Below are 125,812 nucleotides of genomic sequence, written 5' to 3' on the forward strand. Positions count from 1 at the left end.
AATACCACCACCTTCCCTATTCAGGATAAGCAATACATGCTGGTCTTGCCTGTGAACCCCACATTTCATGAACAAATAAAAAACAATTCTATCCATTCCACAAATAATTTATTTTAACTTTTAACTGTGTTCTGAGTATGTGTTATACTGGTAATTTAGCTATAACAGCCACTAGCTGCATTTATGTTACACCTTTAATATTGATAACAATGTTCAAAAGTGTTTCGGTCATAAGGAGAAGATATCACTGTTGGACATGAGGGTGGAGAGACAGTGAAATAATCATCCATTTATAATTAGTCAGTCATAACTAAGAAAAGGTGTAGCAATTAAAATATGAATGCAATTTGCTCTGGAAAAAGCTACTTAAAACTTCTCTCAATAAGGAGTACCCATCCCCAGCCTCCCTTTCCTCTTCAAAGTACTTGACCGTGTTGTGACCTCCAAAATTCATGCCCATATTTCCTGAAACACCATGTTTGAATCTCTCCAGAGGTTTCCACTTCTGCTACTGTACTGAAACAACTCTTATTAAAGGCACAAATGACATCCCATTTGACTGTGACAAAGGCATACTATCCCTACTCATCCTTATCGACCTGTCTTTAGGCTTTGGCATAGTCGATCACATCATCCTGCTTCAACACCTCTCCACAGTCATCCAGCTGGATGGGACTGCATTCACCTGGTTCCATTCTTATCAATCTAATTGTAAGCCATGGAATCACATGCAATGGCTTCTCTTCTTGCTCCCACACTGTTAATTCCATTGTCTTCCCAAGGATCCACCTTTATTTCCCTTCTATTTCTCATGTACATGCTGCCCCTCAGCAACATTATACGAAAACACGTTAGTTTCCACATGTACGCTGATGACACTCAGTGCTACCTCACCACCACCTCTCTACCCCTCCTCTGTCTCTATATTGTCAAATTGTTTGTCTGGCATCCAATGCTGGATGAGCAGAAATTTCCTCCAATTAAGTATTGGGAAGACTGCAGAGACCATTGCCTTTGACCCCGGCCACAGACTGCTTCCAAGCCAATGATTCCGTCCCTCTCCATGGAAACTGTCTGAGGCTGAACCAGACTGTCCACAGCCTCAGTGTCGTATTTGACCTCGAGATGAGCTTTCAACAACATATCTGCACTTTCACCAAGCCCGCTTACTTGCTCCTCCATAACGGTGCTGGGTTCTGCCCCTGCCTCAGCTCTTTTGCCACTGAAACTCTTATTCATGCCTTTGCTACCTCCAGACTTGATTATTCTAACCCACCCCTGGCTGGCCTCCCATATTCTCCCCTCTAGAAACATGAGATAATCTAAAACTACTGTCCATGCCCTAATTTGCACCAAATCCTGTTCAACTATCACCCCTGTCCTCACTGTGTACATTGGTTGCTGGTGAAGCAATACCTTGATTTTAAAATTCTTATCCTTGTTTTCAAATCACTCCATGGTCTGGCCCCTCCCCATCTCTGTAATATGTTCTAGCCCCACAACCCTCTGAGATAGCCATGCTCCTCTAATTCTGTGTTTTGAGCATCCCTGATTTTAATTCCTCATCTATTGGTGGCCATATCTTCAACTGCCTTGGGCCGAAGTTCTGGAATTCCCTCCCTAAACTTCTCTGTCTTTCTACCTCACTTTCCTCCTTTCAGACACTTCTTAAAACCTACCTTTCTGACTAAGCTGGGGGTCATCTGACCTTATATTGCCTTATGAGACTTGAAGTCATATTTTGTTTTACACTGCCCCTGTGAAGCACCATAGGCAGTTTGAATATGTTAAAGGTGCTAGATAAATGCAAGTTGTTGTTGTTGCAGACCCTATTTAAAATGGGAAGTATTGCAATGTAAAACGATCAACAAAGACCTCTGCCAGTGTTGCTGAAATGCATGATTCGATGGGCTCATAAAATGGTAGAATCTGAATGCATGAAATAAATCCTTGGCAATTCTACAGTGAATTACAACCTTGATTGTCTTATTAATCATTCCTGTTCCATACGCTGAAATAATGACCTACATTGTTTCTTAATCTATTTACAATTACTTTTGGAAATCTGTACTGGAATTGTGGTGACATTTGTACCCTTAATCAAACAGATTAGCGAAAGGCCTGAGATTTTCAGAGACAATGGGCAGAATTTTACCCCCATCGGGGTGGGGGAGGGGGGTTGTGCGGGGGCGGACGGGAGCAGGGGCGAACTTGATCGGTGCCCTCGATTGGTTCCACGCTGCCATTTTACGTGAGCGGGCCAATTGAGGCCCGCCCAGCATGACGCACACCCGGAAGCATATGCGCTTCCTGTGAGGGCAGGGGTTGGATTCCCTGAGTCTGGACAGTGTCACATGAGCTGGGACATGTCAAGGAACATTAATGGAAAACTTTATTTAATTTATAAAAACTTCATGAAACCTCATCCCACCCATGGATGGGGTTTCAGGAAAAATGCGAAGGCCGCCCGGGCTCTTCGCCTGCCCGCCAACCATAAGGTTGGACGGGCAGCTCATTTAACTATTTTAGTTAGTTTTTAACAGGCCTTAATAGGCCTTTGACAGTTTGGCGGGCGCACAGCTGAGTCGGCTGTGTGCCTGCCGAACTGAAAATCTAAATGAGGTGCAATGACGTTGGGACGCCCGCCCGACATCACCGCGCGTCCTTTTATGTGTTGCCGAGTGGGCCCCACCCCGACTCGCTGACCGGAAAATTCTTCCCAATGAGCTTACATATACAAGTAGTTCTTCTCTTTTAAAATGAGGTGTATTTCTGATTTATAATTTAAACTGCACAGTGAACATCCAGCCAAACTACTGCAAGTTAGAACCTGATTATATCTTTTCATAAAATTAGATTTGTGCTATAGCAACAATGTCAGAGCAATTAAGCCGTTTCGATAATGTTGGTTGATACTACTTTTAACCATTTGAAGTGGGATTCATGTATAACCACAACCTCTTCAGAACTCAATGAGCGAAAATAAATTTTTTGAGGGAGAAATTCAACATTGTTCTGCCAATTCTTGGCTGTAATATTTAACATTATGGAGGACAACTTTTGGTTGTGATGTCCATGCCCAAACTCCACTGGCTCTGATCTTAGGTCAGATAACTTATAGTCAACCCTGCCTGTTTCCCAAATTGAACATAGGGAGTGCTGAGCCCATGGATTCTTAACCTCACCTGGAACAAGAGGCGAGCAGGCTGTATCAATAATATTCAAACTGACCCTCAGTTAAATCCAATTAGGTCTCTGGTGAAACAAACACAAAATGCTGGAAAAACTCAGCAGGTCTGACAGCATCTGTGGAGAGAGAAACAGGAGAGAATTTTCCCCTTGTCGAGGGGGTTGTACGGGGGCGGGTGTGGGCAGGCATGGACCCAATTGGGGCCCCCGATCGGGTTTGCGCCGCCATTTTATGTGGGCAGGCCTTAATTGGCCCGCCCAGCATGGCGCGTGCCTGGAAGCGCTGTGTGCTCCCTGTGCGGGCGGCGAGGGGGTGGTCCCTGAGTTGGGAGTGCGCTTTTTCACAGAGATGCCTCAGGGAGATAAGTTTTAAGTTTTAAAAATTTTAACAAAGGAAAAAAATTAAGACATGTCCCCTCATGTGACAGTGTCACATGAGCTGGGACATGTCAATGAACTTTAATGAAACAATTTATTTAATTAGCAAACCCTTCATGAAACTTCATCCCACCCAAGGATGAGGTTCCATAAAAAAGCGAAGGCCGCCTGGGCTCTTTGCCTGCCCGCCAACCTTAAGGTTGGATAGGCAGCTTTCTCAGAAGGCTTAATTAGTAAATTAATGGCCTAAGCAGGCCTTTGAAAGTTCGGCAGGTGCGCAGCTGAGTCAGCTGCGTGCCCGCTGAACTGAAAATCTAAAAGACGCAAGGTGACGCGGGACGCACGCCCGATGTCATCCCGCATCATTTTATGCCTCGGCGAGTGGGCACCGCCGCTGCTCGCCAAGCCGAAAATTTTTCCCACCGAGTTGATGTTTTGAGTCTGTATGACCCTTCTTCAGATGCTGTCAGAGCTGCTGAGTTTTTCCAGCATTTTCTGTGTTTGTTTCAGATTTCCAGCATCCGCAGTATTTTGCTTTTATCTTAGGCCTCTGGTGAGTCTTTTCAAATTATTGATAAGCTTATAGACCTTTTTTATGGCTGTTTTTACTGCCACATCTTGAAGTCAACTGACTTTTAGGAGCTTCAGCATTATTTCATTGCAGTTTGGTGAGATGTGTCATTGCAGGTGCAGGATGAAAGACAAGAGTACAGAGACCTGCAGCAGCTAACCAAGAAACCAAAGGAGAAGTCTCACACCAGGCAGCTTTTTGGCAATAGAATCTCCTACCGCAACTGAAATGAGAAATTACGTGTCTGGTGCCGAGGACAGAGACCTGAACTCTGCAGCCAAGAGAACAGATTCTAGTGTGGCTGCCACTGCCAAATGATTCTTTCAGGGCCAAATTTCATGGTCTGTACCGGGTAGACAAAAGGATAAGTGAGGTAAATTATTTGATCCACACGCCTGGCTGGAGAAAGAAGCACCAGTTATGCCACCATGATATGTTAAAGAAATATCACAGCCAAGAGCCTAGTCAACCAGAGGCGTTTGCCAGAGGGCAGAGATAGCAGAGGACAGCCGGGGAGAGTCAGACAAGGAGGAACTGGAGGACTCCCAGGTCGAAACCACGATTGTTAGGCTGGAAAACACTGAAACTCTGGAAAATCTAAATGCCCTATTAACCTATCTAACAGAAGAGGAGTGGAAGGATATAGCCACCCTGCTCAGGGAATTTAAAGAAAACTGTAGGGAACAGCCAGGACGTACTCCACTGACAGACCACAATGTGGATGTAGGAGATACCCCACCAATAGAGTAAAATTCCTACTGACTGGCGGCATTGGTGTGATGGTGTCACTCTGCCTACCTCACTAAAATTGACTTTTTGAAAGAATATTGACAAGCGATAGGGGTAGGAGCATTCCTACTCCAGGAGATTGAATCTGGGACTGAACACCCAATTGGCTATTTCTCAAAAAACCTAAAAAGAAACAGAAAAAGTACTCTACAATCAATAAAGAAGCATTAGGCCTTTTGTGAGCTCTCCAGCACTTTGAGGTCTATGTTAGCAATGGGCACTGAGATATCCTAATATACACGGACATAACCGTTTAAAGCTCCAAGAAAAATTTAAAGTGACCAATGCCAGATTGCTTTGATGGAGCTTATTCTTGCAGCTTTTAAATCTAAAGATTACGCACATTGCTGGAAAGAATGTCATCGCTGGTGCGCTATCCAGAGTATATGCCGTCAAGGGAATGCAACAGATAGCGATAACTGTGACAATATGAGATTACTGTGTGAATGTCAGAATCTATGTGTACATTTTCTCTTACTTCACTGGAAAACCATGTAAAAAAGAGTCATCAAAATTCCAATTTTTTTCTCCCATGTAGCAGAGGCCTGTCATGCCCAGTAAAGGCATGTCATATTATAAACTTTCAGTGAATACTTTTTACTAATTGGACACAAGCAAGCTGTTTAGATGGCTGTTGCAAATTATGTGACTTTTGGCAGCATCAGGTCTATGCCAAATACCTAATTAAACATGAACATGGGTAAGGGTACCTCATACCCGTTTATGGAATTCACACATCTCGTTTTTTAAGAAGGCACCAATATCTAAAGGCACTCTGGAAACTCCATAGTCTGTCTCAATGCTTCATACTAGACAAAAGAGAAATACAAAACTTGATGGCCACTATCAGCTTCCCATTGAATAATGATGGCCTCCCCCATTCAAACTAGAATGGGTAGGACTCAGAATTGTTAACACGGCAGTCTTCTGAGAGCATACCCTTATTACCTCAAGGCCCAGCAGATCCACCAGAACCATAAGTCATCGGCTAGTTTTAGAATCAGACTGTGAAACTGGCCGCAAGTCGTCAAGCAGCCAAAGTACTTAATTTGTTCCACTTTCAAAGTTCATCTGAGAACCAACCTCCTAGATATTCAACTGCAAGAAACCTTGCAACCGTCTGTGAACCCTTTGCTTTATAAGACCCTCACTTCAACTTTAAGTCATCCAATCCATTCAAGAAACCATAGGCCTGCCACATGGGAGACTGGAAATCATAAATCAGAGACTGAATTAACTGTAAGCCGCACTATCTTTACCTATTTCAAATCTTTGTGTGTGTGTATGTGTGTGTGTGTTGTACATGCAAGACCGTGTGTGTGATTTTGTGAGTGGGTGAAAATAACCTTCTTTGTTTAAAACTCACAAAAGCTTGCTGCTGAATTGTTTATTTGGCATACACATTCTAAGGGTAAAAAAAAGACACACCTCTTTCCATAAAAAAAACTTACTGATTACGGGAAATAGGACAGCAGATTTATTCTGTCGTGGACAGAATGTCACCAGGGCTCCAAGGATTAAATTATGAGGATAGATTCCATAAACTAGGCTCATATTCTCTGGCATATAGAAGGTTAAGGGGCAATTTCATTCAGGTTTTTAGGATTTTGAAAGCAATTAACAGAGTACATGGAGAGTGTTTCCACCATTGAAGGGAATCTAGGACAAAGGGATATAACCTTAAATTCAGAGCCAGACCATGCAGACGAAAAATTAGCGAACCCCTCTTCATGCAAAGGATGGTAGATCTCTCTCCCACAAAAGCAGCAGATACTAGCTCAATTAATCATTTTAAATCAAAGATCAATAGGTTTTTGCTAACCATTGGTATTAAAGAATATAGAGCCAAGGTGGCTGGGTGGAGTTAAGATGCAGATCAATCATGATCTCATTAATTGGCAGAACAGGCTGAAGGGCTGAATGGCCTATACCTGTTCCTTTGCTCCTAATTTGAGAGCCTTGGAAGCTATTCTGCTCAGCGTTTTAAAAACCCTGGTGCTGTTGTGGCTAGAATCACTGTAGCACAAAAGCCCAATCAAGCCAATCTCACAAACCTTGACTTATATTTCAGTAGGTCAGGGATAAATCAATAACCAGTCTTTGAAGATGAAATCCAAATATATTGCCACACCTCCATGATGAGAGGGGGAAGCTCATTAAGACACGGATTAGAACAATTAAAATCCACATCTTTGAGGGAATCACCTAAAGGAACACGAGATAGCAGCAGGAGTCAACCAACGGCCAGTCAAGGCAGCTCCGCCATTCAATATGATCATGAATGATCTTGGGTTTAAACTCTACTTTTCTGCCCACTCTCTATTTCCCTCAATTCCTGAAACCAAAAATGTGTCCATCCCAGCCTTAAATATAGTCAATGATGGAGCACACACAATCTTCTGGGGTAGAGGGTTCCAAAGATTCACAACCCTTTGAGTAAAGTAATTTCTCTTCATCCCAGTCCCAAATGATTGATCCCTTAGCCTGAGACTGTCTCTCCTTGTTCTATATTTCCCAGCTAGCGGAAGCAATGCCTCAGTGTCTACCGTCAAGCCTCTTCAGAACCTTGCAGGTTTCAATGAGATCACCTTATTCTTCTAAACTCCAGAGAATATAGACCCAATTTACTCAGCCTCTCATCATAGTGCAACCCTCCCACCCTGAGAATCAATCTAGTGAGCCTTCACTGTATTGCCTCCAATGCAAATATATGGAGACCAAAACTGCACACAGTATTCTAGGTGTGGTCTCATCAAAGCTCTGTACAACTGTAGGAATACTTCTTTACTCCTGTACTCTGATCAAGTCAAAATGCTATTGCCTTCTTAATTCTTGCTGCATCTGCATGCTAACTTGGGAGTTCCTTGTATGAGTACACCCAAGTTGCTCTGAACATCAACATTACAAGCTTCATACCTTTTTAAAAAATATTGTTTTTCTATTCTTATGACCAAAGTGAACAACCTCACTTTCCCACATTATACTCCATCTACCATATTGTTGCCCACACACTTAATCTCCTTGTATCTCTTTGCCGCCTCTTTATGTCCTCCTCACAACTTACATTTCCATTTGGTTTTGTATCATCAACAAAATTAGATACATTACTCTCTGTCTCTTTGTCCAAGTCATTTAGATTGTAAATGGCTGAGGCCCAGCACTGACCCTTGTGGCACTCCACCAGTCACAGCTTGCCAAGCATGCCTCATGTGTGCCTACTCTTTGCTTCCTGTCTGTTAACCAATCCTCTCTCCATGCTAATATATTACCCCCAACTCCATGCACCCTTATCTTGCCTATTAACTTTTTGTGGCACATTATCGAATGCCTATTGGAAATCCAGGTATACTAACAACAATTCAATTATACTGGTTCCTTTACCCTACTAGTTACATCTTCAAAAATCTAATAAATTTGTCAAACACAATTTCCCTTTTGTAAAACCATGTTGACTTTGATTATACTATAATTTTCTAAGTCCATTATTAAGATTTTCTTAATAATAGATTCCAGCACTTTCCCGACAACTGAAGTTTGGCTCACCGGTCTGTAGTTCCTGTTTTCTCTCTCCCTCCTTTCTTGAATAGCAGTGTAACATTCGCTAATTTCCAATCTGATAGGACCATTCCAGAGTCAAGGGAGTTATGGAAAATCATAACCAGAGGAGATCTCTGCAGCTATCTCTTTTAGAACTCTTGGATGTAAACCATCAGGTCCGGAGATTTGTCAGATTTCAGTCGCTTAAGTTTCTCCAGTACTTTTTTTCTACTGAGATTAATTTCCTCTGTTTAGCACCTTATTTACCCTCTATTTCTGGTATGAAACTCATGTATTTTACTGTGCAGACACAAAATATTTGTTCTTTTTAAAATTCATTCATGAGGTGTGGGTATCACTGGCTAGGCCAGCATTTATTGTCCACCTCTAATTGCCCTCGAGAAGGTGGTGGTGAGCTGCCTTCATGAACTGCTGCAGCCCATGTGGTGTAGGTACACCCACAGTGCTGTTAGGGAGCATTTCCTCATTCCCCATAATAATTTCTCATGTCTGTTTCTAAGGCACCAACATTTGTTTTGGCTACTCTCTTCCTTTTTATACACTTACAAAAGCTCTTACAAAGTTTTTATATTCCTGGCCAGTTTGCTCTCATATTCTATTTATTTCCCCTTTTTATCAATTATTTGGTGGCCCTTTTCTGATTTCTAAAACAATTCCAATCTTCAGACTCTACTTTTCTTTGCAACCTGAGAAGCCTCTTCTTTTAATCTAATGGTATCCTTAACTCCCTAAATAAGCTACGTTTGGCTCTTTCTTGCTTAGTTTTTGTTTTTCAATGGAATGTATCTTTGTTGAATTTTTGCATTCTTTTCATGTTTCTATTTATTTATAGCCATACCTTTTAGACTATTTACCCAATCAACTTTAGCTGGTTTTCCCCTCATACCTATGTAATTGGCTTTAAGATTCATGTTTGTGATTGAAAAGTGTCACTTTTAGACTTAGCATGGAATTCAATTGCGTTACGATCACTAGTTCCTAGTGGATCTTTTACTTTAGGATTACTAATTAACCCTAACTTGTTACACAATTGAACTAAAATAGCTTCATCCCTAGTTGGTTCCACATTGTATTGATGCAGAAAACCGGCATCTTCTAGGTCACCTTGCCAATTTGATTGTCTAGTCTATATAAAGATTAAAATCCCCCACTATTATTACATGCTCCAATAATTTCTTGTTTAATGCTCTGTCCAAAAGTACAACTACTGCTAGGGGGCCATTCCAGCAGAAAGAAACCAAAATGTAACAATCCTGTTTACCATACAGTAAGGTAAGTGGAAGATCCTCATGAATCTGGATTAACAATTCACTCCTTCAAAACTGTATTCTAAACTGACATTGAAACAGGTTTCATTTTTAAATCAAGGAGTGACACTTAACTGATCCAATAATACGTTAAATGGGAGGGTGGGTAGTATGTCCAGTGTGCTTTCACATGGACAATAAAGAGTGAAATACCTGAAGTCAAGCAAGCCACCTTTCTTTGGCAATTATTATACTTTGCATATTCACCCAAAGGAGGGTGAATTATTCAAGGGACAGTTAAACTATCAAATAATGCACAAGGTGGCTTTATAAGACAGTTGTGTTTTACCTTAAATTGAAAGAAGACAGTCTAAAACAGAATGTACTAGAATGGAGGATGATGGTCATATTGAACTATGTCTGGGCTATGTGATTTGGTTGTCATGGGGACAGAAGCCCAGATTGAAACTCAAACTTCAGGTATCATACCTTGGCACAAAAGAAGGGCAGCTGGTCTTTTTGCAGTCTCAGTCTGACAGAGACAAAAGGAAGACCACAAAACAATGGCTAGTATGCCAAGCAGAGGGAAAGGCTGTTTTGTGTCAACCACCAAGCAGAATGCTGGTGAAAAAAAATTCCCTGTTTGAAGAGTTGGAACCTGTGGAGATTTAAAGGCCCAGGAGTCACCAGAGCTTGCTTGCACAGCTGAAAGTCAATTCAATTATACTCAGGAGATTGAGTGAAAGGACTTTCAAAAGGACACTAGAAGACTCACCCTGAAGTGATCCTGTTGGATTGTTGGAAGGAATTTGGGGTTTTAACTACATTCAGGAAAATGATTTTCAAATTCTAAACAAGTACACTTCCAGAAAAGGTCCTGGATGAAGATCAGGAGAAGGATGTCTGGCCAATTTTTCCTTCCTTAAGGAAGGAACATTGAAACCAACTGTAGTACCCCCGTCACTGGCCAACTGAGATCAGCTAACCCAATGCAGCCATGGGATTGAAACTAGAACCTTGCTGACTTGTATGCCTCAGAGAATCAGCGGATTCATTTGCTGAATTACCTGGATGCCAGCAGTAGATGAAGTTTAGTTTTAAAAGTCAATCTTATTCAAGTTTCTTCTTGGAAATTAAGGAAATAACTCTCATTTTCTTTAAAATCTGTATGAATGTTAGAGAATGATTAAGGTGCACTCTTTATAAATCAATGGGCGTGGATTAGAGTTTCACTATTGAATTAATCACCAAGTTCAGGCTTTTTTGTTTGCTTACGTGTAATACTTCTGGAAAGAATTGTTTTAAGCTTCATATATACTACACACACAAAACTAATTCCAAAGCAAGTGAAATGGTTAGTGACTGCCAGGATTTCCTGGCAACAAAAAACTATTTTGACTTCAAAAGTTTGAAAATGCCTAAGGGCACGAGATGGGTTTCATTAGTTCTAAACCAGGCCACTGTGGTGGGCCATACAACTGCAGGAAATAAAACTGCTGCATCCTGCCAGCCAATCGGCAGAACATTAAGTAACTTCAAATGCAATAAGGAAAGTTGCAAAGGATGATAGTAAAGGGGGAACCCAAGAGGAGAGAGTTGAGAATAATATGCAAGTGAATCCTAAACCTATGCTACAAATCAGCTTTTTTTTATAAGCTTCCAGAGAGTAATATACTCTCATAAAAAAACTATAATAGTCAATAGTTATAAAACTCTGGATATATAGCTTCAGTATCATCAATTGTGTAAACTAAAAATAGAGAATCCTAGAATTGAACAACAGATCAATCTTCAACTGAATGATGCGTACCACATTCACACTAAGCTGTCCCAGTCCCTAAAATAATCCAGCTTTCAATTAAAACTGCGATTCCTGATCTTTGCTTGACAACTATTTGGAGCATTTGTCTGGCACTGAGAACCTTTTGTTTCTCATTCCTTTTCATATCTAGCCTAATTAAGACTAATTAAAGCTCATTCTGAAGAGAGTGTTACAGATAATCACATAGGATATAAATTTAGGTATTGTAGTCAGATAGGTAACATTCTAATGTCCTTATCATTACTCAATATTTTTCTGAACATAATTGTTTAAATCAATGATGCAGTTTATATGTATGTGTACAGATGTAGTGCAGTTTCAACATTTAAAGTAATGTGGCAACTGCACCAATTCAACTGAGTAAATACTATTAAATCCTTATGGGTCAGACAAAAAAAATGGTTGATTCATTGCAGACAGGCAAACATTACATGATTTAGGCATTTGCAGCATAAAATGTATAATGGTAGCTATTGGCAGTTGCCACTTTTTGCACCTGGTATTAACATGGAATAGGGGAAACCCTCAAGTTGGCTTTATGCCACTTATTAAAACTATTTCATCAGTTACATATGCATTTCTTTTACATCATGTTAGCTGCTAAGAAAAATGAATGGGATTTCCTTAAATAGAATGGTTCCTATTACAGCAGGTAAGTTAGATCGCTATGTATCAACATTTTGATTGTAATATTACACTTATACGTTGCACTGAATTGTAGCATTGTACATTTATAGCTTTAGTTAATTTATGCTGAAGAATGTACTATTACATTTCAAGCAAACGGATAAAATTACAGTAGGAAGAATATATTTAACCACGAAGCATAGGATCCTTTGCCTTATTAAATATTTATCTTTACAGTTGAATAGTGTCAGTAGCTGTTCTTCGCTCAGAATGACTGAAGGACACAAAAAGTGTGATAACAGCTAAGAAGCAGTCTCATCCTTCAAAGAAAGGGCTCAATGTCGATTTCGAGTGCAGAGCAGGGCATGGTCAGTTCAAATCTGGTGATAACATCAGGATGAAGAACTCCCAGCTTGCCAATGCTCTGACCTTTAGCAAAGATCTCTGCACATCGACCCGGGAAGAAAGTGGAATCTATAAAAGGAAGAAACAGAACAAAAACCATCAGTACTTCTCCACCTTCAATAATCAGCAGATGTAATTCACTTTCCCCGCACTGCCCTGCAGCTGGCAACTGATAATGCCTTTAATTAAATCTTCAACAGCTCTAAATGAAAATTTATAATTGTCTTCCGCAGGTCAGAAGTGAGCTACACTTTGATGATGGTGGCCGAATCCTTTTTTTCCTCAGAATCCAAATGAGTACAAGTCTTTATCACATTTTCAAGATAATTAACCATCAAAGGCACAAAATACCATCAAAGTTTTCTTCACCAAAAGGCTAAGCGGTGGTTGCAACTACAAGTAATTAAAAGTATACAAGAGGTCACTTCATGACTTTTTTTTAAAATCCAACTGCAGTTTTTTGCTAGCTCATTTTATTAGCGTTATTTTCTTGCACATTGTCCCTCCTATATATTAGCATACATCCTTCCTGTAGGTGATCATGAAGTAGTTAACTTATTGAATAGACATTTGAAGCAGTCATTCTCATTTTTGTCCATTGAAACCCTCCTGAACAGAGTACTCTGACGTTCTATGTTTCTGTACATTTCTGTAGTCCTGCTTTACCCTTGCCTAGGATCAGAAGGGATACATAAAGTATATTTTTCAGATGTAATACTGCACAAAGCCTTAACATTTTGACAGCTGTGATAAACACTGTACATGAGTGAGAATTGAAGTACATGTGTGACATAGAAATATCTTGATTTTCAGTCTGTAGAAAACAGGGTAGCTACTAAACGTAGAACGAAAATATCCTTTATGTTGACATATTAACTCTTTGTTGGTCAATAAATAGGAATGCCCTAAAGTTTGCAGAATTAAAGAATCATTTTCTATAATAGCATGTATACATTCTGCACCATGTAATAAGGTACACAGAAATTAAGAAGTTAATGCTAAATAATAGATCGAATATCTGATAAGTATGAATTGGTTGGTTTGCTTTGAAAATAATTTTAAATTGACCTATCAATTCATTTCATATGCAATAACATTTTAAAATAATTCCTCTGGAAGATCCATTATTAAAAAAAACTAGTGACTAGACAACCCATTTTGTTACAATTGAAATGATGGATTTTTCCATCAATCTACATAGGATTAAGAAAACAAATATTTCCTTGAATTTTCATATTTTACCAATAATCGTTAAGCCTTGCTTTTCCCAAGTGTATCACTGTAGCATTTCCACTTTTTCTCAAATATGTACCTGTTAAATTTTTCAAAACCCAGAGGACAGAATTTTACGATGCCCCGGTCAGTGTGTTTGTAGGCGGAGGGCCTGTAAGATTCCCAGGGCGGCCTTCCAACCACCCTCCCCCGACCTGTCTGCAATTTTACAGGGGTGGGTGAGGTCGGCTCTTAAGGGCGCTTCCCCCCGACCCCGACCGTAGTTCTTTGGCTGGCGAGAGGAGTTCAGGGACCAGGTTGGGATGTGGGGAAGCCCAATGTATCACCCTGCTGGGGTCTCCGGTGAGAAAGGGAGGGGAGGACCTCCATCTCTGGATTGCTTTCCAGATAGGGCCCTTCCCCAATCCCACCAAGGTCTGCCCCCACCCCCTCCAGGTGCTCCCTCCCTGCCTGGCCTTGCCATCATGACCCCCCCTCCACCCTTTCCCATCCCAGGCTGCTCCGCCACAAGACCCCTCACCTACCTGGCCCTGTGAGCTCCCGCACTTTGACTGGTGGGAATGTCTGCAGCTGACACCAGTAGAGCTGCTGGGACTATAGAGCTGTTGACCAATCAGATGGCTGGCAGCTCTCAGAGGTGGGACCTCCTCCACAGTGAGGGCAGAAGTCTCACCCCTAGCCAATTAATCTTCCTTGGAGTGTTAAATGTTCCAGGACAGCCAGTATTGACAGGGGTACGTTCCCCAACGACTCTTCGGGTGACAGGGCAGGAAACCCCGTTGTCTGAAAAAACCTGCCCACAGACTAGAAACTAAAACAATGGCCCAAACATTGCTGTGGTGAACCACGAAATATGCCTGTTGTTAGACTTGTCCTTGCTTGTTTGTTGCAAGTTGCTGTAAGCGCGAAATGGAAATGGCTCCATGCCTTCTATAGGGTATCTGGGATCTGAGTGAACAAGGCAAGGAACTGTGCATCTCCTCAACCAATCAGACTGAAGGGTTGTGAAGTGAGCAGCTCAAGTTGCAAACAAGGAAATATAAGGTAGAATGTTGAATTCAATGTCAAATCATGTACAGAAAGAGAAATAAACGGAGGAAAAGTATGGAATAAGAAAAAAATGACAAAGCAAAAAAGGGCCCAAGCTATTTGTTCACTGAGCAAGCTTAACACCGAAATAGGATGCATAAAAGCTATCCTGCAGGATAATGGCTATGCCGACCATTTCATTGGTTGCTGTGTATCACATACGCACGAATGGGCCTAAGACGGCAGTTTTGGAAGTGAAAAATGCTCAGTCTACTTCAAATTACCATGGAAAGATAAGGTATCACAAAAATTTGAGCAACAGGTGAAGCTAGCTATTTCACATTGTTACTATGCACAGGCAACACAAGTTAAATTTTTCACTAACTGGATGCTGCCATCAAGCCAAAAAGACGTTCTGCCTACCACACAAATGAGTTATGTGGTATAAGAATTTCAGCGCCAGTGTGATACCAGGTACGTAGGCCATATATCCTAATGACTGGTGGGTCACATTAAACAGTCCCTACTGCTGTTCGCAAAAGGCAGGGTACTGACCATACTAAACTAGCCCATGCTTGCAAAACTCAAAACATAATATTTAACATTAGACGTGATTCCGCAGTTGGACAGCACTTGCTAAACAATCCCTAATGTGCTAAGAATTACCTAACAACCAATTTAAGATCATTAGTCGGACCTGCAATGTGGCTTACTCACTCTTGTTAGAAGCTGCGTATACACAGGGGCCTGTCCTCTGCAGGCAAAAGGAACATGTCCAGGCATTGCACTTTTTTGAATTAAAGAAACACCTTGACCAATCAGTGCTGACTTGTCAAGCAATCTGCACCCCTTTCTCATGCAGTGTAAATTGTTGCTCCCTTTGAAATTTGGCATTCTTGTGTCTGTCCTGATGTGTGCAAGATGAAAAGCGTCAAAAGCATGTCTCTTTTTCAGCAATACGCAAGTGCAGTACTACCATGCGACTAAAGAAAAAAATACTATTTTAAAAAAATCTCCAAGGGCAGAATTTTTGGGTCGATGAGCGGGGCGGGGCTCGCTTGCCGACGCATAAAATGACATGCGGTGATGTCGGGCGTGCGTCATCACCGCACGTCATTTAGATTTCCAGTTTGATGGGCGCGCAGCTGAACTGTCAAAGGCTTATTAAAAACTAATTAAAATAGTTAAATGAGCTGCCTGTCCAACCTTAAGGTTGGTGGGCAGGCGAAGAGCCCAGGAGGCCTTCGCATTTTTCATGGAACTTCATCCACAGGCGGGATGAGGTTTCATGAAATTTTTATAAACTAAATAAAGTTTTTCATAAATGTTCCTTGACAAGTCCCAGCTCATGTGACACTGTCACGTGAGGGTACATGTCTTAAAATATTTTCTTTTCCTTCCTTTATTTAGCCTTTAAAAACTTTAACTAATCTGATGATTTCTGTGCTCCTTCGCGCGCATGCACGAAATAGTGCAGGCCCCGACTCAGGGAATCCCCCCCGCCAAGCCCGCACATGGAGTGCACAGCGCTTCCGGGTGTGCATCATGCTGGGCGGGCCAAAAATGGCGATGCTGGTCTAATTAGGGGCGCTGATCTGGTGCACACGCCCGCCACCGCACAACACCCCCAACAGGGGGAAAATTCAGCCCCAACAATAAAACCTGAATGAATGAGACTCTAAATTTGTAATTGTTAGTTTTCAGTGTCTGTGAGGTTGACTGGCATTAGGTACACTCATACATCTTTTAAAGTGAACACAGTCTTGAAATGACTTGACCTTCTGTGACAATTTCACATCATATCTACCATGCAAAACAGGAACTTTGCGCCACTCAATGCATTTGAAGGGGTGTTCAGACAGCGAGATACTGCTTTGGGGAAGCTTGCCTCACCTAAAGTTGCTGTGGCATTTGCACACAAATAACAGCGAGTGCTATTAGCCTTGTTATTATTTTGACCATTTCTGGGCCAATGCTGTATTTCAATATTTATTCAACATTTAGTCAAATGGAAATTTTGACAGTGTGTGATGTAAGTGGCCATCTTTGAGCATGGCTTCCTCGAGTGAAAAGGAAAAGTAGAGAAAAAATAGAGTAACAGTCCACCTAAGTAGGAGTTGGATGTTATTAGAACTGTATTTTAGTAAGTTTTCTAAAAGAATCAACTGCAAATTGTATATCTAAACTGATCTAATGAGGTGAAACTTATTCTCCTCCTCCTCCCCAAACAGCATGGAGGATTGAGATCAAAATGGGAGGAATCCTCATTTCCCTTATTTAAGGCCTTGCAGTATTTCTAAAACTTCCAGATTGTTCTGATATGCATCAGTTTTCTTGGCTGAGTGTTCATTGAGTCCTGGCATAATAGTTCAGCGTTAGTAATCTACAGTACAGTATAACGCTAATTACCCAGTGTTTCATTGATTCTAATGATAAAACATTTTGTATTAGATTCGCTTCTTATGGAATCTTTTAAGAAATTCATGCACTTAAAAAATGTGTGTTTATCCCAAAGCTGGAGATCGAACAGAGAATGAACTTAATATTGTAGCTTGTGAAACATCAATAGATACAACGAAGACAATTAAATTAATGTCCTTGTTTGAAATGGTTTGGGATTTTTTTAATGCTTTATTTTAATTCCTCAGAAAAGCTCTTCACCACCTAGCAGTCTTTGTCCAAGAGGACAAGAGTTTCATCAGCAGCCATCTCCAACCACTATTAACATTTTTCTACAATCATTGAGAGAAATTTTTAGCAAACCCAGCTGGATCTGTTCTATGCTCCTTCAGGGAGAGAATCCCTGGCATGGTGGAGCATTCCACTTAATAACCTGGTTAAGAATAAAGCACATCAATGGTGAAACAGACTCAACTACTAGACAGTCCATCAGACCTGGATTATTTGGTTCAGGACTGGGCAAGGAGCCAGTCTATAGACTGGACTGACTTTCAAAGTGACTTACAGAACTCTCCCCCACCTCCCCAGGTTCTCCCCTTTCCCATTTTCACTTAAAACATGCCGAGGGTAGTTTTCACCACCACTTGGGTGGTAAACTGGCAGAATGGAGCAGCCATACGCTTTAGAGCCCACCTGATTTTCATTTCCATTGAAATCAATTGCTGCAGGTCTCTCTAATACAAGGCAGACAAACTGATCAGACATACGACTTCTCATGATGTACTGCACCTTTTCCCATCTCTGACTCATCCAGCAGGAGAGAATTGATAAAACCAGTAAGTAACTTCTCTGTGATGATACTTCGCACTTGGCAAAGAATGAACACATTTTAATACTATTTAATAGCAAAATCTCACACAAGTTATTGGTGGAAACCCAAAACCACCAATCGTTTAAGGCGTCATAACATAACTCTACACCACCACTGGGTTCAAGCAGCTTTTACATATACAAATCCTTCTGTAAATGACAGGAAACAGCTTTTTCCCCACTAATATTCTAATTTGACAGAGAACAACAAACAGGTTGCATATTACACCAATTAGATGAAACAGTGTAATGCCCTTTGCAACATACGAAACAAATAAAGCCTAGGTTCATTCCAGGCACTTTTAAGGACATTTATAGTTTGATAAAATGGCAACATGTCCAACTACTCCATTTATTCTGCTTTGGGTGCAGAAAAATGAAAGTTTACATAAAATAGTATAAAACGGAGCATCTACACTATACGAGAAAACCACGCTGAGAAGTTCTATAACAGTAAGGGTATCTTTGCTAACATTAAAAAAAAATCTGAAAGGAACAAACCACATCTTGTATAAGCGGCTTAAAATTAACAGTCAGTTCAACTCTTCGTCCAATCCAAGTATTTATTAAAAACCTTACACAGGAAGATACCAGAAGCTGCCTTAGAGTCTGAATTGCACAGGTGGAAAGCCTCTCAAGTGGCTTAATCCTTTTAGGTTAAGCACTATCTCTATGCTCTACAACATCAAAGAGCACAACTAACAAAGGAGCCAATGACAGATCCAGGCACAGAATCCATCAGGCGAAAACCTGTGTATGTATGCCTGCAGCAACTTCTCCAGCCATTGCCTTACTGAATCTGGATAAATGGGAGCATTAACTGTAGGTCTGCAGTTGTCAACTATTAAACTATATTGACACTAATCAACTTGCCCGCCATTGCCACCACTAGCCCCAACCCCTCAACCCCGCTCTCCCAGCCGTTTTTCTATATCATAGAATTACATCAAATTTCCAGCACAGAAATGGGCCATTTGGCATAAGAAGTCTATGCTGGCACTTCTTCTCTCCTTACATGCTGCAAGTGCCAAAGTGACAATCAACTTATCCACTGAATTCCTAGGTTTCTTGGAAACAGTTTAATTTCTGTTTGAAAGAAAATGGGGACTGACTGCACTACACAGTGAATAAAAGAAGAAAAGCTCATGTTCTAAATTCATGGTAAATGAACCATGAAATATCTACATTTTACAGCTGGTTTCTATTTATACTTATAGTAAATACACACCTTAACATTTGAACTGAAATTTCTTCATTCCTTCAATTATATTTCTGTTAAAAACTCAAGTGTAGTGTTTAAATAACAACACGCTCTCTGCAGGCCACACTTCTCTGCTTTCACTCAGCTTTTCAATTGAATACATATTTATTTTTACAAGTTCAGAGCTCAACTATCATATACCATAAATATTGATATAATTTCCACTTGTTTTTAAAATGGGGAGATCATGTCACCTTCCAATTAATAGAACATGTTTTTAAGAAAACAAGAATATTTGATGTATTAGTATTCTAAACCTACAATCCATTTTAGTTTAAATCTCACTCTCTAGATATTAACCACAAAAGAATACATTGTGCCATTAAAGACAGTTGAAAACCTTTATCTCATTTGTTAGATACATTTTTAACAAATTGTGTAAAGAGAATATATTCATTTGTGAGTAATCATACTAGAATAATAAGAACATAAGAAATAGGAGTAGGCCATTTGGCTCTTCAAGTCTGCTCTGCCATTCAAAATAATCATTGCTTATCTTCTATCTCAACTCCACCTTCTCGCACTATCCCTTAATTATCTTAATAGTCATAAATCTATCTATCTCTGTCTTAAATATACTCAAAGACCGAGCACCCACAGCTCTCTCGGGTGGAGAATTCCAAGGATCCACAACCTTTATGTGAAAACACTGTTCCAATCCCTTACTCCGAGACTGTAATCTCAAGTTCTAGACCACCCCCCCCCCCAGTAAGGGGAAACATCCTCGCAGCATCTACTCTATCAAGCCCCTTAAGAATTTTATATGATTCCAGTGAAAGCAACTACCCAACTTCTGAATTCTAGGAAATGTAGGTCTATGTCTATTCAAATCTTTCCTCACAGAACAATCCCCCCACCCTAGAATCAGTCTGGTGACCTTCTTAACCTCCTTCCAAGGCAAGTATATTCTTCCATAGGTCTGGAGACCAAAGCTGTGTACATACTTCAAATCTGATCTCACCATGGCCTTATACAATTGCAATAACATTTCTTCGCTCTTATACACCAATACCTTTGTAATAAAGGCCAACATACTACTTGTTTTCCTAATTGCTTCCTGTACCTGCCTGTTGGCTCTTTGTTTCATGTACAAGGATATCCAGGTCCCTATCACTAGCAACATTCCTCAATCTCCGACCATTTAAATAAAAATTCTGCTTTACTATTTTTCCTTCTAACATGAATAACTTCACATTTCCCTACTTTATATTCAATCTGCCATACTCTTGCCCAAACACTTAAACTGTCTATGTTCATTTGCAGCCTCTTCACGGCTGCTTCAAGCTTACTTTCCCACATAGCTTTGTGTGGTCAGCAAACTTGGACACATTATATTCGATTCCATCATCAAATTAACTGATACAGATTGTAAATAGCTGAGCCCAAACAGTGGTCCTTATAATACCTTGCTAGATACGACCTGCTAACCTGAAAATGTTTATTCCTACTCTCTGTTTTCTATCCATTGATTAATTCTCAATCCATACATTATCCCAAATCCCATGAATCTTAATTTTGTGTAAGAACCTTGTGTAGCACCTTATTGAATGTTTTTTGAAAATCCAAGTACACTACAACTACTAGTTCCCCCTTAATCACCCTACTAATTATAGCCTCAAAAAACTAATAGATTTATCAAAAATGATTTCTCTTTCATAAACCTGTGTTGAAAATTATGATTTTCCAACTGTCCTGTTACCAAGACTCAAATATTAGGTTCTAACATTTTTCCTACTACCAATTTCAGGGTAACTAGCGTATAATTTCCTATTTTCTCTGTCTTTTCCTGAATAACAGGGTTACATTTTTTACTTTCTAATCCAAGGGGACTGTTCTAGATTCTAGGGAACTCTGTAAGGTCAAACCAATACATCCACTATCTCTGCAGTGATCTCTTTTAAATCCCTAAAATGCAGGTGATTGGATTCAGATGATTTCTATATCTTATATCGATTGTCCATATACTTGAGAGAATGGAATGTGGATTGGTATAATGACTTATATCCTTGGACCCTTAGACACGCATTTATCTGGAGTTAGGTGTGCTATGTCAGATTTCAAAAATATATCTAAAATACTTTGGATAAAGTGTGTATATTTTATATGTTTGTGTGGATTCAATCAGGCCACAGCAATCTGGTTTTCATTAATTTTTGTTAGATTAGAAAGGGAGAAAGAATTAGAGTGAAGGCGGTAAAGTCATTATTTATCAATAGATTGAAGTATATTAGAATTTGAAAATTTCAGTTCCATCACTGAGCTGCTCCTCAGTACATTCTTACCAAGAGAGATTACTGTAGGAAAGATCAAGGGTCTTCCACTTCAATGTAAGCAAAATGTTAACATTTATTTTAAAAAGGCAAAGAAACATAACATACAAGCTCTTCAATCTAAGATAATCAATCTAAGTGTGGCCAATATGTGTTGGTGGTTTGTCACAAAATATATTAAATCTCACAGTTAATCCAGTATTCAATCTGATTCCCATATCCAATAACAAAAACCAAACATTACATAATGTGTCTTAACTCTGTAAAGTAGAATATATTATCACTAGAATAGCCAACTTATTTAAAAGCCATCTATTACCCCATTGTAACCCTATTTTGCTCCCTCTCACTATTATCTGATGCAGAAATTTACTTGGAAAGAAATCAAAGATTAAAATATATACTGAATGTAAATCGTCAAAACCACGATTTCCACTTTGGCCACAGTCATGAACTGGTCACAAACTGAATTACTTTGGCAAAGTGAATTTTTTGCTCAAGTTTCCGCACAGGCTTATTTTTATATTGCTGGAACTAAAGTCTTTCATGAACTGAAGTAGTCGAGCAGCGAATTAGAAGATTTTTTTTTAAATGTTTGCATTAGAAAATATTCTGTGATATATTTAAGTGTGGTAACTTGGGAGAGAATTTTCTCCCCATCGGGCGGGCTGGTCGGGAGCAGGCGGGGCACGCACAGAACCTATTGCCACCCGTGATTGGCTGCGCACCACCATTTTACGTGACACGCACCCGGTAGCGCTTAGAGCTACCTGTGCGGGCTGGGGGAGGAGGGAGAGTTGGGGCCTATGCTCTTTCGCGCATATGCGCGAAAGGACGCAGAAATCTCCCTGAGGCATGGAGCTGCCTCAGGGAGATAAAGTTCAGTTGTAAAGAAAAAAAAAAAATAAAATAAAATTATTTGGACATGTCCCCTCATGTGTCAGTGTCACGTGAGCTGGAACATGTTTATGAATTTTGATTAAAAATTTTATTTTATTAATAAATCCTTCATGAAACCTCATCCCATCCATGGATGATGTTTCATGAAAAATGCGAAAGCCGCCTGGGCTCTTCGCCTGCCCGCCAACCTTAACGTTGGACGGACAGCTTTCTCAATTGGGTTAATTGTTTGATTAATGGCCTTAACAGTCCTTTGATAGTTCAGCGGGCGCGCAGCCGAGTCCGGTGCGCACCTGCCAAACGGAGGATCAGAGGGACGCGCGGTGACTTTGGGACGCACGCCCGACGTCACCTCGCATCATTTTACACGTTGGCATGCAGGGCCCGCCCCCGCCCGCTGAAGAGAAGATTCTGCCCCTGGTGTAGTTTGATGAATACACCCTAAAATAGGTTCATGACAAAAAATAATTATTTTAATCAGCATGTCTGGTCTGCCATCCATGAATAACCCTATTTCAGATAATCTAGACAGAACCATTTACTAGTGGCATTAGTGTAGTCAGTTTCTTTATAAATTTTAAAGAAGCTTTTAAAACATGCATATGCCTTTGCACCTAAAAATACTTAATTTTAAGAGGTTCCTCGAAGGCCAGCAAACAAAAGCAATTAGCAGAAATGCACAATGGTGATCAGTTCAATCTGGAGACGGGGCCTAATTTGTGGAATGCGCCAACTTCTAGTACAACGTTTTTAAACTAGCGCAAAAGATCACGAAACTCAATTTACACTGGTCGTAATTTTCGCTTGAAATTCTGCGATCTTTTGCATTGTTTGGCCAATTTTGGATGAAATGTGTCTTTTCGGAAATTCTGGCTCAAGTATTTACTTCCAAAAAAGTGACTAAAAAATGACTGTGTTACCGTGTGTGTATTGCTGCAATACATTCAAGGTTCACATGATGTCAATAAACTGCTCGAGGTATTTTTTTTTGGATCAATTACATTGAAGCCCTGAAGTCTCAAGAACTTTTGAATTGTATCACTGTTTTGAATAATTGACAACTAAGTTACCATGCTTTGTGGAACATCAAGTATTTCAATGCACATTTTTTAAAATACGCAAGAACATGTTTAGAAGCTATCTTGGGGTTCAGAGGCTTCTGATAAAGTTTTCCTGCTTTGTTGTCGCATATTAAGTATATTTGGACTCAACAAAAACAATTAATTGTGCTTCTTCATGTCCACAATAAGAGGTATAATTGAGCACTACATCCAGAGGCAGTTTCCCCACCTTTGAAACACAATGCATTTGAAAACAGTAAGAGCATCCTTTAGTTCAGGGGTGTCCGAACCATGGGCCACAGTCCATACGCTGCGTGGCTGCGAGCTAGCACAATATCCCAGGGACAGTTTTTATATATCATTGCCTTTCCATGCTTAAGTTTCAAAAGCTGTCTCACAAGTGGATACTTCCCAAATTATTACCACATTAATTTTAGGTTACGAACAACTTAGAAATCGCCTTGAAAACATAAATCTTTCTGTTTACTTAAGTTAATTGAGGGATAATATGAGAATGTGGAACAAGTCTTATATCCAAAAGGAAGCAAATTAATATAAATTACTGATGTCTTCCAATAAGATCATGAAGAAAAACCAAATGCACTAAGTAAATTAAATGCTTATGTAGAGTCTTTTTTAAAGAATGCATTTCCTAACAACTGAAAGTTTGATGTTCTAAACTAAAGTATTCCAAGAGTTTTGTGATTTGTTGTGAATGGTTACAGGTGGTGCAGGAAGCATCATGACATACAGATAACTGGTCCACTGAACCAAACAGTGTAGACTTCCTATTCTATGTAAATCAAGGCTAGAAACTTACCTATGTCGGGCGGGCTGGGCAGGAGCAGGTGGGGAGCCGACTGCCGCCTGCAATCGGCTGCACGCTGCACCACCATTTTACATGGGTGGGCCAATTAAGGCCCGCCCAGCGTGACGCGCACCCGGTAGCGCTCAACGTTACCTGTGTGGGTGGGGGGAGGAGGGACAGTTGGGGCCTGCGCTCTTTTGCACATGCACGCGAAAGAGCGCAGGAATCTCCCTGAGGCACAGAGCTGCCTCAGGGAGATTAGGTTGTTAGTACAAATTTTTAGTAATGATCTGAAAAATTATTTAAACATGTCCCCTCATGTAACAGTGTCACATGAGCTGGGACATGTTTGTGCACTTTGCAAATTTTATTTAATTATTTTATTAAACTTTCAGGAAACCTCATCCCGCCAGTGGTTGAGGTTTCCTGAAAAACGCGAAGGCTGCTTGGGCTCTTCACCTCCCCGCCAACCTTAAGGTTGGACAGGCAGTGCTGTTAATTAGCTAAATTACTTTCCTAATGGCCTTAATAGGCTTTGACAGTTCGGCAGGCATGCAGCCCCCTCTGGCGCGCACCTGCCAAACAAAATATCTAAATGACGTGTGATGACGTCGGGATGCACGCCTGACATCATAGCGGGTCATTTTGTGCGTCCGCATGTTGGGCCCGCCCCCGCACGCCAACAGCAATATTCTGGCCCAACAGTGCGAACATCAATCAATTCTACAATCAGAGCTCGGATTTCCTCCTGTAAAATCCATTATAGCGACACTATAATGACACACCTCAATGATACAAAGTTAACTGAAATTCAACTTTGACAAAATGTAGGGTGATGGCCCATGTGTTTTTGAGGAAAGAATTATGTTTCATGCTGGGGTGAGGTGATGGTCCCTTTAAGAGTTAGGTTTCTCTGAAATATGGGCCTGAATCTTCTGGTCGGCGTGTGGAGGCAGGCCCCACTCGCTGACACGTAAAATGACACACGGTGACGTCGGGCATGCGTCCCCGACATCACCGCGTGTCATTCCGATCTTCAGTTCAGCGGGTGCGCACCAGAGACGGCTGTGTGCCCGCCGAACTGTCAAAGGCCTATTGAAGCCATTTAACAACCAATTGAAAGAATTAGCAGGGCTGCCCGTCCAACCTTAAGGTTGGCGGGCAGACGAAGAGCCAAGGTAGCATTCGCATTTATCATGAAACCTCATCCACGGGTGGGATGAGATTTCATGAAGGTTTTATAAATCAAATAAAATTTTGTATTAAAATTCATCGACATATCTCAACTCATGTGACACTGTCACGAGGGGACGTGTCTAAATAAATTTTTCTTTTTTTTTGAAGTTTTCATAATGAAAATAACCTCCCTGAGACAGCCCCTGTGAAAGACTGCAGGCCCCGAATCTCCCTCTTCCCCCAACCTGCCCAGGGAGCACTCAGCACTTCCAGGTGTGTGTCACGCTGGGCGGGCCTTAATTGGCCCACCCACGTAAAATGGTGGCGTACAGTTGAACGCGGGCGGCGATCGGCTGTGCACCTGCCCGTGCCCGCTCCTGCCCAGCCCACATGATGAGGGTAAAATTCTTCCCATGAATTCTTGCAAACAAGAGTTTGCTTCTAGTAACCGATCATGTGGCCAAGCTGCCCAGGTGATAAACAATAGAAAAAAGGGGTCAACCAGAAGTTAATTATAGGGGTGAGTAGGTTCCTAGGTGTGGTTCTTTGCTGAAGCAGTTTTGGTTTTAGTTTAGAACAAGCTGGCTAGAGGGAACATTTCTTTCAAGCAGGATTCAGTTGAAATTCTGGCGTTGACTGAAAGGGTTTTAGAAACCTTGATAACTGACAAACTCTCAAAACAGTGAGTTAGACCTCTGGGATAGCCAAGCTGAGATCGGTGTGCTAGATATGAGACTCCAGTGTTAAAGAACATTAGGATCAGGAGAGTTCTGACCCCAGGTGGCTACGCTTAAGACGTTAGCAACGCCTGTATTGAACTAGGAGTCTACAACTGTGGGATGGTTGGAGGAGATGTGAAGGGAACACTTTGGCAGGAGTAAGCAATAGGCCCAAAAATCTCAACCCTGATATTAATCTTTGAAACACTACTCAGATCACGTGTTTAATCTTCCAATTTCTGCTAAGTATCTGACTTGAGTTTTGGAGTGCAAGACAAATGGGTATAGAAGGAAATTTGAATTAAGAAGTTCAGTTTAGAGTCTAAGTAACCATGTTCTTTGTAGTTTTAATATCTTTAACGCAACTGACTACTTAGAGAGAGCAGCTGTTGCTATTCATGTTCTTTGATTTTTGTGTGGTAAAATTCTCTTGTTTTAAACCATGAATCTTGTGGTTTCATTCTTTTAGTAAATACCTGGGTTTTCAGATTTCCAAAAACAATATGAAACTGACCTCTACAGAGATTAGAACAGTACAAAGCAAACCTTTTACTGTAGGTTCTGTATTTGCAAGGGGGAAGCACATGCTGAAGGAAAATAAGCTCATGTACATTTGGATGCAATATATTCTTGGAACAGATTCATGCTCTGTAACTATGCCTTGCCCCAAAAAATACAATTTTCCTAAAAGACATTGGTTTCCATAAGCAATTCACAAATATGAAGGAACGATCTTCCTCACAATTCCCTTGTTCTGGCCAAAATAACTTAAGACAATCCATTTAATCACTTATAATGATTTAATAACACCCCATGGCATTAATAACCTAGATTATGAAATCAAATTCTCTGCTCTGAAGGAAAATCTCAGTGACGTTGCACAGTGAATGCTAATTATATTATAACACTATTACACCTCTCCACTCTACATATAATGGACTAACTATCCTCCCTGGTCCCTGGAGATGGTAACTAGACCAGACGTCTGACTCATGCACTGTCTGCTTTGCTACGCCTGTTTGCTAATGCTGCTGTTCCATATCCAAACGTTAACAGGATCACCAAATCTCTTGATGATACATATTACTCAGAATGGCCACCTACAGCATCTCTGTTCCATTTCGTGTAGCCTGAGTGAGGATCATTTTTCACACACAATCTCCAGAAAGGCAAATGGCTCTCAACAATTTCATCCCTATTTCCAGTCATCTATATCCATGCACAGGTGTTTCACAGATGGCTATGGAAGGTCAGAACTTGGTGACATTATGAGAAAATATATTTTACAAGCGCAAAAAATGAGAGGTTGCATTGTTCTGCGTGTGACATAACAAGTCACGGCATATAGAAGGTTAATTAAAGGATGCAGCATCTTTAGGAGAACCTTCAATTAAATGATGGATTTTACTCAATCCAGAGGTGATTTGTACCAAAACCTATTCACGCGATTTTGTACGGCAAATGGCAGAATGTTTAACTGTGGTGGAAAATCCACTATGGCACAATTACATTTCTTCATGAATTGGAAAAAGATGTATTAAATCTATACACGTATGTTGTTATTATACCGCCCATTCGTAAAAGCTACTCATTGTATCATCGAAACTTGCAGCATAGAAAGAGGCCATTCGGCCTGTCATACTCGTGCTGGTTCTTCGAAATAGCAGTCGTGTTTGGTCCCATGCCCCTGTCTTTTGTCTATAACCCTATAAGTTCATCATTAAGTGCCCATCCAACTCAATTTTTAAAATTATTTATGCAATTAGTTTCCACCACCCTGTCAGATAGAGCGTTCCAGCTCTCCGAGTTAAAAGAGTTTCTTCTCATCTTCGCTCTCGCTAATAATTTTAAACCTATGACCTTTGGTTATTGACCCACTTACAAGATGGAATCGTTTTTCTCTATCTACTCTATAAAACCCCCTCAACATTGTAGAAATCTCCATTAAGTTACCTTTAGCCTTCTCTGTTCCAAGGATAGCAGTTCTAACTTTTCCAACCTCTCCTCATAACTGAAGTCCCTCAGCCCTGGTAACATCCTGGTAAACCTTATCTGTTCCCTAAGGCCTTTCCATTTTTCCTGATTTGATAGAGTACAATCTAAATCCTGCAACAGTAACAATCTAGAACTGTATCTTTACTTCCTTCGGTCTCTGTTTAAACTTCATTTTTGTTCTGCACTCAATGTCACTATATATTCTAGTTGGATGGAGCTGGCCGTGCAAATTTATATATATCCCCAAAAGATGGTTTTTAAGATGTCAGTAATATTCCTCAGGAAATGCAAATGAAACTTTTGTTGCATTCTGGTAGCATATGAATGCCAAATAAATGTCTGAAATTCCTCTAGATAAATTAATTCACCCCACTAATCCATCAAATGTAGAACCTGTATAATGAACAAATTTTTTAAAATGTATATGTAGTTAGTTATAGAACTGCCTATTATCAGAATCACTAAGTTGATAAATTGACAGTGGAGCTGAGTTGACACAGAATGAAAGTCCTAGCTTTAACCTCTGGGCTGTGTGCCTGCCTCAAAAATAATTCATTGCTTGTAAAAATGCTTTGAGATCAAGGCATGTGAAAAAAACCACATGAAAGCAAGTTTGCTCTTTCTTTCTTCCCACACAAAGTGGTCAGTGGAAGTACCAGCTACGTTTTTATATTTTTGGAAACAAGGTCATTTACGATAAGCACAACTGGGACTTTTGAAGAGATGTGACCTAACTCCTTAAAAGTGCTGGACAATGAAAGAAAATTTGAATGCTTAGCGGACCCAAGTGTGTTGGCCTGAAAATCTGTACTACAGAGCACGGCACTGCCAGGTTTTCATTTAGCCCATCGCTTTCTTAAAATGGTGCATATTGCTCTGGGTGCTGTTTGAAACGACATGTGATTGTAACATTGTTATTGAAAAGCAACTCCGTAATTGGACTAGTAAGCTTTTTTTCAACAACTTAGAACTGCTATAAGAATAAACAAATGAACTTGTGTTTCTACAGCATGTTATGACATAATTACAAAATCTCAAAGTATTTTGCCTATATCTAACTGCTATAGGTGCAAACAAATACCATGGTAGCCTGTTGCAGCTCTGACTCCCTCTTCCTTTCACTGCAGCATTTCTAAATATTCATGCCATGTGATATGATCACAAGACTTTTTTTTAAAAGCTTTATTCAAATAGTTATGTGACTACTTTGTGAAAATATGAGCGCTCTTTTTGGTCTATGTCATGGAATGTATGTTTTCCTGCATTCATATAAAAATGGGACACTCAGAGCTATTTGTTGACCAATTTATATTACTTCAATCAACATACTGTAGACAGCGAATGTGAAAGAAGCAGTATTTAAAATAAAAGAAACCACCAAATTTATTTCAGAGCAAGTACATCATCATTCATAGACAAGTCTATTCATAGACACCCTACATCATTGTGAAATCATCTACTAGGCGCATGGTATTTTTAATCATGTAATAAATTTCCATAAATGTAACAATAGTTTTATTTTTGTGTGTGTTTTAAAAGAACTGCAGTATTCACTTCCAGAGAGGGGTACTTAAAATTTATTTTTGGTAATTTGCTCAAGGACTAAAAATGCTGGTACAGTACAAGCGCTATACAAATGAATGTATTATTCCACAATCAAACTTGCTAACACCAAGTTCTTTTAAAAGCATTAGGTAGGGCACATCTTGAGTAATTTTAGGATTATGTATTATAGTTTGTTGGGGGTGGAAGGAAAATCTCTTGGGATTACAGATAGCTTCTGATCGACATCCTTCAGTCTCCTAACACATTAACAGCAAACCTAATCTGCCATTGAAAGAATTGATTTGCATTTATAAATGAAACAGATTGGGATACAATAGGAAGTTTTCAAATGTGGTTAAGGTCAGTTGGAAAAATGCCATTTAAAATCACTCCGCAGGTTAAAATAAGATGTCCGAATCTAGTGTTTAGATGTCCAACTGCCATATGCTGTTCCTGTGTTAAATTTCCATTGTAATGTTTTATGGAGCAATTATGCAAATATGTATAACTGACAAAAAATTCTATTGAAATATATACTACAGCATTTACGACATGGCTCAAAACACATACTAAACATCACCCATAAAGCGCCACCGACATTTATCTGTTAATAGGAATTTGGTGAACGTATTCAAAAATGAAGTGAGCAGGTTCTCAATTTAACATGGATAAGAGGATATAGGTTTAGCAAGTGTCAGCACTACTGCCTCCAAGTCAGATTATTGCAAGTTCAAGCCCTAATGCAGGATTCGACCATGTAATCCAGGCTGACACTTCAGTACAGTACTCAGGGAATACAACAGTTTCAGGCATATTGTCCTTCAAAATAAGACCGTGGCCTGGATTCTGCAGTAAAAAATAAGTGATGCTTTCATTGTCTTTAAAGAGTAAATCAGACAGCAATTTCTGATGACCGCACATGCACAGTTAAACACAGAAATCAGAAAGCTGCTGTCCAAGTTGTCCTGCTCCTCTAGAAGCTTTGCGATAGCAGTATTTCACCCAAAGACTCATCAGTGAAACACATGAGTGCATGAAATTACTGTACTTACCCATTAAACGTGCTAAAATGAGCTATGGCTCGTCCATTCCGGCATAAGCAGATTGTTAATGGTGCGATAAGTATTAATTACACTCAAACAACAGGGAGAATTTTTTCTATGGTGGGCAGGCTGGACGGGAGCAGGCGCGGAGCCGATCGCTGTCCGCGATCGGCTGCGCGCCATTTTACGCGGACGAGCCACTTAAGGCCCGCCCAGCGTAACACACGGCCAGTAGTGCAGCGCTACCTGCGCGAAAGAGCGCATCAATCTCCCTCAGAGAGACTGAACGGGTTATGAAAGTTTTTAATAAATAAAGTAAAAATTTATTTAAACATGTCCCATCATGTGACAGTGTCACATGGGCTTGGACATGTTTGTGAAGCTTGGAAAATGTATTTATTTATTTTATAAAAGCTTCAAGAAACCTCATCCCGCCCGTGGATGAGGTTTCCTGAAAAACGTGAAGGCCGCTTGGGCTCTTAAGGTTGGACGGGCAGCATTCTTAACAAGTGTAATTACTTTTTTAATGGCCTTAATAGGCCGTTGACAGTTCGGCGGGCGCGCAACCACCTCCGGCGTGCGCCCGCTGAACGAAATATCGAAATGATGCGCGATGACGTCAGGACGTCCGATGTCACCGCGCGTCATTTTATATATCACTGTGTCGGGCCTGCCCCCGCATGCTGATGGCAATATTCTACCCAACGTCTCTGGCACTGAAAATTAACTTCTACAAGTGCGGAGTCTAATTCCTTTAGATTTTTCTTATTTTAGAGATTCAAAAAAATTAAATAGAATTTCTTTTTAACTTTCTCTGTCTTTTTAAAAAAAATCATTTTCTATCAGAACTCAGAGGATTAAATTACAAGAAGAGATTACACAAACTAGGATTGTATCCCCTGAAATTTAGAAGCTTTTGGGGTGGACTGATTGAAGTTTTCAAGATATTAAAGGAGGCTGATAGGGTAAACAGGAACTATTCCTGCTGCTTAAACTAAAGGACAGTCTCAACTTAGAGCCAAGCCTTTCAGCAGTGAAGTTAGGAAACAGTTCTGCATGCACAGGTTGCTAGAGGTTTTGAACACCCTTCTGGAAATGGCAATGGATGCTAGGCCAATTGTTCATTTTAAATGTGAGATTGTTCAATTTTTGTTAACCAAAGGCATTAGTGGTATAGGGCAAAGGTGGGTACATGGAGTTAGGTCACAGATCAGCCAAAATTTCACTGAATGGTGAATAGGCTCAAGGGGCTAAATGGCCTATCCCCATTCCTATTTTTGTTTAATCCCATTTCTCTTTATTTCATTTTCTGTGCATGATTTGCAAGTGAATTAAACGTTCTAACAAACTTCCTTGTTTAAACTCTGCACTGCTCATTAAAAATTCCTTCGCGAACCTGGTTGATTGAGGAGATTCATGTCTGTTTGACCTGTTCACACAGAACCCCTTTAGGGGGTGCCACACTGAAATGGATTTCTAATCAAAAGCTCCAGTGCAAAACCCCACAAAAAATCTGAGTAAGCGTAAGCCTATTGAGCAGCTGGCACCATTCATTCTCTGCTGACTGCAAATCCAGGCCAATGGATTTTGGCCAGCTACCTGTTGATGTGCATGTCAAAGATCCTATAGCATTACTCAAATGAGATGGGAGTTCTCCTAACGTGTTTGCCAACATCCATCCCTCAAAAACTATCAAAACAAATGAACTGATCCTTTATATTACTGCTGTTTAAATATGTAATGTAATGCTGCATTCCAGTCAGCTAGCATAGTGCCAAGGCTTCTTTGTTTATTCCCTGGGTCTCAAAACTTCTTGATCCTAGATTTTGGGGCTGTAAAGGCACACTCCAGATTACAAGGGACGTGAGGGGCACTAAGGGAAATGGCTGGTAATGCTGAATCCAACATAATCCAACATTAGCAAATAAAGGGGAATTCCAAAGTCTTCTATAGGCATATAAATAGCAAAAGGGTGGTAAAAGGAGTAGGGCCAATTAGGGGCCTAAAAGGGAATTTACACATGGACAAAGGGGCCATGGCTGAGGTATTAAATGAATACTTTGCATCCGTCTTTACCAAGGAGGTAGATGCTACCCAGGTTATGGTGACAGATGAGAAAACTCTCTCACTAGAAGGGTTCAAAATTGACAAGGAGGAAGTGTTGAATAGACTGTTGGTACTTAAAGTACAAGGCACTGGGGCCAGATGAGATGCATCCAAGGATATTGAAGGAAGTGAGAGTAGAAATTGCAGTGGCACTGGCCATAATCTTTCAATCTTCCCTAGGCTCAGGGAAGGTGCCAGAGGACTGGAGAATTGCTAACGTTACGCTCTTGTTCAAAAAAGGTCATAAGGATAAGCCCAGCAAATACAGGCCAGTCAGTTTAACTTCAGTGGTGGGCAAGATTCTAGAAACAATTATTTGGGATAGAATAAATAGGGAAAAATATGGGTTGATAAGGAAGAACCAGCATGGATTTCTAAAGGGGAAATCGTGTTTAACTAACCTGCCGGAGTTTTTTGAAGAGGTAACAGAAAAGGTCGATGAGGCTAATGTTGTTGATGTGGTGTACATGGACTTTCAAAAGGCATTTGACACAGTGCCACACAACCGACTTGTGGGAAAAGTTATTGCTCATGGAATAAAAGGGACAGTAGCAACGTGGATACAAAATTGGCTGAAAAAAGCAGAGTAATGGTCAATGGATATTTTTCAGGCTGGAGGAAGGTTTGTCGTGGAGTTCTCCAGGGGTCGGTATTGGGACCCTTACTTTTCCTGATATATATTAATGATCTAGATCTTGGTGTGCAGGGGAGAATTTCAAAGTCTGCAGATGATACGAAGCTTGGGAGTGTTGTGAACTGTGAGGAGGACAGTGTGAAACTTCAAGAGGACATAGACAAGTTGGTGGACTGGGCAGATAGGTGGCAGATGAAGTTCAATGCGAAGGAGCGTGAGGTGATGCATTTTGGTAGGGAGAACATGGACAGACAATATTAAATAAGGGATGAAATTTTGAAGGGGGTGCAGGAGCAGAAAAACTTGGGTGCATATGTGCAAAGATCATTGAGGGTGGCAGGACAGATGGAGAGAGCAATTAATAAAGCATATCCTGGGCTTTAGAGGTTGGGGCTGTTCTCCTTGGAGAGAAGGCGGCTAAGAGGAGATTTGGTAGATTTTGGGGGAGTTGGACAGAGTAGATAGGGAGAAGCTGTTCCTACCTCATAAAAGGATCAAGAATGAGATAGTGATTTGCAAAAGAGGCAAGTGTGACATGAGAAAAAGCTTTTTCACACAATGAGTGGTTCTGGTCTGGAATGCACTGCCTGGAAGTGTGGTGGAGGCAGGTTCAATTGAGGCATTCAAGAGGACATTAGATGATTATTTGAATATAAACAACGTGCAAGGATTCGGGGGAAAAGGCAGAGCAATGGCACTAGGTTATAAAGCTCAGTTGGAGAGCCAGTGCAGACATGATAGGCTGAATGGCCTCCTTCTGTGCCATTAAGATTCTGTGAAATTGAATGTCTACAGTAAAATCTAAAAAAGAACTCCACTCACCATCTGCAGTCTGAATGTAGTACCCATTCTTTTTTCCTGGTTTCAGTTCTAGAAGCTGCATTACACGGTCCATTAAGCCATGGATCACCTCAAAGCCAGGATTCTTGTTGTAGTACACAGCACAGAGACGTCTGGTGTTCTTTGCGCCAACATCTATATTCCAATAAATGTTGAAATATCGATCTCAATTAAAAAACTATATAATCTTTACCAGAAAAGAGTTTACACAAGACAGCTATCAACATTAGAGGAAGGTAATACACCTTCAAACAAGTTCTTGAAACTCAGAAAACTGTCAACAACTGACTTAAACCACATCGATGTTGATAACCAGAAACTAAAGATGATACGTCTTTTTAAAAATTCTTTCATGGGGGGTGGGTGTCACTGGCTAGGCCAGCATTTAGTGCCCATCCCTAATTGCCCTCAAGATGATGGTGGTGAGCCACATTCTTGAACCACTGCAGGCCATGTGGTGTAGGTACACCCACAGTGCTGCTAAGGAGGGAGTTCCAGGATTTTGACCCAGTGACAGTTAAGGAATGGAGATGTAGTTCCAAGTCAGGATGGTGACTGGCTTGGAGGGGAACTTCCAGGTGGTGGAGTTCCCATGCATCTGCTGCCCTTGTCCTTCTAGGTGATGGAGGTTGTGGATTTGGAAGGTGCTGTCAAAGAAGCCTTGGTGAGTTCCTGCAGTGCATCTTGTAGATGGTACATACTGCTGCCATTGTGCGTCTGTGGTGGAAGTAGTGAATGTTTAAGGTGGTGGATGGGGTGCTAATCAAGCAGGATTGTAGAATGTAGAAAAGGTTATTTGTGCTCTGTGGCTGTAGAATTAAGGCATTTTACCATGAGGGAGTGCTGCTGACTGCAGATGAGTAGTTCTTTTGTCTGTGGTGGCACATATAAGTGATTCAACTTCCAGGATCCAGGCAATAGTACAAATCTGGATTAGATGCCCTCTGTTGCACAGATATTCCCTAACTAAAATCAATTGTTAATGCATGACCCTAGTCAGTCTTTTATTCAGTGGGTCCTCTGGAGAGATTTCCTCCGTACTTCCTTACTGTCAGGTTTACATCATGTAATTTATTAAATCTGATCTCAGTATGTGACATTGACAAGGCTGCATTTATTGCCCATTCCTAGTTGTCCTGGTGATGATGGTGCTGCTGTATTTTTTGCATGTATCTCTTGAGTCCATGTTTTGATGATGTTAACTGGGGATAGTGATATTAGGTAGGGATTTTTAGGGCTTAGACTCAACAATGATACAGTGACAATAATTGGGCATGGCAGTGACTTGGAGGGGGGAGGAGAGAACATGAAGATGACGTCAGTTTTTTGATTTTGATTGTGGTAGAGGTCCCAGAGCTGGGCGATGTTGCCAAAGTAAGTTCAGCACACCATGCAAACTGTATGTTTTTTCTTTATTCTTTCATGGGATGTGGGCGTTGCTGGCAAGGCCAGCATTTGTTGCCCATCCCTAATTGCCCCTGAACTGAGTGGCTTACTCAGCCATTTCAGGGGGTAGTTAAGAATCAACCACATTGCTGTGGGTCTGGAGTAACACGTAGGCCAGACCAGGTAAGGATGGCAAATTTCCTTCCCAAAAGGACATTAGTGAACCAGATGGGTTTTTACAATAATCGATGATGGTTGTCATGGTCACCATCACTGGGTCTAGCTTTATATTCCAGATTTATTAATTGAATTCAAATTCCACCAGATGCCATGTCTCTAGATTACTAAGCCGGTGACAGTGCCATTACCCCACCATCTCCCCATTAGAATTTGTACTCCAGCCACAATGCAACTGTGGTGGCTCCAGGTAGATACTGCATAAGTGCTACCAAATGAGCAGACAGCTCTGTTCCAGATAGTATTAAGCTTCTCGAGTGTCTCTGTAGCCACACATATCCAGGTAATTGGTGAGTATTCCATCACATTCCTGACTTGAGCCTTGTAGATAGTGAAGAGGTTTTGTGAGGCAAGATGAGCACTAGTTGCTCAGTATCTCTGCCTTGCTTTGGTAGTCAAGCTGTTGATATGACTGGCCCGGTTAGGCTTCTTAAGCTAATGATGACCACCCCGCCATCCACCCTTTCCAAGGTTAATGCGGTGTTGGACTGGGGTGGTTGGAGCGGGTTCAGAGCTCTGAAGAGGAGTCATAAGGACTCGAAATGTTAACTGTTTTTTTTTCTCTCCACAGATGCTGTTAGGCCTGCTGAGTTTTTCCAGCATTTTCTGTTTTTGTTTCAGATTTCCAGCATCCGCAGTATTTTGCTTTTATCTTAGGGCAATGCTGGTGCTGTTGAATTATATAGGGCGGTGACTGGAAATAGCCGTTGCACAGTACTTGTGGCACAAATGTTACCTGCCATTTGTCAACCCAAGCTTGCTGCAGGCCGCTCTTAGGGATCTCCGTGATTTCCAGAGCTTGTGATAACTGGCTTCCAACAATGACAACCAACTTCTTGTCCGTCAATAATAGCCACAGCCACTAGAGGGACCACCCCTACCCATCCCTTGCAATTGCCATAGTGGTTTAGTACACCATGCATTTGATCACCAGCCAGTGATCTTTGCTGGAAAAGGTGCATGTGTGGACAGGATTAGGCTCAGCTATGATTCCCATATTCACAGTCCAATAATATGCCAATATTCACTGTCTAAGTTAACACACAAAGAATGGGCACTTAGAGGAGGCACAAGAGGGAATAATTAAGCTAGCAAAGCCATAAGCCAAATTTCGAGAATAATTTATTTATGCCAAGCGATATATTGATAATAGGTTGTTACATAGTGCAGAAACTACAAATTCAGTTACACATTAAAAGGGAACGAAAGCAATCAAAGATTCAATAGAACAGGAGAAATAAGAACATGACCGTTCTTTTTTCTTTTTATACATTTATGTTCCCTGGAACTTTCTGCAGCAATCATTACTTGAAAGACCAGTGGCAGAATTTTGCTTCATGTTTCTTAGTTTTTACATTAGAGAGTTGTTTTCCATGGACTGAGAAAACTTGTCTTCTCAAACAGAAACGATTAGGCCATCAAAAACATTAATCAGAAAAAATACTTCATGTCGAACATAATTCTACTTTCATGAAGATAAACTATTTCTGCTAATAGTCAGTTACTGTCAATAAAAAGAATGCAGCACATCAGATAAAATACTTATGCTATATCCTTGTAGTTTCAAGTAATTAAACAAAAATATTATTACAATGTCATGAAAGAATTTCTCTGCAGCTTATAATGGGTAAATGATGTTTGTTTAAGATTTTAAGCAGATCTTTGGCTGCACGACTAACTGAATTTCTACCACACACGTCTGTCGTTCCATTTTTGACCTCTGACAGATGCAGGATATGAGACTGAAGTGGCATGCTTTGAATTTGCCTTTTGCTCAGTACTCCTGATTAAGGCATTCTAGCTGTTTCTTTGTGACGATGGATACACTCATGCAACATTTAGCGTTTAGCACTAACGGTGGCATTGAGTATATCCATCTACACAATAGGTACTCAACGTAATACCTTGGTCAGGAGACTGCCAACTCAAAATGAAAAAAGTTCTACACATATATATTTTTTGCAAAAATCTGAGTCCAATTTTTCCCTCTTTCTCCTGCCAATTTTCTCCCCTCTGGAAACAGTTGACTCTTTACTGGTATGTGGTTCCTTGTGCATGAACCCCTCAAGTAACTCACAGAGGAAGCCTTCTAAGTGTGTGAGCATAGACACTAATTGCTATTTCAGAACAAACTTGTATTTTTCACACTGCATTATTTCAGAGAGAATGAATTTTACTGTGATAGAGCTATGTAGATTAATTGCTGAGCGCCCACTCATAAACAGCAGGAATACTGAGCAGAAGTCAAATTCAGCTGCTGCATCTAAGAAAATAATGGAAATTAAATCATGTTGTAATACCAGAGATTTATACAGCAGGTTTCAGCTTGTATGTACTGATATAAAAAGATCTTGAGGAAGGTGGTTTCGACTGCATTCAATTGATAAGTTTCATTAAGTAAAAGCCAATGTTTTGGCTGAATATAATTGGATTATTTTATTAATTATTCCATTGTATGATTTTTTTCTTAATTCGCTTACCATTACTTAATTTTCTTTAAATGTCCTCTGGAGTAGGAGTGATGTTTGTATGAAAAGCTCTGTGATGTTTAAAGATTTTCTTATATGCACAAGTGCTTCTGCTCTTTTATAACCAGTTGAATTTCAATTTTATTATATAATCTCTACAGTGAATTTACAAGCAATCTGCTACAAGATAGAGCGTGATTCCTATCCTTTCATGTTATAAAATGGTCGTGTTTTAGTAAATTTAAAAAAAAATCGAAGTGATTAATATTTTGAGCTAAACTCCCCGATTATTTAATGAGTAGCTAAGCCATACAGGTCAGGAAGATTTCAGGCTCAATTCTGAGTCCATGTTGGGTTAAGTGGTCACAATCAAGCAGTAGCAGCGACATTACAATTGGCCTAATTGCTAATGATTTAGGGAGGAGAAAACTATTCACAGATCCCATTCTTGATTAGTATAGTGACCCCTGCTGGAAGTGTGGCCATTAGGCAGCTTAGTTGCAAAATGCACAATTGAATAACCCAGGGGTGGCCAAACTTCCTTAACCTTAGAGCCTCATATGATAATCTTCAGATGTTCGAGAGCCACCAGACACAGACAACCTTTACAGGCACATTTTTATTACTCAGAGATAAAAACAAAAAGCTAAAAGCTACTGCGGATGCTAGAAATCCAAAACAAAAACAGAATTACCTGGAAAAACTCAGCAGATCTGGCAGCATCGGTGGAGAAGAAATCAGTTAACGTTTCGAGTCCTCATGACCCTTCGGCAGAACTGAGTATAGTTAGGAGAAAGGTTCACCTCTCTCCTAACTAAACTCAGTTCTGCCGAAGGGTCGTGAGGACTCGAAACGTTAACTGATTTCTTCTCCACCGATGCTGCCAGACCTGCTGAGTTTTTCCAGGTAATTACATTTTTATTACTATTGCTTTAAGATATTACTATTTCTAATTTTTCTCTTAACTTCAATAATCATAAAGTACATATATCACAGTTTCCAAATCTGAATTAACTGTTATATTTCACCTGTACTTAGTATGTTACTATGCTGGTTTAAATTAAATTCCACCTTATAAAACTATTATAATAGTAATATTCCTTAAGTAAGATGATACTTAAGTGATCAAGGCTAATCACTGCTAGAGGTAGAGAGGCCTTTTGAGTCTCCATCCTGGATTGGCCAGCAGTATGCCGGAATTGGCATCAATCTCCCAGTGCCAAAGAAAGCAATCCAGGAGATTTTAAAACGATATTTTAAGCAAATCAGTCATAAAATTTGTACTTGTCTGTCTCTCTCTGTCTTTTCTGTCACCTCTTCCTGCTTCCCACCACCTCAAAAAAAATCGGATTGAATTAGCCATGTCACTGTGGTCCTTTCAATCTGGGGGCTTCTGGGTTACAGCTGGACCAACCAGTCATCAGTAGCAATCACCAAGAAGGGGAAGAAACTACAACTCCCATCATGAGGCCCTGCCACATGGTGACATCATATCTGGTGCAGTGCCACCCAATCAAACTCAAACTAAAGTTTAATTAAACGGTAAAAAAAGCCAGGAGGACTCCGATTAGCTTGGAATTTGGCAGGCTGTGATGGCATTGGTAGGGTATAGATTTCATTGAGGGATTGAACAAGAGTATTGGTCCAAGTGCAATCGGCACCAGATCACTTCAGCTCAGATATTTTTTGTTAAAAACAGAGGTAGATGTATTTTTCTGAGAGGGTAGTTTGTGTGTAAAGGAGCTGCATGCGGCTCACGAGCCCCGGTTTGGACACCGCTAGAATAGCCTATCACTACTCAATATTATGATGCCAATGGGACAAGACACCATTTAAAGAAGGAACAAATTAAACTTTATTATTAAAATATTTTTAACAGGTTCCCTTAATAGATGAGCAAGCTTTCATGAGTATGTGAGAGACACAGCCCAAGACAGTCCCAGGATTGATTCTTGATCTGTGCTGAGTTAGTCCTTCTCAGTTGATACACCAGTAAAAGGTAACACATTTGGCCTCAATTCTCCGTGGGTTATAGGTAGAAAAATATCAGCCAGGGTTTGAGCTCCTGATGGTTATTGTAGAGTCCATGCCATTGCAATATGTGAGGTCAGTTAGCTCAGCACAGACTGACGGTCAATCCTGGAACATTCCTGGGCTTTATGGTTCAGTCCTTTGTTGTGTTAGGCAGCTGAGCTATCAGTGGGTCCAGCTAGATATAATTTTAGTCGAAGATTAAAATTTTAAGTATAAGCTTTTGGTCAAACTATTTTGTTCACGCGTGTGGGGAAAATATCGCTCCAAAATCACTTTTAAAATTCACTGATTAAAAATAAGACTGTACTTGACTATGAAACAAGCACCATGTTTAATGAAATATAGATACCTTTAGAAGGGTCTTTCAGAACAACATCAGAAATTTCAAACAATTTCAGAGGCAGTGGCATCTTTCTATTGGCGGCAATTGTCTTCAGCAGTCCAGACAGCAGAGTGGTACGAGCTACCTAAATCAAAGAGAAAGATGGATGCTATAAGTGATTTGCTTTCATTTATTATCATGGCACATCCTGAACTTGATATGCCAAAATAGAGAAGATCCATCACATGGAACAAGAGTTTTCATGATTGCCTGCTCACTGCTGTCAGTAACATGTGGCTTCAGCAGCCAATAGAACAGAAGTTACCATTGCCAAAAGAGTAAAACGTATTTCCCATTTGCAAAATAAATGTAGTCAGGAAAATAATAAAACAGAACTGTTCCTTGGGAAATTAGTAAATCACCTTCTCAGGGGCGATTCAGGATGGGAAATAAATGCTGGCCTAGACAGCGACGCCCACATCCCATGAAAAAATAAGAAAACTCTAATTGTAGCTTTTAATAGCACATGTTTGACCACTCGAAAAACAGAAGGCAAATATTACAGCTGCAATCTTCAGTTAAAACCAAAATCTGCATACTCTATATCTTTACAAATACAGGCATGCATAACAAATGGGAGCAATATCTGGTTAGCACTTCTTTCAAGAGTTAAATGATCCTTTCTAAATATAGTGTTATTAATTGCATTGGATAGCTACTCAATTCAACTTCAGAATTATATTTCTTTAGGCTTAAGAAGGAGGGGTGGCCAAGTGATACAAAATTTTAGACTGAATTCGCATCACAATTGGTTAAAAAATTTACAAGCTGGAACACTAACACCATCTTGTGGTCTTTCGAACAACACCACTATGAGTTGACAAAAGCGCATGGAAGTGAAGCTTCATTTCAACACCAAATATTAATAAAATTAAAAACAAAAAGCTAAAAGCTACTGCGGATGCTGGAAATCCAAAACAAAAATAGAATTACCTGGAAAAACTCAGCAGGCCTGGCAGCATCGGCGGAGAAGACATCAGTTAACGTTTCGAGCCTTCATGGCCCTTCGGCAGAACTGAAGCATAGTTAGAAGAAGGGAGAAATATAAATTGGTTTAAGGTGGGGGGGTGGGGGTGGGGGGAGAGACACATTGAGGGTGTGGTGATTGTGGAGATGAGCAGATAATCAAAAGATGTCACAGACAAAAGGGTCAAAGAGGTGTTTTGTCTGAGAAAAGTGCTAATTAAGAATGGATTGCACTGGATAGCTACTCAATTCAACTTCAGAATTATATTTCTTTAGGCTTAAGAAGGAGGGGAATCCATTCTTAATTAGCACTTTTCTCAGACAAAACACCTCTTTGACCCTTTTGTCTGTGACATCTTTTGATTATCTGCTCATCTCCACAATCACCACACCCTCAATGTGTCTCTCTCCCCCCCCCACCCCCCCACCTTAAACCAATTTATATTTCTCCCTTCTTCTAACTATGCTTCAGTTCTGCCAAAGGGCCATGAAGGCTCGAAACGTTAACTGATTTCTTCTCCGCCGATGCTGCCAGATCTGCTGAGTTTTTCCAGGTAATTCTATTTTTGTTTTACCAAATATTAATAGTTGGATCCACCGGTCATAGCTGCTGATCAAACAATTAGAAACTCATGGGCTGGACTCAAAATGTAGACAGATGAAGGTCATAATGGCACCTTTAAAAACAAGTACACTACTGTTTATATTAAGCCTTTCAAAATACAAATTCCCAAACATCTATAGATAAATCTTCAACCATCTAACAGCAACACCACTTGCACTGTCAGGTTTTTCTATGCCACCACTTGTATTACCAGGTCTGATGGCAGGTAACTTTCCCACTGATTTCAGTTTCTGAAATGTTGCATCAGCTGGCAATGCCTCAGCCAACAATGACCAGCGAAAAAGTGGCTGACGTACATCCCTTAAACTGAATTCTGGAGGTTTGACATCTGAGAAGGGCAAGACCTGTTGATGGAGAGGCTCCAGCTTTTCAAAGATTTACCCAATAATTTGAAGAAATGCAAATTTAAAACAAAAATTCTTTCATGGGGCATGGGCGTCACTGACTAGGCCAGCATTTTTATTGCCTATCCCTAATTGGCCTTGAGAAGATGGTGGTGAGCTGCCTTCTTGAACTGCTGCAGTCCATGTACTGTAGGTACACCCACAGTGCTGTGAGGTGGGTGGGGGGAAGGGGGTGGAGTTCTAGGATTTTGACGCAGCAACAGTGAAGAAATGGTGATATAGTACAAAGTCAGGATGGTGAGTGGCTTGGAGGAGAAGTTCCAGGTGATTGTGATCCCTTCTGCCTACTGCTTTTGTCCTTCTATATGTTAGAGGTTGTGGGATTGGAAGGTGTTATCAAAGGAGCTTTGGTGAGTTGCTGCAGTGCATCTTGTAGATGGTACACACTGCTGCCACTGTGCATCAGTGGTGGAGGAAGTGGATGTTGATGGTGGTGGATGGGGTGCCAATCAAGCAGGCTACTTTGTCCTGGAAGGTGTCAAGCTTCTTGAGTGCTGTGGGAGCTGCACTCATCCAGGCAAGTGAAGAGTATTACATTACACTCCTGACTTGTGCCTTGTAGATGGTGGACAGGATCTGGGAAGTGAGGTGGTGAGTAGCACTCCACAGTATTCCCAGCCTCTGACCTGCTCTTGTAGCCACAGTATTTACATGACTGGTCCAGCTCAGTTTCTGGTCAATGATAACCCCCCCCAGGAAGTTGATAGTGGGGTATTCAGCAATGGTAATGGCATTGAACATCAAGGTGTGATGGTTGGATTCTCTCTTATTGGAGATGGTCATTACCTGGCACTTGTGTGGCACTAATGTTACTTATCAACCCAATCCTGAATCTTGTTCAGGCCTTTCTGTATATGGACATGGACTGCTTCAGTATCTGAGGAGTTGCGAATGGTGCTGAACATTGTGCAATCATCAACAAACATCCCCACTTTTGACCTTATGCTGGAGGGAAGGTCATTGATGAAGCAACTGAAGATGGTTGGGCCTAGGACACTATCCTGAGGAACTCCTGCAATGATGTCCTGGGACTGAGATGATTGATCTCCAACAACCACAGCCATCTTCCTTTATGCTAGGTATGACTCCAACCAGTGGAGAGTTTTCCCCGATTCCTATTGACTCCGGTTTTGCTAGGGCTCCTTGATGCCACACTTGGTCAAATGCTGCCTTGACGTTAAGGGCATCACCTCACCTCTTGATTTCAGCTCTTTTTTTCCTGCTCTGCTTAGACCAAGGCTGGAATGAGGTCAGGAGCTGAGTGGCCCTGGCAGAGCCTAATCTGAGCATCAGTGAGCAGGTTATTGCTGAGTAAGTGCCGCTTGAAATAACACACCAAAGTAGAAATTTAGTGCTATACATTTTAGGATGATTGGAACAGAGAAACAGGAGTAGGACATCCAGCTCCTCAAGCCTGCTCCACAAGTCAATAGATCATGGCTGCACCTAAACTTCATTTTCCCACTTTTACTACATGTCCTTTGATACCTTTATCCGACAGAAATCGATTTCAACCTTGAGGGCTCCAATTGTCCCAGCACTATAGCACTTGTGGGGGAGAGAGTTCCAGATTTCTCTTCCCCTTTATATGAAAAAGTGCTTCCAGATTAACACCCGAATGGTCTAGCTCTAATATTACGATTACGATCTCTTGTTCTTGATTCCCTCACCAAAGGAAATTGTTTCCCTGTATCTGTGCTATCTAATTGTTTTAACATTTTAAACATCTTGATCAGGTCGCCCCACAATCTCATATACTCAAAGTACTACAAATCAAGTTTTTACAACCTGTAATCATTAAATCCTCTAAGCCCCGGTATCATTTCGGTGACTCTACACTAGAACCTCTCCAAGCTCAATCTTTCTTCCAACGTGCTGCCCAAAGGTGAAAGCAGTATTCTAGATGAGGTCTGACCAGGGCTCTATAAGAACATAAGAAATTGGAGCAGGAGTAGGCCATTCAGCCCTTCAAGCCTGCTCCACTATTCAATGAGATCATGGCTGATCTTCTACTTCAGTGCCATTTTCCTGCACTATCCCTGTATCCCTGGCTGTTCTTAATATGTAGAAATCTATCGATCTCAGACTTGAACCTACTCAACGACTGAGCCTCCGCAGCTCTCTGGAATTCCAAAGATTCACCACTCTCTGAGTGAAGAGGTTCCTCCTCATCTCAGTCCTAAATGGCCTGCCCCTTATTCTGAGACTGTGCACCCTGATTCTAAACCACCCCCCCCCCCCCAGCCAGGGAAACATCCTTCCTGCATCTGCCCTGTCAAGCCCTCTAAGAATGTTTGTATGCTTAAATGAGATCACAAGTCATTCTTCTAAACTCCAGAAAGTAAAGGCCCAATCTATTTAATTGTTCCTCATAGGACAATCCCTCCATCCCAGGAATTAGTTTGGTGAACCTTTGATGCATTCCCTCTACAGCAAGTATATCTTTCCTTAGGTAAAGAGACCAAAGCTGCACACATTACTCCAGGTGCAGGCTTACCAAGGCTCTATATAATTGCAGTAAGGAATCTTTACTCCTATACTCAAATTCTCTCGTAATAAAGGCCAGCATACCATTTGCCTTCTTAATTGTTTGCTGCATGTTAGCTTTCAGGTGATTCATTAACAAGGACACCCAAGTCCCTTTGAAATTTAACACTTCCCTGCCTCTCACCATTCGTGTTTTTGTTTTCCCTACCAAAGTGGATAACCTCACATTTCTCCACATTGTATTCCATCTGCCAAATTTCTGCCCACTCTCTTGGCATCTCCAAATTTCCTTGAAGCTTCTTTGCACCCCCCTCACAACTCTCTCACTTCCACCGAGTTTTGTGTCATCCGCAAACTTGGAAATATTACATTTAATCCCCCACATCCAAATCATTGATATAAATTGTGAATAACTAGGGCCCAAGCAATGATCCTTGCATACCTCACTAGTCACAGCCTGCCAACCTGAAAATAACCCATTTATTCCTACTCTTTGTTTTCTGTCCGTTAACCAGTTCTTAATCCACACAAGTGTATTCTTCCCAATCCCATGTGCTCTCATTTTGTTTACTAGCCTCTTCTGTGGGACCTTATCCATTTTCTGAAAATCTAAATATACCATATCCACTGATTCCCTCTTAACTATTCTGCTAGGTACATCCTCAAAAAACTCCAACTTGGTTGTTAAACATGATTTCCCTTTCATAACTCCATTTTGACACTGCCCATTATTTTCTAAGTGTCCCGTTATCATATCCTTTATTACAGATTCTTACATTTTCCTACAACTGACAGCAGGCTAACAGGTCTGTAGTTCCCTGTTTTCTCTCTCCCTCCTTTCTGGGGTTACATTTGTCATCTTTCAAACTGCAGCAATCATTCCAGAGTCTATAGAATTTTGAAATATGACCACCAATGCATCTGCTATGAATGCATCACCGATGAATATATAATGAAGCATACTGGATCATTGGAATTAAGCAAATTTTGATCGAGAGAAGATTCTACAAGCAAGATTATGAACTGGAAGAAGACATTTGGATTTTAGCCTAGGGCACCTTTCTTGTGAAGCTTTATTTATTTGGCTTCAAAAGTTTTTATTTTAAAGTCTTTGAACATGTTGTCACCTCCCAAATCCATGCCCTTCTTTCCTGAAATTCCATGTATGAAACCCCTCTTTCAGGTTGCCACCTCTGCCACAGTATAAAAGCTGATCTTATCAAAGTCAAAAATGTTATCCTATGGGACTGTGACAAAAGTAAGCTATCCCTCCTCAACCATCTTAACCTGCCTCCAGCCTTTGACATGGCTCTCTAATGCATCTTCAACTTTGGTCTAACTGGATGGGGCTACAATCGCCTGGTTCCATTCTCATCTATCCAATCATGGCTAGAGAATCAACTGCAAAGGCCTCTCTTTCCACTATCTCACATTACTTCGGGTGTACCTCAAGGATCTCTCCAAGGTCCCCTCCTATTTCTCATCTAGATGTTGCCCCTCAGCGACATCAACCAACAACACACCAGCTTCCAAATGTTGTCAGAGTACTTGTCTAGCATTCAGTACCAGACAAGCAGAAATTTCCTCCAACTAAACACAAGGCAGACAGAAGCCATAGTCTTCAGTGCCCACCATAAACTCTGCTCCCTAGTCACCTACTCCACCCCTCTTCCTAGCAACTGTCTGAGGTTGAGCCAGACCGTTTGCAACCTTGGTGTCAGACTTGCCAAGGAGATGAGCTTCCAACCACATATCCACGCCATCACGAAGACTGCCTATTCCCACCACTGAACAATATCCGACTTCATCCCCTGCTTCAGCAGCCCTCATCCATGCCTTTGTTACTTCTAGGTTTGACCATTCCAACACAGCTCTAACTGGCTTCCCACATTCTACCCTCCATAAACTCCAGGTCATCTAAAAGTCTGCAGTCCGTGTTTACCTTGCTCCAAGTCCAGTTCAGTAATCACCTCTGACCTACGGAATTTCTCAGTTAAGCAACGCCTGGATTTTAAATTTCTCTTCCTTGTTTTCAAATTCCACCGTGGCCTCACCCCTCCCTATCGCTGTAGTTTTCTCCAGCCCCAGAACCCTCAGAGATATTTGTGTTCCACTAATTCTGGCATCTTGAACATCCCTGATTTTAATCACACCACAAATGGTGGCTGTACCTTCAGGTGCTTAGCCCTAAGTTCCAGAATTCTCTTGCTATCCCTCGCCGCCTCATTATCTTGATTTCCTTCTTTAACACATCTACCTCTTTGACTGAGGATTCAGTTGGCATGGATGCAACAGGCCAAATGGCCTCATTCTGTGCTGCCACTATTCTGTGATCCATCCTAATATCTCCTTATGTGGAGATCATGTGGCATCATATTTTGTTTTACAATGCCCTGTGAAGCGCCTATGGATGCTTTAGTACATTAAAGGTGCTATATAAATAAAAGTTTTGTAGGCAGGTTAATGGCTGTGTTTAAGGACCCATGAGCACCTGATGGTAATACATTAAGTAGTGTGCTAAGAATAGTGCATAATGAAATTAAATTGCACCTAGCATTTTTTGAAAAAGCTTTCCCATTTACTTTTTTATTTAATCATCAACAGCAGAACACGTTAAAAATATGAAAGAAGGTGAGAACTGTGCAAGAGGGAGATGGGCAGTGAGGGAGAGGACAGGAGCAGGAGAAAGGGGCGGGAAACAGGAGGAGGAGGGAGGGGTGGCAGCAGTGGGAAAGGAGGGACAGGATAAGTGGGTTAAGCACTAAATGAGTCATTTTGGACTCAAAACGTTAACTCTGCTTCTCTCTCTACAGATGCTGCCAGGCCTGAGTCTTTCCAGCATTTTCTGCTTTTATTACAGAAGAAGTGGGAGTGGAGATTGAAGGTGTTATTTATAGCAAAAATCAAAACATTTTTTTCATAAGCTAATTAATAATTTCACTGCAAATGTTTCAAGATCTACATTGAAGACCCATGGAATCAGATTTATATCCCAATTAACATACAAATCCAGTGAATTCATAAGTGAGTTATGACGTCAGAAATACTCATTGATTAATGAATCAGATTGTACAAGCAAATTATATCCTTTGTTCCCCAGAAATACCACATAAAACATTATTGATGCCATTACCTCATTGATAATTCCTAACCTAAAAGAAATTTGTCAGAAAATTCAATAATAAAGACAGCCAAAACCATGTTTCGAACATTTACAGGTATAATTTAACAGAGATTTTTATTATTGTAAACAAACCATCTTTAAAGCTGGAAGTGGCAAACATGTAAACCTTTCAATAAACTGAACAAATATTCATTGTTGGTTCTTACTTGAAATTCTGCTGTTTTGGGATTGGCTATATGTACTGCACTTGTTTCTGCTATGTCCTTGCCCAGCTTGTCTGCAATATCATCCTGGGAACACTGAGACAATGAAAAACAGTAGTTTATGGATGCAGCAACACCATGTCATGAAACTATTCCATCTACTTCTTACAAAAATGATTATTCTCTCTCAGTTTCTTCTTAAAGCAAACATACAGCACAAGGTGTTCAAACACAATGGCCCACACTTTGCTGGAGCGGGGCATTTTATGGCGTGTTCTATTAGTTAGACTTGATCACGCACCCTTCAGCTCAAAAGATCTTTCTCCACAAAGTTGCTTAAAGTGCAAGCTGATAATGGTGTAAGTGAAGTTGCAGGGCATCTTGGACCTGAATGATTGATGGGATCAAATGAGATTTAAGGATTGAGAAATATACAAAGGCTGAGAAGGAAAGTGAATTAGAGTGGGTGAATTCATTTTTAATAATAGGGGGGAAAGAAAGATTGGATTGAGAGGGAAAGACAAGAAACAGAGAAGAACAGTAAGGTAGAAAAATCAAAACATTTGAAATTTAACATTTTAAAGGTCTCAAACAACAATTCACTCTGGAGGAATGAGAGTCACACTTTAAACTGTTCATTTTCCAAGATAGAGAGATTGATTAGCAATCATTAACAATTAACAAGGGGGAAGGCGATGGCGTAGAGGTATTGTCGCTGGGCTAGTAATCCAGAGATCCAGGGTAATGCCCTGGGGACCCAGGTTTGAATCCCGCCACGGCAGATAGTGGAATTTGAATTCAATAAAAATCTGTAATTAAAAGTCCAATGAAACCATTGGCGATTGTTGTAAAAACCCATCTGGTTCACCAATGCCCTTTACGGAAGGAAATCTGTCGTCCTTACCTGGTCTGGCCTACATGTGACTCCTGGCCTACATGTGACTCCAGACCCACAGCAACGTGGTTGACTCTGAAATGGCCTAACAATCCGCTACCGGGCAGACCACATGGTATCGACCTAGGCACGGAAACGACAACTGCAATCACAGCCCTGTCGATCCTGCAAAATCCTCCTTACTAACATCTGGGGTTAGTGCCAAAATCAGGAGAGCTGTCTCACAGGCTGGTCAAGCAACAGCCTGACAGTCATCCTCACGGTATCATACCTTACAGATAATGTCCCAGACTCCTTCATTACCATCCCTGGGTATGCCCTGTCCCACTGGCAGGACAGACCCAGCAGAGGTGGCGAAACAGTTGTCCTGGGAGTGCTCAACATCGACTCCAGACCCCATGAAGTCTCATGGCATCAGGTCAAACATGGGCAAGGAAACCTCCTGCTGATTACCATATACCGCCCTCTCTCAGCTGCTAAATCAGTGCTCCTCCATGTTGAATGTCACTTGGAGGAAACACTGAGGGTGGCAAGAGCGCAGAATGCTCTCTGGGTGGGGGACTTCAATGTCCATTACCAAGAGTGGCTCGGTAGCACCACTACTGGCCGAGTCCTAAATGACATAGCTGCTAGACTGGGTCTGCGGCAGGTGGTGAGGGGGAACCAACAAGAGAGAAAAACATACTTGAACTCATCCCCACCAAACAGCCTGCCGCAGATGAATCTGTCCATGACAGTATCAGTAGGAGTGACCACTGCGCAGTCACTGTGGAGACGAAGTCCTGCATTCACATTGAGGATATCCTCCATCGTGTTGTGTGGCACTACCACCGTGCTAAATGGGATAGATTTCGAACAGATCTAGTAACTCAAGACTGGGCATCCATGAGACGCTGTGGACCATCAGCAGCAGCACTACTTGAATACAACCTGGAGCCTCATGACCCAGAATATCCCCATTCTACCATTACCATCAAGCCAGCTGATCAACCCTGGTTCAACGGAGAGTGCAGGAGGGCATGCCAGGAGCAGCACCAGGCATATCTAAAAATGAGGTGTCCACCTGCTGAAGCTATAAAACAGGACTACTTGCATGCCAAACAGCATAAACAGCAAGTGATAGACAGAGCTAAGCGATCCCACAACCAACGGATCAGATCTAAGCTCTGCAGTCCTGCCACATCCAGTCTTAAATGGTTGTGGACAATTAAACAACTCACTGGAGGAGGCAGCTCCACAAATATCCCCATCCTCAATGATGGAGGAGCCCAGCACAGCAAAGCAAAAGATAAGGCTGAAGCATTTGCTACAATCTTCAGCCAGAAGTGCCTAGTGGATGGTCCATCTCGGCCTCCTCTGGAGGTCCCCAACATCACAGATGCCAGTCTTCAACCAATTCGATTCACTCCACGTGATATCAAGAAACAGCTGAAGGCACTGGATACTGCAAAGGCTATGGGCCCTGATAACATTCCGGCAACAGTACTGAAGACTTGTGCTCCAGAGCTTGCCGCACCCCTAGCTAAGCTGTTCCAGTACAGCTACAACACTGGCATCTACCCAGCTATGTGGAAAATTGCCCAGGTATGTCCTGTACACACAAAAAAAGCAGGAAATACCCAACCCGGCCAATTACTGCCCCATCAGTCTACTCTCCATCATCAATAACATAATGGAAGGGGTCATCAACAGTGCTATCAAGCGGCACTTTCTTAGCAATAACCTGCTCACTAATGCCCAGTTTGGGTTCCGCCAGGGCCACTCAGCTCCTGACCTCATTACAGCCTTGGTTCAAACATGGGCAAAAGAGCTGAACTCCCGAGGCGAGGTGAGAATGACTGCCTTTGACATCAAGGCAGCATTTGGCCGAGTGTGGCATCAAGGAACCCAGCAAAACTGGAGTCAATGGAAATCAGGGGAAAAACTCTTCGCTGTTTGGAGTCATACCTAGCATAAAGGAAGATGGCTGTGGTTGTTGGAGGTCAGTCATCTCATCTCAGCTCCAGAACATCACTGCAGGAGTTCCTCAGGGTAGTGTCCTCGGCCCAACCATCTTCAGCTGCTTCATCAATGACCTTCCTTCCAACATAAGGTCAGAAGTGGGGATGTTCGCTGATTGCACAATGTTCAGCACCATTTGCAACTCCTCAGATACTGAAGCAGTCCATGCCCAAATGCAGCAAGACCTGGACAATATCCAGGCTTGGACTGACAAGTGGTAAGTAACGTTCGTGCCACACAAGTATCAGGCAATGACTGTCTCCAACAAGAGAGAATCCAACTATCGCCCCTTGATGTTCAATGGCATTACCATCACTGAGTCCCCCACTATCAACATCCTGGGGGTTACCATTGACCAGAAACTGAACTGGACTAGCCATATAAATTCTTTGGCTACAAGAGCAGGTCAGAGGCTTGGAATCCTGTGATGATTAACTCACCTTCTGACTCCCCAAAGGCTGTCCACCATCTACAAGGCACAAGTCAGGAGTGTGATGGAATACTCCCTGCTTGCCTAGATGAGTGCAGCTCCTACAACACTGAAGAAGCTGGACACTGTCCAGGACAAAGCAGCCCGCGTGATTGGTACCACATCCACAAACATTCACTCCTTCCACCACCAACGAACAGTAGCAGCAGTGTGTACCATCTACAAGATGCACTGCAGGAATTCACCAAGGCTCCTTAGACAGCACCTTCCAAACCCACGACCACAACCACCTAGAAAGACAAGGGTAGCAGATAGATGGGAACACCATCACCTGGAAGTTCCTCTCCAAGTCACTCACCATCCTGACTTGGAAATGTATCGCTGTTCCTTCACTGTCTCTGGGTCAAAATCCTGAAACTCCCTTCCTAACCGCACTGTGGGTGTATATACACCACATGGACTGCAGCGCTTCGAGAAGGCAACTCACCACTATCTTCTCAAGGGCAACTAGGGATGGGCAATAAATGCTAGCCCAGCCAGTGAGGCCCACATCCCGTGAATGAATTAAAAAAAAATCACATTGTCAAAAGGGTATTTTACACTATTGATTATTAGACTTGGCTTTCTGTGGTATGCTTAATGGGCAATTAATGTGCAAATGCAGCAACTTCATAAAACTCAAGGGAAGGTCAAGGGATCTGATGCCAGTAGCTTGTGGAAATTTGTAATTGATGGGATATCTCTTCCTTGCCATAGGTTGCTGGCCGATTTGCACATTAATTGAGGCATGCGTTGCTCAGATGCCATTATTTTCCCAGCAAATTCTGGGCCAATGTTTTCTCACGTGTAATTTAGCAACACACTGAACATTCAAGAAAAAATATTGTGGGCTTTTGTTGACATTCAAGAATAAATTCTTATGGATATTCCTATGTTTTTTGATAAATCCTGCAAAACAGTTTTATAGCAAGAAATATAGTGAAATAATCAAATCAGTTTAGTTGCTGCAGATTGCTACATTGATAAGCTACAAATTATCCACTAAGTTGATGCTGTTACGGACTTGATTTTCCATACAGGTTTCTCATTAGAAACATCGAACTTTGTTTACAGGCTGCAGCAGCTGTTACATGCTTCCATCAAGCTCTACACTTGGAAGAACTCCTTCTCTAAGGTTCCATGCGCTTACAGCCAATTTATTCACACTGTCACGTGATACTATACAACACAATAAGTCTTAAAGTTACAGTCACTACATTCCTTAAAGCTACATTTACTACAGATGCCCTCATAAAATTTGTCACGGGCTGACAGCATGTGTTTCCAGAGTTAGATGGTGCAGCAACACAAGCATTTTGTGAATGAAGTTCACAAACTCTACCACATTGCAGGGAAAATCAGGTCAGTCACCCTGGGCGACATTCACATCATCCTATTTCTGGTTTCCCTGGTCCGACAGAACACTGCAACAGTTGACTCACTATCTCCTTAGCTACAGAGTGTGACATTTGTTGACTAGCTTTTCTCTGGCATCCCATCCATCACAATTTGGAAGCCGTACACAGTCAGTAAAAGGCTAACAGGAGCATCTGTATACTTCAGCTCTTTTCTAAAAAAAAAATCAACCACTCTCGTCAGATTGTCTTCTCAATTACAAAAATCTTACTAAAATAAAGCCAGTTCCCAGCACACTATGAATGGTTCTCTAAAATAATCAGGTCCTTCACAGGTATAGGAGCAAAAGTCAACTCTGCATACAATCTTCCCTCAATTCTTTTAAGGAACTTCCATGACCCATTTTCCTAGATCCAGTTGGGATTAATCATTTAACATAGAGCAGGGGTGGGGAAAGGGGAAAAAGAGAGGAATCAGAGGCCTACATCCTAACACTCGAACTGTCCCATTGATGCACTCATGGGTTCTGCCAGAAACGTTCTGTCAGTAGGATGTATTTTTTTTCTGAAATGCAGGATTCTAAAATATGCATTGTTGGCTAATTATAAATTGCTAATTGGGTACATTATTACAACTCCAACAAAAGGTACATTCAAGGAAATTCTGAGTTACTTACTGCAAAGAATGACACCTGACTAAAAAAAATCCATTTTCAGCAATTTGTTTAATACTGTCATCATTGCTATCTTTTCTTGCAAAAGGAAAAACAGAATGTTCAAAAGTTGTGGTTTCTCCACAACATTACACTAAAATAAATTATCTTAGTCTACACCGGTTACCCAGAGGTTGCATATCTGACCCCTGTTAAGTGAGATCATGAATGTGTTTAAGTTTGAGCAAAGTCAAAAAAAATAAAATGGATCTTAATGTTCCTACAATAACCCCAAACATTAGGAAATGATAATTAACTCACCAGGGCAAAGGTCAAGGCCTCTGTGAATCCGCCAGCTGCCATGTCCTGTCTTAGCAGCTCGGACAATTTGTTCAACGAGAACTAATGAAGGTAAAATGAAAGCAATCAGGTGAGCAGGCTGTAGACAGCTTCAACAACACTGGGCTGTTCAACATACGTTGCTATAGGATGTGGAAGAGGCCCCACAACTTTGGGAGTGAGCGCCTCGCACCATAGTGTGCTGATCCAAAAGTTGCAGTGGGCCAACGAACGCAACTCAGGGTTTACTATTGGAAACGCCAGATAAGGAACCAGCACAAATTTGGGCCAAATGCTCGCTAATCCTAAATTAATTACACTTTTAAACTTTACAGCCTTATTTTCAGGCATAAGGGGCATCCTCTCAATATACAAATACTTAATAAGGAGGCCCACACCATTTAAAAAGTTAAAATGGATTGATTTTTTTAACATTTAACATGAAAGCTTTGAAAAATCTTGTTAATAAGTAAAATCTTTAACATTCATCAAATTTGTTAAACATCATTTTAAATGATTTTTCTGATCAAATTATTGTACCTTAAAATATTTAATTTTGTTTAATCAATTATATCAATTGAAAACATGATTTTTCAATTCGTTTTTATTTCCAACATCTTTTTTATTGCAGGAGACTTATTTTTGTGGTGCAGCGATATGCTCACAACTGCCTGCCATTTTAGTTCACACTAGTCTGCGCTGCTGTGCCAAGCTGCAATTCATGCCAGGGCGGAATCCTCCCTTAAGGCAGCCAAAAGTTTTACCACGAGGATTGCGATAGATGTGTGTAAAAATTTATTCACTGGTAGCAGCAAGTGCTGTCACTGGGCTGCAGACTGCAAAATCTGGGCCATTGACATGTAGTCACATCATCAAATAAGTTCTACTTTCTAACAAATAACATGCAGGTGGCACAGTACAGTACTTACTTCTTAAGTATAGTACTTAAGAGGCACCAGGTAATTACAGCTAAATGGTAACTTGCTGACTTAAACTTTGACTGTACTAAAATATTAACTCTAGTTGTAGAAATGATGTTTCATCGGCAAACAACTATCAGCCGAAGCATTTTGGAGCACTTAGTTAGTTTTCAGTATTGTTGAAGTCTTACAACTAATGATTTCAAATCATGTCTGAACTATTCTAGTGCCTCTGATTAACCAATTGGCTTTTTCTACTGGACACCATGCAATACTGCTTTGTCAGAAGAGCCATCTGTCGGCTTAAAAATTAAGCTGTTGCTCACAGGTCTGCTCAGGTGGAAGTCAAAGATCCCATGGCAGTATTTGATTAAGAGAAAAGAGGTTTTCCCAGTGCCTTAGCCAACATGTATCCCTCAACTAACATCACCAAATGGTTCAGCTTTTCTGGTCAGCAGTGGACCCAGGGCACAGGCCACTGACTACGTTTAAAACTGTCCCCTTTTATCTTTTTATGCTGGGGCCTTTGCACTTCCAGTTGTGGCTCCAGCAAGAGTCCAGCAACAAGCAGACTGTGGAGGCCTTGTGGCAAAACGTGATTCCAGTGAAGTTTTCCCTCTTTCTCATCATGAACTGAACATAGGTCTGTTAAGATCTGTCTTCGGTTCACCGGCTTGCAGAGCTTTTATAAATGTCCCTGGCTTTCTTTGTTAGGTTTACCCCAACCCCCTCCCTTAACCCCACACTCCCAAACTGCTCAACCCCCCCTACACATCCTGATCTCAGCTCACTACTTCCCCCATTCCCAATACTGCAAAGCCTCCCTGACACAGCTCACCGCCCCCACATCCCTGACAACTCTCACTTCCCTCTCAACAATGCTCACATTCCCTCACCCCTGGGAGGGTGGGTGGGGGTGAGCAGTGTTGCTGGGAGACAAAGGTGAATAGAGTCAGGGTTGCCGTTGTGCTGGAGTGTTTTGACACTCCACCTGATTGGCTTAGAGCTGTGTTCCTGAGAAAGCTTTGTGTCTGCTAGGAACAGCTTTAAGTAAATCAGTGTAAAAACCAGGATAAGTATAGGGCATACACCCTGGTGGAGGGGGGGGGGGGGGGGGGGGGTCCCATGGAGCCATTTCTGAGGTATCGGAAATCAGGAGTTCCTCAGGGTAAATTGGCTCCCCAGAACCTCAGATGCCACCGTGACTCTAAAGAGCAGCAAAGCTCTCAGTTTTTGCTGCTATTGGGATCAGAACATCGGAGCCATTAAGTGGTCATTTATTTAGATGATATTTCTGGAACCCTATTGCTGTGTTTGTCTGGATAGTGACAGTGACTACACTTCAACAATAATTCATTAGCTGTGTGGAGGTTTGGAGGATCCTAAGGATACAAAATACAAATGTTACTTCTTTCTTTCAGGGCAAAGGTATGTATGAATATTTATTTGTATTTATCTTCTTTTCCTAGATATTAAAACTATATAACGCTTCTGTTAATTATCTTTGTTTTAATTTCTATCCTTAAGGTACTGCCCCACCATGCATGCAAGACCAGAATTTGTAGGGTCTTGATTATCTGCCAAGTTCTAGCAGCCCATCTTGCATCAATTCTGTTGTGGCTAATTATCGATGATCTTATTGTACAATGAAAGTCTATGAAATCTATTATAAGCATTCACCTTAAACAATAACCAAGACTCACCTGATTAGCTACAGTATAGGCTTTTGGAATTGTCATCTTGATATTGTTGTAACCATAGGCGATTGCTGCATCTTCTACAATATCACATGGATGGATGATATCTGCTCTTGTGGGGGGGATTTCAATTTCTATTTGGGCCCCATTCCCCATCACTTTGGACGTTAAGTACATTCGAGTCAGCAACTTAGCAATAGACTCAGCTGTTTCACTACAAATAAAATAAACACAATTTTAGAAATATAATTTTAAATTTTAAGTTACCAGCCAATTAAATACATTCATTTTAATAACTTACTTGATTCCTACTCGTTTGTTAATAAAGTCTACACTTAGAATTTCTCTTCTGTACCCCATCTCCTGCAAAAGAAGAAAAGAAGTTGTCACATGTTATTTTAATACTCTTTTAAACCCCTCCAAATTTCTTTCCTCCTCTCCAGAAAACATTGACTTATTCTGGGGCATGGTTCCTTGGGTTCCATCTGGCCAGTCACAATTGGTTTGGGAAATCTGGTACTTAAACCAGACCACAGTATCAATACACAAGTAACATACATGCCACACAAGCGTCAGGCAATGACCAACCTTAACAACAGAGAATCTAACCACCTCCTCTTGACATTCAATGGCACTACCATCACTGAAACCCCCGCCATCAGCATCCTGACTCCCAAAAGCCTGCCCACCATCTACAAGGCACAACTCAGGAGTATGATGGAATACTGTCCGCTTGCTTGGACGAGCGCGGCTCCAACAACACTCATGTGACACCATCCAGAGCAAAGCAGCCCACTTGATCAGCACCCCATCCACTCACTCATAAACATTCACTCCATCACCAATGCACAGCAGCAGCGAGTGCCATATACAGGATGCACTGCAGCAACTCACCAAGGCTCTTTTGACAGCGCCTTCCAAACCTGCACCCTCTACCACCCAGGAGAACAAGGGCAGGAAACACATGGGGATGTCACCACCTGCAAGTTCCCCTCCAATTAACACACCATCCTGACTGGAACTATATCGCTGTTCCTTCACTGTTGCTGGGTTACAATGCTGGAACTCCCTCCCTAATAGCACTGTGGGTGTACCTACACCACATGGACTGCTATTAAGGGAAATTAGGAAAAGACAATAAACACTGGTTTTCCCAACAATGCTCACATCACATGAACGCATAAAATAAAGACAAGACGTACTCCTATCACAATATAATAGGAAATAAAATCATACTTCAGCTAATAAACTTTGCTATTGTGAAAGTTATGTTTGTGTGATGCTCTTAATTCGTCATTTCAAATTGCTCCCATTACTGCCACCACTAACAGAACGATGCGCTAGTTACAAATTACTCAGAATGCTAGCGCCAGGGCGCAACTCAAGTCTGGAATGGAAAAAATGTACAACCGCATTGTTAGGTATTTTTCATAATTTAAGTATTGATAGCACAACTCTTCTGTTTATTGACCTTAATACCTTACTGAAATCTTATTGACAATACTGTAGCTGCAGCTCACATAAGAGTGACAACTTGTATTTCTCTTATTCTGCAGTTTGAGCTGATTTATTTCTTCGATGATTAGCATTACACACATATTGCCACATTATCAATGCACGCCTAATTTTCCAACATATTTTGAATTTTGTTTTAAGTATATCAATTCAAATAAACAAATAATACCTATACATTTAATAACTCAATATTGTGCAGAAAATTAAAAAGTCGAACAGCATGAACACACAATACAAAACCTAGGTACTGCAACGTAGTGTATAGCCATTTTCAATTGTCTGGAATCAGTAGTTTGGGAGTGTTAATTTGGTATGAAATTTACTTTCTAAAATTGAAAAGAAGTTGAGTTATCTTGGAGGTTACATCCAGCCCTGATAACATTGAGTGATTATGATCAAGAGCATTGGCTATATAACCTACAGAATGAAAAGGGTAGCTGATTATACTTACTGGATAAATACATGTTTCTTCATTTGGATAAATCACCTGAGCTGCCTCAACTCTGTAAAACAGATTTGGATACTAATTTAAAATCAATTTCTAGCAAGACAATTGTACTTGATAATTACAAGTATATAACATGAAAAGTACGATTTATGGTTAAAATCCTAAAACTGTCTTTTGACAACAGCTTTTTGGGGAAGGAGTTACAAATAGCAGCAATTTATTATATTATTATTAAACCCAAACTTGTTCTGTCAGATTATTTCATTTCTATACACACCAATGTATTTATTTTATCAATTAAGAACAAACTTTTAATTCAGATGTTAAAGAAAAAAAAAGTCCAATTCTGGCCTCTTGTGCACCTCAGATTTTAATCGCTCCACCATTGGTGGCTATGCCTTCAGCTGTCAGAAACCTAAGCTCTCCCGAAATTTCTCCATCTCTCTCCCGTTCTTCAAGATACTCTTTAAAATCTCTCTCTTTGACCAAGTTTTAAAAGGGAGATTTAATAAATTTAAACGATTTAATTTAAATTAATTTAGTTGCCTGCAGCCTAATGACTAGAACCCGAATTACTCCAAGTGGCTCTGTGTCAAATCTTGTTTGATAATGCTCCTGTGAAGCACTGTGGGACATATTACTACATTAAATGCACTATATAAATTTAAATTGTTATTGCTGTTGCTGTGGGTATCATTTTTGGAAGTACTTACGTAAATGGTTTCTCGCAGTACTCACTAAACATTGTGACAATCATATCCAGCACTACTTTTGCCTGTGACGAGAAAGAGTCAACCATTTAACTCAAGTTTGACAAAATTTGACAAAACGTAATCAAACACGAATGTGAAAACGTATGAAACTACCAACAAACACTGGTGTACTTACTTTAGTGCGATCAGTTGCTGTACATTCAATAAAAATGTTCTGTGTGTTGAGTGTTATTTTACTGTGATCTCCTGGCAAATCAAAGACATTAAAAGGAGAGTGTTCTTTTTAACTAGAATTTGCAATTAACAATTCGCATTATGAAAATACAGCATTATTCTAGTTAAAGGCATTTATTTAAAACTGTTTAATAGTTCTGCTTCTGGTACAGTTACCTCTTCCTTCCTGCCTTCCCTTGTGGATCATTGGTTTGGCCACAGTCAGAAAATTGTGCCCAGTCCCAAATTTCAGCACCCTTATTTAGGGAGGATATTAAGGTCACACAAGAGATTCATTGGACAACAACAATTTATACAGCTTGAGAAAAGGGGTGCTGACTGGTTGGCAAAGTGGCTCTGATTGGTCAAGACATGGCCACGGCAAGTACACCAAAAATTATTCAAAAAAAGCTGCAATCTGGACATATTCCTTTTGCCTGCAGAGGACAAGTCCCTGCACATGAATAAATGTAGCTTCTAGCAATCAGCACCCCTTTTTCATGCAGTATAAATTACTTTTCTCTTTGAAAATTGGCACTCTTGCCTTTGTCCTGAGCGCAAGAGGAAAAGCTTCAACAGCATATCCCTTTTATCAGCAATACTGAAGTTCCATACTACCAAGCGACTATTACAAACAGTTGGGGATGCCTGGAATGCCACAATCCCCCCTCCCCCTCCCAACACCATCAGTATCCGTCCCCAGCAAAGACTGTGGATATGGAGTCAACCGAAATTTTCAAAACTCAGCTCAAACAGATTTTTGCTTTCTTCTTTATCTTTCATGGGATGTGGGTGTCGCTGGGAAGGCCAGAATTTGTTGCCCAGCCCTAATTGCCCTCGAACTGAGCAGCTTGCTAGGCCATTTCAGAGGGCAGTAAAGAGTCAACCACATTGCTGTGGGTCTGGAGTCACATGTAGGCCAGACCAGGTAAGGACAACAGATTTCCTTCCTTAAAGGACATTAGTGAACTAGATGGGTTTTTATAACAATTGATAATAGTTTCATGGTAACCATTACTGAGACTAGCTTTTAATTCCACATTTTTTAATTAATTGAATATAAATTCCATCAGCTGCTGTGGTGGGATTTGAACCCATGTCCCCAGAGCATTAGGCTGGGCCTCTGGATTACTAGTCCAGTGACATTATCAGTATGCCACCATCTCCCCCAAATAGTGGGGAGTATGGTGATGAGATTTTTGTAAGGGAAGGGTATCAAGGAATATGAAGAAAAGGCAGCTAAAACTGAGCGGAGATACATATTAGCTATGATCTAAGTGAATGGTGAAATAGGCTTGAAAGACTGAACGGTCTAATCCCATTTTTATGTCTAGTACAGTTTCAGACTTCGTGTCTCCACAAGCAGTATGTATACAGAGATATGCAGTCATAACAGAAATATTGCAAACGCTCTACTAATGACTCAGTGAATTTATCCAGTGAAGAGCAGAGCCATACAGGCCAAAATGAATGAACCTCCAGTCTCTGTTGAATTACTGAATCTATGCTAAATTACTGGAACAGCACTAAGTGACCTCAGCAACCCTGGCTTAGGGAGAGAAAAATGTGTCACAGGTCCTGTTCCTGAAGGTTTTCCAGCAATTCCTCTGGGGAGTGCACGTGTGTGGATCACGTTAGTTGTGATCTCCCATAGTTGAATTGCATATTGACACTCAATACTAACAATGATCAACATTGCTGCTAAGCTTCATGCATGTGCGGCCATACAGTGGTCTGGAAAGTGCTACACAGGCCTTGTCTGTGTTAGATACCATGTCTGCATAGTTGCATACAAGAATTAAATTTTACACCGGGGCAAGAAAAAAAGAATCAAAGATGATTCAGAGTCAATGCATCTGCAGGCCGGCTTTAGTCAACATCTCCGTGCTGTTCAACATAGTGATTGGAAGATGTGTTATGTCCCAAGGGAATCTCACTGGGACATTGAGATTAATGCATGAATAATGGTTGCTGGTGTTGACTTGACCTGTGGAACGATCGAGTCAACGGGCAGCAATTTTTGGCTGATGAGGCGGGTCAGCAGGGAACAGATCCTCATTGATATCAGCTGCTCCACAGCCGTTTAATGCTCCATGGAGTGTTATCTGGCTGGGGGCGCAACTTCCACCTCACTCGGGAGCCCCTCAGAGAGCGTAGTCCCAAGCACTGGGAACATGGGGTGGGAGTGGGAGTCAGCTTGGAAAGGCCAGGGGTGTAGGATGCTTCTGGTGGGGGCGGGGTGGGCACCAGATCTTGGGGGAGGGAGGCCCTGCCCGGAAAAGGGGCCCGTGACACAAGTCTGTCTTCTCACCCGAAGCATGAGCAAGGTAACCTGCTGGGCATCTTCCCCCCACCTCCCCCTCCCCTGCCTGCCCAAAAATTGCAGCCAGGTGGGAAGTGGCACTTGGTAGCCTCCTCAACTGGGGTGGGGGTGGGCGGGCCGCCCTAGTAGGCCTTTTCCCTACCCCCCGTAAAACTGCAGAAAAGGTCAGGGGCAGGTGGGAAGGCCACTCCCAGTTACAAACCCGCCGGCAGGGATCCGTAAAATCGTGCCCCATGTGTTCAAGAGGGATGGGATTGCAGATAAAATTGGGAAGAGAGATAACAGTGGGCATCAAGTACTTAATTCCTTTAAGTGGAAAAATTGGGTCAGTAAAAACAGATGTACTTACAAGCTCAAAACGAATTCCACAAATGGCATACTATACTCACCATTTATGATAGGTGGCATTGAAAGAACTATGCCATTGCTGTCATAGATAACAGGGTAAACTGGTTTGGCTTCAATAATATGCAAATAATGGCGAAGGTGACTGTCTGTCTGAAAATCAAATCAAATGAATCTGAGCATTTTCAGGACCAGTGGATAAATTGTTGGTCCAGTAGATACGACTGGGATGTTGTTTCGTTCATTTTTAAAAAGACACATTGTAAGCAGTAATACAAATATGCACGCAGTAACTTTATCAAACTATTTTGGATTAAAAACCTCAGTCAAGTATGCTTTTGCTGTTTAAGTACAGCCCAATACCGGAAATGCATGATGCTGCACAATATATTAGTGAATTAAAGATCAACCGAACAACAGGTTAAATGAACAGTTTTGTAAAATCAGATGTTGTAGCAGTGCTTTAACAAATTTAAGTATCAGTCGGAAACATTTTTCATGTGGTATGTTAGGTGTATACAGATACAAAAACAGTTATTCCCACAGCAAATTTTCAATAGGCGCCAAATGCAGACTGAGCTCCATGGAGATTGATGGTGGGAATGTGATGTCACTGAAATACTGCCACACTTCACAGGATTAAAAGACTTGTAATTTTTTTTTATAAAATGCAAACTTTTCTAAGTCATTTGTTTTACAAATCATGTTTTCATTCTTAAAATGAATTGTAATTCACTTTCAACTGCATTATTTGCCATTTACAAGTCGGTGAATTTTTGCAAGTATTCTCTAACGCATCTGCCATAACTTCAGCACAAGAGTTTGGAAACTGGGAAAACAGAGTTGAACAATTTTTCTGAGATTTCCACGGTTTTTCCAAGTTACTGCAGACAAGTGGGAGTGTTCACTTATTCACCCCTAGCCTTTTCAATTCATTAAATAATTTAGGTATTCCAGCTTTATCTAATATGCATCATTGGTAAATCCTTTTTACTTCATGATTTTCCACTCCGGAGTCATAGGTGATTATTTGAGAGTTTAAATCAGTACACAATCATTAAATATATAAATATGACCAGAAATCAAATCTTTGCCTGTGTACATTACCTGCACAATTTTAATATCCAGGTGAAACAATCGCATAGATTATGTATAATTTAATAGTAATGAGCTAGACTGAGGATCTCTCTTGGCAGGAAAGGTTTCCTTTAACAATTGATTGCTCAGCGTGTTACTTTCATTTAAGGCAAGGTATTTTTGAACTCCAATGTGTTGTGCCAGCAAGGTGAGGAAACACGTACCCAGGGTCATAATTCTTCCTAAAATGTTTGAGCATTCAGTGTTAGAAAGAACTTACATTTGTACAATGCCTTAGCATGCCCTAGGACTTTGCAAAGCACTTTACAAATAATCAGTTACTTCTGAAGTGCAGTCTCTGTAGATATGTATGCAAATTTACAGCCAACCATATACAGCAAGATCTCACAAACCACCAGTGAGATAAATAGTCTGTTAATTTGTTTCATTATTGGTTCTGTTGTTCAGGGATGGAAAATTGGCCAGTTAATCAGCACAATTTTGAGCTCTTTTACAAATTGTGCTATGGGATTTTTTTTTAACATCCACCTGAAAGGGCGGACAAGGGGCAGGATTTCCCCCCATGGTGGGGTGGGGGGGGGGGGGGGGGCGGGGGGGTCAAGTGGAGTCACAAACCAACACTGTGTAGGAACACGTCACTCAACAGTGACTTTCTCCAGTTTGGCCAATTATTGGCCAGAGGGTCAATAGGAGGTCCACCAGCACTGAAGCAGCAGCAGCTTAGAGTCCAGGTAAGGGAGAGAGCCATTTTGAGGTGGCCTCTCTCATCAACAATAGATCATTTCTCAACTGAGTTTCCTTACATTTATTTGAAATTGAAGCCAGAACATTCATCAAATGTAAGTAAAACATTATGGCTGAAAGTATTTCTTACCCTATAGAGGTCCATAAGTTCTGAAGCAGTGTATTCCTTTGACTGGTTTAAAGGTCTGAACTTAATTTCAGAGGGTGGTTTTGCTGTATAAGTAAAGGGTCCTGATACTGTATCCAGATCATGGGTTCCGATAGCAACCAGAGCTCGCTTCCTAGAGAAACAGTGATAGAGATATTTGGTCCCAATCTTGCTTGGTTTTAGCAGAGAAAGATCTGCCAGGTTTCCCATTCCTGATCCCCATCCAGTAACAATTAGTGGAAGTGTATATGTGTATGTGCATATTAAATGTTGGAGAAAAAGGCATTGGGCAGGACTGCAATGTTTACTGTAGTCACATTGACGATGGGCACTTATCATCAGCGTTCACACCAGTGATACTAGCTGGGTAAAATGCCCATGAAACTAATTATTTTCTCAAAATTTATTTCAGACCTAAACTTCCAGTATTACAACTAGAACACAGCCGAGTGCAACACAAAATTGAGCGTCCAAAACTTGAAAATACTATATCACACAATATTTCCGTAAGTGGTGCCTGAGATATGGCAGACATACCTCTAAACTACATTAGAAAAATTAGTAGATACTTATTTTCCCTTCTGGTAGTATCATATAGGACTTATCAGAAAGTAAAGGTGGTCTCACCTGCAGATATTTTGATGTAGTTTCTCTTGCAGCTCAATGAAACTGTCGTAGCGATCCTTGGTAAACTTAATATTACGAAGGACAGCTGCTACAGCATGTGGGCGAACCTGTGTAGTCTACAAAAGGAAGAGAATTCTGAAACTGGCACTTGGGCATAGCAACAGTGACGGTATGGATTGTGATTATTACAGGTTTAACAATGTTCTATGGTCATGGCTACATAATGTCAAACAACATTATTGGGTACTGATCCTTCCTTCATGGAAATAATTACTTCTTAAAAAGCTTTCTATTCAATCGCTGGTCAGTGCTGAGTTAGCTGATCACAAACAAAAAGTGATAGAGAACTATAATTGGTCTCAATCTTACTGGTTTTTAAGCAGAGAAAAATTTGCCAGGTTTCACATTCCTGATCCCCATCCAGTAATAATTAGTGTATTGTGGATGTGCATATTAAATGTTGGAGAAAACAACATTGGCCAGGACCGTAGTGTTTATTGTAGTCACATTGACTATGGGCACTTAGCACCAGAGTTCACACACGAGTGATGAAAGATGCCCATGAAACTGCACCCTAGCTAGAAATCATGTATTCAGAAGAGGCGGCAGAGAAGAAAACATAACAAAACAAATATTTTCTTCAAATGCAGAAATCTGGTACAATAGGCTTGCACAATTGCATTCTTTCATTTCTGGAACCTCAGTTCAAATCTACCCCACTGGTTTGGGGAACACAAATGTCACACTCCTGCAGGAGCAGATGCTTTTTTGAAGTTGGGGGTTCAGAAATATTGTTTAGCAGAGTTCAAGTTGCTTTATTATACAGTTATAACTGGCCCAGGAGTGCTTAATGCTGACATTAGGTGCATGAAATGAACAAACATTCCATTTTTTTAAGACTAATATCCCTCATCTTGAACATATTTTTTCCAAATAAAGAAGTATTTGTTTCAAGGTTTGGTTTAATGTGGCAGATGGGATCTTGAGGAAAGGTTTCTGAGTTTTTTTTTAATTGTATATATTGTATTGTAATTGTACAGTCCTATTAATTATGCTTTTTTTATACACTTCAGCTTATTAGCAATAAACTTCTTACCTCTTCGGTAATAATTAATTTCTGCATATCTCCATTAAGTGGCCCTACTCTTGTGTACCTTGGAGCTTCGATTCTGTTTAGTAAAATGAAAATTAGGCTATGACCATCACCATATTTCAGAAGCAACGAGCAACTTAAAGTATTAATGACTTCATGACAAACTAAACATAATGAGCAGTAAATTTTGAACAGAACAATAAAACCTTAAGAAATTTAAATAAAAACTAGAAAATGCTGCAAATACTCAGCAAGACAAGCAGTGCCCGTGGAGAGAGAAACAGAGTTAATGTTTAAAGTTGATGGCCTTTTAGCAGTACTGGAAAACGTTAGAAATATGATAGGTTTTAAGCAAGTGAAAGGAGGATTTGGAGGGGTGGTGGTGGGAGGGAGAGAACAAAAAGGGAGGTGTGTAACTGAATGCAAGACAGGAGAGATTAGATGACAAAAGAGTTGCTGGTGCAAGGCCAAAGGCAGTGATAATGGGACAAGTAAAGAAACAAAAAGGAATGTCTAGAAGAGGTGTGAATGGCAGAATGATGAACAGCTGCCATCTGAAAGCAAAAACAAAAGAAAACAAGAAAGTAAAACCAAAACCTGCAAAGAAAGAGGAAACAAATTTGGGGCAGAACTTATGATCTGAAATTGCTGAATTCAATCTTAAGTCAGGGCAACTGTAAAGTGCCTTTTCGAAAGATGAAGTGCTGTTCCTCGAGCTAATGTTGAGCTTCATTGGAACACTGCAAGAGTCCAAAGAAACAGAGGTCAGTATGAAAACAATGGGAGAATTAAAAAGGCAGACCACCGGAAGCTCAGGGTCATGCTTGTGGACAGAATGGAGGTGATCCGCTAAGCGGTCACCAGTCTGCATTTGATCTTCCCAATGTAGACAGAGTGCACTGTGAGCAGTGAATACAAGATACTAAATTGAAAGGAGTACATATAAATCGCTGTTTCACCTGCAAGGAGTGTTTGGGGCCTTAGGCTGTGAGGAGATAAGTAAAAGGGCAGTTGTTGCATTTCCTGTGCTTGCATGGAAAGGTGATGTAGGAAGTGGAGGGGACGTTGGGAGTGGTTAAGGTGTGGACCAGGGTGTCGTAGCGGGAACACTCCCTTCGGAACATTGAAAGGGAAGGGGAAGATGTATTTGTTGGTGGCATCTCGCTGGTGGTGGTGGAAATGGCAGATAAATAGGGTGGTGAGGAAGGGGAGGACAAGGGAAACACTAGTGTGGTTCTTGGAGGGAGGGGTAGGGATGGCAGCATAAATTTGGGAAGTGAGATGGATTAGGCCCTTTCTCTTTGCAGATTTTGGTTTTAGTCTAGTTTTTCTCGTGTTTTTGTTTTCGGGTGGCAGCTGTTCATCATTCTGTCATTCACACCTCCTCTAAACACATCTTCTGTGTCTTTACTTGTCCCATTACCAGTCCCCTTAGACTTGAATCAACTCTTGACATTTAATCTTTCCTATTTTCCACCCTACCTCAGACCTTTGCTTTCATTCTTTCTCCACCCTCCCTATTACACTTGTTTAAAATCTGTTACATCTTTAACTTTTTCCAGTTCTGATGAAAGGTCACTGACTTGAAACATTAACTCTTTTAGACACTTACTAAGGATTTCCAGCAACTTATGTTTTTTATGTCAGATTTCCCAACATTTTCAGTATTTTGCTTTCATATTACAAAACATTACCTGTCCTTGAAGACCTGCAATCCACGGGCCAATCCTTCCATGCATAGAAGATCATAGCGGTTGGCAGGAACATCGATTTTATACAGTATCACATCAGATGCACCCTCTGCTTTTCCATCTCCCTGTTCTCTACTTATAATGTCCCTTTCAGATGTCTGCAACCAAAGAACCAATACTTACTTACAACAGCTGTGTATTATTCCATTTGAATTTAAACGAGCATCCTGCAGTTTCCACCTCCCACCAACCCAAGGTTGTAAAGGACATTATATAATTGTGATATAGATCAGCAAAGTGTCAGTTTCGATCCCAGATCTGCACCATTAGCTGATCTCAGCCAGTGTGTAGTAGGAATGCCAAACTAGGCTTCAGCAGCTCTGATCTATGGTTAGTGAATGTGTGGGAATGAAAAACAGCCTGCAGCCATCCTCCTGATCACTACTGTATGGGGAGAGCGCAGGAGTACGGACAGTGTTGAGATGGAGGATCAGCCATGATCATATTGAATGGTGGAGCAGGCTCAAAGGGCCGAATGACTTACTCCTGCTCCTATTTTCTATGTTTCTATTCACTGACACCTACTGAAAAATGTACATTTGTACATATATTAGGTTAGGTCCAGCTATGGTGCTTCACATGATTGAGTAGTCTATCTATAGACTCATACATGAAGAATGGTTATTATCCAAAGATGTGGAAGACAGATAGCACGATGAACTGTACCCCCAAAAAACAATGAGAACCTTGAGGAGAGAAAATCGGAAGGAAAAAAAAATCCTCCTATGCTTTCCTTTTTGTTAGCACACCACACATTTCCTGACCAAAAACATCTTAGCAACAATCTACTAATTATACAATATGACATTTAGCTGTAATGTGATACTGTACCACTTCATCCAGTTCCAGACCAAACTCAAAACATAGTTCATCAAATTCCTCATCAGCTGTAAAAGAAAATAAACAAGTCAGGCGTTGTAGAAAGCAATGACTGCATAAAATTCCTGAAAGAATGACCATATAATTTTATGAAGTTAAGAGTAAATATTTGCAAAGTTCATCATCCCTACCCTAAACACCTAGCTCCCCCCACCCCACATAGAACACTACTTACAATGATTAAGTTTCTTGGTGTGTGAACGAAAAAACTCTTGGGCAGAATTTACAGCCGTGTTGCGGTTGGAGGGGGAACAGGTTGTAAGGTGCAGCAAGCTGTTCAAAAGTCCTTTGACTTTGGTGGGTCTGTAAAATTCCGCCCTTGTTACTACAATTCACAGCTCTCTTGGAGAACAATATACATACTTATTCAGTGAATGTACTGCTAGTGTTGATGTAGAAGAAATGCTGGGTTCAATACAAAGCCGTTTCAGAGCACTGCAGCTTTTTATATGGGTACAGAAATGGGCTTTAAATCAACCAAATTTCTGGGATACATCTTGTGAGTGAATCCAATACTGCTGCCTGCCACTCTGGCTTTGGGAGGACAACAATTCCCAGCACGCCCATGAGTTGTGGCACAAGCGCAGAGAGCGGTAAGGGGACAAGCCGCGCATGCACAATTCCAATTTTATCCTGCTCAGGGAGGGGCTTGAAGCATTTATTTTTGCTGCAGATTTCAAGATGAGAGCCTCACTCACATCGCATTTGGTTCTGGTGGCGGTCGGAGAGCATTGGCCTCCAGGCCCTGCCTCTGACCAGAAGCTGTCGGGCTTGGCCATCTTGACAGCAGCACACTTGTACAACACAAAAGCCGACGATGGGGTCAGGAGTTTAGGATGCAAAAACTGGGCTCATGTGACAAGAGTATGGTGCAAAAGGTTGACAGCTCCATGCCACTGAAGTGCTGCAATTAGTTCTCTGCAGCTGAGGCACAGAAGTACTGGAGCAAAAGTTTATCGGTTGAGCTGGGGGGATTGATGCTCAGGGAAGCCCAGGAGCAGTTGTTAAGTTGGGGTTGGGCCCATGTTTAACCACTGGAGCGTGGTCTGGCAAAAACAGCGGGACGCAGTCTCAGAAGTAGAGTCAGTTCACCTGGAGAAGACGACCACGAAGTTAAGGCCAAAACATTGTATGTTTTCAAGAAGGAGTTACATATAGCTCTTGGGGTGAAAGGGATCAACGGATATGGGGAGAAAGCGGGAGCAGACAATTGAGTTGGATGATCAGCCATGACCATGATGAATGGCGGAGCAGGCTCGAAGGGCCAAATGGCCTACTCTTGCTCCTATTTTCTATGTTTCTCTGAAGGTTGGAACTTGGAGCAGATTTAAGAGAGCTCTGGAATACTGTGCCTTTTGGTGAGGATGGAAACCTTGGAACTCAGGTGGATTACAGCTCCTGTCAACTGGGGATTAGACAAGCTCTATGAAGGAGCAGAGCTGAAATTCCTCGTGAGGAAGACAGAGACTGAAAGAATTTTGGTGACTCACAACAATCACTGATATCTTGGTGGTTTGCTGAGAAATTCAGGGGACCTGTTTTGGTTGCGTCTGCCATTTAATTCTGGATGTTGGAATATAAGACAGATAACATTGACTGTTTGCTTTGTTGACTGGTACAATAAAATTTCTTCTGTTTGTTTAAAACTGTGGAATCTTGCAGCTTTATTCTCTTAGTAAGTAACTCGGATTTCAAATTTTGTTTACTTTAAACAAAAAGTTACTGGTCCCTAATCTGATCGCAACACATCATTTTGGATTATTCCAAAATCTAAAGTTTGCAAGAAACTAACAAGTTCTGCACAAATGCATTTTTGTGAATCTTCTTTGGAGCTTTCCTTCAATGTTGGGATAGCTTACAGTAATTTACAAAATAGTGATTCTGATGACGTCTTAAACAAAAGAAAATAACAGAACCACAAACTTACATTGTTAAACAGAAAGGATCAATATTCTTATGAAAGATAATTAGTGAACTATGTTATCTTAGAAACATAAATGTGTGAATATAATTCACTTTGAATTGTCTTGTCATATCAGGTTTGGGTAATGGAACAGAAACAATGCAAAGTTCTTTCCATATCAAAACAAAAGGTTAATGCAGCTTTTATTTATTAACTTTCTCTGTGGGGAAAAAAAGGATAATTTTGTACTTCTAAAACGTTTTATTTGTTTCCAATTTCTCCCCTCCTGAAGACACAAGAGTCTTGTTGGGGCATGGGCACTGACTGCATTATGTTACTTATCCAGACTGGGAGCTCTTCAACTTCAACCCAGGTAGTACTGGGCTGTCTGACTGAGGTTTTGCACCCAAGGCCAATTACGTCCTCATCCAAAGTCTACACGAGAACAATTCCCAGCAAGGGTTACCAGAGAACGATCAGAAATAAAGAGTGTGCTGCCCTTGCTGAAATCAAAGACCAGGAATTGAAATTGGGACCGTCTAGTATTTATTACACAAGTGATGCCTTTGACGATTAGGCCAGCTTTTCTACTTTTAAAAGTAAACGTATGATGCACTCTAGCATCTGATGGATTAGGAATTGCGCACTATTAATAAACGGGTAAGAAAGGTCAGATTTGAGAATTGACTGTATATTTGAGAATTGACTGTATACAATGTGTGGTAACTACTTCAGCAGACAATTGGTTTATTCCCAGATTGGGGGAGGGGGTGATATTCTAACAAATGATACAGATTAAACGGATGAAAAACATTTATCGTATACAGTAGCTTTTTTTTGTGGCAATCCTCAAAACATACATTTGCATAACTGGGCGACCGCTTTGCAGAACACCTGCGGTCTGTCCGCAAGAAAGACCCAAACCTCCCTGTCGCTTGCCATTTTAATACGCCACCCTGCTCTCTTGCCCACGTGTCTGTCCTTGGCTTGCTGCATTGTTCCAGTGAAGCCCAACGCAAATTGGAGGAACAGCACCTCATCTTCCGACTAGGCACTTTACAGCCTTTTGGGCTGAATATTGAATTCAACAACTTTAGATCTTAAACTCCCTCCTCCATCCCCACCCCCTTCCCGTTTCTTCCCCCTCCCTTTTGTTTTTTCCAATAATTTATATAGATTTTTCTTTTCCCACCTATTTCCATTATTTTTAAGTCTATAACTGTAATACCCTGTCGTCAGTCTTTCCACCCCACCCCCACTAGAGCTGTACCTTGAGTGTCCTGCCATCCATTCTTAATTAGCACATTTTCTTAGATAATATCAACACCTTTAACACCCCTTTGTTCCTTCTGTCTGTGATATATTTTGATTATTTGCCTGCTTGTCCCTACAACACCCCCCCCCCCCCCCAACCTTAAACCAGCTTATATTTCACCCCTCTCCTAACTTCACTCAGTTCTGCCGAAGGGTCATGAGGACTCGAAACGTCAACTCTTTTCTTCTCCGCCGATGCTGCCAGACCTGCTGAGTTTTTCCAGGTAATTCTGTTTTTGATTTGCATAACCTTGCTGTGCGAATAGGTTTTCCAACCCTCCACACTAACGTACCGCAGTTGAAGGGTAACCTACTGCAAGCGTCTTGGGAAAATAAAACAAAAACTCATCCGCATTTTTAAACCAGTTGGCCATCAACCTCAATTCTTCGGTCTCATTAACTACACTTCTCCCTGACGTTAACAGCTCTGCTCCGAGTGCCCCCACACATCACCGCAGGGTGACACCACCCAGGGCTCCGGCACTGCATGATGCAATCAGCGGAATGGAACGCTCCCCAGAGCCAGGGTCCAAACAATGAATGAATCCGAACGCTCGGCGTCCAACATTCGAAATTCCACGCTCTAAGTTCCAGGCTCGGCTTCCCCGCCCCGCTCTCCCTCTCCCAGTCCCAGTCTCACTCCCAGCCCCAGCCCGGCTCAATCTCTCTCTCCTTCCCCTGTTTGCCCCCTAAACTCGACTGTTCCCGGACACTCTTAGCCGGCCACTGCCACTACCCTGCAGCTAAGACCATAAATGAATAAATGAATGAATGAATGAAGGACGGACGGACGGAAGGAACTCACTGTATGTTTGACCCAAAGCCCGAAATAACAACTCCCTCTTCACGCTAACAGTTGGCATGGTTCAAACCCGGCAGCTCCAGGCAGGATGAACATGCGCACAGGACGGAGAGCCAGCTTCTATTGCAGCTGCCTTTCCCGCTCCTGAGCTTTTCTCGGCATTTTTCTTTTGCAGTAGATGCAGCTAGACATTTTTTTTTTTTTGCTAACACATTATATTTGTACTGTTTTATTTATTAAAACCCTCGCGCAGTATTTGCAACTTATTCCACCGACATTTTCCTTCGGGCGAATCATGCAGGTACCTAACTAGAGTAAAACTATCAATTCACAAACTGTCAGGACCTCGGAGTGCTAACGTGATTTCCGAGAGCATCCCGAGGGAGGGAAAGCTGTCAGCAATCGCCGGGTTAGCAGGGAAAAGCAAGCTGTCCCTATAGGGCTGCATACACTCTAAACCACGTGTAGCTCAGTTATAAAGAGAATTTTTGATGTAGAGGGCTGGAATTGCGGATAGAATGCATTAATAGAAAGATAAGACACCATGGGCCAGATATTGCTGCGAATGAATCATGAATCACACCAGTTTGCATGACAAGCTTGTTGTCAGCCAAACAGAACATCTGAGATCTGTGTGAACAGGACAAGCAACTGTGTTACTCCTTAACCAAACCGATTAAGGAATCATTGATCAGCAAAGCCAAACCTGAATCAGGAAGTTAGAGTTGTGCATTAAATGTCCTGGATTTTGCATTCGGCACTGAAGGGATGGTGTACACGGCTGACCTTGGAAAAAGTTACCCACAAAGACTTAGTGGGTTCTAGACTTCTAGGACTGTTGCTAACATCCAAGTTGTTCCTTAATTTCTTCACTGACTGTTTCCCTCTGCCAGCTACCATAGGAAAAAACAATCCAACAAATGCGCATTAGATCTCTGAGCTCTCAGTTACTTGGAGACGTAAAAGTTTTTCACTCTATCAACTTCGAAATTCTTAATTTCAAGTATCAATATGTACTTGGTATCTATCTCGAACAGTGCCCACCCATAATACTTATCAAAACAAAGATGGCAGCTCTAATATAAAGGCAAAATACTGTGAATGCTGGAAATTTGAAGATGGCGGTTCCCTTGATTATAGACAAGAAAAGGAGAATTGACACTGAATGTCTGAGTTCTGAGGCAGCAACCAAGATCAGTATTTTGATAACCAAAACAATAGCCAAGAGAAGGAAATCGTTGTCTGATGGGGGATTCGTGAAAGACTATGATATTTACATCTGTGGTATGCCCTGATAAAAAGCTGATGGTAGAGAAAATCAGCCTTTCACATCAGAGCTGCTAGAAGAGTAGACAACCTAACATCCAACAAATGCCTGTCAGTTTTACAGTTTAAGGCTCAATTAAAGCACAGATGTGAGTGATGCAGCTCAACTGCAATCTTTGTATGAAGAGTCACCAAAATATTCAAAGTCATTGAGGAACTGCTCAACATGTGTCCAATTAATGGCACAACAATGGGACAAGATATTTTTGATTAAGTAAAACATGTCTTGTGAACTTCACTCTTCCAGAGGACAAACTTTGTGATCCAACAACTGATGGATCCCCTGTGAACACAGGCAAGCACAATGGATTTGTTAGCCTAATGCACAAATCAGTGCCTCATGAAGTCACACATCACTACATCATTCACCAAGAACAGCTGTATGTAAAGAAGATGAAACATGTGATGAAAAAGGTTTTTTCTACAGTTAATTTCATAAGGCCCAAGGGGTTCAATCACAGACAGCTCCAAGTCTTACAGAGGTAGGATCAGATCATGATGATGTCATTTACTTCAGCCTTGTTCACTGGCTCAGCAGGGTGACCACACTAGCCAGATTCTGGTCACTGATTGAAGAAATAAAAACCTTCATGACAAGGGAAAAGATATAAGCTTCATGGACGATGATGAGTGGTCAAGTGCTTTGGCATTCCTAGTTGACATCACCTTGCAACCTTGAATGTGAAACTATAGGGAAAGGATCAATTTGTCAACAAACTGTAGGAGCATGTCCAAGTATTCATTTAGAAGTTAGAATTGTTCAGAAACAGTTGATTATGAAGGAAGTTGTCCACTTTACAACACTATCAACAAGGAATGCTGAGACAGGAAACCATGAAAGGTATTCTGCACTGATTGTTTGAATTCATTTCTTAGGCAGTCAAAGATTTGCAAATTTCAGGGAACACTGATGAACAGTGATTTGCAGATCCTTTTGGAACTGATGCCACTGTTGCTCATGACATGTTCCTAACTGGAACTAATTGAGATCCAAAATGACAGTGACATGAAGAGGGCATTCACAGAGCACGACCTTCTGATATTCAGTAGGCAACATGTTCCCTCAGAGCCTTATCCAAATCTATCAAAAATGCCTTTCAATTCATTGCACAGTTTGGCTGCACATATTGCTGTGAACAGCTTTTTTCAAGAATGAAAGCAACGCCAAAACAAAATCAAGATTCCTCCAGACAGGCATCTATCTGGAATACTCCACATCAAGTGTGCAGGCAGACATTGAAAGCTTGTAAAAACAAAAACAATGCCAGATATCTCATTAAATCAGCGTTCAATATAGTGACAAGAAAATTAGCTAACAAATTTGTCTTCTCTTTGAAACTTGTTCATAAAAATGAACATTTTTGTCGATTTGATTAATAGTAAGATAAATTTCTAATGCCTTATCTTTCCGTAATTTGCTCACTGACCCAGTGAGTGAAAAAAATTTGAAATGTGGCCCCTCATGCAAAAAGATTGGACACCCCTGTTCTAGAGTGTGGATTTCCTCTAGTCCAAGGTACCTTTGAATCTGGCGCCATCTGTGGCAATTAACAACAGTGCAGGCAGGCTGATCAGCCATTAAGATTGAATAATTATCGCAGCAAAGCAGGAAGTAAAAAACAGATGATAATTCACATTTTAGAATTTTGTACAGAAAGCAAAATAAAGATTGTGGCGTACATATAAGATTAAGGTAGAAGCTGAAATATAAACAAACTTCAAACTTAACTTTGGAATTCCAAAGAAGAGTCATATTGAACTTGAAATGTTAACTCTGCTTCTCTCTTCACAGATGCTGCCAGACCTGCTGAGTTTTCCAACACTTTCTGTTTTTATTTCAGATCTCCAGGATCCACAGTATTTTGTTTTTATTCAAAAAATGTATATATTAAATTACTTTAAATGTCACAGAATTTATATTCTTCTCAGGGAATGAGACTCACTGGTATAATTAGTCCTTCAAAACCACACAGGTTTTCAGTCATAATTCTGACTTTATTCTGGGTTAAGAACTCAGTTACACCTCAATCAACAAAGCTCTTTTTTTTTAAGCAAGACTAGTATGTAAAAAGTTGAAGTTCACATCAATCCACTGATTATCTTACTTCCTTCTGTGAAGATTGCAACAGAGAACCCTGCGGAGGAGAAAGCTTTCATTGACAGCAACTTTGAGACTTCCATGTTTAACTGTGCATGTGCAGACACCAAAATTAGCTCTCAGTGTTACACAGCAATGACTATGAATGCTAACAGTTTTGTCGTCATTGCAAACGCATGTTTCTGGGCAATTTTAAATCACCTAAATTAAGCGAAATAAGGAGGAGGAAAGAAAGATTGAATTAAGAGAGAAAGAAAAAAAGGCAGAGTAAAAAGAAAAATACTTTCTTTAAAATTTTCAAAAATAACCTAAGCCTTTAGCAAAAGGCACAACTATGATTGGTTGCTGGACCCATCCATTGATCAAACTGTTATGCTATTCCAGGTGCAATGAGGATCACACTGAATAGTTGGTGCTGCTCAAACTGCATCTGCCATATCATTTTTAGACTGCTGTAGCTTTTGTGAGGAATGTTTAAAGTTTTCTTGTGTTTTTCTTTGTCTTCTCTAGATCACTGTGCTCTCTGTAGTTATGATCTGAATTCATTTTTTAGAAAACTATTGTTTGAATGGTGCATAGAAGAGAAAACGCAAAATGCAGAAGAATTTGATTCATGAGAAAATGATTAAACAATGCAGTTTAATTTTTCATTTGTCATATTGTTGTGAATATCTAGTTCATGGTTCAAGTTAATATTTTAGAGGTAATTTTTAGTTCTGGGAAGATTGGAGATGTAAAATGCTAGGCTTTGGAGACTGCCAGAACACCTCAAAAAATGGCAGTTCAAAAGGTTATTCATGTTTGTTTAGTAAAGTCAGAAGAGATAGAGCTACAAAACAGTAGGTGGGCTTACTTAGCTAAAATGCTGGAGATGTGTTGTCTGCAATGCTTCCAAGAACAAAGACAGTCCAGAGATGTTTTTGCTTGGGAGGTAGATCTCAGTTACTTTAAAAGCATTCAATAACCCTTGAAAGGTTGTACAACCTGTTTACTTCATCAGAGCAAAGAAGAAATTGTAAATGAATGATAATTAACCTAAAGGTTGGTTTGAGGGCATCCCAGAGCAGGCTACGTCATTATGGAGATGGACGGAGCTTAGGGAAGGTTCTCTGATTTCAATTTATCTGGGTGTTTGCTGAGAGAATTAGTTGCAGCTTGAACCTCATGCGCTTTGCATCTCACTAAGAGATAGCCAAAGTGAATGTTAGTTAGCTAGGCCTGCACAGTAAGCAAAGCAAAAAACTAACTTCATTATTCACCACATTGAATGTGGGTGAGGTTTAATCTCAGTTTGAATTTTGTGAAGGAACAGAAGCTTGAAGACAACCTAAGTTTGAAACTAGTGGGAGAATCTATTGTGGGCGTGACAGTGTCTTGTGGCAAATGGAAGTAATCAGCTGAATTAGTTGGGAAGTATTGGGAAAGTAACCAGAACAAGGGCCTGAGGCTTCCACAATCAAGAGATGGCAAATGAAAGTTTTATCTCTGAGAATAGTTGGAGCTGAGGAAAATTAAAGATAGTTTCCAGAGCACTGTAGCATACTTATGGTCAGTCCCTACAAAAGTAAATAACTTTAAGGTTGATGCATCTTATAAGGGAATTCTTGGGAGAATAAGAAGTAAAGCTGAGTGCCTAACATAATTAGTTATAAACCATATTGTTAATTTAATAATGCTTGTTTTGTTTATATACAGTAAAGTTTATGTTTTGTTAAAATAGTGAAATCTTGTGGTGTAGTTCTATTGATTAAAAGGTGTTCAGATTTCTTTTTAAATGTTAACAGTCAACCAAATCATAACAATATGACATTAGAGGTTCATGTATTGCAGACACCAATCTGAAGAAAAAAAACACAAGTTAGCAGAAGCATTACGCTGTTCTGATACTGATCCTGGGGAGGTCAGGAACAGAGGCAAATGGAGCCCAAAAATTCCAGTGCTAACTGGTGTGCCAGATTCCCGATCCTGTTCCTGGAGATGGGCATTTTAATGGAGGTAGGCTTGGGGCCTGGCAGGTCTAGCCACCCCAGAAGCTAGCCACTTAGCTTATTAAAACCCTAGTTAGGGTACTTAAAGGAAGCTGAGATCTTCCAGTCAGCCTCCAGTTTTCCAACATGACAGAGCTTGGTTTAACTGACTAGAGGCATGGACCCATGGCAAGCCAGGAGGCCTGAACTCCAGGCAAGCCAAGAGACCCTACCTCGCCCGCCTGGATGTGGGGGAAGCCAAAGGCTGCCTTGTAGAGGGATCCCCACTCCCACAGTAATGGTCCGGCTGCTTTTTCTGTTTTTTTATTTGAGTTTTTATAGGGTTGATGAGAGCAATTTGAAGCACCCCTCAATTACTTAACCTTTAATGCAGCCTGCTGCTGTTCTGAGGCTGGAAGGCCTCTGGCCCTGCAGCTTTGAGAGCCCGCCTGCTGCTCTTAATTGGACAGTGAACCTATCTCCATGCCAATTAAGGGAGCGCCCTGGTGAAAATCCCAAAGAATCCAGTGTTTTTCCATCTGGGGGTGGGCCTTAGGACACAGAAACAGATCAGACTCCTGCTTACTGCTCTGAAGTGAAAGTTCAACCCTAGGTGTTCAAATTTGAAAGTATTCCATTCACAGGCACTAATACCCCTCAGCGTAAGCACAAACCTCACAAACAAAGGCAAATTTTTTCAAAGTTGCTGAATGTATTGAAATTTTAGGAGATGATCCAACTTCTGTTCGTGGTTATATATTGATGTTTATTGATGATATACTGAGTTAGAAAGTTGCATGTTCCAAATCCCATTCCAAAGACATAAACCCACAATCTAAATTGAAACTCCATGCACTACTGAAGGAGTGTTTCACTGTTGGGCATGTTGTCTTTATTCTGAGGTGTTAAAGCAAGGCCTTACCTGCCCTGTCAGGGAGACAAAATGATCCCAGGGTATTACTTATAGAAGTACAGGCAAGTTCTTCTCAGTGTTCTGGCGAATCAACCAACGTCAGATTACATGGTCATTATTCCATTTTCTGTTTGTGCGATCTTTCTGAATGCAAATTGCTACCTTGTTTCCTAAATTACAAGAGTTATTACACTCAAAAGCATTCCATTGGCTGTAAAATACCTCACGATGTCCTGAGGTCGTGAAAGGCATTATATAAACACGAGTCTTTCTTTTTAACACATGACTCTCAAATATAATCTGACAAGAAATAAGACGTACATTTAGTCAATAAGTAACATTTCCCAGTTACAAGGGCAAATACATTGGGAAGTTCAGGAGCGGGCGCGTGTGGGCGCACCTCCGATCGGCGCCCCCAATCCGGGGCACGCCGCCATTTTACATGGGCTGGCCAATTAAGCGTGACGTCCGCCAGGAAGCGCTATGCACTCCCTGTGCAGGCAGGAGGGGGGAATTCCCTAAGCTGGCAATGCGCTTTTTCACGCATGCGCACAAAAGAGCGGACTCATCTCCCTGAGGCTAAGTGCTGCCTCAGGGAGATAGGCGCCAAATTTAAAAATGGTACATGTAGAGAAGTAAAGTTCGCCTGACATGTCCCCTCGTCTGACACTGTCACATGAGTTGGGACATGTCCATCACTTTTAAGTAAACTTTTATTAATTTTTGAAAAACCTACATGAAACCTCATCCCGCCCGTGGATGAGGTTTCATGCTTTTTCTGAAGCCCGGCTGGGCTCCCGGCCTGCCCATCAACCTTAAGGTTGGACATGCAGGTCCATTAACTAGTCTAATTACTTTTTAAATGGCCTCAATAGGCCGTTGACAGGTCGGTGGGCACACAGCTGATTCGGCTGCATCCCCGCCAGCCTGAAAATTGAAATGACGCAGGGTGATGTCGGGAGTTCCGCCCAACATCATCCCGTGTCATTTTACGTGTCGGCAAGCGGGCCCTGCCTCCCACTTGCCGACCTCAATATCCTGCCCATTGGTTAGAGTATTCTAAGATAATAGTTGCCAGCATGCTTCCACAGATATTGCAATAGAATACATTGCACAAATGGCATTTTATCATATTTTGGTTGGTTTTTGTCTGGTAGTTGTTAGCTACATTACAATTAAGTGGTCCCTTATGCCTATTAGCAGAAGAAATACCTTTTTACAAAGTTTTACAAAGCACATTTTCATATGTTTGGATGATATTCCTTAACTTCAACAAAGTCAATTGTAGATTTTTCTGGATGGCGAGAAAAATAGATTCAAGTATTTCTCACAGGTGATAAATGTGTGGAATTACTGCCTAGAGAGAAAATGGAGGTAAATAATGTCAGCAGATGTAAGGGGAATTCAGACATCTTTTTGTTGAGAGAAATGACTGAGAGCTATATAAAAGAGATAGAGAATGGTACTTTGTGACCTTGCAAACCAGCTAGTCCTGTACATTGTTGCATAACTATTTTATTTAGTTGTAAACATACTGTAGTTACTGAATACCATCTGTTTCTTCGAATACAAAACCAAAATACTATGGATGCTGGAAATCTGAAATAAAAACAGAAAATGCTGGAAATAATCAACAGGGCAGGCAGCATCTGTGGAGAAAGAAACAAGAGTTAATGGTCCAGATCTTCTGGTCAGCAGCAGAATGGGTGTGCCTGCCACTGACTGCAATTTAAATTGCCCATCCACATTTTATTTTGGAGCCTTTGCAGTTTCCGGTCCTGGCTGCAGTTTAAATCCAGCAATGAACAGAGTCGGGAGGCCATGGGGTAAGTGTAATTCCAGCAAAGCCATGCCCCCTTTCTCATCATGAACTGAAGACATGCCCCTTACAGTGCCTCTCCAGTTCATTGATTTAGTTTTTATATGGGCCTGTCACTCCCCTCTCACTAAATCAGTGTTCAATATAATGACAAGAAAGTAATAAATTAGTCTTCTCATTTAAAACTTGTTTCTAAAAATGCACATTTTTTTGTTGTTTTGATTAATAGCAAGATAAATTTCTAATGCCTTATCTTTCCATAATTTGCTCACCGGCCCAGAGAGTGAAAAAAAATTGCATAGCCTCCCCCAATCAGCAATGTTTACCCCCTGGCAATGCTCACCCATCCTCCAGCTTGTGACAAACTCACCCCCCGACACCTGGTAATGCTCACCACCTCCTCATTCCCCCCAAACCCTGACAATGCTCACCCTAACCCTCGCCCCTAACATTTTACACCCCACTGACAACGATCACCGCCTCCCTCACCAACCCCCAACAATGAGGGGTGAGCATTGCCAGGAGGTGAATGAACATTGTCAGGAGGTGGGGAGAAGGGTGTGAACATTCTCAGGAGGGATGTTAGCATTGTCGGGGCGGGGTGGGGGGGCGGGGGGGTGGGGGGGGGGGGAGGCGCAAGGGGGTAAACATTGCCAGGAGGAAGACTGGGCATTGCCATGAAGGGGTGAACATTGTCAAGTGGGATGTGAGCATTGTCCAGAGGTGGGCTGAGCAGTGGGTGGTTGAACATTGCCAGGACAGATAAAAGCAAAATACTGCAGATGCTGGAAACCTAAAAAAAACAGAAAAAGTTGGAAAAACTCAGCACATCTAATAGCATCTGTGGACAGAATTCTAAAGAAGAGTCATACGGACTCGAAATGTTAACTCTGTTTTTCTCTGCACAGATGCTGTTAGACCTGCTGAGTATTGCCAGGTCGGAGGCTGGGCATTGCTGTGAGTGAGGTGGTGAACATTGCCAGGAGGGTGACTGAGCATTGCTGGAGTGCTTTGACATGTCAGCTGATTTACTTAAGAGTTATGCAAACAACTCAAGCTGTGTGAATATGGCCATCTCCTCCCATTGTCATCGGGAACCATGCAGCAATCCGGGGAGGATAAAACTTGCAATTGGAAGTTTAAATTTCCTGCATTAATAACATGCATGTGCGCACATTAGGACTTCCTCAGAGTCCTGAGGCACATCAGCAACTTAAGTTGAGCCGTTCACCACTTCCCAGATTGGAAGATTGACTATTCATCAGTTCTGAAACGTTACCTTTGTTTCTCTCTCCACGGCTGCTGCCTGACCTGCTGAGTACTTCCAGTATTTTCTCTTTTTATTCCTATTTGTTTCTTTGTGTCTTTCCATTTCTGATGAGCAGATTTCCTGAGTGAAAGTATGTTCTGCATTTGACAAAGTTGCTATTAAAAAACAAGTAATGTCTAGAATTCCAAAATAATAGAACTTTATTCTGGCATTAGATTGCATGCCTAGCCTTGTGTAAGGTGTCTAGAAAACCAGGCTGTACCTCAACACCACCTCCTTCAACCCTATGTTGTCCGACATCCAGAACTCGATGAAATTTGCTCCAGTTATCCACTGGGAATACTGAAGCCACTGCCCCCAGAGTTCCAAAACAAAAATAAAAATACCTGGAAAAACTCAGCAAGTCTGACAGCATCTGCAGAGAGGAATACAGTTAACATTTTGAGTCCGTATGACTCTTCAACAGAACTAAGGAAAAATAGAAGAGAGGTGAAATATGAGCTGGTTTAAGGTGGGGTAGGACAGGTAGAGCTGGATAGAGGGCCAGTGGAGATTGCCAAAAGATGTAATAGACAAAGAGGTGTTGACGGTGGTGATATTAGCTAAGAAATGTGATAATAGGTGACATTAAGGGTAGAATGCAGGATGAGCAAGTTACAGATAGCCCTAGTGAGGGTGGGATGGGGGGAAGGGATCGAAATAGGCTAAACGGTAGAGATAAAACAATGGATAGAAATACATTTAAAAATAATGGAAATAGGTGGGGAAAATATATATATAAATTATTAGAAAAAAGGGGGATCGGAAAGGGGGTGGGGATGGAGGAGACAGTTCATGATCTAAAATTGTTGAACTCAATATTCAGTCCGGAAGGCTGTAAAGTGCCTAGTCGGAAGATGAGGTGCTGTTCCTCCAGTTTGCGTTGAGCTTCACTGGAACATTGCAGCAGGCCAAGGACGGACGTGGACATGAGAGCAGGGTGGTGTGTTGAAATGGCAAGCGACAGGGAGGTCTGGGTCATGCTTGCGGACAGACCGAAAGTGTTCTGCAAAGCGGTCACCCAGTCTGCGTTTGGTCTCTCCAATATAGAGGAAACTGCATTGGGAGCAGCGAATGCAGTAGACTAAATTGAGGGAAGTGCAAGTGAAATGCTGCTTCACTTGAAAGGAGCGTTTGGGCCCTTGGACGGTGAGGAGGGGGGAAGTAAAGGGGCAGGTGTTGCACCTTCTGCGGTTGCATGGGAAGGTGCCGTGGGAGGGGGTTGAGGTGTTGAGGTGTAGGGGGTGATGGAGGAGTGAACCAGGGTGTCCCGGAGGGAACGATCCCTGCGGAATGCCGCCGGGGGGGTGAAGGGAAGATGTGCATGGTGGCATCATGCTGGAGTTGGCGGAAATGGCGGAGGATGATCCTTTGAATGCGGAGGCTGGTGGGGTGATAAGTGAGGACAAGGGGGACCCTATCATGGTTCTGGGAGGGAGAGGAAGGAGTGAGGGCGGATGCACGGGAGATGGGCCGGACATGGTTGAGGGCCCTATCAACCACCGTGGGTGGTAAACCTCGGTTAAGGAAGAAGGAAGACATGTCAGAGGAACTGTTTTTGAAAGTGGCATCATCAGAACAGATGCGACGGAGGCGAAGGAACTGAGAGAATGGGATCGAGTCCTTCCAGGAAGCGGGGTGTGAGGAGCTGTAGTCAAGGTAGCTGTGGGAGTCGGTAGGCTTGTAATGAATATTGGTGGACAGTCTATCACCAGAAATTGAGACAGAGAGGTCAAGGAAGGGAAGGGAAGTGTCAGAGATGAACGATGTGAAAATGATGGAGGGGTGGAAATTGGAAGTAAAATTAATAACTTTTTCCAGGTCCAGATGAGAGCATGAAGCAGCACCGAAGCAGTCATCGATGTACCGGAGAAAGAGTTGTGGGAGGGGGCCGGAGTAGGACTGGAACACGGAATGTTCCACATACCCCATAAAGAGACAGGCATAACTGGGGCCCATGCGGGTACCCATTGCCACACCTTTTATTTGGAGGAGTTTAAGGAGAAATTGTTCAGTGAGAGAACAAGTTCAGCCAGACGGAGGAGAGTAGTGGTAGATGGGGATTATTCGGGCCTCTGTTCGAGGAATAAGCGGAGAGCCATCAGACCATCCCAGTGGGGATGGAGGTGTAGAGGGATTGGACTTCCATGGTGAAGAGGAGGCGGTTGGGGCCAGGGAACTGGAAATTGTTGATATGATGTAGGGTGTCAGGAATCACGGATGTAGGTGGGAAGGGACTGGACAAGGGAAGAGAGAACAGAGTCAAGATAGCAAGAAATGAGTTCCATGGGGCAGGAACAGACTGACATGATCGGTCTGCCGGGACAGTCCTGTTTGTGGATTTTGGGTAGGAGGTAGAAGCGGGCCGTCCAAGGTTGGGAGTTGCCTCTGTTCCCTAGCCGCCAATTCCATTTTCCTCTTTAGTCACTAACTCAGGCTGAGGCAGACTGTTCGAAACCTGACCCTGTGTGAACTTCAGACCCCATATATTTTCCGTCACCAGTTTCTATAATATCAGCTGTCTATCCCTTTGCCTCAGCCCATTTGCTACTGTCATTCATATTTTTGGGCAAATGGAGTGCAGCTGACAAACTGAGTTAAGACTTGGAGTTTGGTGAGAGGGGAGTTTTAAGTGTTAATTTTGCTCTTAAAATCTAAGCTAGTCTGTAATTAGCAGTAACTGGAAAGTACTGTGTAAGCAGGCTAAGTTCTTTCTTTCTTGCAATTTAAAGGCAGCTCACCACCAGCTTCTCAAGGGCAACTAAGGATGGGCAATAAATGCTGGCCCAGCCAGTGAAGCCCACATCCCATGAATGAATAAAACAACAAAACAGGGTAAACTCACTCTCAGCTGTAGGAGCTGAGTAGTTAATTAGCTAGCTGGTTGAATCTGGTTACTGTAGCCCCAGTTCAGTTTACTATAAATTCAACACCTGAGGTGTCAGCTGTGGTTCAGTTCATAGCACCCTCACCTTTGAATCAGAGGGTTGTGGGTTCATGTCCCACTCCCGGAAAATCAAGAACTGTGATTGTACTCAAAGAGTTGCAATCTGTGACTGTTGATAACTCGAAAGAGTATAAATTCAACACCTTCTCAAGGGCAACTAGGGATGGGCAATAAATGGTGGCCCAGCTAGTGAAGCCCACATCCCGTAAATGAATAAAACAAAAACAGGGGAGAGAGGAGTTGTTTGTTTCCTTTTTCTATCTTTCTCACCCATAGAAATTGCTTCTTGCTCTATTACAGGGAAAGGAGCTAGCTGTTTGGTAGTATCTGGTAAGTGGGTAAGTTCTGTTCTATCCCTAAGGTTTAAAATAGTACACAATTTGGTGGTAAAGTTAATCAAATATATAAGAAAGGAACAATAAATAAGTGATTAATATAATTAAGTAATTATTTAAAACACATTAATGTTGGCAGGACAGGTGATGTGTCAAGGCTGCAGCATGTGGGAGCTCCTGGATAACATTGTGATCCAGGGCAAACACGTCTGCAGTAAGTATTTGTGGCTTGAGGAACTTCGGCTCAGGGTCATTGAGCTGGAGGCTGAGCTGCAGACACTGCGATACATCAGGGAGGGGGAAAGTTACGTGGATGCTTTACACCAGGAGGCAGTCACACCACTTAGGATAGGGTCTTCTGATTTGGTCAGTAGCCAGGGACAGTGACCAGGGTGTGACTGCGAGTAAGGCAGGTAAGGGGACCCAGAGGGCAGGAATGTAAGCCTCTGCAATTGTCTAATAGGTTTGAAGTTCCCTCAGCTTGTTTGGATGAGAGCAGAGGCTGCAGGGTCAATGAGGAAACTGACCATGGCACTGTGGTACAGGAAGCCATCCAAGTGGGGGGAGCAAAAAAGAATATAGTGGTAGTATGGCACAATATAATAAGGGGGACTGACACTGATCTTTGTAGCAAAGACCGTGAGACCAGGCTGGTTTGTTGTCTGCCTGGTGCCAGGGCTTGGGACACCTGCTTAAGGCTGGACAGGAACTTGCAGTGGGAGGGGGAGGATCCAGTAGTCGTAGTCCATGTAGGTACCAACGACATATGCAGGATGAGGAAGGAGGCTCTGCATAGTCAGTATGTCGAGCTAGGCACCAAATTAAGAAGCAGAACCTCAGAGGTAATAATTTCTGGATTAATACTTGAGCCACATGCAAATTGGCATAGGACAAATAAGATTAGAGAAATTAATGCGTGGCTGAAAGACTGGTGTGGGAGGTGGGTTCTGGTTTGTGGGAGACTGTCACCAGTATTGGGGAAAGTGGGATCTGTACCGTTGGGACGGTCTACACCTGAACCGTGCTGGGGCTGGTGTCCTCGTGAGCTGCTAAACTAGAGAGGGTTTTAAACTGAATACTGGGGTCAAGGGATCAAATTTGGAAAGATGTGGTAAACCAAAAAGTAGAGGCAAGGCAAGAGAAACTGGTATTAATATGGGAAATGATAAACAGACTGTGACAGGAAGGGATAGAGAGTACAATTCTAAAAGTAAATCAGCAGATAAGTCTAGACGTTACAAAATTAATAAAAGGACAAAACTAAAGGCTCTGTATCTAAATGCATATAGCATTCAAAACAAAACAGATGAACTGATAGCACAAATAGAAATAAATAAGTACGATCTGATTGGCATTACAGAGACATGGCCACAGGATGGCATAGATTGGGACCTGAGTATTGAAGGGTACGTGACATTTAGGAAGGACAGGAAGTTAGGAAAAGATGGAGGGGTGGCTCTGTTAATTAATTATGGTATTAGCACATTAGAGGCAGATGACCCAAGTTCAGGAAATCAGGATATAGAAGTGGTTTGGGTTGAAATGAGGAATGATAAAGGCAAGAAGTCACTTGTGGGAGTGGTGTACAGGCCTCCTAACTTTAACTACACAGTACAGATTATAACAGAAGAGTTAATGGGAGCTTACCTGAAAAGTACAGCAATAATCATGGGGGATTTTAATCTACATATAGACTAGAAAAATCAGATGGGCAAAGGTAACTTGGATGAGGAGTTCATAGAATGTTTTTGGGATAGTTTCTTAGAACAGCATGTTCTGGAGCCAACCAGAGAGCAGGTTATACTAGACCTGGTATTGAGCAACAGGATAGGATTAATTGATAACCTCATAGTGAAGGCACCCCTAGGTAGCAGTGATCATAATATGATTGAAGATTACATTCATTTTGAGGGAGAAACGAGTACATCCAAGACTAGTATTTTAAACTTAAATGAGGGCAATTATGAGGGCATGAAAGCAGAGCTAGCTAAAGTGAACTGGCAAATGAGGTTAAGGGTTATGTCAATACAAGTTCAGTGGCAGACATATGAAGGGATATCGCAGAATACACAGGATATATACATTCCGATGAGAAAGAAAAATCTCAAGGGGAGGGCCCACCATTTGTGGTTAACTAAAAAAATTAAAGCCAGTATCAAACTTAGAGAAAAAGCATATAATTACACAAATATGGGTGGCAGATCAGAAGATTGGAAAGAATATAAAGAACAGCAAAGAATGACAAAAAGATTATTAAGGAGGGAAAAATTAGAATATGAGAGAAGGCTAGCTAGTAATATAAAGACAGATATTAAGAGTTTCTATAGATATTTAAATAAGAAAAGAATTAACAAAGTGAGCATTGGTCCTGTAGAGGGTGCATCTGGGGAATTGATAATAGAAAGTAGGGAGATAGCGAACGAATTAAACAAGTATTTTGCCTTCAGACTTCAATATAGAGGACACAAGTAACATCCCAGAAATAGCTGTAAATCAGGAAATGGAAGGGAGTGAGGAACTTGAGAAAATTACAACCACAAGGGATGTGGTATTGAGCAAATTGCTGGGGCTGCGGGCTGACAAATCCACAGGTCCGGATGGACTTCACCCTAAGGTCTTGAAAGAAGTGGCTAGTGAGGTAGTTGATGCACAGGTTTTCCTTATCCAAAACTCACTAGATTCAGGGAATGTTCCATTAGATTGGAAAATAGCAAATATAACTCCTTTATTCAAAAAGGGAGGTTGACAGAAAGCAGGAAACTATAGGCCAGTTAGCCTAACATCTGTCATAGGGAAAATATTAGAAGCTATTATTAAAGATGTTATAGCAGGGCACTTAGAAAAGTTTAAGGCAATCAGGCAGAGTTCTTTGAAGGAGTCACATATGCTGTGGATAAAGGGGAGCCAGTGGATGTATGAACTTAGATTTCCAAAAGGCATTTGATAAAGTGCCACATCAAAGGTTATTGCAGAACGTAAAAGGTCATGGTGTAGGGGGTGGGGGGGTAACATATTGACATGGATAGCAGATTGGTTAGCTAATAGGAAGCAGAGAGTTGGCATAAATGGGTCTTTTTCTGGTTGGCAGGATACGACAAGTCATGTGCTACAGGGATCAGTGCTGGGGACTCAATGTTTTACAGTTTATATAAATGACTTGGATGAAGGGACCAAAGGGATGGTTGCTAAATTTGCTGACGACACAAGATAGGTAGGAAAGTAAATTGTGAAGAGTATGTAAGGAGGCTACAAAGTGACATAGATAGGTTAAGTGAGTGGGCAAAGATCTGTCAGAAGGAGTATTATGTGGGCAAACATGAAATCATTCATTTTGGCAGGAAGAATAAAAAAGCTTATTATCTAAATGGTGAGAGATTGTAGAGCTCTGAGATTCAGAGGGATCTGGGTGTCCTAGTGCATGAATCACAAAAGGTTAGTATGCAGGTACAGCAGGTAATTAGGAAAGCTAATTGAATGTTATAATTTATTGTAAGGGGAATTGATTACAAAAGGTTATGCTTCAGTTGTACAGGGCATTGGTGAGACCACATATGGAGTATTGTATACAGTACTGGTATCCTTATTTGAAGAAAGATGTAAATGCATTAAAAGCAGTTCAGAGAAGGTTTACTAGACTAATACCAGGAATGGGCAGGTTGTCTAATGAGGAAATGTTGGACAGGTTAGACTTGTATCCACTGGAATTTAGAAGAGTAAGAAGCGACTTAATTGAAACCTTTAAGATTCTGAGGGGTCTTGACAGGGTGGATGTGGAGAGGATGTTTCCTCTTGTGGGAGAATCTGGAACTAGGGGTCACTGTTTAAAAATAAGGGGGTCACTCATTTAAGACAGAGATGAGGAGAATTTTTTTCTGAGGGTTGTGAGTCTTTGGAACTCTCTTCCTCAAAAGGTGGTGGAAGCAGAGCCTTTGAATATTTTTAAGGCAGAGCTAGATAGATTCTTGATAAACAAGGGGGTGAAAGGTTATCGGGGGTGGGTGGGAATGTGGAGTTGAGGTTACATTCATATCAGCCATGATCTTATTGAATGGCGGAGCAAGGGCTTGAGGGGTTGAGTGGCCTACTCCTGCTTCTAATCACATGCTCATATTCAATTCCAGATTCGACTATTTCTGCTGGCCAATCTCTCACCTTCCAACCCATATAAACTTGAGCTCATCCAAAATTCTGCTACCCATATCCTAACCCTCACCAAGTTCATTAATCCGTTACCTTTCTCCCCACTGGCTATATTGCCTCCGGGTGCAGTAATGCCTTAATTTTAAAAAACTCATTCACGTGATCAAATTTCTCCGTGGCTTTGTCCCACTCTGTAATGTCCTCCAGCCCTATAACACTCTACATTCCTTCAATTTTGCCCCCCCAACTTTGTCTCATTATTCACAGCTGTGCCTTCAGCTTCATAGACAATACGCTCTGGAAGTCTCTCCCTAAACCACTCTGCCTTAAGACCTTCTCTTTCCTCCTTAAATCTTTTTGACCAAGTTTTGAATTCTTAATTCTACCCTTTGGTGTCAATTTTTGCCTCTTACACTCCTGTGAAGCACCTCGGGACATTTTACGACCTTAAAGACACTATAGAAATGCACATTGTTGTTGAGGACTACAGAAGTCTCTTGCAAGAGGAGGTAAAGGAAATGTGCCAGCGACATTCAGTTATCAGGAGAACCAGAGCTTTGGAATTTTTTTTTTTAAAAAGAGTTTAATTTCTAGGTTTCATTGAATTAATTGAATAGTTGCCAAGAGTTTAATTATGAAGAAATCAGAGAGGATATTAATAAATGTAAAACAGCGCCATCCTCAGGATATGTCAACACAACCAAAAATACATAAACAAATCAGAGTTTGCACTTTGTACACCTTTATTCAGCCCGTTATCTTGGAAACCTATTTTGTCCATAACAACATGATTTAAAAAAAACAAGATGTCCTTTTTTTTGCTTGTGGTTCCTCCAAAGTTATGACTAGAATGTCTTGAATATTGTCCAACCTGTTGCCTATTTATCATAATCCTGGCATCTCTGCCTTTCCAAATGAACAAGAGTGACATCACAAGACAGCGCGAGGAAGCGGTGGAGAGATCAGAACCAGCACGAGTGCGGGGAAGCTTCAAAAAGTGGTGTCAGCACAAAGGTGAGAGCTGATTGCTGAGTAGTGGGTAAGTGTTTTTCTCCAGTTTTTTTTCCAGTTTAAAATTGATTAAGCTAAGGAAAGGTAAGAGTTCTAGTTTTTATTTAAAGTACATAAATAATTTAATTTTTTTTACTGTATTTAACTTAAAGTAAGGATTTTTTTTTCAACTAGAGGTATGACAGGGCAGCTCAGTCCCGTGTTATGTACTGCCTGCAACATGTGTGAAGTCCTAGATGCTCCTTGCGCTCTGACCCACCACGTGTGTGGGAAGTGCCACCAGCTGCAGCTACTTGAGCTCTGAGTTTCTGAGTTTGAGCGGCAGCTGGAGGCACTGAGGTGCATCCGCGAGGCTGAAAGTTTCACGGATAGCACGTTTTTAGACGTGGTCACCCCACAGCTTACGGAAGTGCAGATAGAGAGGGAACGGGTGACCATCAGTCAGACGAAAGGTGTCAGGCAAGTTGTCAGGAGATCCCCAAGGTGAATCTTGCTCGAGAACCGTTTTTCTGTGTTGGAAAACAGTGAGAGTGACAGTTCCTCTGGGGAGTGCAGCCACACTCATGGCACTGAGTGGCTCAGCTGCACGGAGTGGGGGGGGAAGAAAAAGAGGGGAAGAGCTAGCGGTAGGAGACTCGATTGTAAAGGAACAGACAGGCGTTTCTGCGTCCATAGACGTGGCTCCAGGATGGTATGTTGCCTCCCTGGTGCCAGGGTCAAAGATGTCACTGAACGGTTGCAGGGCATTCTAAAGGGGGAAGGGCAAACAGACAGAGATTGTGGTACATATTGGTACCAACGACATAGGTAGAAAGAGGGATGAGGTCCTGCAAGCAGAATTTAGGGAGCTAAGAAGCAGATTAAAAAACAGGACCTCAAAGATAGTCATCTCTGGATTACTTCCGGTGCCACGCGCTAGTGAATATAGAAATAGGAGGTTATTCCAGATGAATGCGTGGTTGCAGACATGGTGCAGGAGGGAGGGCTTTAGATTCCTGGGACATTGGGACTGTTTCTGGGGGCGGTGGGACCTGTACAAGGCAGACGGGCTGCACCTGAACCGGAATGGGATCAACATCCTTGTGGGGAGGTTTGCGAGTGCTGTTGGGGAGGGTTACTAAATTAGCAGGGGGATAGGATCCTGAGAGGAGGTTCACCACGGGGAGATGCACAGCCAAAATTAGAAGAGAGAGCAAGTGAGTGTGGAAGGCATAGAAATTATAGGCCAGTTAAGGCACAAGGGAGTTTGGCAAGGTTGGATAGTATTTATTTTAATGCAAGGAGCCTGACGAATAAGGCAGATGGGTTGAGGGCACAAATTAACACATGGAAGTATGATGCCATAGCTGTCACAAAGACATGGTTGAGAGAGGGGCAGGATTGGTAGCTCAATATTCCAAGATATAGGGTCTTCAGGCGAGACAGGGAAGGAGGTAACAGAGGAGGGGGTATCACAATATTGATCAAGGAATCAATAACAGCAGTAAGGACAGATGACATCTTAGAAGGCTCCTCAAATGAAGCCATATGGGTAGAACTGAAAAACAAAAAAGAACAATCACATTGCTGGGAGTGTACTATAGGCCCCCAAACAGTCAGAGCGAAATAGAAGAGCAGATCCGTAGGCAAATTTCAGAGAAGTGTAAAAATAATAGGGTAGTAATAGTGGGGGATTTCAACTTCCCCAATATTAACTAGGTTAGTCATATTGTGATAGGTTTAGAGGAACGGAATTCTTAAAATGCATCCAGGAGACTAAGTACGTAGCCAGTACATAGAAGGTCCTACAAGAGAGGGCGGTCCTGGACTTAATTTTAGGGAATGAAGCCGGACAAGTGGTAGAGGTATCAGTGGGGGAGCATTTTGCAGATAGTGGTCATAACTCCGTTAAATTCAAGGTTGTTATGGAAAGGGATAAGGAAGAGCCAGAAATCAGAGTTCTAAATTGGGGGAAGGCTGATTTTAATAAGATCAGATATGATTTGGCCAGAATGAACTGGGAGCAGCTACTTTTAGGTAAATCTGCATCAGAGCAGTGGGACTCATTCAAGAAGAAAATAGGGAGAGTACAAGGCCAACATATTCCAGGAAAGAGAAAGGGTGGGACCAACAAATCCAGGGAACCCTGGATGTCGAGGGATATACAGGATTCGATAAAAGAAAAAGGGAGGCTTATGGCAGATACCGAGGGCTCAAAACAGCGGAAGCCTGAGAGGAGTATAGAATGTGTAGGGGGGAACTTAAAAAGGAAATCAGGAGAGCAAAAAGAGGGCATGAAAAAACATTGGCAGGTAAAATAAAGGAAAATCCAAAGTTATTTTACAAGTACGTTAAGAGTAAGAGGATAACTAGGGAAAGATTAGGGCCCATTAAGGACCATATTTGTGTGTGGAGCCAGAAGACGTAGGTAGGGTTCTAAATGAATACTTTGTGTCAGTGTTCACAATTGAGAGGGACAGCATGAGTATGGAAATCAGGCAGAAGGACAGTGATATAATTAAAGAAATTAACATAGAAAGGGAGGAAGTTCTAAGTGGTCTGGCAGGCTTAAAAGTAGATAAATCTCCAGGCCCAGATGAAATGTATCCCAGGCTGTTGAGTGAGGCAAGGGAGGAGATAGCAGGGGCGCTGGCAATAATTTTCAATACCTCTCTGGCCACAGGAGGTGCCAGAGGACTGGAGAACAGCCAGTGTGGTACTGTTATTCAAGAAGGGAGGAAAGGATAAACCAGGGAACTACAGGCCAGTCAGTCTAACCTCAGTGCTGGGGAAACTTTGAGAAGCAATTCTGAGGGACAGAATTAATCTACACTTGGAGAGGCAGGGATTAATCAAGGACAATCAGTATGGTTTTGTTAATTGATTGAATTTTTCAAAGAGGTGACCAGGTGTGTAGATGAGGGCAATGCATTTGAAGTAGTCTACTTGGACTTCAGCAAGGCTTTTGATAAGGTCCTGCATGGGAGACTGATAATGAAGGTAAGACCCCATGGGATCCAGAATTGGCTGAGTGGCAGGAAGCAGAGGGTGATGGTCGAGGGTTGTTTTTGTGACTGGATGCCGGAGTCCAGTGTTGTTCCACAGGGATCGGTGTTGGGTCCTTGCTGTTTGTGGTAGATATAAATGATTTAGACTTGAATGTAGGAGGATTGATCAGTAAGTTCGCGGATGACATGAAAATTGGTGGGGTGGTAAATAGTGAGGAGGATAGCCTTAGACTACAGGAGGATATAGACAGGCTGGTCAGATGGGCTGAACAGTGGCAAAGGAATTTAATCGGGATAAGTATGAGGTGATGCAGTTGGGCAGGCCAAACAAGGCACGGGAATACACGATAAATGGTAGGACCCCGGGAAGTACCGAGGATCAGAGGGACCTTGGTGTGCATGTCCACCAATCCCTTAAGCTAGCGGGACAGGTAGATAAGGTGGTTAAGAAGGCATATGGGATACTTGCCTTTATTAGCTGAGGCATAGAATATAAGAGCAGGGAGGTTATGCTAGAACTGTATAAAATGCTGATTAGGCCACAGTTAGAGTATTGCGTGCAGTTCTGGAATCCGCGTTATAGGAAGGATGTGATTGAATTAGAGAGAGTGCAGAGGAGATTTACCAGGATGTTGCCTAGGCTGGAGAGTTTTAGTTATGAGGAGAGATTGGATAGACTGGGGTTATTTTCCTTGGAGCAGAGGAGATTGAGGGGGGACATGATGGAGGTGTATAAAATTATGAGGGGCATAGATAGGGTAGACAGGAAGGAACTTTTCCCCTTGGTGGAGGGATCAATAACGACGGGGCATAGATTTTAGGTAAGGGGCAGGAGGTTTAGAGGGGATGTGAGGAAGAATTTTTTCACCCAGAGGGTGGTGGAAATCTGGAACTCACTGCCTGGAAGGGTGGTAGAGGCAGAAACCCTCATAACATTTAAGAAGTATTTGGATGTGCACTTGTGATACCATGGCTATGTGCTAGAAAATGGGATTAGAATAGTTAGGTACTTGTTTGTCAGGTGCAGACTCGATGGGCCGAAGAGCCTTTTTCTGTGCTGTAGACCTCTATGACTCTCTGACTCAAAGATATAATTATAAAACAGTAAAAAGGATGAAAAAGAATAATCAATAGTTGGAGCCCAAAAAAAACCCCTCAACGGGTATAGAGACTTTTCTTGCTGCACACCCGACCCACCCCCACATATATACACACACCCCCCACCCACGTCACGCAAACAGGCTACATAATAACCTGATTTATGTCATCAAGGCTCTGAGGTAATGTGTAGGTTATAGCTGTTTTCCTATGTAGTCTGTATTCTGGGCGCAATAGGGCAAAATGCTGGAAACACTGAGCAGATCAACTTCTGTCGGGAGAAGGAAGAAGTCAACATTTCAGGCGTAACCTTACCTTATTAACACCCTCCACAGATTCCCGTTTTACCTGCCCGTGCATTCTGTTCTTTTTGTTTCAGGTTCTCAGTAGTTTATAAAAATGGGAAGTTTGGCTCCTCCTATTGTTCCTTCCAGGCCCTCCTCCCGGAGTAAAGGCGCGGCACGTTTATCAAGTAAAGCAAGTTGATGAGGTGCAGGAGATGATAAATATTCAGTAAAATAACTTCTCCCAATTCGAAGATTTTCTAACAGCCCGAGCAGTGATCGGTTTCACAGAACGCTGAAATCGAACCGTCCCTTTTTAAAAACTAGAAGGCGCCGTTGGGGTAAGTTATAGGCTTTGGGTCCGAAAACGTGCTGCAATTCTTGTTTTAAACAACTCTACGGGCACGTTTCGGTCGGTGAAATTTAAGGGAACTGCATGAAATCTAGAGAACTGGCATGTGTGGTAACAAGTTGAAATGATAGGAAGTTGGTTGTAAGACTTCTGCACTGAGTGGACTAACGGAAATATTTTATATCTAGTTATAGTGCTAACTGCCTTTCGGATCTGTGAACGAGACTTGCAGCAATTCCAAGCAATTCCTCCTTTGGGTGGGCAGCTGTTGACATGAAGATCGAGTTTGCACCTATTAATATCCCTCTGAGGAGAAGGATTCAAACGTTTGCTGTTCTCCAGTGGATCTTTACCTTTTTGTTCTTAGGTAATTTTTGCTAATTTTAATTGTGGAATATTCTACAAAGAATTAAGTTTTTTTTTTAATTGAAGAAAGAGATTTTCGAGCACCTCGTCAGTGGTTCACCGAAGTTTAAGTACAGTTACAGCTGCCCAATGTGCGCTCAAGTAAATCGAACAAAGTGAAACAGAAGTGCCCAAAAGGGAGTGGGTGCTGATTTAAAACGTTGACTCGCTAATGTGGAGAAAAGTGGATCATTCCAAACTTACCATTTTAAAATTGATTTCTGGTGATACCATCTCATAACCATAGAGGTCTACAGCACAGAAAAAGGTGTTTTGGCCCATTGAGTCTGTGCCGGTCAAACAAATACTTAACTATTCTAATCCAATTTTCCAGCACTAGGCCCATAGCCTTGTATGCCATGCCATTGCAAGTGCACATCTAAATACTTCTTAAATGTTATGAGGGTTTCTGCCTCTACCACACTTTCAGGCAGAGAGTTCCAGATTCCCACCACCCTCTGGGTGAAAAAATTCTTCCTCACACCCCTTCTAAACCTCCTGCCCCTTACCTTAAATCTATGCCCCATTGTTATTGATCCCTCCACCAAGTGGAAAAGTTCCTTCCTGTCTACCCTATCTATGTTCCTTATAATTTTACACACCTCATACCTCTCAATCTCCTCTGCTCCAAGGAAAATAACCCCAGTCTATCCAATCTCTCCTCATAACTAAAACTCTCCAGCCCAGGCAACATCCTGGTAAATCTCCTCTGCACTCTCTCTAGTTCAATCACATCCTTCCTATAATGCAGATTCCAGAACTGTACGCAATACTCTAGCTGTGGCCTAACCAATGTTTTATACAGCTCTAGCATAACCTCCCTGCTCTTATATTCTATGCCCCAGCTAATAAAGGCAAGTATCCCATATGCTTTCTTAACCACCATTATACCTGTCCCGCTAGCTTAAGGGACCGGTGGACATGCACACCAAGGTCCCTCTGATCCTTGGTATTTCCCAGGGTCTTACCATTCAACATGTATCCCCATGCCTTGTTTGTCCTGCCCAAGTGCATCACCTCACACTTATCCGGATTAAATTCCATTTGCCACTGATCAGCCCATCTATATCCTGTAATCTAAGACTATCCACCTCACTATTTACCACCCCACCAATTTTCGTGTCATCCACAAGCTTACTGATCAACCCTCCTACATTCAAGTGTAAATCATTTATATATACCACAAACATCAAGGGACCCAACACCGATCCCTGTGGAACCCCACTGGACACAGGCATCCAGTCACAAAACAACCCCTCAACCATTACCCTCTGCTTCCTGCCACTCAGCCAATTCTGGATCCAATTTGCCAAATTGCCTTGGATCCTATGGGCTATTATCTTCGTTATCAGTCTCCCATGCAGGACCTTAACAAAAGCCTTGCTGAAGTCCAAGTAGACTGCCATCTAATAGCTTCAAGATTGTTGTGGGAAGTAGTAAATGTATTTGCATTATGATATGTTTAAATCATCAGAAGGTGGCGAAATATTTTCATGAAATCAATTTTTTAACAACAAAACTGGCATTTATATAATGCCTTTAATATAGAGGGAGCCATTTACAATATCAGCTAGCATGGACACCTGGAAGGAAAGTAAGGTGGTCAGCTGTTTATTGAGATTGAGAGGAAAAGGTGGCTGTATGGACTGGATAAACTTGGATAGGGCATGAAGGGACAAAGGAGTGAACCTCGAGAAAGCCGTGGGTTGTTCAGGGATAGAGCAGGGTGGAGAGAAATTTGGGTTGTTGGGCAATGAAAGGCAGGGAGGTGTAAGAGGCAGCTGAATAGATGGTCTCAATCTTAATGATAAATAAGTACATGAGCTCCTCAACACAACATTCTAACCGGGGCCTAAACAGTGATTCGTATAGGTTTAGCATTATGCCTTTTTTTATATAGACCTCTACTTATAAAACCTGAGAATCCAAATTTTTTTTAACACGAGTTAATTTGTCACCCACATTTAAAAATTTGTGTATCTATTCCTTTTAATGCTTCACCAATCAGTGTAATTGCGCTCTCCTTATTCTTAACTCCAAAATAATAGCTCGCAATTTTCCACATTAAGTCTCAACTGACATCCATCTGCCCAGCTATTAACTTGTTTTTGAACAAAAGAACTTGCATTTATATAGAGTATTTCATATCCTCAGGAAATATACAAACATATATGAAATAAAAGCTGATCATATGAAATAATATCACAAGAAGCAACAGTTTTGCAATAAAAGATGGAGACCTTGGATGAACAGAGACATTAAAATGAGATTTAAATATGACAAATCAAGGGCTAGTTATACAAAAGGAAATCAAGTTGAAAATATGGTGGGGAAGCAAAAATAAGTAAAAATAAAGACTGACAAATAACAAAGGGAATAAGTAGATGATTAATAATGGTTAATCAATGTTTTTGAGACTGTGGTGTTCCCTCAGATGATCAGTGCTGGAACCACTGTAGTTCTCAAAATATATAAATGGCATTGCGTTGGATAACAGAATATCAAAACTTGCAGACAACTTAAATGAAGAGCAGGGTAACTGAGAGGAAGATTGCGTGTGCCTTCAGGATGATTTCATTGGCTCTTGTACCTTTCCATTCCTACTCAGAAATTCTTATCTGGAAACACTGGCAAACTGCTCATTTACTATCTCTGGCATTTCTTCAACCTTTGTAATAAATTTCCCTTTCTCATCTCTAACCATCCCTATCCTTTTGTTTTGTATATGTTTATAACATCCTTTACTATTTCTCTTTATGCCATCTGTCAGTCTTTGTTAATGCCTCCCATTAGCTTTTTTGTTCCCCTATTTTGCTCCCATGTAGAGACCCATGTTCGAATATCTTTGCCAATTGACAGGGATGGGGGACAATGGCACAGGTCTGATATTTAACTAGTAACTAACCTATATCTGTGTGCCCTACTGTAATTATCCCCTGCTGTCCAACTCTTCTTTGTCTTGGCCATGTGTCCCAGTCTGCAATGTCACAAATAATGGACTAGCAATATAGCAAAAGTCTTGCTCCAGTTCACATTAGGCCTACTTTTCATGTCATGATTTTTGAAGCGTGTCTTTTATTGGAGTAAAACAGATTAGGAGAGATTTTCCTGGGTCTATGCCCAGGCACACTGGATTGCTTGGGCAGAACGAATATCAGAAGTTTAAATGGATCAGAGTGCACACATGTAAATTTAACCTGCAAATGTTATACATTAAACAGTGAAATATTGCTTCTCACATTACATGGGATATTGCTCTTGTCCTTGTAAAATAACACATCCTCAATTTTGCCTGAACTTCCCATGCAAGATCCACTTGTATTGTAATAAGAAGGTACATCATTGAACATAGACATCATTGTTGATTGCAGATGCAAAGCAATCTTAAAATTCTGCATGTTGGAGTCCAACATTGAGTAGAACTTTCCACTTTACATTTCCCCAGTTAAGTTTATAAAAAAAAACTAAACAATTTAAAGCTCTGTTTACTTAACAACTAAACTTTATGGTGTTAAAGGGTCACTGGTTCACCTTAGCAGTATAATATATTTAGCAATATAGTGTATGACACTTCTTATAATGCAGCACCTCCATCAGTTATTCTGGAGCTGTGCCAGACTGCTCCTATAGTAACAACATGAGACCAGTAGAACCTCCATTAAAGTTCAGGGCTTTTGTATTTTATTTGAAACTTAACCACATTGGCATTTGATAAATGTTAGCTCCTGCTGGAAAACATTTATAAATAGAGAAAGGTTCACTGAGATTCGCATAATAATAGTCTTTGAGCAAACGTGTGGATATGAAGAATATTTAGTGATAATAGTTATTTACTAGTAGGTTCAGATCTGTACTTGACACTTTTTGTTGTAAAGTGCTTAAGTAGTACTTTCTTACTCCATTTCCCTATATAAAATGCATATTTCATAACAGCTACTAGCCTTTTTTATTTATGCTTGTAAAACTAAAAAAGCTCAAATCAAAGGCATTGAACGTTAGAACGTCTAAGCTGACACTCTCATACAGTGCTAAGGGAGTGCTGCCTTGTTGGGAGTGCATCTTTCAGATGTGACATTAAGCTGAGGCCCCATCTGTCCCATGGCACTGTTATGAAGAACAGCAGGGGAGTTTTCCTTGGTATCCTGATCAATATTTACCCTTCAACCAATGCCATTAAAAAACAGATTATCTGGTCATTACATTATAACATTGTTGTTTCCAGACCCTTGCTTTACGCAAATTGTGTTTCCTACATTACAATAGTGACTACGCTTCCGAAGTACTCTACTTGCTGTAAAACACTTTCGGAGGTCCTGAAAGGTGCTATAAAAATGTGAGTTCTTATTTCTATAATAGTATAGTTGAGAATCTGTATCATGCATTTTAGAATCCTGACCATCAAATAAAAAGTCCCAATTGGCATTTTCCTTGAAGATGAAAATGACATATGTATCTCATATTATGGCTGAGACAAAAATGATTTAATTATAGTTTGATTACAACTTTCTCTCTTTGCAGGTCAATGCTGCCTGATTGTCCTTCTGTTGCTCATATTTGCTGGTTACTGGTATATTGCTGCAGTTTACTCTGTTTGGTTGTATCTTGACTGGGAAACACCAAATCAGGGTGGAAGAAGGTCAGAGTGGGTCAGAAAATGGACTATCTGGAGTTACTTCCGGGACTACTTCCCTATTCACGTAAGTTGGCGTTCTTTGGTGTTAACCTTTCATTGTCTGTGAGATTGATTTTATTTGAAGAAGAGTTTTTAGTGAACCCCTCTCATTACTGCTGGACTCCCACTGGCTGCTGTTCTAAATGCAGCTTGGTGATTGGGGTGCAGGCCCAAAAGCAGGTGAGAACCTCATAAATTTATGTAAATCAGGTTCTCATTACGTCAGTGAAATCCCAATTAATATTTTAGCTGAGGCCTGAACAAAGAAGCCACCATGGTGAAGGCAGGTCAGAAGCTATTGGGAGGACGAAATAACCCTCCAAGGTAAGTGGAAATATTTCCTTTGTTGGGGTGGGTGGAGTAGGGGTGTTCCTCTGAGCTTTGCAAGAAGAGCCATGGCTTCCCCTGCCCTGGACTAATTCTTCAATGAGACTGTCCATCAATTCCCTTCTGACTTAACTGTTGATGGTGTTTTACCATGCAAACTCCATTTCTGTCCAACAACCAGATGCTGCTCTCTGCACTGTTTTAGGTGGTTAGCTAATCTGTAGCATGCAGCTGAGGCCTGAAAAAGAACAGCCCTGACTTTTGCAAGTTTATTTTCCATTTATCTAATCCATCCTGCCCAAATCCTGTTGAAGATTAAAATAGATCCATGAGTCAAATATGTGCTGTGCTTCTGAGGTAGGCTAACTCAAAGGCTTGCTTTCAATAAATGTGAACTTCAAGTTAGAGATGTATAAAAGACTCAAAGTGCACATTTTCATCATCAAAATGTTACAAGTATTTTGATGTTAAAGAATCATCAAAACCTCGATAAATACACACTGACTAATTTGGAAACAACCAAAGTGTTTGAACTGTGAGCCACAAAATTAGTATTACTTGTACTTGCCAGATTTCTGGTTAAATTGTTTTGTAAAATAAATGTTACAGTGCTCTGTGCAGTAAAAGGTCCAGTTCTTGTCCCAAGTATATAACTGTCAGCACTTAGATCATAGCAGTTGTAGATAGACTTCTTCAGCAGGTTACTTTGCATTGCTAGTCTGCCTGGAGAATAATCTTGAAAAATATTACAGTTTTAGAGCTGGAATAATCCTTATTTTCCTTAAATTCATGACAATTGTAACTTGAACAAATTGGCGATATACATGCTGTAAAAGAATAATGAAGAAAATCAGTTTAAAAATAAATTCCAGACATTGAACTGGTCTCTCCTCAACTTTTTAAAATAGAACACCCTTGACCTGAATAAAGAAAACTTTTGTTTTCAAAGGAGTCAGTTGCTGACATTGATAATTAATGCTGTAGTTAAAGTGGAACATGTTAGTCACTTTGATTTATTATGTGGTTACAGGGGATATTACTGGCATGTAGTTTGTGAAGCTCGGGTTATTACAATGTCGGTAAAGCCTTCTGTTTTATGGGTTGGGCAGAAACTGCTGCTTATTCTTTTATCTCGATGCCATGTGGCAATAGTTCAGTGCCAAGTAAGCTTCAGGTGAAGCAGTATGACAGTACATTTCAGAGGCTTTTATGTGACCAGATTAGTACGGTTGTTATGCCTCTCTGCTTGTGGGTGCTACATGATGGCTATAAACTTTGCCCTTCGTCAATATCATGGGTGATTGTAATAAGGTGAGGCTGTTGATGCCAACTGTTCACCATTGCTGTACTATTTTGTACCATTAGGAAGGAAGTTGCGTCTTAAGTTATTAAAACACCCTTCGCTTTTCAGCATGGCATCTTGGAGAGGGCCATATTGACTATGCTCATTAGTGTCTGGTAACAGCTTTTTAAATAACTTTAGAATTTTTTTTCAAATACTAGTTTGGTATTCCTTTAAATTCATTTTAGGTAATTGGGTAATTAGCCATAGTCCACAAATACCCATAGCTATCTCTCTCCATTAAAGAGGGACAATTGATTATATATAGCTTGTGGGGCACCACTCTTGCAGCCTGGAGGAAGGTGAGGAGGCATACCACAGCCAGTATAGGGATTGAACCTGTGCCATTGCCATCATTTTGTGTCACACATGCCAACTATCCAACTGAGCTAGTTGACCCCAAAAGATAACACTTCTAACAGTGCAGCGCTACCTCAGTGCTTCATTGAAATGTCAGCTTTGACTTTTGTGGTCAAGCCCTAGAGTGGGAATTGAACCTAGCAACTCAGAGGCACAGTGCTATCCACTGAGACACAGCTGACATACACATTCAATTTAGGGAAATTGGAAGCCTGGTTGGATGTTAGTGACATGCCAATTCTTTCATTCTTACATCCACCCACACCTGGACACTATACTTTTGAACTAGATAAAAATCTATTTACTTAATAGTATACTAGAATTTGCAAAATGTTTTGAGTTTTGGAAACAGCCAAGGGGGCCACTTAAAGGCCTCCCCTCACTGCTGCTTGTATGTCTCCATGGGGGAGGCTGGTGCCAAGTGTCCAGGCTACCAGGTGAAACACGACAGCATTATGTTAGGCTAGGGGTTGCCTTCTGGGTAGGCACCCCTGTGCCCATCAAAGGCCTCCCCTGAGGTAATATGGAGAAACCTAAGGGACTAAGATCTGACAAATCCCCAAGACCTGATGGCCTGCATCTAGAGTTCCAAAAGAGACAGCTAGTGGATGCTCTGGCTATGATTTTCCAAAATTTCCAAGATTCTGGAATGGTCCCAGCTGGTTGAAAAGTACTAATTGTGACAGTACTATTCAAGGAAGGAGGAAGAGAAAAAACAGGAAACTATAGGCCAATTAGCCTGACATCGGTCATCAGGAAAGTGCTGGAATCTATTATTAAGGGAGTCTTAATTGTTACGATCAAGCGAGGAGAGGTGGAACAGCTCTCCTCTTTCCCTCTTCCGTGTTTGACCACCACAGTTTTAAAAAAAAAAATGATATGCTTGCCAATTCATTAAGTGTTTAACTGTTTATATGCTGTGACTGTAAAATACACAAACAGACAGATTTTCTTCAGTTTTTTTGGAAAGAGAATAGCATTTGTTGTACTTAACCCTGTCTATTAAAATAATAAAAATGCTCCAGCATTCTCATGCACGCACGCTTGATGTTCATCCACACACCAATAAGTTACAGAATGGGAGGATAGAGTAAGTGATATTTTAAAGTCCAGTAAAGATTAGAATGATATGGTTCCTGTAGGTTCATGACTTGGATGGATCCAGGCTGGGCTCGGTGGTCCTTCTGGTTTCAGCACCAAGGCAGTTTAAAGATGCAGACAAACAAGTTATCTGCTCTTCTGGAGACAGTAGCTGCTGGGTTGAGTTCTTTAAAACCTCTGTCTGCAGCACATGAAAAGTTAAAAACAGTAGACAAGGTTTGAGCTTGTAGAAATAGGTGGAGAGAAAGGGGGGAGGCCTACACTGGCTCTTGCCACTTCAGCATCTTTTCTGCTTCTGCTTTGGCCTGGATAAAACAGTTACTTGAACACAAAAAAGCTGGCTTATCACATGATTTTCTCTCTCCAACTGACCAGTGACCCAAATATACTCATGGCTAGCATATTCCAGGTGTAACTTGGTTAGGATTTGGCTGGGGTGGATTCCTTTCTCAGCCAGAGTTCATTGTCTAAGGCATCTAGGGTGGAATTTTACAGTCCCCTCACGGTGGGAGCAGGACCGTAATATGATGCTGACATAAAATTCTGCCCCAAATGTGTAATTCCCACCCAGGCAATTCAGGACATTCTGTGAATGGGGACAGAAGATGTGGTTCACTCACATTCCCCTCAGGTAATTGTCTCTGATGGACTCTTGAAGACAGGTTGACTCCACTAAATGGCTTTGGAATTTATCACGTACAGTGATGCAAATGTACAGCCATCATAGAAGCTGGTTTCAATCACTGAAATGTGACTTCAGTATTTTTAAAATCCAATCAGTGATTTCCAGCCAGTAAATTCCATCATTTTTTATAAAGCATAGCTTTGTAACACAATGCACTTAGAAAATCATTGTTTGATCAGACAAGGTCAGCATGGTTTTACAAAAAGGAAATTGTATTTGTCAAATTTATTAGAGTTTTTTGACGATGAAACTAATAGGGATAAAGGGGAGCCAGTAGATGTAGTTAACGTGGATTTCCAAAAGCTCTTCGATAAGGTACCACAAAAAAGGCTAATAGCAAGATAAGGGCTCATGGGCTTGGGGTATTAGCATGGATAGAGGATTGTGTAGTAGACAAGAAGCAAAGTGTAGGTATAAATGGGGCATTCTCACATGGCAGGGTGTGGCTAATGGAGTTGTGCTGGGGCTTCAGCTATTTACAATCTGTAATAATGACTTAGACAAAGTGACAGAGTTAAGTTTGCTGACAATACAAAGCTACATAGAAATGTAAGTTGTGAGGAGGTCACAGAGGCTGCAAAGAATTGTATATAGTTAAGTGGGTAGGCAACAAGATGGCAGATGGAGGATAATGTGGGGAAGTGTGAGGTTATGCACTTGGTTGTAAAAATAAAAAAAACTATTTATTAAAAGGCAGAAAAGTTGTAAGTGTTGATGGTCAGAGAGACTTGGGTGTGCTCATACAAATACCTCAAAAAGTTAGCATGCAGCTTCAGCAAGCTATTAGGAAGGCAAATGGCATGTTGGCCTTCATTGCAAGGGGATTTGAGTACAGGAATAAAGAAGTCTTGCTACAGTTATACCGGGCTTTGGTGAAGCCACATCTGGAGTATGTGTGCAGTTTTGGTCTCCATATTTAAGGAAGTATATTTGCATTTGAGGCAGTACAGCGAAGGCTCACTGTATTGGTCCTTGATATGAGTGGGTTGCCCTGTGATGAGCGGTTGATTAAATTGGGTCTATATTCCATGGCGTTTAGAAGAACTGAGAGGTGATCTCATTGAAAGAGACAAGATTCTGAGGGCCTTGACAGGGTAGACACTGAGAGGTTGTTTCCCCTGGCTGGGGAATCTAGAACACGGAGGCACAATCTCAGGATAAGGGGTTGCTCATTTAGGACAGAGATGAGGAGAAATCTCTTCACTTGTGAATCTTTGGAGTTCTCTACCCCAGAGGGTTGTGGATGCTCCATCCTTGAAAATATTTGAGGATGAGATAGACAGACAGATTTTTAGTTTCTCAGGGAATCAAGCGATCTGGGGAGCCAGTGGGAAAGTGGAGTTGCCGGGGGGTTGGGGGGAGTGGTGGGGGGGCGGTGGGGTGGGAGGAGTGAGGCCATCCCTCTCTGAACATTAATATAAAACTGATATTATTGAAAATTACCACAAGCTGGTGGATTGTCAAAAAAACCCAACTGGTTCACTCCTTCCTTTTATGGAAATAAACCTGCTGTCCTTATACAGTTTTACCTGTGTATGATTCCAGTCGCGCACTCTTAACTGCCCTCTGAAGTGGCTGAGCACCCCAAGCATTTGTTAGGGACAGGGTATAAATGCCTATCTAGCCAGTGATACCCACATCCTGAGAAATTTTTTAAAAACTTAAATTATCTGATTCCATGAGTAATCCTGGGGTCAGCAGCATATAGTGGCTGAAATTCCTCACTTCAAGCAGCACAATGATACATGTCTAGTCCCCAGTGTCAGCATCAGGCACTCCCAAGGACAGCAAGACCTGAAAACAAAAATGCTTATTTTCCTTTTGATCATTTTTTAAAATTATAATATTCAATAGTCTCAAGAAAAGAGTCATCACTGTCATATCAATTTCCCACATTGTCATGTTCTTGATCTGCTTGCTTAGCAGTGCCAAATTTATACTAGTCTGTGACCATTTGTATCAGCTAGCAAAGGTGGCTCAGGCTGGATTTGAACTGAAGCCCCAGTGGTGAAAATATACTAACCTGTTGTGTCACAGAGTCCCCAAAATTATATTATTTTAACACCTTTAAGATTAAAAAAAGTTGGAATATTTTACAATAATACTTACTTCAAGTTTGATTTATTCAAACAAGTAAAGTCCTCTTTGTGACCTCTACTGAAATCTATAACAACTATGTTTTTCCTCATTACTCTTTTTCTCCTGTATTATTTAATGTTTTTTTTTGTATTCTGAAGCATTTACTTGTATGCTTGTTGAAGCAATCTCCTATTATTGTTTATAGTCGATATAGTCGATTGATTCTGATTTCTTTCCAATTCAAGCTTGTGAAAACAGCTGATCTGGATCCACAGTACAACTATCTCTTTGGATTTCATCCTCATGGAGTGCTTGTTGCTGGAGCTTTTGGAAACTTTTGCACTGAGACTACAGGCTTTCAGAAGTTGTTTCCAGGTTTGACATCATACCTGTGCATACTGCCAATGTGGTTCAAGCTTCCTTTATACAGGGATTACATCATGTGTGCAGGTAATGGTTTATATGACTTGTTTTTGACCCCAGTGATTTGTTATACCCAGCTTCATTCAAACTCAGAATTCTTCCGTAAATTCAAAATTCTCAGCTAGTTTGCTTAGCTCATGTTATGCCTTTGAACGCCACAAAAATAAATGTGAGAAATTGTTTTATTCCTAATTTATTAAAGTAGCAACTTGAAGTGGTCTGAATTTATACATCACAGAAAACTAACAATCGAAACTTGACAAGGGACAGCTTAAAGTAATTGCAGATTTATGTTTTTCTGAGAAATTACACTTCCATTCCTTTAAGCCCTCCCACAGCTCTATATAGCAAGTGTATCATCAACTCTTCAATCAGCGCTGAATGCTTGATTTGCCACTCTGCTTGCTAAGGTATATTCTAATTAGAAAATCGGCAACGTTTGGTGCAAGTTAGCAACTGCGAGATTGGCAAGTTAGTGGTGAAATTTACAAGGGGATCATTTTAATCCCACAGGATAGGTGGGAGAGTGACAAGGCTGTTAAAAATTCAAAAATGGAAAGACTGGCCCCAACCAGCATCCAAATCACCCACTTCCAGTTTTAATGGAGATGGGTTGGAGAGTGGACAACCAACTGGCTCTCCTGAGTTGGGCCCCTACTTTAAATATTTCAATGACGCTCAAACATTTGCTGTGTTTTACAGTTAATGTCTGCAGGCCTGGTCTCCTATGGCCCAGGAAACCTGGCTGCTTCAAGGTGAGAAAGGCTAGATTCAACATGAGTGCTCTCCCCGATTTTCACTACCTCCAATGTAAACTTGTTTCCCAAGCAGTCGGAAACCCCTCTTCCCACAATCTATCTATGGCCCCTCACGATCTCCACTCACCTCCCTGATCTCTCCACAGCCTTCTACCCTTTCTGAGCTATTCAGCACATGATTTACCTGTGGCCCCCTCGACACTCAATATCTCCTCCCTCCTTACTGCTCCCCAGCTGTAGCATGGCGTTGCAACCATCCAATCCAACAACCAGCCAGGCCCTCAGTTTAGACGGCTGCCAACTGAGAAACTAAGCCTAAAAATTTAAATTAGGTCCTGCCTTTAAATTCAGGAGGAGCTCTGAGTTTCTCAAATACCACACCACCTCCTCTACTCAGGACGACAGTGCTCATGCACATTGAACATGCTCAATGATTGAGCTTCCTCAGCCCTCTGGGGTAGAGAATTCTAAAGATTCACCATATCCTGAGTGAAAAAATTCCTCCTCATCTCAGTTTTAAATTATTCTGATAGTGTCCCCTGGTTCTAGATTCAACTGCCAGGGGAAACGTCATATCCACATCTACCCTGTCACGCCATTGAGGTAAATGTGGAAAATTCTGTCCAGAAATTGCACTGATTGTTATTCTTCAAGTTTCTGCTAAAGCCCATTTGCATAATTACTAAAATTTTCCATGAACCAGCGAAATGGGGCAGTGCAATAGAACATAATTGGTTCTTGCTTTCTCTTTTCATTAAATTTCATTCCTTGATTTATTGATTGGTGTTGTTTTTGATACACCCAATGTCAGTTGTATATCACCATAAATGAGCATCTTTAATAAAGGTGTCCAATCCTCCATCATTGAGTAACCAGATTTAAAATCATTGAAAATAACTTAAAGCAATTGTGAACCACTTAGAGTATCGTTTGTATTGGTATATACTAGTCACTTTATAGTAAATTAAATATTTTTTGATTTGAGTAAACTTTTAAAATGTGCCTATTAGTGCCTGTGCACCTAAACAAATGAGTGCAATTTGAAAAGCCTCTGGAGCCAATGCAACCTCTCAATTTCAACCTGGGGGCGTAACCAGTTTTGTGGTCAAGGCCTGATTCAGACAAATTAAATCTTGAATCAGCGTAAAAGGTTGCCGAAAACAGGAGCATATGAATGTGAACACAAATAGTTTTGGGTCATAGTTCTCCTGTGTTTTAAATTTCCCATATTTTGCACTAGTTTGGTCAACTGGATGCAAAACCAGTGGAAACAAACAGAAACCCTACCCTATAACATGTAATCGTTTTGTGTCACCAATATATCGTGTGTAGATTGCTTTTATTGTAGATATGATGTTGAGGCACCCTCCGTAATTACAATGGAGACTGTTTCTTTTATTCACCATCAATAAACAGTAAGCATTTTTTTCTACTTTGTTGTAGGTCTTGTCTCATGTGTGAAGAGCAGTGTTTCTCACATTCTAAGCAGGAGGGGAGGTGGGAATGTGGTTGTCATTGTAATAGGTGGTGCTGAAGAATCTCTGGATGCCAGGCCTGGAGCACTAACTTTGAAAACACTTAACAGAAAAGGATTCATTAAATTGGCTATAAAATGTGGGTATGTAGACTTTTTGCATGGAAAAATACTGTCCTTTTAAAAAATATTGAGCTGGTTCATGCTATAGCACTTTTATAACTCAGCAAAAAGACAGTTAGGTTTTCTTTATGTTCTTTCATGGGATGTGGGCTAGACCAGCATTTATTGCCCACCCCCAATTGCCCTTGAGAAGGTGGTGGTGAGCTGTCTTCTTGAACCTCTGCAGTGTATGTGGTGTATGTTCACCCACAGTGCTGTTAGGGAGGGAGTTCCAGATTAGTGACCCTAATTTCCACCACCCCTCTTCTGGAAGCTTTGACTATTGGTAAAATATGATTTCAAAGATTTAGTAGCACTCTGGTACCTGGAATGCATGGTTATTCTTCATTTGTGTGCCTAGAATTATGGCGATGGAGGTATGTGGAGAATCATAGCCAAGCAGAATCTGATTGAAAACATCCAAACTGATCATGGCTGATCATCTACCTCTTTTGCCATTTTACCCCACTATTCCCAAATCTCTTGATGTCATTAGTATCCAGAAATCTATCGATTTCTGCCTTGAACATGCTCAATGATTGAGCTTCCACAGCCCTCTGGGGTAGAGAATTCTAAAGATTCACCACACCCTGAGTGAAAAAATTCCTCCTCATCTCAGTTTTAAATTATTCTGATAGTGTCCCCTGGTTCTAGATTCAACTGCCAGGGGAAACATCCTATCCACATCTACCCTAAGAATTTTATAAGTTTCAATGAGATCACCTCTCATTCTTCAAAATTTTAGAGAACACAGGCTGTCATTTACTAGTCTCTCAACTTGCTTTAAAAAAATTGTTTTATATCTTTCATACTAAAGTGGATGATATAACATTTCTCCACATTATACTCCATCTAGCACTCAGTTGCCCACTTAATTGGTCTATATTATATTGCAGCCTCTTTATGTTGGTGTCACAACATACTTCCCCACCTAGCTTTATAATGTCAACGGACTTGGATATATTACATTCAGTTTTGTCATCTAATTCATTTGATATAGATCAACAACAACTGAGGCCCAAGCAACGATCCTTGCGGCACTCCACTAGTTACACCCTGCCATTTTTAAAAATGGTCCGTTTATACCTACTGTTTTCTGTCCATTAACCACTCCTCAATCCATGCTAATATATGACCTCCAATCCTAAGACCCCTAATCTTGTGTGACAACTCATTTAACCAATAGCTCTGAAGAAGTCATATGGACTCGAAACGTTAACTCTGTCTTTCTCTCCACAGATGCTGTCGACCTGCTGAGTTTTTCCAGCATTTTTTCTTTTTGTTACCCATTTAACAAATGTGTTCTTAAAATTTAAATATGAAACATCTACTGGTTCCCCCTTATCTCCGCTGTAGTTAACACCCTCAAAGACCCCAATGTTCCTTGCATAAAACTGTTGGCTCTGCCTAATCATATTGTGATTTTCCAAGTGATGTACCATGTCCTTAATAATAAGTTCTAGCATTTTCCCTATTACTGATGTCAGGCTATCTGGCCTACAGTTCCCTGATTTCTTTCTTCCTCCTTTCTTGAATGGGAGTTGGGTTGGGTTTACATGTGCTATCTTCTAGTCCATTGGTACAAGTTCTAGAATTCAGGCAATTCTGGAAGATCATAAACATTGGGTCCACCTTCTCTATAACCACTTCTTTTAAAACTCTAGCATATAGGTTATCAGGTCCAGGAGATTTGTTGGCTTTTAGTACCATTAATTTCTCCAGTACTTTTCCCTTACTAATATTAGTTTCTTTAATTTCCTCACTGTCATTATATTGTTGATTCCCCATACTTTCCAATATAGTCTGCACTTCCTATGGTGAAGACAGACATAAAATATTTGTTTAACATCTCTGCCATTTCCTTATTCACCATTATAATTTCTGCATCTAAGGGACCCACATTTGCTTCCATCAATATGATATATTTCTTGCTAGTTTACTTTCAAATTTTATTTTCTCCTTCTTACGTAATCCTTTGATGATTTTTAAAACCCCTCCATCCTCAGGCTTACTACTTTTTTTGACAACATTTGAAAGCCTCTTCTTTCAATCTAATGCTATCCTTAATTTCTTTACTTACCCACAGTTGATCACTTTTCCAGGATAGATTTTATTCCTTGAGGGAATGTCATCACCCCTCAGCTGGTTTCCGTTAAGGCCACGATGTTGATGCAATCATCCACAAAGTTCATGGGTGGCAAGGATCTTGTTCACAAGTGAACAGACATTCTGGAGGGAAATGCGTAGAGGGGTGGTGAGAGTAGAGTTCAGTGTTAGTAGTTGGAGGGGTGAGTTGGACAGGAATGAGATTGGCAAGATTATCTTCCAGTGGGCTCACTGGACAGGAAAGTCAGCAAGTGAGTGGAATGGGGGTATTGGGATTGCTGCTCATAATTAGCCAGCACCAAGTACCTCAATGAGCCTTTTGGAGGATACCAAGAGAAGTACAGAGGAAGCTGTAGATTTGCCTAAAAGGGAGTTAAACCTGAGATGGTGACAAGAGAGCAAGATGGGTGAAGAATACTGAAGGTTGGGGTAGGGAATTGGCAGGGCAGAGCATCTGAGAGTAGAAAATACAGGGAATTATCGTGTTCTTTATATTATATGAAAATATATATGAAGGTATATGAAGAATCTGAGAAACAAACTATTTAAGATTTTGTGCTGGTTTCATCCTACTCCATTTTCTTGATCTACCATTTAAAAGTTTGGAGGGGCATACATGGAATTGTGTGAAAAAAAACAAGTATCCAATTCAGATCATTATGTCTCTGCGTTGTGCCATTTTATGGTTAGGTGTTTGGCATTTCAGGTACATTTCTGAATATAAGCCACAAAGATGAGACTAATCGGTGCATCTCCTTAACTGATGAGTGTTAAGGATTGAAAAGGTAACAGAAATGGTGGGGAAGAAAGTAGAATGAATTAGATAAAAATCAGCTACAGAAAGAGAAATAAAGAAAAGGGAAAAATAGATTGCATTAGAAGAGCCCGAATAAAGCAACAGAAATGTAAGAAAAACATTTTTGAATAATAAATCTCTAACAACAATTTAACAATAATGAGAACCCAAAATAAAATCTAAAATACGACACAAATTTAAAATACTGTTGTTGAATTAAACAGTCAAGAGAGCCAAATTTAATTTTTCAGCCTTAAGTTTTGCATTGTGTTTTGGTAAAACTTCAAATAATGAAACCTGAATTTATTGTATGTACATTAATTTGCATCTCTTTTTAGAGCACATCTGGTCCCAGTCTTTTCCTTTGGGGAAAATGAACTCTTTAATCAGGTAAACAATCCAAAAGGGTCTTTTCTTCGGGCAACACAGGAGCAATTACGGAAGATCATGGGATTTACAATGCCATTGTTTCATGCCAGGGGCGTCTTCCAGTACAGTTTTGGGCTGCTACCATACAGGAAACCTATTTACACCATAGGTAAGAAAAATCATAAAATATCATCACTACTTGAACTATTTGAGTATTTAAAGACTTTTTTTTAAAAACACAGGCAAAGTGTGGTGATAAAACAGTGATTAAACAGATTCCTTTGCATATCTGAGATGGCCTTGGACACAGCCTTTGGTCGCTATCTGTGCTACTAAGGTATTTACCTGACGGGATGTGCTCCTGTGGAGCGGAAGTGATCATATCATTGTTACCAATATGAATCAACCTGTTCTGATGAATAGATGCTGCCTGACCTGCTGAGTATTTCCAGCATTTTCTGTTTTTATTTTAGATTTCTAGCATCAGCAGTATTTTGCTCTGGAATAAGAATCATTGTCATGCCATGAAATGCTTTTCAGCTGCCTAATGTGGCTAAGTGTATTTGAATGCCAGTGAAGGCTGGCATTCACTCTGGACTTCACTGGTTTACTTGACCATAAAATCTATAATGTTACCTAATAGCAGTATTGAGAATTGCCACAAAAGTAGTTCCGTGATTCACACCACTATACTTTAGTCTTGTGCAAATGGCAGTTTTTTATTCAGTCTCCTCTTTTCATGAAATGCTATTCAACTCTCTGAGCCCAGAAAGGCAACAATTAACACTTTGGAGACTCATTCCTACTGGTAGTAAATTGTTGTTAGAGATTTATTGTTCAAAAATGTTTTTCTTACATTTCTGTTGCTTTATTCGGGCTCTTCTAATGCAATCTATTTTTCCCTTTTCTTTATTTCTCTTTCTGTAGCTGATTTTTATCTAATTCATTCTACTTTCTTCCCCACCATTTCTGTTACCTTTTCAATCCTTAACACTCATCAGTTAAGGAGATGGACTGCTTGTCTCCTTGTTTGCCAAAATCCCAGATGCCCTATTATCCTTGCAACATCATTATCAATTCGAACCTCCAGCAACTTGCAGGGCAAATTTTTTTTGAGCTGAAGATTGAAGGAAAAAATCTAACTGGACATGCCACAAGATATGATGCACCATCAAAATCTGGGTCATCATCTTCATCCACAAGAATAATTGTACCTGAGCCTTTCATTACTGATCTGTAAAAGATACAAAAGACTTGATTTTTTAACTCTCCTTTTTACTCCCTTCTCACAGTGGCCTCCTGGATACAGACATGTATCAATTGGACCCAGGAGGAAAATCTCTTCACTGTCCTGCACTAATCAGGATTGAATTTAAACCCTTGCCTAGTATAAACAGAGAGCAAGGAGTTGGTGGTCTGAAAATGACAGCAAGCCATTTAACACACCATTTATAATGGTGCTCCAACTACTGCAATCTTGGATAGGGTCCTGAGATAAGCACTTGATACACCTGTCTTTATCAGGCAGAATGCTTCTTATGGGATAAAAGCAGACAATTCTGGAAAATCTCAGCAGGTCTGGCAGCATCTGTGGAGAGAGAAACAGAGTTAACTTTTCAAAGAAGAGTCATATGGATTCAAAACGTTAACTTGGTTTCTGTCTCCACAGATGCTGCCAGACCTGCTGAGTTTTTCCAGCATTTTCTGATTTTATAACAGATTTCCAGCATCTGCAGCATTTTGCTTTTATCATGGTTCTTATGGAAGTTGGGGGTCATAGGACATATATTTAACTTCCTGTTGAGTGGCCTAACATGCAATCCTTAAAACAATTGACAGAAGACACATAGAAAAGAAACAAACCTTTTTTTAAAAAAAACTTCTATTCCGTGGGGTTAGGGTTCTTGACCCATTAAAAAAACTATGGCCTCTGAAAGGTCTCCTCTTGACATTGCCACCATTCACCCCTGACTCCAACTGTTGATCTGCTTCATGTATAAGCCAACCAATTTCCCACCCTGCTCAAGTGGCAAGCTACCTCCAGGCACCAATTTGACACTTGCAGCTAACCAAATGAAATCCAGGGCACAAAATGACAGACATGCTTTGATCTACTGATGAGTTCCTTTCACAGCATTTGTAACTTCCTTTATGCTTCTGTAACTGTCAAAAGTACTTTTTAACAACAGGAGAAAAATGGAGCTGTCTTCCAGATTAATCACTTCCAGAACAAAATAAGTACATTTTAAATTTTTCAGTATTCTACCTTTGTTTAACTTCAAAATCATATAAATCTGCAGTTGAATTTTTTTTATCAAAGCTTCTACCATTAGTTTAGCATTAGATTAAAGAGGTTTCAGAACGATAAAAAAAACTCTCTTAATTTTGCATTAATTCTGCTATACTCCTAGTAAAGATGGCATTCTTCTGAAAATTATGGACTAATGGAAGAATGAGAAAAATGACAGTGCATGTATTAGTACTCATGAGTAATACTTTGCTGTGTTTGTTTTACAGTGGGGAAACCAATCATTGTACAGCAAAACCATACCCCTTCAAGTGAAGAGATTGAAGCACTACATACAAAGTATATTGAGGCATTAAATAAATTATTTGAAGAACACAAAGCTCAGTATGGAATTCCAGAAAAAGACCGTCTACTTTTCAGTTGACTTTTAGCTTTGAACACCTGAATTCACACACACAGTATAGTCATTGTGGGGGTAATATTAATTTTGGAAGATATGTATTTAGGTGTAGATGAATCCTTGAAAATGGTTTGATTTTTGGACCCTTTTTTATTCTGATATTTGCAAAGTTGGTCTATAATGTTTAAACAGCTCGACTTCAGCTGATAAGTACCAGTATAGAAACACTGATGTAATGTCTGGGTATGCAGAACATTTGATGATCTGCACTTTACAATTAGTAGTAAAAGAGATATTCCTTTATAAAATCAATCCTTTTGAATTGGGCATATGCTAATTGAGCCTACTACTTGCACCACTCCATCAGCTGAAATGGAGATTTAAAAAGCTCTTCCAGACAGCCTTGTATAATGGAATTATTCTAGAATCAGATTGCCTCAAAATACTAATTATAATTAAAGAGAAGTACTTATCATTACCAAAGTGCTTCTTTAAAATCCCCTGAGGTACAAACAAAAGAAAGTGTACCAAAACATTGACCACATGGCTGTAAATACCATGAAAAGTTTTAACAATTGTAAAAACAAAATCCCTATATTTTTATCAAGCAACCCTTACTTATAATACAACCATTAAATTACCTCGATAAAAGAATATATAAGTGTAAATTGTAGTTTCTGACTGTTACCTTTTACATCTGGAAATTACAATCCAAAGATCTGGCTTATATTTTTAAATGTATCATCTTAGTGTTAATGACTCATGTTTATTTGTTCATTTTTTTTTTAAAGAAAATTAGCTATTTTTTAATAAGGGTAGGGGAGAGGAAAGGAGAGCATAGATACATATTTGCATCTAATGAATTATGAGTTTAAAAACAACACACATCTTTAATATCACATATTTGTATTGCTTTTTTATTCTAAGAACATTTAACTATTTCTGTAAAGTACCCAATCTGGTTAAGTCCTGTAATGAAACAAAACCTGAGTCCATCTCATTTAATAGGTCTGCAGTGTGTCTTTTTTCCAATTATACCAAAAACAAAGTTAAAATTCTTCCTACGAGTACAGTTCTTTGTACAATAGCATATTCTTCTACTCTCATATCAAAAAGGCTTGGCAAGTTCAAGTACTTGAAGTACTTCAAGTAACCCCCCGCCCCGGCTTTGCTCACCAAACTCAACATCCTGCCCTATGAATACAGAAGTAATTGGAATTTATACATACCTCAAGGTTACTTTTCATATCTTAGTCAGCTCTTTTAAGTTCAATGTGGTGGCTGATATTCTTGTTACTGTGAGACAAAGTTAGTTCAAGTAGATTGCAAAATAAACATTTTACTGGCTAGTTTAAAGATGGTTTTAAAGCAATAGTGTGTGGTTGAATTTCTTTTAATATTTTCATCTTCACAAAAATATTAGAGGGCCACCTTTGTGGCGGAATGTTGCATATTTGAGGCCACTGCCAGCAAATTTAAGCTATGTAGTTGTCAAGTAAGTGAAACATCCAAAAATTGCCAAGATCCAAAAGCACTATCATGCCAAAACTAAGATTTGCTAAAGATCAAAGAATTTTATGATACCGTTGTACTACATGATTGTGTACAGTCCCCACCACTTACTCTGTCCTTCTTTATCCTAGATAAGTGCCTATATCAGGCAAATGGTGTTAACTATTTGGAGGTACTTGGCAATAATTATAACAGCGTGCTTCATAAAAAGCACTATAAAAATGCAAGTAATTCATTACTGTTTGGGATCCTAGTTTATGCAAAATGATTGCATGTTTGTCTCTAACACAGTCACTGCACCTCAAGTAAATTACAGTATGTGAAATGCTTTGAGAGGTGATAACGCATAAATGCAAATCTTTAAGAAATAACATGGTTCAGTCTTTAATTATCCTATCACCACAGTGTTCATTACAACAGCATCTGCTACATTTTTCCCCTACAGTAGCTCTTGAACTTTTGGAGCCTTAAACTAGAGACTCCATATTCATTTGCAAGGAATTCATTATGTCAATGATTTCAAGTTTTCCTGGCTCCTTGTTAGTTGAGTATCCCTTTATTGACAGGTTTAAAACTGTTCTGTTCCTTTGGAGTCCACTCCCCACCATCCAGCAGCCCCTCTTCACCACCACCCTCCCACCCCAGCGGCCTCTCTCCCCATGAAAACCTCTCTCTTTCTCTCCAGGAACCTTTCTCTCCACAGCAGCCCTCTCCCCATGGCAGCCTCTCTCACTGTTGCCACCCTTACCTTCCCTCTGGTCGCTGCTGCTTTTTCTCTACCACGTTTGCTACCTAGCCCGAGGAGGTCCGATGAGTTGGGAAACTCAAGCTACTTGCCACGATAACAAAAATCTGGTCCTATGACTCACTAGTTCTAGATGCTACAGCCAGGGAAAACAGCTTCTCAGCATCTACCTTGGTAAACCTACTAAGAATTTTATGTTTCAATGAGATCACCTCTTACAGTTCTAAACTCCAGAGAATATATCCCTATTGTACTCAATCTCACCTCATAAGACAGCCTTCTCATCCCAGGAATCAAGCAAGTGAAGCTTTGTTGCTCCCCTTCTAAGGGGATCCTTCCTTCGCTAAGGAGACAAAAACTGAACATACTGCTCCATTTCTGGTCTCACCAAAGCCCTATATGATTGCAGCAACACTTCCTTACCTCTAACTCCACCATCCATGCAATAAAGATGAACATACTTGCATGTTAACTTTGTGTGATTCATATACATGAATCCCTAATTACCTCTGAATACCAAAATTTACTGGTCTCCTATATTTTAGAATATGTTCTACTTTTCCATTTTTCATACTGGAGAGGATAAATTCACATTTTCCCATATTATATTTGATCTGCTACCTTCTTGTAATAATTGGTCTATATCCCTTTGCAACCTCTTTATGACCCCCTCATAGCTTACTTTCCCTTGTAGCTTTATGTCATCAGCAAACTTGGATATATTATACATACAGTAATTGATACAGATTGTAAATGGCAATGATCCTTGCAGCACTCCACCATTTACACCTGCTGTCCCAAAAATGATCCATTTATACCTACTCTCTATTTTCTATTTGTCAACTAATCTTCAACCCATACTAATATATTACCTCCAATCCAAATGAGCCCTCCTAATTTGTGTAACAACATCTTGGGTTGCACTGTATTAAATGCCTTCTGAAAATCCAAATATACTACATCCATTGGTTGCCCCTTATCTACCCTGCTCATTACACTCTCAAAAAATTCTAAAAGATTTGTCAAACAGGATTTCCCTTTCATAAAACCATGTAGACTCTCATCCAATCATATTATGATTTTCCAAGTGCCCTGCTACCAGATCATTTTTCTAGCATTTTCACTACTACTGATGTCAGGCTAACTGGCCTGTAATTCCCTGTGTGTTCTCTCCCTCTTATTTTGAACAGCGGGGTTACATTGGCTACCTTCTAATGCGTGAGGACTATTGCAGAATCTCGGCAATTTTGGAAGATCAAAACCAATGGAACCACTATACTTGCAGCCACCTCTTCTAAAGCCTGAAGAGGCCATCACATCTGGGGATTTGTCAGCTTTTAGTCCCATTAATTTTTTCAGCACTTTTTCCTCACTAGTCATATTATTTTCTTTAATTTCCTCACTCCCATTAGACTCTTGGTTCCCCAGGACTTCTAATATGTTCATTGTGTTTCCTACTGTGAAGACAGACACAAAATATCTATTATATCAAATGGCTGCTGCATTTTAAATGTAAGTCTGAAATAATCGTTTTATCTAAAACTTTTCAAAATATTTAAAAAATTAAAGAATAACCATGGAATAACTCATGGTCAGTTGATAATATTTTTGGAGCTGGAGGTTATAACTGCATAGCATGCAAAGAGTGCAATAATATGAACTAGGTAGGGTTCACCCATAATAATGTTGTAACAAATTCACTATTGAACCTCTGGCATATCTTCGCTGTTCCATTCTGTTGCATAGCTTAGCTCTCAGATCTCTGGTGTCAACTTTGTAGGCAAAGTTTGTTGGTTCCCTGTCCACTAGAAAAGAAATTAATTGAAGATATTTATCTCACAGGTTATCCTAACATTGAGATTAAACAAGAATTTATCAGACTGTACAAATAACTTAAAACTAGCAACATAGTTACTATAAATACTTGAAATACCTATTAACATTGTGTCACTTTACTGCATTGTTACAACAATGTGAGATTAAATCAATATTGATTATAATGTAACAGCTGAAATTTCACAATATGTGCTGTTTTTTTCAGGGCATATGGCAGTTTAGGGAATTATCTATGGGTACACATTGTGGTTAAATAGAATTCTTGTGATGTTTAGTCATTATGAACTTGCTTCAACTCTTCAACTGTTTAACAATTGCAATAGGATGCCATGTGTTACATCATTTCTGAATTTTCATCTTTGAAGCATCATCATGAATTTAAGTGAAGTTCCACAGTATATCGCAAAGATATCTGATGATATCCCCCTGCATGTAAACTCTGCCTTAAAAAATAGGGTTGGCTACCCTCCTGGATTGGCCAGGAGGTTACTGGAATAGGCATCAATCTCTTGTTGACCATTGAAAACAATCTGGGAGATTTAGGAAATGCAAAATGTTAATGGGTATAGATAGAGCGAATGAGTGGCAGGCAGCTGGAACTTTTATCTGGGGGACTGATGGCGACTGGACATTTGTAGAGCGACGGTTCTACTTCCAGTATAGAGGGCCCGGGTTGAGGCCACAATGTATACGACAGAACGTCCCAAGACACTTCACTGCTAATGAAGTACTTCTGAAATGTAGCCATTATTGTAATGCAGAAATCATGGCAGCTAATTTACACACAGCAATCTCCTACAAACAATAATGTGATACTGACCAGGCTCTCTATAGCCTGGGGACTGTTTTGGGTCACCTCGCTGGCTGCAACACTTCTGAGATGGAAGAGTTGCAGATGGGGAGTGCTGCATCGCAGGGTTAGTTCTTGCCAAAAGGCCGCCTATTCCCAGGCAAGACAGAAGTGGGGCTTAGCCTGAAGTGAAGTCAGTGCCTGGGACAGGGAGAGTGGGACAGCTGGGGGCTCCACAGTCCAGGTGAACAGGATGGATCTAAACACTGGGGCTGTGCTCCACACCATGGTGGTGGGATTCCACCACATCACATGGAGTGATCCTGTGGCATGGGTTCTTGCACAACAACTAATTCTCTTAAGTACAGGTAGTCCTCGACTTTCTGACGTTCGATGAACAGCAACTACGATGTTTATAAATTGACACCCTGTTTTGACTTTCCCAAGACTCAATCCCAGCTGAGAAGGGAAATTCACCAGCCATAATTTAAACAATGGACCTGAAACCAGCTTACTGTGACCATGTATGGGTAACTGGTCAGTTTGTGTGAGGAGGTCATGTGATAAGCAAGCTAACCCTCTTTACGTTTTAAGGAACTGTTTTTTCCAGGCCAGTCAGAATGAGACCAGAAAGATCTGAGTTGACACTCTCTCTCTCCAGCCATCCTGCAACCTGTGCCTCGTCTGTTTTTTGACCAGCCACATGCCACAGGCAGAATCTTAAATGTCAACCCAGCAGTTGCTGACTCCAGAAGAAAAGACAGAAATCATCTGTCAACATCTTTAAATTGTCTCAACACAGAGTCCGGAAAGACCATCGAACCAAGTCTGAAACTATCCAAGTCATCAATGGGCAACCTGCTGGAAACAGGTGAGAGTCTCGTTAGGTATATATTGGGGGTCCTATGAAGACAACAGGATATGACACACATTGAATACTACCTGTATCATAATTGTATTGAAGCACCTCAGAGTGCAACATAGTCTATGTAGATAACTTAAATACCAATGCACTGTCTGACTGTAATGACCATGTTGAAATGTCTGTAATGTTCATTGATTGTAATGAAGCATCTATGTGGAAAACTTGAATCTGATTGCACTTTTTGTGATGGCCATTTTGAAATGTTTTGTAATATTCTTTCAGATACTTTATGAAAAAAGTATATTTTTCCAAAAAAAAAGGTACCACTGCAGCTGGAGGAACATCAACTTGGTAAAAGACGCTCTTTGGTCTGCCCGAAACTTGTTTGCACTTCAGTGTAAAGAGTTGTCCCCGACTGAGTGTCGCAGACTGGCACTTTCCAAAGTCCAGGATGACACACTGAGGGAAGCTTGGTGCAGCTACTGTAGAGGCGCAATGAGGAAAGGTTGCTGTCTAAGACCTTTCAGCCATAGTGCATCGAGGGGCTGGGAATCATATAGACCCCCTCGGGCTGTATGACTCACATTGAATGTATGCAGTGAATATTACATGTATCACTATTATATTGAAGCACCTCAAAGTGCAACATCATCTAAACATAGAAAAATAGAAGCAAGGAATAGGTCATTCGGCTCTGCGAGCCTGCTCCATTCGATGGCTTTCAGTCCCATCAATTTCTCCAGCATTGTTTTGTTTAGTAAAATGAATTTCCTTCAATTCCTCCTCCTCACTAGACCTTTGGTTCCCTAGCATTTCTGGGAAGTTATTTGTGTCTTCCTCCGTGAAGACAGAACTAAAGTAGTTGTTTAATGCTCTGCCATATCCTTGTTCTCTATTATAAACTCTCCTGTTTCGGACTGTAAGGAACTTACATTTATCTTCACTAATGCTTTTTCTTCTCACATACTTATAGAAGCTTTTACAGTCCTCTTTAATGTTCCTTGCAAGTTTACTCTCATACTCTTTTTCCCCTCTCAATCAATCTTTTGGTTCTCCTTTGCTGAATTCTAAACTGCTCCCAATCCTCAGGCTTGCCACTTTTTCTAGCAACTTTATATGACTCGTCTTTGGATCTAATACTATCCTTAATTTATTTTGTTAGCCATGGGTGGGCCACTTTTCCTGTTGTGTTTTTGCATCAGAATATATATTTATGTAGACAATTTAAATACAATTGTACTTTCTGTAATGATTGTTTTGAAATGTTCATAATGTTCCTTTGATTGTATTGAAGCACCTCAGAGTGCAACATGATCTTTGTAGAAAATTTGAATATTATTGCACTTTTCTGTGATGGCCATTTTGAAATGTTTTGTAATGTTCTTTCAGATATGTTATGAATAAAGTATATTTTTGCAAAGTAAAGACAACAGGATACCAAAGTACAGAGAGAAATCTCTGATTAACAGTTTGAAGGAAGAAGACAGCTTGATAGTGTCTTGATAGATCACAGCCTGACATTCTAAGGATCAGCATATACTTTGATCCCAGGTTGCACAATGTGGTAAGCCTGAGGGCCGACCAATCCTTTGTCTCCTTCACTATTAGGTTTCCAACCTCCTCTCCCTCCCCTTTTCCACACTCCGCTTTCACCCCTCCTCCCTTCTCTGCTTTCACCCTCTCTTCTTTCCCCCCTACACCCTTCCCGTTTTCCCCCCTCCCCCTCCCATTTTCCCCATTTCCCCCCCCGCCCGCCTTTCCCCACTCCTCCCAGTGTCTCCCTCCATTTTCCCCCTCCTCCCCTTACCCTCCTTTCCTCCTCCCCTTTTCCCCTCCTCCCCTTTCCCCCTCTTCCGCTTACCCCCCTTTCTCCCTCCTCCCCTTCTCCTCTCCCCCATTTCTCCCTCTCCCCCCGTCATCCCTACCCCCATCAACCCCCCATCATTCCCGCCAATCATCCCCCATCTTCGTTCCTCCCCCACCCCCCATCACCACCTTATCATCCCCCACTCCCCCCCCATCATCACCCCCCTCCCCCATCATCCCCTCTCCCCCATCATTCCCCCCCTCTCCACCCATCATCCCCCACTCCCCCTCCTCATCATCCCCTACCCCTCCCCATCATCCCCCCTCCTCCCCCTAACCTCCATAATTCCCCCCTCCCCATCATCCCTCTCCCTCCACCATCATTCCCCCCTCCCCCCACCATCCTCCTCCCTCCCCTCTCGCCCCCATCATTCCACTCTCCTCCCCATCATCCTGCTCCCTCCCCTCCCCCACACCTGCTCCTCATCATTCCTCCCCTCCTTCCCCCATCATTCACCCCATCCCCTCATCATTCCCCCTCCCGCCCATCATTTCCCCCTTGCCCCCACCTTCACTCCCCCTCCCCCCATCATCACCCCTCCTCCTCCTTCCCTTCATTCACCCTCCCCCATCATCCCCCTCCCCCATCATCCTTATCCCTTGCCTCTCCCCGCTTCCCCCATCATTCCCCCCTCCCCCATCATTCCCCCTCCCCTCCCCCCACCATTCCCCCCTCCCCTCCCTCTATCATTCCCTCTTGCCCCCATCTTCACTCCCCCTCCCCTATCATTCCCCCTTCCCCAATCTATCCCCCTTCCCCCATCATTCCCCCTTCCCCTCTCCCCCATCATTCCCCCCATCCCCCTCCCCATCATTTGCCCACTTCCCCCCATCATTCCCCCCTCTCCCCCACACCCCCATCATTCACTCCCTCCCCCCCTTCCCTCCTTCCCTATTATTCCCTCCTCCCCCCATCATTCCCCCTCCTTCCCCATCATTCCCCCCTCATCATTCCCCTCTCTCTCCCCCCATCATTCCCCCTCTCTCTCCCCCCATCATTCCCCCTCTCTCTCACCCCATCATTCCCCCCTCTCTCTCCCTCATCATTCCACCCTCTCTCACCACCTCTCTCCCCTACATCATTCCTCCTCTCTCTCCCCCATCATTCCCCCTTCTCCCCCCATCATTCCCCCCTTTCTCTCTCCCCCCATCATTCCCCCTCTCCCTCACCATCATTCCCCCCTCTCTCTCTCCCCCCATCATTCCCCCTCTCCCTCACCATCAATACCCCTCTCCCTCACCATCATTCCCCCCTCTCCCTCTCCCCCCAATATTCCCCCCTCATCCCCCCATCATTCACCATCTCTCTCCCCCTCATCATTCCCCCCCTCTCTCTCCTCCCCCAACATTCCCCCCTCTCTCCCAACATTCCCCCTCTCTCTCCCCCATCATTCCCCCTCTCTCTCCCCCATCATTCCCCCCTCTCTCCCGCCCACATCGTTCCCCCTTCTCTCCCCCACATCATTCCCACCTCTCTCTCCCCTCATTATTCCCCCCTCTCTCTCCCCCCCATCATTCCCCCTCTCACCCCCTCTCTCCCCCTACGTCATCCCCCCTCTCTCTCCCCCCCCATCATTCCCCCTTCTCTCTCTCCCCCATCATTCCCCCTCTCACTCACCATCAATCCCCTTCTTCCTCACTATCATTCCCCCCTCTCCCCCATCATTCCCCCCTCTCTCTCACCCCCTCTCTCCCCCTACATCATTCCCCCTCTCTCCCCACATCATTCCCCCCTTCCCCATCACTCCCCCTCTCTCCCCATCATTCCCCCTCTCATTCACCATCATTCCCCCTCTCCCCCCATTATTCTCCCCTCCTCCTCCCATCATTCCCCATCTCTCTCCCCCCCATCATTCCCCCATCTCTCTCCCCCCCATCATTCCCCCATCTCTCTCCCCCCATCATTCCCCTCCTCTCTCACCCCATCATTCCCCCCTCTCTCTCCCCCATCATTCCCCTATCTCTCTCCCCCCCCATCATTCCCCCCTCTCTCTCCCCCATCATTCCCCTATCTCTCTCCCCCCCATCATTCCCCATCTCTCTCCCCCATCATTCCCCCATCTCTCTCCCCCCCATCATTCCCCCCCTCTCTCACCCCATCATTCCCCCCCTCTCCCCCATCATTCCCCCTCTCTCTCCCCCACCCCATCATTTCCCACCCCACCCCCACCTCATCATTCACCCCCACCCCCACTCCATCATTTCCCCTCAACCCACCCCATCATTTCTCCCCCCAACCCCATCATTCCCCCCCACACCCACCCCGACCCCTTCATTTCCCCCCCACCCCATCATTTCTCCCTCCCATACCCACCCCATCATTTCTCACCCCATCCCCATTTCCCCCCCACCCCATAATTTCCCCCCACCCCCATCCCATCATTTGCCCCCCCACCCCATCATTTCCCCCCACCCCATCATTCCCCCCACCCCATCATTTCCCCCACACCCTATCATTTCCCACCACCCCATCATTTACCCCCCAACACCCACCCCATCCTTTCCCCCCACATCATCATTCCCCCCACCCCATCATTTCCCCCATACCCTATCATTTCCTCCCACCCCATCATTTACCCCGCCACCCCACCCCATCATTTACCCCGCCACCCCACCCCATCATTTACCCCGCCACCCTACCCCATCATTTCCCCCCCCACCCCACCCCATTCTTTCCCCCACATCCCACCCCATCATTTCTCCCCCCCACCCCACCATTACCCCCCACCCCATCATTTCTCCCCCGCACCTCCACCCCATCATTTCCCCCCCCCACACCCACCCCATCATTTCCCCCCACCCATCATTTCACCCCCACTCCATCATTTCCCCCCACCCAATCATGTCCCCCCCCCCCGACCCCCACCC

The 125,812-nt window shown here is 41.4% G+C and overlaps 2 protein-coding genes across 7 annotated transcripts; one reads left to right on the plus strand and one right to left on the minus strand.

The window, feature by feature from the left end:
* Positions 1–11,939: 11,939 nt before the first annotated feature.
* On the minus strand, positions 11,940–73,158 carry farsb (phenylalanyl-tRNA synthetase subunit beta). Of its 4 annotated transcripts, none has more exons than XM_078563707.1 (18): positions 73,041–73,144; positions 69,194–69,360; positions 68,971–69,026; positions 68,083–68,237; positions 66,392–66,464; positions 65,296–65,411; positions 64,651–64,801; positions 62,723–62,831; positions 59,973–60,043; positions 59,798–59,859; positions 59,088–59,139; positions 57,423–57,484; positions 57,128–57,335; positions 54,487–54,567; positions 48,796–48,888; positions 40,951–41,068; positions 34,459–34,611; positions 11,940–12,655 (listed from the first exon to the last, which is right to left on the minus strand). In XM_078563707.1, exons 4-18 carry the CDS (start codon positions 68,121–68,123, stop codon positions 12,504–12,506), a joined length of 1,542 nt encoding a protein of 513 aa, XP_078419833.1. In that variant the 5' UTR covers positions 68,124–68,237; positions 68,971–69,026; positions 69,194–69,360; positions 73,041–73,144; the 3' UTR covers positions 11,940–12,503. The 4 variants fall into 4 exon arrangements, with proteins under 4 accessions (XP_078419833.1, XP_078419834.1, XP_078419831.1 ...); XM_078563708.1 differs by having other exon boundaries at positions 69,194–69,321; positions 73,041–73,110; XM_078563705.1 differs by lacking the exon at positions 69,194–69,360 and having other exon boundaries at positions 73,041–73,158.
* Positions 73,159–95,422: 22,264 nt separating this feature from the next.
* Positions 95,423–116,388, plus strand: LOC144693741 (2-acylglycerol O-acyltransferase 1-like). Of its 3 annotated transcripts, XM_078563710.1 has the most exons (8): positions 95,424–95,612; positions 95,812–95,990; positions 100,547–100,725; positions 106,840–107,044; positions 109,219–109,393; positions 112,652–112,703; positions 112,793–112,851; positions 115,200–116,388. In XM_078563710.1, exons 2-8 carry the CDS (start codon positions 95,897–95,899, stop codon positions 115,243–115,245), a joined length of 810 nt encoding a protein of 269 aa, XP_078419836.1. In that variant the 5' UTR covers positions 95,424–95,612; positions 95,812–95,896; the 3' UTR covers positions 115,246–116,388. The 3 variants fall into 3 exon arrangements, with proteins under 3 accessions (XP_078419837.1, XP_078419836.1, XP_078419835.1); XM_078563711.1 differs by lacking the exon at positions 109,219–109,393 and having other exon boundaries at positions 95,423–95,612; XM_078563709.1 differs by having other exon boundaries at positions 95,425–95,612; positions 112,652–112,851.
* The last annotated feature ends 9,424 nt before the right edge of the window (positions 116,389–125,812 follow it).

This window comes from Cetorhinus maximus, chromosome 19 (genome assembly GCF_964194155.1).
Source record: "Cetorhinus maximus chromosome 19, sCetMax3.hap1.1, whole genome shotgun sequence".
NCBI classification, from domain to species: Eukaryota; Metazoa; Chordata; class Chondrichthyes; order Lamniformes; family Cetorhinidae; genus Cetorhinus; species Cetorhinus maximus.

Coding starts and splice junctions, on each gene's coding strand:
- farsb (XM_078563705.1), bottom strand. CDS start 73,098: ATGCCAACTGTTAGCGTGAAGAGGGAGTTGTTATTTCGGGCTTTGGGT. Junction 69,027..73,040: donor GGCTTTGGGTCAAACATACA/GTGAGTTCCTTC, acceptor TTTCTTTTACAG/CTGATGAGGAATTTGATGAA. Junction 59,140..59,797: donor TACTGCGAGAAACCATTTAC/GTAAGTACTTCC, acceptor TCTGTTTTACAG/AGTTGAGGCAGCTCAGGTGA.
- LOC144693741 (XM_078563709.1), top strand. CDS start 95,897: ATGAAGATCGAGTTTGCACCTATTAATATCCCTCTGAGGAGAAGGATT. Junction 100,726..106,839: donor GGGACTACTTCCCTATTCAC/GTAAGTTGGCGT, acceptor TTCCAATTCAAG/CTTGTGAAAACAGCTGATCT. Junction 107,045..109,218: donor GGATTACATCATGTGTGCAG/GTAATGGTTTAT, acceptor ACTTTGTTGTAG/GTCTTGTCTCATGTGTGAAG.